The sequence below is a fragment of the Octopus bimaculoides genome, chromosome 4 (assembly GCF_046866305.1).
Source record: "Octopus bimaculoides isolate indiv1 chromosome 4, ASM4686630v1, whole genome shotgun sequence".
Taxonomy (NCBI): domain Eukaryota; kingdom Metazoa; phylum Mollusca; class Cephalopoda; order Octopoda; family Octopodidae; genus Octopus; species Octopus bimaculoides.
Window position 1 is genome coordinate 1,475,000 of NC_142931.1, and position 122,500 is coordinate 1,597,499.

The window sequence follows — 122,500 nt, forward strand, 5'->3', positions numbered from 1 at the left end:
GTCCAAAAGGAGATCCAGCTGTAAAAACTGAAATGGAATGGATGCGAGAGATGTAGGTTTTGATCCATCCAAGAGGACAGTAAATCTAAATAAGAACCAATGAGAACTATCATGGCCCAGAGAGAGAGAAAGAGAGAGAGAGAGAGAGAGATAAAGAGAGAGAGAGGGAGAGAGAGATAGAGAGAGAGAAGGAGAGGGAAAATAACAATGCAGGAGACATTGATGGCACCAGTCTGGAAAAGCTGTTGAATTCCATAGCATCACCTTTCTTCGACTTACTAATTAGCAAAAGGTAAATACCAAAATAGTAACAGCCTTCAACATCTCACTTCTTGTTATAATGTCCCTCTTTTCCTGTGAGGTATTAGCTGGATAGTGAAACCATATTGACATTCAGCCCAATCTTTGATGCCAATTATCTTCATATCTGACCACTACTTCTAGTCTTCTCTGCCATAATTACCTTCCAGTGTTTCTCCCACCTCCCCACCCAATCATTCACATAACATGTTTCAACACAATCGTCTCTCTTCTACCAATGAACTGATGCCTCCAGTGCCTAGCACTCTTTTTCAAGCAATATTGCATTCCACATAAAACAGATCAAGTTTATTTTACTTCTCGGTTCTGTTCCACATTCAATGACCATATCTCACTGTCATGCAGTAGCACAAACCTTACACAGAATTCATACAATGAAGATTAACTATCTTCATCTCTCTTCCTAGCTAAATCACTGTTCTTTTTTAATTGTTCTGAGATTGTTTCCACATAAACCTTTTTCTAGAACCCTTCTGGACTTCCAAAGTCTCACATTCTTGCTCCATTGTATGTTGATTTTATCATACCACATGAAATGCTCAGCTAAGTTTAAGAAATTTCTCTAGCTTTTAATCACTCATCATTCTCTTCTTGTAATACAAACATACTTACTTGTGACGCTAATGTGTATTTTGAGCTAAAATAACTTTATGGCTTATAATTCTTTAAATTTTTCAATTTGACCACTTCCATACTTTGCTATGATCCTCACCTCTCTAAAGGCCTCAAGTCCCTCTCTATCTCTTTCTATATCTTTCTATCTCTTGTGTGTGGTCATTGCTTGTTTGAGATGCACCCACCCATTCCCACACCCACCACCAATATCAGAAACACTGACAGGGCTCTGCCTCACTTCTGTACCAGAAGACTTGCTACATGGCAGTGAAACATGGGTCGTGACAGCCAAGGACATGTGTAGGCTTGGAAGAAATGAAGCCAGTATGTTTCATTGGATGTGTATGACAGAGTGTAAATGTCTTGAGAGAACAGTTGGGCATAAAAAGCATCAGATGTGGTGTGCAAGAGAGACAACTGTGTTGGTATGGTCATGTGATGCGTATGGACGAGGACAGCTGTGTAAAGAAGTACTGATCTCTGTGGAGGGGAACCCATGGTAGAGGTAGGCCCAGAAAGACATGGGACGAAGTGGTGAAGCGTGATCTTCGAACTTTGAGCCTCAGAGGCAATGACTAGTAACCGATACCTTTGGCAATGTGCTGTGCTTGAGAGGACCCATCAAGCCAAGTGCACTCGTGCTGGTGACATGTAATGAACACCTTTTGAGCATTGGGCCTCATGGAGGCAAAGTGGCCTATCTCCTTTCAAGTGTTGGACCTCACGGAGGCAATGACCAAGACCTTTGGCATTACGTCATGCTTGAGAAGAAGACCCATCAAGCCAAGCAAAATCGCAGTCATGGCAGACACAGGTGTCATGCTGGCGGCACGTAAAAGACACCCATTACACTCTCAGAGTGGTTGGCATTAAGAAGGGCATCCAGCCATAGAGATCATGCCAAATCAGACTGGAGTCTGGTGCAGCCTCCCAGTGTACCATCCCAGTCAAACCATCCAACCCATGCCAGCATGGACAATGGACATTAAGCGATGATGATGATGATAATGATATAACCCTAACTCCCCTCAGGAAATTTGAACTCAAAACCTTTACACACAAGACTTTCACAACATTCTCATTCACAAGGACAAAGTCTATATTCAATGACTTACCATGGAACTCAGTCAGTCTTTGTTCTAGAACATAAAACTCTTGATAGCGCCTGCAAAAGAGTTGCAAGATGTAAGAGAGAATGAAACAACAAACACAACCTTTAAATTGGTTCTTCCAGAACACAATTTCAGAAATGCTGCTTAAACATAAAAGACACATCAACAGCCATTTTTAAAAGAAATGAAGAAAATTAGAATTAAAACTAAAATAAGTTGATAAACTTTGTGAAATTTAATTCTATTCTTTTAAAATTCTTTTATTTCACACAAATCTAAGATATTTCAAGGCTAAGTCTTTGCAAAAATAAAGAAAAAAAGATTATTTAAATGAGTGGCTGATAATAATTGATCTTAACCAGAAAACAGAGTTAAGGGAAAATAAAATGGAAATTCATAATTTCAATCCATTTTAGAAAAGTTTTCAAAGAATAAATGAAACTTCCACAACTTCATTCTCTAAGAACTTCCTGCAGCATTTTGAGTTCCATATAAAAGTGATAAAGAATTAAAAAAACAGCCAAACCAAATGCATGACCTGTTACTACCCTCTTTTAAAAAAGTTTTTGTTTTAATAAACATTGTATTAAGATTTTCTTTTAATAAATGATTCTGAATATAATGAAAGCACATACCTAGCAACAGTCCAACTTGCCTTTTGAGATCCATCTGGAAATTAAAATAGCAATTTACTAATTACTTGTGGATTCAAAGTAGTTTTATTAATTATCTTTCACTTGTTTCAGTCATTATACTGTGGCCATGCTGGGGCATCACCTTGAAGAATTATAGTCAAATGAATCAACCCCAAGACTGTTTTTTTTTTTTAACCGTGGCACTTATTCTATCAGTCTCTTAGGCCAAACTGCTAAGTTACAGGGACATAAACACACCAGCAACTGTTATCAAGCAGGGGTGGGGGGACAAACACAGACATAAAGACACACACAGAAATATATATATATACGACGGGCTTCTTTCAGTTTCCATCTACTAAATCCAATCATAAGGCTTTGGTGGGCCTAAGGCTATAGTAGAAGACATTTGCACAAGGTACCATACAGTGGGATTGAACCCAGAATCATGTGTGCATTAAGTTCATATAGCATATTTACATTACATTTTGTACAATACAGAAATTTCCTTTTCTAAATATATTTCAGAGACACAAACCACACAACCACACACATAGATAGATAGATTTTAGAAACATTTAGATATTACATATGATATGTGTGAGAAATAAAAGATTTCCATATGATGTCTAAATATTTGCCTGAGAAGACACTTTTGGTGAAATCTCTCCAATGTTTGGATGTGCCATTGATAGAGACTTCATGTCTTGGATGAGTGTGGTAGGCAGGGCCAGCTCAAGGTACCGGCAACTCTGGCAGTTGCCCAGGGAACCATGAGCTAGGAGGCACCAAGGAGGGCATGACGAAGACAGGGAAATTTCAACAACCATCAGCTTGCACCTGCCAAAGTTCAGCTTGCCTGGGGTACCGGCAAACCTGGTGGCAAGGATGGAATGATGTTAGCGTTAAAAACGCAAACCTTAGCGGACAATTGTAAATCCCTGTTTGCATATACACAACTTTTATTGTAAATGTATTCTTTTATTAAATGATGTTCAAATATATTTTGTCTCAGTTTTTAGAGTAAATGTTTGTAAGATATCCAAATATTACTGGAGATATTCAGAAGACTTCAAGAGAAGTCTTCTGAATATCTCAAAATAACACTTTAATATAAATAATTGGGATTCAGATGAATCAGGTACTTAAGTTGAAACACCAAAAATTAGTGCGGTATTATTTGTACACTTTCAAAATAAGGTGAATAAAATCAAAATAAGCAACAGGATATCCAGAGGTGATGCAGTACGACCGTTTCAAGCAGCTCCATTTAATTGAACAATGCAATCATTACATCAATTTAAATGCAGAGCAATCCTCAACTGCATAAATAAACTGAATTTTTTTAATCGGTTGGAGACATTTGTATAATTTTACTTAAATCCTCTAATAGGGTAGGAAGATAGACAAAGTCCATGCTGTTGTCAGTGACAACAGCATGGACTTTGTCTGTCTGTCTTCTTATCCTCTTAGAGGATAAAGACAAAAAACAGTTTATGTTGTCAGGGTCTGGTCATCCTCCAATGCATGGAATGATAATTCTCCATGTCTTCCCCTATTAGGGGATTTACGTTATTAGAGGACTTAGTCGTCTTACCCTATTAGAGGATGCACTTTGTCTGTCTTCTTATCCTATTAGAGGATTTTTTTAATCAGTCAGACACATTTGTTTGACGGATTAAAAAAATTCTATTTATTTATGCAGCTGAGGATAGCCCTGCATTTAAATTGATGTAATGATTGCATTGTTCAATTAAATGGAACCACTTGAAACGGTCGTACAGCATCACCTGTGGCTTTAATATAAATATTTTAAAACATTTTATTTATTTCCAATTTAATTAAAATTAATTTGCAAAAGTCAACTGACCTTCTGATGAAACATCAACTCTATGAACATCAATGATGAAGACAAAAAACAGTTTCTTTATGTTGTCAGGGTCTGGCCGTCCTCCAATGCGTGGAATGGTAATTCTCCATGTACTCAAGTCATGGAGAGGACATTCCCAATTTGATGACCAATCATAAAAGTTTTCATATGAAATTTCATCTTCAAGAGAACTACAAGACTGAGAAAAATACGTCCGTTAGTGACATTCCATACCTTTTGGTCTTTTTATATTTTGAACACATTTATAAACAATCACACGTTTGATTTGTATCATCACTCTGCTACATCAACTGCTCCGAAAACAGTCTCTACTCCATTGATTTTGTGAACTCTATAATAACCCTAGAGCAATCCAATGTGCCACCTCCTCCTGTCTCCATCCACCACCTCACCACTGACACCTACCTCCCCCACCCCAAAATTATCAACACTGATCAATCTTCTTTCCAACAACCACAAACAACAATCATATTAAATGACTAATTAGAGATGATTAACTTTTTAAAATATCAATGATATTTCTAGAAGCACTAACTTCATATGTAACTCCAGAAACAATGAACATGCGTTAATTAGCATTCAAAACTAATCCAATAAAACAATTAATGAAACAATACACTAAGACAACCCCTTGAATCCATGGTTTTATTTGGGTAATATTTTCGAAACCTGTCTGACTCACATTGATACCCTTCTTACACTCTTTTGAATTGATTTTCCCCTGACAAACAACGGGGATTAGTGAAGAAATAATTCCCAACCAGAACTTGTCATATTTGCCAAGGTTAATACACAGTAAAACCATTTTTTTGTCATTGAAACAATCAGGGTTTTTTGCCTGAATCTCATCTCTCACTTTCCTATCATCATCATCATCATCATTAATAAATATAAAACAAACTGGAAAATAATGAGAAGAGAAATAATTTATGAATGGAGTGGCAGGGGGAGGTGGGCTAACAAGGTATTTATTAATCAAAATATAAAAGATACAAACTTTCAAAAAGTGTTTTGAGATTTTGAATCATGTTTAGAAGATACTAAACTGCTCTGTGTTAACCGAAAATATTAAACTGTTTTGTGGTAGTAGAAGATATTAAACAGTTTTGTGTTTACAAAAGTTGAACAACTCTATGTTAAAAGACATTAAACAATTTTGTGCTAACAGGACATATCAAACTGTCAACAGAAGATATTAAACTGATGTGTTAACAGGAGATATTAAACAAAAGATCAGCATCAACGTTTAATGTCTGTCTTCCATGCATGCATGGGTAAGACTGTTGATGGAGCCAGCCAGGTAATATACTACCCCAGGTTATTGTGTCTGTTTTGGCAGGATTTTTACGGTTGGATGCCCTTCTTAACACCAACCTCTCTGCAGAGTGGACTCAGTGCTTTTTACATGGCACTAGCACAGGTGAGGTGAGGTCTTGGCATTTTTACAGCTGGATGGCCTTCCAAATGCCAATCACTCTGCAGAGTGGACTCAGTGCTTTTTACATGGCCTTCCAAATGCCAACCATGTTAGTGTGGACTGGATGCTTTTTACGTGACCCCCAGCACTGGCAGGGTCACCGAGTAACCCACAAGATAAGGAATTATGAGAGAGGCAGGGGCATTTGAGGAGGGGAATTTGAGTCAGAGGATGAAAGGTTAGAATATGACAGAGAGACAGAAACAGGTGTCTTGCTATAACAGAGGGGGAATTGGAGGAGGTGATCCAGTATCAAATGATGAAAGTCTAGAGTGTAACAGAGAAATAGAGAGGCAGACACAGAGGAGGTACATGGTTACCGAGCGAGAGAGAGAGAGAGGGGGGAAGGAAACAGAGAGGGAAAGAGAGGAAAGGAAACAAAGAGAGGGAGGGAGGAAGAAACAAGAAAGAGGACAGAAATAGATATTAAACTATTTTCCCTTAACAGAAGATATTAAACTGTTTTTGTTTTGTTTTTTCCTTTTTTTTTTTTTGAGATTTTAAACTGTTTTGTGTTTACAGAAGATGTGAAACTTTTACATACGGCAATGGTAACTGTGTCAGCATCATCCGTGTTTTCAACTTCAGGAAGTTTGCCTTCAACTGTAAGAGAAAATATCAGAAACATAGGATCTAATATTTTTATATTCAAAATAACAATGTAATCCTAGATATGCCATAGCCAAGGGAAGGTATGATTATGTCTGCTCAGATAGAGATAAGCTGGGTAAAACACTTGGAGAAAGAGGACCGGAGGTACAGGGGTGCAATGGGTAAATTGTTGCCATTTTATACATTGTTAATTTCACGCATGTGCATTGTTTGTTTTTGATTTTGTCAACTACATAGTATAATAGGGTCAGCTGGGCACCATCTGTGAGAAAAACAGCACCATAACACAATTCACTCTGCCAGAAATTTGGAAACGACATGCTGTACCTCCAATACAAACATTTTAGAATGTCTGGGTGTTAATCTGAGGACAGTGCAGAGGATTTGGAAAGAGTTGGATGAGTCTAATGGGGATTACGAAGGGACGGCAGCTCGGAAAACTCCTTCTGATCATTCTGATATGAAAAGAACTCCTGAATTTATTGGTAAGATCCAAGCCATAATTGACAATGATCCTTCCAAGTCAATCAAGTCCATTTCCAGGGACATGGGAGTGTCTGAATTTCTTATCAGGCAGGTGGTGCATGAACACATTCTGTATTCCTCATACAAGATGAGAAAGGGCTAATTTTTACCCCAAGCCATCAAGGGCAAGAGGAAAGACTGTGCTACGAAGCTTTCGAACAAACTCAAGCATCCTCTCCAACCGAACATGCTTTGGTTTTCCTCCGACAAGAAAAATTTCTGCCAGGATCAGATGGTGAACACACAGAACAACTATAATTTAGATGACAATTTATTCACTGCATTCTGTATTTATAAGCTTTCTTTGAAAGCCATCAAGGATCTCATAAGATATACACAATTAATTAACTCAGGATAGCCTTTAAAACACAACCTCCTAATTAATACTGAGTCAATATACAACCTTTTATGGTTGCACAACTGAACAGCAACTGAACCATCCACTAACTATGTCGCTGACTGGTCAGGTGTGACTGACTTTTATGAACATGAAGATTCTGTTGAAGCTGTAATGTCTAACCATCATCGGCCTCACTTGGGAATCAAACCAGATCAATAACTAATGGTTGACAGTGGATTCTGCCACCACAAACCTCACAGGAATATAAACTGTATAATAATGCTGGGTGGAGGGATAAAGATCGTTTCCTTCAACTGTCATCTACCCAGGTAGATTTCCTTTTCAAACAGAGATAATTACCAAAACATACACTCAAGTGTGTCTAAACCAATTTTCCATCAACTGGCACCAAATTTTTCTGTTGAGATAAAATGGTGTCTACAAAGATACAAAGATCTGGCAGCAAAGAGGTTTCAAACCAACATGATCAGCAATATAACTGACTTACTTGAAGAACTTTTAAATACTTCTTTGATTTTGTTACCAAAGTTAGAGAAACCAAATTCTTTCTTTTTCTGGGGCCTTTTGAAAGAAAAAAAAAAAGGAAAAATTAATAAAATTAAAATCAAAATAAAAATACAATATTCCACTGCTGTTTACAAAATATGACACATTTTTGAACAATTTTCTTTTTTTTAACTTTAATAATGGTTTCTCATAAATATGAAATCTGAGATTTTTTAAAAAAGAAGGAAAATGAAAATTGAGAGTTGTTTCTCAAGAAAACTCACATCTGTGATACATGTGAAGTGGAAAGGCTCTTATTAGGAATTAAAACTGAGTTGTGGACTCAGACCCCTAAAGCTCTTAAATAAAAGACTATGCTAATATATGATACACATTAGTTAAATTAAATTAAATTAAAAACCATTCTGACCCAAATCATTAGTAATACTATGTGCTATTAATATTTATAATTTGGGTAAATAGTTTTTAAATTAATTCAATTATGCATCATAATCATATAATTATAATTTAATGACATTTATCCTAATGAAACAACTGTGGAACACAAAGTATGAATTATATGTGAAATTCATGCTTTTCTGCTTTTAAAAATATTTCATAAAGCCTTGAGATGACATAAGGTCACTGTGGAAGAATTGAAAACTTTCACAAGTGTTCAAACCATTTTACTCAAGTTATTTCCACTGCTCTGGGCTTCTCCCATAGTTCATTACTGGTATCCATATTTCCAGACTGAAACCTTCTAAACCAATTCCCATTGTTGTGGTCTTCTCTCTAGACACTGTGTCAAGGCTTACAGCAGCATTTGTGCTCAAATTTACTTTCCTGTTTGGAAATTAGTCTCAGTTCTTTGAGCCATCACTGCTAGCAGATCAAGAACTTATAATAATAATTATTATTATTATTATTATAGCTTCATTTAAATTAAATCTGAATAATTAAGATATAAATATACTAGTAATCATTCATAATGAGCAGCATTTGTCATGATATAAGAGAAAAACTTAATACTGATTATTTTAACATTATATGAATGTAACATCAAGTTGTTCGTGTGTGTGTGTGCATATATATATATATATATATATATATATATATATATATATATATATGAGGGTGTGTGTGTATGAGAATTATTAATTTCATTTCAACAGCTTGAAACAAAATGGTATAGTTAATGAAATCAATGAACTTGTTAATTAAATTGATTAATTCAAAAAAGCATGAAATGCCAAACAAACATTTAACGAAAATCCCTAAAACCCTTAATTGGTTTGGTACAATACTTTTTTGACCAACTCTGGTCACATAACAAACACAACAGTTGTTATATAAAGACAAACACAAATTAATTAACATTAAATGATTATCGTTATTTCTTATAAACAGTTGCAAAAGAGCTAAAGGTTATGCCTCAAAGGGCCAAATCGATGATCTAAGTTCAATTTCAGAATGAAAGCCACCAAATCACTTACACTGTTAATAAGTTTCAGCAATAAGCATCACACAATCTCTAATGCTCAATATCTTGTGTAAAGCCAGAAATCAATAGTGTGTGTGTGTGTGTGTGTACACATACACACACATACATCCATATATACTCTTTACTATACAAATCATTAGAAAAAAATTCCTCATCCACCTTATTCTCCCGACCCTGCTCCTTCAGACTAGCATTTGTTTTGTAGTTTACAGAATCATTTGGGACACATAACTTTCACAAGCTTGGAGGAGGTCGAAACTGACATTTCAGAGTTCTTCGCTTTGAAATCAAAAGAGTTTTACATTGATGGGATTAAAAAACTTGTAAATAGATGGAAGAAAGTCATAGATAATCAGGGAAAGTACATTGATGATTAAATTTCAATTAAATATAACATTTGATCACTTGTTTTCTTTATTCAAAATTCGGAAAGAACTTATGAGATGACCTGATACATTATTTACATTTGATGGATATTTGTCCTCATCTTCTTGTTTGTTGTTAACACATTTCGGCTGATATACCCTCCAGCCTTCATCAGGTATCTTAGGGAAATTTCAAACCTGGGTTCTCATTCCTAAGGCATTTTTCGATGTTATTATTATTATTATTATTATTATTATTCAGGTCACTGCCTGGACATATGCCCATGGGCATATGGCATAGTAGTTAAGAGCACAGGCTACTAACCCCAAGCTTCCGAGTTCAATTCCAAGCAGTGACCTGAATAATAACAACAACAACAATATCAAAAAAATCTTAGGAATGAGAACCCAGATTCGAAATTTCCCCAAGACACCTGATGAAGGCTGGAGGGTATATCAGCCGAAACTTTGTGTTAACAACAAACAAGATGAGGACAAATATCCGTCAATTGCAAATAATGTAAATAATGTCACTCTCACATTTAGCCTACAATGTCACTCTAAATATACACAATCACATCGTCCAAATTTCAAAACTCCAAGATAATCCATGATTAATTCAAAACAATGTGAAAAAAATAAGGATTACATTTTGACAAAGCAATCAGAATGCTAAAAGGGTTAAAAGTTTACTCAAAGACAAATTTGTACAAGAATTTTAACTGAATTCAAAGACATTCAAAGCCAATCTTATGTAAAAGAAAATTCCAAAATGGATTTCCATTCTGGATGCATGGAATATGATAGCAATGTCATGGAAGCAAAAATCTCAGAGAGGAATGTTCAAAATTGCAGCAAAAAAAGAAGAAAAGAAAAAGCCAATTACAGAGAACTTTTGACAAACGACAATTCTTGAAACAATATCCAGACAAAAGCATTTGGAAATTGGTTGGCTATGAATAATAAAGGTGAAGCAGGAGGGAGATACAATGAGAGAAATACTTCAAGTTGGTTTTGATGGTGACACTAAATTAGAAGAAGAGAATTAACCAAAAACTAAAAGAAATGTCAGCTCTTCTAACCAAAATGCAGAAAGCAAGAACATCTCAAAGCATTCCATCATGCAACACAGATTGCTAGAATTTCAAAAGCAATATGTGTGTGTGAGTGACATTATATAAATGTAAAGAACATCGGATGAGATTTTAAGTAAATAATAATAAAAATAAGAATTTAATCAATAACACTAACATGCTCTTCATATTCCCTCTCTCATCATCTCTCCCCCATACACTCTTGCAACTTCTCCCCACCCACATTCCCTCTTCTCACTCCACCCTCACAACTCATCCCCATCATTTTTATCTCTCCACTTCCACCCCAATCAACCCCATCATCTCTTCTATCATGTGAGTAACCAAGTGGTACCTCTACAGCTACAAACCTCTTCTGTCCTGACTCACCCCCCCCCCCCTCTCTCTCTCTCTCTCATTTTACCCACTCATCTCTTAGCATAAAGCCACCTCCCTCCCTCTCCCCCACCAAAGGGGATTTTAGTCCTGCGGGCTGCATGGCAACCTCATCCAATGCAAATAATAACATGGTTGACATTAAGAAGGCTATCCATCCATAAAACGCATGCCAAACGAAACACATGGTACAATCTTTGAACACTTCAGATCTTGTCAAACTGTCCAGGCCATTCCAATATGGAAATGGACATTGAATGATATTTTCATTTCAATAATAGAAATTGTATAATATTTTTGTAAGGATGATTTAGATAATATATAAAAATTTTAAATAAATAATTTAACATGTTTGAACTGTTTTACAGAATATACAACATATTCGTTCTCACAGTAGAATCCTGATAAATATTGTATATTGAAAATGCTTACTGATCTAGAGACATATGTAGTGAAGTATTAGTTTAACACAATACAGTTTATAAGTTTTCATTTGAACATTAGCTAACAAGGCACTTGTTTATTTAAATGTGAATCTAAATATGTTATTACACCTTCGTTTAACGTCTGCTTTCCATGCTAGCATGGGTTAGGGTTAGGGTTAGGTACTAAACAACAGGAAGTCAGAATCTGCGATAAAGTTCTTTTAAATAAAAGTCTGGAAAACCTCTCAGCACAAATATAAATTATTGAGGTTTTGTTTAGGGTTACTCAAAGGTGAGAGGTCACCACATTCTAAGTTCCTAGATTGCAGATTATTATACTTATAAAAACAATTATTCAATGAAATAAACCTAAGGATGGAGTGTCACCCTATTTTCAAAATTACATAGTAAAATACCCAAGTATTGTACTACAGTATCCCATCCAACCAGGACCTCTACTAAATATTTAAGACAACCCTATTTCTTCAGAACTCCAAAGTTCCCACTACAACATTAGACATGGCAATAGTTGAGCCATAAGACCAACTGCATCAATATCAGTTATTCCCACCACCACCACCATCCCTGCTACAAATTCTAGAAGTTGTTATGGCTTTGGTCACTCCCCCAGGGACCAATATAAACAAACAATGACCGCAATGGCTGTGTAACCATTTCAATCAATCATGACCTACATATTGACTTCTTCATGAAAAGTGCACTTGAACTAACTTTCCTTCAGTGGGAAGCAAATGCATTTTGAAATTTGAAATTAGGAAGTTTTAAAAACACACACACACACACACACACACACACACACACACACACACACACGTGTGTCTGTGTGTGATATAGAACCAGTGGAATCTCATCAAGCATTCAAATGAATAAAATTGAATTTCTTTATAATCACTTTCGATATGACAGCAATAGAGAGATTAAGAGTCTTGTAGAAAAGGGGTAGCAGAAAAAAGAAAATGGTAAAAACAATGGAATAAATAAAAATCAATAGACTCAATGGAAGATCTTCACCAGTGATTTATGAGGAGTTCTTTTATAGAATTTAAATTGGTCTAAACCGATTGGTTCTTGTCTTCAGACATTGTAATGCAGAATCTTTAAGACAGAGTATAGCATAATAGCAACGTAACAAGAGTAAATGTCATATAAAGAGTAACAGAGTAAATCCTATCGGAGCAGAAAACTTGATAGCAACATGGCTTGAGTGACCGACAGGCTTAGAGTGGCAAATATTGTACAACATAAAACATGATGGCCACATGACTATACTGACCGACAGGCTTAGAGTGGCAAATATTGTACAACATAAAACATGATGGCCACATGACTATACTGAAAGTATATCACAAAATATAATAGCAACAGAAAGCATGATAGCAATATGGTTATCGTAAATGTATGATACAAAATATGATAGTAACTTAAGAGATGATAGCAACACAAAGCAAAATAGCAATAGAAAGCAAGATAGGAGCGCAAAGCATGATTGCAACATGGCTATAATAAATGTAGAACAGAGGCCATGAGAGCAACATAAGGAACAATAACAATATAACTACAGTAAATGTTGTGACAGAAAAGAGTTGAATCAAAACTTTCTCAATTTTCATTTTGATGTTTTTGGTTTGGATGTGTTCTTCAGATCAACAAAGATCATTAGATATTTTCGTTCCAGAAATTTGAAGACATTCATCAATATCTTCTTGGATGCAAATAGGGAAATGTTTTTACCCCATTCTTCGTCAAATCAATGATCTCTTTTGTATAATATTGAATTTCAAATAAACTTCCACAACATGTGACCTCATTCTTCGTCTTGTTAAGCTGGCAGAATGGTCAGCATGCCAGGCAAAAGGCTTAGCAGCATTTCTGCTGGCTCTTTACATTCTGAGTTCAAATTCCACCGAGGTCAGCTTTGCCTTTCATTTTTTCGAGGTCAATGAAATAAGTAGCAAAAGGCTTAGCAGCATTTCTGCTGGCTCTTTACATTCTGAGTTCAAATTCCACCGAGGTCAGCTTTGCCTTTCATTTTTTCGAGGTCAATGAAATAAGTAGCATTTGAGCATCACAATTCATGCAAATGACTTACTATTGCTGGCCTTCTGCCAAAATTATAAACAATTATTATTATTATTATTACATAGCATGTGTCTCTTCAGTGTATCAAGTTTTTAACTAATAGACAGGTTTAAATGCTGATTTTCTTGTAGGATACCCTGTCTATAGTTAGCTAAGAAAAAAATGAATTCAAAGCATTTCTAATTGTGAAATGCTTTAAAAGGTGACAGCAACACAACAAGAGCAACCAAAAGAAATGTTTAACGTTGACAAACAAATACTGAACACATACTACAACATCGACAACAACACCATTTAAAGATGAAAATATTACCGGTGATTATTAACAATTGGAGGCTTGGGAACAGCTATGACACTGCATGGAGAGATGACATTTAATTATTACTCAATTCACTTGAATAACTGAAACAGCAGCACAGCTTGCATTAGTTAACATTCAACAAAACATTTCACTGAAAATATGCTCCAAAAGAAACCAACAACCCAAATGAAAATTTATACTAATCATTTTTAAATCAGCCTTTCCTCACTTTCCAACCAAGAGGTTTCAGATTCAGTCCCAGCATGGGATACCCTTATCAAGCGCCTTCCACAGTAGGCTTCGACCAACCAAAGCATTGGCAGTTAGCATGACAAACAGAAACTTTATGAAGCTACCCACCTGCCCATTTGTGTGTGCGACTACAAACCGAATTCTTTTGACCCCCCCCCCCCCTGCTAGACAAAGCATTGCGTAGTTTTGTGCCCCCAAAGAAAGAAAGAAAGAAAGAAAGAAAGAAAGAAAGAAAGCCAGCCAGCCAGCCAGCCAGCCAGCCAGCCAGCCAGCCAGCCAGCCAGCCAGCCAGCCAGCCAGCCAGCCAGCCAGCCAGCCAGCCAGCCAGCCAGCCAGCCAGCCAGCCAGCCAGCCAGCCAGCCAGCCAGCCAGCCAGCCAGCCAGCCAGCCAGCCAGCCAGCCATCAGCCAGCCAGCTGTCTAGGCTCCAATTGTCTGCTGAGGCATGGTTTCTACAGCTGTTTGCCCATCCTAATAACCACCTTACATAATGTGCTGAATGCTTTTTAAATGCTGGTGACATGTAAAAACCAACCAGCATATATATAGATATATATATATATATATATATATATTTATATATATATATATATATATATATATATAGATCATCATCATCATTTAACGTCCGCTTTCCATGCGAGCATGGGTTGGACGATTTGACTGAGGACTGGTGGACCAGGAGACGACACCAGGCTCCAATCTGATTTATCAGAGTTTCTACAGCTGGATGCCCTTCCTAATGCCAACGACTCCGAGAGTGTAGTGTGTGCTTTTACGTGCCACCGGCACGAGGGCCATGTATGTATATATATATATATATATATATATATATATATATATGCAGAGGTATGTGTGTATGGTTAAGGTGGCATCTCACCTTGCAGCTACACATGGCTTCAGGTCCAATATGACAGAGTGTGGCACCTTAGACAAGAGTCTCTTTCTTGGATTTGAAAGAAAGAAACAGCAAAAGCCTGTCATACATGTAACTGTCATAAGTAACTTCTATGCTGTAGTAGAGGCAACATGTTCTTTGTCTATCTCTTTAACTTCTTGGAGATTTTAGGTATTATTATACTAAAGTGTCCATCTGTTCTAATTTAATTAAATTCTATGTCTTTGTGCTGCTGAGGATTGCTCTGCATTTTAAATCGATGTAATGATTACATCGTTCAATTAAATGGACTTGCATGAAACGATCGTACAGAATTACCTCTGGATATCCTTGTTGCTTATTTTGATACTAATCACCTCACTTTGAAATTGTATGGATAATACCGTACTTAATTCTGGTGCCTCAACTTAAGTACCATATTCACCTGAATCTAAATTTTTGCTGAACTCATCTACCAAACCCTAAGTATATATAAATATATTGAATTTGATTAGAGGTTATGTTAACCTCATGAAAGGATGGTTTCAAGGAAATACTGGTTCAATACCTAATATTTTGAGGGAATTAATCTCCTTAAAATAAAAGGTATAAAAACATATAGTTTATAAAAGAAGAAAAAGAAAATGGAGATTGAGAAGTTGATAATTGCTTATTATTAATAGCAAATTAATCATCATCCCTTACAGCTGTTTCAATTAATACTCAGTAAATATTAAATTTATATTCAGTCTGCTAAAATGAGTCCATAAACACATATAAAACATCCAAGGGTATATATTTTTTCCCTCTGAATATATTATGTTCAGGTCATATAAATTTAATATTTATTTAATATTTACTGAATGTTAATCAAACCGACAGTAAGGGATGAGGATTAATTTGCTGTTAATAATAAACAATTATTAACTTCCCAATCTCCATTGTCTTTATATATATATATAAAAATATATATATATATATATATACATACATACACACACACACATGTGTATTTTGGGTTTTAAAACATGGAAAAGAGAATTCTGTGTATAAAAACAGAACATATTTTATCAAATGTAATTGCTTCAGGAGTGAGTCAAATATCTAGAATTTCATGGTTTGGTATATACATATATGTGTTCATACTTTAGTAATTATACCAGTAAATAAATTGTAGAATTCATGGCTGTTTAAAGAGTTGACAAGCATATATTGAGAATGAAATGCCCTAGATACAAATACAAAACTATAGAACAGATGAATTTGCAAAATGTACAAGTATAAGATCCCAACTACATACAGGTAAGTAGAAAGGTACTAGACATGTATATATATATATATAAATGGTGAAGACATGATCACCATAAATCATGAGACCATCAAGTAGGAAATGCTGGACTCTGTTGTTTCAGCAAGACACAACTGTACAGTGTAGAAGTGTGGGGAAAATGACCATCACCCTATGGCCACCTGTCTGCAGGGTCAAAACTGAAGCCTTCCAGTAGCACCTTCAACATATTCCACTCACCTCTTTCCCTATCGCCACTGGACTTATGAAGAAACTGTGATGGAATTTGTTGAACAACCTATACAAGAAATATTGTAGTGCAGAGCCCGTCCCACTCTCTCGTCCTTCAAACTTGTATTGGTCTGGTACAGCAACAGGTGCCACAAGCCCAGTGGTTATCAAGATGCAGGATTTCTATGGAGGGACCTTCTCTTTGATGAGCAACTAAAGAGCTGAAGGGCCGCATCTGTCCTGGGTCTGTTGAGGGAGGGGGGGTCTCTGAGTGACCTTCTTCCATAGCTAATTCTATGGCATGCTAATTAACTCATAGCTGAGATTCTGACAGGTGCTACTGCTCCCAGGTCAGAGGAGACCTGGGAGCAATAGGGGGCTAAGGGGTGGTTCCTCACTCCCCAAAACCCTGGAACTCCAAAACCAGGGCCCCACAACTACTGGATGCAACTTAAAGCCATACACAGGACATCAACAAAGTCACTCAAATACAGGTCACACCTTCTGTGTCTGAGCAAAGAGCAAACTGGATTTATCAGACCAGTATTTCCATTTCGGTTCTGCAATGCTGAAGACTGACATCCGATGCCGTCAGTAATTCCATGCAAAGCAGCAGAAGAGAGGAATTCCCTCACCATGAAACATACGCTGCATTTAATCAGCTCTGGCTTCTACTAACACCTGTGTGCTTACTTCCCTTCAGGTAATTCTCAGGTGTCTTTTAATAAACATGTACAAGAATTTTGTTTAATGACAGAGGGTGTGGGTGTGCATGTAACGTTGTGTGTTCATGCAGGCATGCATTCATGCAACATGTGTGTGTGTGTGTGTGCGTGTATGTGTGTGCATGTATGTATACAGGTGTGAGTGTGTGTTTCTGTGTGTGCAACATAAGGAAAGTGCTGAAATTAATCCTGTAAGAATAATCATCTTTACAAAGAGGAATCTATCTATAAAAGAGAGCTTTCTAATCGATTTAATAAAAAAATGTTTAAAAAGAAAAAAATAGGTGCTTTGTTATTCTGAAACCATAAAAACAACTGAACCAGAATGAAAGAAATTCATCAAACAAGAAAAAAACATCAAACAGAATAAATATTGAATTAATGAAAATGCTTAAAATTATATTTAATGATGGGAGTTATCATGGAGAATTGTACCTTACAGGACTAAAGAACAACAACAACAACAACCAGGTTTTAGGGACTGAACCAACATCTTTTGGGCCCAAATAACATTTTATGAAGCTAAACAACGAAAACTACATCTTTTCGGATGAGAAACTAACAACTACACCTTTGGTGCTTCACCAACAACCACCAGACTCTTTATGAAGCCAAACAACAACAACAAATATACTTTTTCTGGCTAAAGAGCATTTCTTCCTCTTTTTTGGTAATAGGAGGGGGGGAATAAATAACAACAACAACAACAAATTTTCTATGGGAAATTTCAAAACAAGCTTCACAGAGCCATACAAGAGTTTAAGAAATATTTAGTTTTATATCAGAGAATGATAAAAGTGAACCTCAAAGACCACGAAAATAAACCTAGAAAAATAACCTACAATGACAGAATAATTATTGTGGTTAAGTTCGTTTCCTAACCACACAGTCTCAGGTTCAGTCCCAATGTATGGTACATTGATTTTTTTATGATAGCCCCAGGCCCATCAAAAGCTTGAGCATATAATTTGGCTGAGGGAAACTGAAAGAAGCCCTTCATATATCATTAGCATTTAATATCCATGTCCCAAGCTGACACGGGTTGAACAGTTTGAAATGATCTGATGAGCTACAGGACTGCATCAAGCTCCAATGTCTGCTTTGGCATCGTTTCCATGGCTGGATGTAAAGAATGAGCTGGGTGCTTTTTATGTGGCACCAGCACTAGTGAGGTCACCAAGTAATTCAGAAGACAAAGAAAGGAAAAATCTTCATCAAGTGAATAGGAGAGGCGCCCTTGTGCCAGGAAGTTGAAAGGTCAAAGTATGATGAGCTATACAGGAGAAACATGGTTTCCCTGCAAACTCTCAAGAGACAAGAAGGTGAGTAAAAGAATATGGACAGTGGACTAGGGGGAGTGGGAGGGGCATGTAATTTGATGAGAGGGTGGGAAGAAAGTAACCAATAGTTGGCGATGGGTGTAAGGATGAATGCAGTGATCACACACACACACACACACGTATATATCCATATATTGCTGTTTCCCCAACCTGACATCAAGTGGCAGTCGCAAATGAGTGTCACCATCTTACAAGAAGTATCCTTTGTTTCTAATCTTGCATGAAAACACAGCTGGCCATGAAGGAAATATTAAATCTCTCGGAACTGAGTGAGTTTTAAATAGCAGAAAGGATATCAGGCCAAAGAAAATCCACCTCGGGGATTCAATCCATTCAATCCATGCAAGCATGGAAAAGTGGTCGTTGAAATGACGACGATGGTGATGAAATAATTGATTTGAAGCAAGAGTAAATTAGTTCACTGAAGGCATGTTCATACAGACCAATTAAAACGAACTTCCAAGCTAATTAATTCACCCCAGTGAATTACTACCAGACTAATTAATAACAGAGTCCATCAGACAAATTACTTCACCCATTTTCTCCTTCCCAAAACAATTTCCTACAGCCATTGACCTTCACACATTCAAGCAGAATGTCAATGACTGAAATTCCTCAATGGTAAAGCAGGATATAGAATGGTAGATCGGTGGTCGACGAAGATATGGAATGGGAGATCAATGATAAAACAGGATATGCAACGACAGACTGATGGAAGAACAGGATATGGAATAGGAGATTGATGGTAGAAGAGGATATGGAATGGTAATCTATGGTAGAAAAGGAAACACAATAGTTGATCGATGGTAGAACAAGATATGCAATGCTTAATTGATTGTATAGGAAGATATGGAATGGCAAGATGATAGTAAAATGAGATACACAATGGTAGATCAGTCATGGTAGAATAGGATATGGAATGGGAGATTGATGGTAGAGGAAAATATGGAATGGCCAGTCAATAATAGTAGTAAATGTGGAATGGTAGATTGAAGGTAGAACAGTATACAAAACAATGCCAGGCTGATTGTTGTTGCAGAATATGGAATGGTAAAGCAGTGAAAAAGTTAAATGATAGGCACTTCTGGGATTTGCATTCCTGCAAATTTTGAAATAGCAGCTCACAGTTTCACCTTCAATAAAAGACACGACCCTTCCATCAGAACCAGCAAATATTGAGAACCAAATACAAAGTGTTCATTCTGTGAGTTATAGTTCCACTTGAGTAACCAAATTCTTTAACAGAAACAGAAGCTTTTCTATAGACAGGAATACTTTCAATATATCTTACATAAAGACTCCTTAGATCGTTGGTTCAATGGTTCTATAAAAATGACCAATAATGGCTAAGTACCAATATGGAGCCATTATTTGAACTGACATCTCAATGCCAAGAAGAACGATATAGTAAATTGTTGTTGTTTTTTAATCATAAATATAATAAAGAATAGATAATTAAACCATAATTAACTGTGCAGACAAAAGAAAAACGTAAACAATATTAGTTGGCAAACAAATACAAAACTTTTCAGAGAACTCTAGCCTTGCATGCTGGGATTCCCAAACTGGGTTTAGGTCATGGAAAAGGGTTCAGTGAAAATGCTTAATCTATCAACACAACTATGGAAACAAAATGGCATGGTGCTCGAATGCAAGACTAAGGTGTGGTTACCAAGTTGATCTGGAAATATCTTTTTGTAAAAGTGGCAAAAAGTTGACTTTCTGTTCCAATCTACAAAGATAAGGGTTGAAAAAAATACAACATAAGTGAAACATTTCATAAATCTACAAGTTGATTATGGATATGGAGTTAATATTCTTGGAAATGAATTCAAATAAAAGTGAAAGTTTGCATTGTGAAGTATAATTGGATGTTTTGGATCAAAACAAACATGACTATTTAAAGATTGTCTTATCGATAAAGGTTTAAGGGGGCTTTTATGAATAAAAGAATCATATTCTAAGTAGAGGGTATTTGCCCTCGATTACCAAAATACTGGATGGAAAACATTAACTGTAACCTGGAACTGAAAAAGTTTAACATTATAGTTGACTGTTACAAGACTTATAAGGCTGAAAAAAAGGGGGAAAAAAGGGGGGAATATACAACCATCTGAAAAGTGTCCACAGGAAACAGCAAATGTAAAATTTTGCAATGGCCCGGCTCTTTGTCAGTTACGATGAATGTTTCAATTGATTCAATCAGCAGAATTAGCCTGTTCATGAAATTAATGGGCAAGTGGCTGTGTATTCCACAGACACATATACCCTTAACATAGTTCTCAAGGGGACTCAGCATGACACAATGTGACAAGGCTGGCCCTTTGGAATTCAAAATTTTGCAATAGCAGTATTAATAAGATTGAACTAAAATCTTGGATGACCAGTTAAGGGAATAATGGCTCACTGACTGTCTCTCTGCTGTCTCCTTGGAAATTAGATTAAACCCTCTGTGGCTTAGTATAGGGGCATCAACCTGTGGTGAATGACAGTTGTCAGTTCAATTTTATATTTTAAAAAGAAATATCACTTTTGAAATATACTGTAAAATATATATGTCACCAGCACACATTCAGAATTGGTGCTTGACGAGAGTTTTGAGTAAAATTGATTCTAATTGGTCAAACCAATGCCCCCTCAGACTATATTTTATGTTCTCAACCAATGAAAAAGAATTTTATGAATCCGTCTACTAAAACAGGTTATATATATTTCCCTTCTACTTTGTCTATAGACACTGAACCAAATGGAAGTTCTTATTTTTTACTTCCAAATTTACGTTTTTCAGCTGAATGGATTGTAGAGATATTCTAGAGCAACACTGAAAGATGTGTTGCAGCAGAAAAAGTACAAAATTTCTTTTAAGCATTACTCTTCTCAAGAACTGCATTCATTCATTTAGACAATTTCTATCTCTGTTCTCACCCTAAGGACACTTATTTAATAGAACAGCATGTGTATGTGTGTGTGTGTGTATAAGAATTCGCTACATGGAATTTTTTTCTTGAAGCCTTTCACTATATATATATACAGAAGGATATGCTTAGAAACGATTATCTCCCCCTGGGTAGCAACTCTCTTTAGTTCCCTATCTTTCACATTATATACAACTTCCTGCAACACAACCATATATATATATATATATATATATATTACATTTATGTATTTGTTTTGCAAGATTCTTGATGTGAACTTGTGTGTTGAAACAGATATTGTTGTATTTGGGGATGGCCATGTTGCCAGTTTAGCCAATGAAAGCATACACACACTATTTATTCGGTGTTTGCTTGCTTCAGCTTTGTTTCATATTAACGAAAGAACTCTGACCGAAATATGATTAATATGAAACAAAGCTGAAGCAAGCAAACACCGAATAAATAGTGTGTGTATGCTTTCATTGGCTAAACTGGCAACATGGCCATCCCCAAATACAACACTATGTATGTATGTGTGTGTACATATATATATATATGTAGTGAAACTAACACCTCGATCGCCATTGTATACAAAGAAGCCATCTTCTCTTGCTGTTATAAATATATAAACAAGCGCGGGCGTAGTGGAAAACATATTTCCCTGTCATCACGTGACTGATTATTATTTGAAGCGGCGACTGCTTCGAACCGTTCCCGCCAGAACGCAAACTGACCAATCGTGGCCCCTAATAAAGTCACGTGATAGAGTATTTTTCTGATGCCTTGGGGAGCCTACCATCAACTATAAATAGACCAAATTATACCCAGCAAATTTGTCTTGGTTCAGATCTCTTAGAGACCTGTTCCGTGTACCACACAGATCAGCAGCAGCAGTTCCAGCGACTACATCAACAGCATCACCAGCTACGACTACCACCGACATCGCCATCAGCAACACGACTATGACTACTAACCAGCATCATCGCCAACCTAGTCAACACGACTTTCTATGTACACCAATAACCAAACTACTGCGGCACATCTCTCTCTCTTCGATTCCGTTTGTGTGATTCATCTTCACCACGAAATAACAGCCAAGAGTTCAGCCTGCGACGAACATCTGTATAACAAGAACCCGGCCCGGCATGGAAGCCACAACATCACAACTAGTGATCGCTCTGCCACATACACGCCTCAACTTCTTTCATATACAGACTCTTCCTATTGTGTACTCTAAGAACTGGTATAAATGCTCACACGTGTTACTGACTCTTTTTATCTGCTGTAATATCACGCATACACATACATGTATCACTTACACACTCTTTTCTTTATACGACGGCCTGTCTTTTATTATGTTTTAATATGTCGCATTCACACTCACACACAGACATACATTTTAATGCCACAATAAATATTTCTGTTATTCATCTTCTATCGGTTGTCTTCTATCGTCTTCCTTTACTGGCAATTTACGACTTCACTATGTTATCGTAGTATAACATATTTGTATATCATCATTGATATATATTTTTGTGTTCGACCGTGTGACGCATTTAAATAAAAGGAGTCCTGTTTTTCCATTCGTCACCATTTCTCCTTTTGAGTTCGCACGGTCGTTCTTACATATATATATATATATAATAATAACAACAACATTAGGGATAAAAATCCAAATTTACAGGCAAAAACTGAAATTCAATTTATTAAAAATTAAAATTAAATTAAGTTTCACAGTATAAAATATAAATATATAGTTTTAGGGAAAAGAATCAAGGTTCATGAACTTATAAGTGACAGTGGATTTTCATCGATGAGTTCATGAACCCTGGTTCTTTCCCCTAAAACTATATATATATAGTGAAAATACATTTCTTCAAAAGGAGATTCTACCAGTTAATATAAGGATATATATAAGATTCACTTGTTCATAAGAACATTTCATATATATATATATATATATATATATATATGTTATTTTGCTACTTGTTTCAGTCATTTCACTGCAGCACCACCTTAAAGGACTTTTTAGTTGAAGAAATCAACCCCAGGACTTATTCATTGTAAGCCTGGTACTTATTCTATTGAACTCTTTTGCTGAACCACTAAGTTACAGGAATGTAAGTACACCAACATTATTATTGAAAACAATTTCATTCAGTCCTATGCAAATGAAAGTTTTGTTACAGAAACAATTCAGTTAGTCTCAGAGACACTGAATAAACAAGAATCCTGATGTTTTATTCAAAGAGAGAAAATTTAAAACCTAATGGGCCTCACAATATTCATCAACACAAAATCTCCCAACCCCACCTAGTTTTCCTTGGTCTTGAGTTATATTTACATTTTATAGTTTAGTTAGCTAATAACAATATGAAAAAAAAAAAAAACAAATGTCCTTAGTTCAATAAATTTGTTTCACTGTTTCCCTCTCAGCTTCTCTTTAAGAACGGAAACTCAAGAAAAGGGGACACAATTCAAAGCTGTGAACAAAAAAGATTTCACTTTTTCATTTTTTTACCAGAAAATTTGTCATTAACAACATTCCTGCCAAATCAAATTTTAAAGATTTCTCAAATGTAATATTCATTGTCATAAAAAGCTGCTTTTATTAAATAGTTGTTAAAAAACAAAAATAGTACATATTAAATCAGAGAAAGAACAAACATTGATAAAAACAAAAAACCTGGCATTTTTAGGATTATATATATATGTGTGTGTGTGTGTGTGTGTATAATCCATACCAGCTTGGAAAATGAATGTTAAATGATGATGATGATGATGATGACACCAGTTGCAATGAGATCACAAAGTAACTTATATATTGAAAAGTTTTTTTCAAAAAGTATTACTATGCAGTCACAGTATTTAAAAGAAAGATTTTCTTAAAACTTTATTTTAAAAATATTTTTAGAAACAAAATGTCACCAATGTTTGAGGAAGAAATATTCACATTGAGTGTATTAGATGAGGAAGCACTTTTGGTGTTCAAAAAGTTGAATAATAGACACAATATAAACACTTCTTTCCAAAAGATTCCTGACATTCTGATTTTTAAACAATAACTTTTAAGAAAATTTATATACATCTAAATACATCTAAATACACATACACCACATCAACAAATTCCATTAAACCTATAAAGCATGGAAAAGTGAATTTTAATCAATGATGATGATTATACACCCATACACACACATATACACTTGTATATATACATCTGGATAATCTTGATACATGTTAAGGGCTCAGGCATGATTGTATGGAAGGGCAACCTGCTTCACAACCATGTGGCTTTAAGTTCTGTGCCACTGCATGCCATTCTGTGCCACCTGAGATTAGCCCCAGGCCAACCGATACCTTGTGAGTGAATTTGGTAAAAGAAAACTATAGGAAGCCAATCATGTGTGTGTGTGTGTGCATACACATATACATATGCATGCGTGCACACACACACACACACACACACACACACACACACACACACACACACATATATATATAAAGCCAACATGTCATGTCTCACCCCACCGTCTACTGTATCATCATTACACTCCTGCTACCCTCCCCCACCCAGTCCCTTCTGCATCCCACTACCTTCCCCAACCTGTTCATCACTGATCAACCCCTGCCAACACTTCCAGCCCTACCCAATCTTTTCAATTGTTGCCTACCTTCACCCATTTCCCCCTTTTATTCTTGAAAATCCCCCACTCACTTCTACCCACCTCATACCTTCAGGGGCCACCTGGACTCCTTAGCACCACTATCTCTTTGCAGCTCCACCTGATCATTCTCACCCTCTTTTCTAAATCTGAGTAACCCCTCCCAAAGAAGAAACCTGCTCTGCCCCCTTTTTACATACTGTGAGCCCTTTATCTCCTAGCATAAAGCCATCACCATCCTGTCTCAGAGTTCATAGTCTTGCATGCTACAAGGTAGCTTCACTAGTGCTGGTGCCACATAAAATGTACCCAGTCCACACTCTATAAAGTGGTTGGCATTAGGAAGGGCAGCCAGTCACAGAAACCATACCAAAGCAGCAGACACTAGAGAATGATGCAGTCTTTGGAACCATCCAATGCATGCCGGCACAAAACATGGATATTTAATAACACACACATGCGCGTGCATGTGTGTGTTTATGTGCACACGCAAAAGTGCATGGATGTTGACATTCCTTGTTGATATCAGGAGTGATCACTCTGTAGAATAAAAAAAAAAGTTCCCTTCCAACCCATACTAGCATGGAAAAATGGTTATTAAATAAACGAATGAATAAATATTAAGTAGTTTGCTTCTAAACTACATGGTTCTGGGTTCAGTTCCGCTGCACGTCACCATGACCAAATGTCTTCTACTCTAGTCCTGGGCTGTTCAATGCATTCTGAGTGAAGCTAATAGATAGAAGCTGAAAGAAGCCCATTGTATATCTGTGTTTGTGTGACCCCTTGTCTTGACATTGCATCATAGTTGTAAACAAATATCCCAGTCATACAAGCAGTGTTGTTCATTTCCAGTCGTTTGTGGAAAAACAGTACTTGTTACTTTATTTGTGAACAATGTTGATGACAAGAAAGGTACTCAGCCTTAGAAAGTCTGCTTCAGTGAATTGCCTTACTCATGGAAGTGTAGAAAAGTGGAAGTTACAAGGAGGATGATACACCCACACAAACATCTCTTGTGCTGTATTCATATGAAAAATAAGCCGAAAGGTTGTCAAATCCATAATCTCACTGATGCCATTACCAAGATCTGCAGCATGGATGTGTTTTGTGTGGAAAACATTTTATATCAAAGATGCAATTCAAAAGTTACTTACTTAGTTCCGACTTTGACAGCTTGTGATACACATCGGTCTCCACATAACATTTTGTAATACTGCAAATAAAAACACAAATAACCTGCAATAAACATCAGGAATTCCTGAGATAATCTCATTTCTAACCAAATCTACAGCCATCACACACAAGTGATTTGGTAACATTTACCAAAATTCTGTTGTTTTCATAGAGTCAGAAAGCAAATGTGTGTGACATTTTGGTTAGGATTTTACATTTACAAATGCAAGATCTTGGCTTGAATTCTTAGACGGAGTACAGGGCTGTGTTCTTAAGCATCCCATGCTGCTCCAGCTCCCCACCCTGTGATGGACTGGCACCTTGCTCAAGAGGATTGTTGTGATCTGAATCGCTTATATGCCATGGAAACTTGGCAAGTGGTCCAGGACTCAAACCAGAAATGTCCAAGAGTCAATGAGACGAGTCAGGAAAAATATATTGATGTCTTTTTGAATCTCCCCACCCTTTATCCAGTGGAGCATCAAGAATTAGACAAGTGGAGAGAGAAAGAGAACCAACAACTGGGACTGAAGCTCAGGTCTGTGGGACTGACGCTCAGGTCTGTGGGACCCACGCTCAGGTATATGGGACTGACGCTCAGGTATGTGGGACCGACGCTCAGATTTGTGGGACTGAAAACTTAAAAGCATATTGTCAAGAAGATTTGTTAACTACACAATCATGTGATCATTGGTGTAGAAATAAGGTAAATATAGGGGGTTAATGATGAAATTTCAAGCTGAAACAGTTTGGAAAGGGATTAAAGATCAACTACGTTAATGAAGGAATATATTGCAGTTGTTGTTGTTTATGCAAAGCAGATCTATCATTTATCTTATTCCAGTTGAGACCTTGCTGTCATTTTGTTTTTATATGGGAATATATCTAATTATAAATTATCCAATTAAGTCTAATAGTCAAGATGATAGGGTGTGATTCAAAGATGATTCAGCTGCTATTTCTAGTAGGTCAGTGAACCTATAGAGGCTCTCACATACTGCATGAATGCAAAGTCACATGTGTAAAGGCAGTGGGGAGTACAGTGAATAGAATATACCCCAGGATATTACAACACTGAAGCCAAATAAAATGTAAGACAAAGTTGATAATTGTAGAGTTTCAAGTTAAATAGCAAACAAACCAAACTAAATATTTTAGACTTTTTACAAAGGAGAGCCAGGTGAACAGTCTCTAATATGCCATTGATCTCTGGTTAAGGAGATCATTTTTGTTTAAAGCCCACAACAGTAAGTCTAAATCCTTTCAATAATATTTCAAAGTCTCTACATCTTTTCACATATTCACTCTTTCATATTTAAACAATAGTGGTGAGGCAAGACCTTCGAACATTGGGCCTCACCGAGGCGATGACTACTGACCGAGACCTTTGGAAATGTGCTGTGTGTGAGAAGACCCGGCAAGCCAAGTGAGATCGTTGCCAGTGCCCCTGGACTGGCTCTTGCGCGGGTGGCACATAAAAGACACCATTTTGAGCGTGGCCGTTGCCAGTACCGCCTGACTGGCCTTCGTGCGGGCGACACGTAAAAGCACACACTACACTCTCTGAGTGGTTGGCATTAGGAAGGGCATCCAGCTGTAGAAACTCTGCCAAATTAGATTGGAGCCTGGTGTTGCCATCCGGTTTCACCAGTCCTCAGTCAAATCGTCCAACCCATGCTAGCATGGAAGGCGGACGTTAAACGATGATGATGATGACGATGAATAATAATATTTACAGACAAATGAATTTTTAAGGCAAAACAAACATACATTGTGTGTAAAGTAGTTGCTATTGAGAAAGACAATCAGCTGTAGAAACAAACCATGGAGTGAGATGGAGTCCACCCAGTCATTGGATACTGTAAAAGCTGTCCAACCCATGCCAGCATCAGAAGTGGACATAAAATGGTGATGATGTTAGTGGTGGTGGTGGTGATGGTCTGGGAGAAGGATTTGTGCCTGTGGTCTTTTGCAGATCCTCTGAATCTTGCCTGAGAAAGGCTCACCTGTACTACACGCTAACGTTAAACATTTACTGAAAAGCTCAATCATTTTTACAGCCAGGCTTCAAACAAAGAACCAAATTCTAATCCAAGAACTGGTACATTCAGCCATTCTTTCAACACATTTTTCTGAGACAAAGTTCCAGAAAATGTTTAAAAGCAGAAATATACAGACTATCATCCATAACCAAAACTATGCACTCCTTCATCATCATCATCATCATCATTTAACGTCTGTCTTCCATGCTGGCATGGGTTGGATGGTTCGACAGATGTTGGCAAGGCCAGGAGCAGCACTATTGTCTGTATTGGCAAGGTTTCTACAGCTGGATGCCCTTCCTAACACAAACCACTTTACGGAATGGCACTGGGTGCTTTTTACATGCCACCAGCACCAATGTATTTCACTGGTGCTGATAAACCATTGTAAAGCTATTGAAATTTCAAGAAAGTGTTTAATAGCCATAGAATTTACTGGGTTTACCAAGACAATGTAGAATGCAATGTCTGTATGACAAAGTGTCGCCACCTACAGCTTGGTGACAGTTATGTCCCTTTGTGCAGGAAAGTAGTTCTACTCTTTGGTGTGATTGAGGCAAGATGTCAACTCTCCTCGCAATGTGTACTCCTGAATCGAAGCAATTGAGTAATCTTTTATATGAGATACAACAGGAAGGGTCATGGCTATCACTACACTTCACTGGATAAAGCATGTGACAACATAACTATTGTCACAATTTATTTCTGTGACACAGGAATAACTGAAATGAATCAAATGCTGAAACTTACTTCATCACTTTGGTGGAATAAAGGCAGGAATGTACTCTCCAAGAGATTGTAAGCATGTTCGTAAGCTCTACAAATACAAAACAATTGTTAAAGAACATGATGACATGAGAGGAGACTTCAATAAAATTAATTTACTTTATTATTAGAATAGAAAAACTTACTCTAATAATATTCTAGAATAACTTACTCTAATAATGACAAACACATCTTACTAAATTCTTGATTATCTTCAAAAATAATTGAAAGGAAACGTTTCAGGAGAAATATAGCAAGGGATAAAATCTTTGACTTGTAAATTATTTCTTTAGTTGAAGATTTTTATTGTTTAGCTTCTGGTCATTGAGTAGATCTATGATCAAAAAGCATTCCAACAGTGACCATCTCATGGGGTCTTTTTAGGAGTTTGAAGAACACAATGTCTTATGTATCCTTTCTTCATTCAAAATGGTGTGATTTGAGGGACATTTTCTTGTTGCCTCTTTCATTGCCTCCCTTAATGGTTTTCAAATAATGTGACCTGTTTCAAAAAATAAGGTGGGCCCTTAAATGAAGATTTTGAAATAGTGTGGGGCTGACATTCAGTATTTTCCCCAAGACCTTAACTTCATATTTGAAATAAACTGATGGAATGTTAAGTAGGCTCCTACATGGGATTGAACCCAGGAGTTGATAGCTGTTACCAGTAACAGTAATGAAATAAATAGTGAAGCAATGAGGGAGCCTCTAAATGGTTACGCAATCAGAATGGAACTGGAAGTAAGACAAGATTGTCATGTCTGGAATGGCTTTGGTCATAGGCTAAACAACAGCTAAGTACATTGCTATTTGAATTACAAACTGCAGAACTTTTCAGTTTAAAAGTTTCGTGATTGATAAATGTGTAGTGAAACCACCTCTCTCACAGTTATATATACAAACAAATGCGAGCATAGCAGAAAGCATCTCTTTCCCGCCTGCTGTGTCATCACCTGACTGACTTTTATTTACGCGGCAATTGTCTCCACTCCATTTGCCGCCAGGACGCAAACTGACCAACCGTAGCCCCGAATAAGGTCACATGAGAGTGTGTTTTTCTGATGCTTCTCTGGAGCCTATCTGCACCTATGAATAGCCTAAATTATCCGCGGCAATTTGTCGCGGCTCAGATCCTCACAGATCTGGTCGTTGACCACACGTGTAACACAGCCAGCCAGTATAACACCAATCAGCCAGTCCAGCGACGACATCAACAGCCTCGTACAACTACGTACTACCAGCATCGTCCCCAGCGTCAACATGACTTCTACACGTACACAAGCTACCAACAGCTAACCAAACAGCAACCGCAGCTTCTCTTCTCAACTCTGTTTGTATGATTTGTTCACCACGAAATTAACAGCCAGAATTCGACACCTGCGAGAGAACATCTGTATTCAAGAATCCAGCCCGGCATCGAAGCCCCAACTTCACGACGAGTGACTTAGCTCTGCCTAACGCCTTAACCTCTTACATACAGATTATCAATACTACTGTGTACCCTCAACAGAACTGGTATTTCCTTATCCGTGTTACTGACTCTTATCTACACTCTGTAACTCTTACATACACTCTTTTGTTTACATGACGGCCTGTCTTACATTGTGTTTTATTATGTCGCATTCACACTCACACACAGACATACAGTTTTAATGCCCCAATAAATCTTACTGTTATTCATCTTTATCAGTTGCGTTCCTATCTTGTCCTTCCTGGCAAACTTCTTAGTTCCCTATTTTATAGTATTATAACCTATCACCATTCTATTTTTGTGTCGACCGTGCGACGTGTTAAAAAAGGAGCCTGTTTTCCATTCGTCACCATTTCTCCTTTGGTTCACACGGTCGTTCTTGGATTCTGGCAGGCGTGAAGTGGATTCAATCCACTATGCCACAAATTGGAATCAACACTGCGTCAGAACTTTTCCCGCGGTGGAACAACGGTTTTCGAAGCAGTGTCTCCACCACTTGACCCATATTTGAATAGCTAGGCCGAAGCGGTCTCCACCACTTGACCCTTTTCTGACCTCTTCTACTCCATCTAGAATTGAGGTAAACAAGCTAAATCCTTTGCACTCACTGCCCGGCTTCATGGCTATATAAACAGGATACTCCAAGCAAACTTCCTCTTTTTAGTCACCAGCGGTGATGCCTCGACAGCTTGGTCGCTGGTCGGCGGCGACTGGACATCTGAAGCCATGGACACAAGCAGGCATACAAGCTAGCAATTCCTTTTCTCTATAACCCTATCATCTCTCTCTCTCTACAATTACTGCTATGAAAAGGGTACATACAGATACAGACCTAAATTCCTAACCTTGCATGTTTTATATACTATTACACTGGCCTACCCGTCGTGGTATGGCAACCTAGAAGGTAACGGCAAAAATAAATAATTTCTTATAAAAATGTTGATCATCGTTCAATCTTATAACCTGTTACATTGGTAACCCTCCAACGTTAACATATTCCTGACGTTACAAATGAAAGACAAGAATTCAAAATATTCTAAGGAGTTTATTTTTGATGAAATTTCAGGAGCTTTCTATTGCTTCAAATTTGACAATGTCAAGAGAACTAAACCTCACCAGGCACGACCATCACCACCTTACAAATATCCAAATCACATGAAAACATCTTTATATTTTATCATCATCATCATCATCATTTAACGTCCATTTTCCATGATGGAATGGATTGGATGGTTTCACCCGAGTAGGGAAGCTGAAAAGCTGGGCCGAGTTCCAATTGGCTTTGGTTTGGTTTCTACAGCTGGATGCTCTTCCTAACACCAACCACCTTACAGAATGTGTGTGTTGAGTACCTTTTACAGAACCCAGAATGAATGTTCTTTTTTTTACATGGCAATGGCATGGGTGCTTTTTGCTACCAGGTCAATAACTACCAGTTGAATACTGGTCTCAGTTAGTTCAACAACAACAACAACATCCTGCCAAAGTCAGCAACTATTATTATTATTATTATTATTATTATTAAAGTAGCAAACTGGCCAAACCCTAAGCAAGTGAAACAAAATGCTTGGCGTTTCATCCATCTTTACGTTCTGAGTCAAAGTTCCACTGAGGTCAACTTTGCCTTTTATCCTTTCAGAGTCAATGAAATAAGTACCAGTCATGTACCGGGGTCAATGTAAACAACTTCTCCCCCCCCCCTCAATCAACTGGTCTTCTACCAAAATCTGAAGCCATTATTATGAAGGCAGAATCATCAGCATTGCTTAGCAACCGAGCTTGGTTCTGCCTTTCGTTGTTTTGGGGGTCAATCAAATGAGTATCGTTTAAGTACCGGGGTCAATGTAAGTCAACTCAACCTTCCCTCATGTTTCAGGCCTTGTGCCTGTAACAGAAAGAGTTATTATTATTCATTGATTAATTAATTAATTAATTAATTAAGATAGTGGATTGGTGAAAAACAGAATACTGGTCAAAATGCTTTCCAGCTGTTCATGTTCTTAGTTCAAACTCTGCTACATTCCAGTTTGTCTCTCATCCCTCCAAGGTTAATAAGTACTGGGTCAAAGCCCCTCCCCTCGAATTTCTGGCCTGGTCTCTAATTTAAAAGCAATTATCACGATTAAATATTAAAACATTAAAAAATAAACAAAAAGAGAAATAACAAAAATCTTACTTGAAAAGTGGAGGAGATGTTCTCAATTTAATCACATTTTGGTAAGGACCATCAACAACTAGAAAGGAATAGAAAAAAGAAAAGATATACACACACATATATATATACACACACACATATATGGATGATGGTACGCTTGCACTAAATGAGGATGCAAAGAAAGAGGTCTGGAGATGCCACTACGATGGATTGCTTAATAAAGAGAATGAATGGGAGAAAGAGAGCCTGCCGTATGTCGACCCAATAGAGGGACCAGCTATCAGAGTTGATAGTACCAGGGTAGATAAAGCAATTAAGAGTATGAAGACCGGGAAAGCCCCCGGCCCATCAGGAATCACTGCAGAGATGCTCAAAATATCTGGCAGTGTTGGCTATAGCCTAGTCACCCGTATTACGAACCAGGTGATACACGAAGGAGTCATACCCAATGACTGGTGTAGCAGCATCATAGTCAACTGCTACAAAGGTAAAGGTGACGCTTTAGATACAAATAATTACAGAGGCATCAAGCTGTTAGATCAGGTTATGAAAGTTACAGAGAGGGTCATAGCCCAACTAATTAGGGAGCGAATCAATTTAGATGAGATGCAGTTTGGGTTCGTGCCAGGTAAAAGCACTACTGATGCCTTATTTCTAGTGAGACAGTTGCAGGAGAAATACCTAGCTAAGGATAAACCTCTGTACCTGGCTTTCGTTGACATGGAGAAAGCCTTTGACAGGGTCTCCCGATCCCTTATCTGGTGGTCAATGAGGAAACTTGGGATAGAAGAATGGTTAGTGAGAGCTGTGCGAGCCATGTACAGAGATGCTGCCAGTAAGGTGAGGGTTGGAAATGAGTACAGCAATGAATTCCGGGTAGAGGTAGGGGTCCACCAAGGTTCCGTCCTCAGCCCCCTCTTATTTATCATAGTCCTCCAGGCAATCACAGAGTAGTTCAAGACAGGTTGCCCCTGGGAGCTCCTCTATGCTGATGACCTTGCCCTAATTGCGGAGTCACTATCAGAACTAGAGTAGAAGTTTCAGCTGTGGAAGCAAGGTCTAGAATTGAAGGGCCTTAGAGTCAACCTAGCTAAAACCAAAATCCTAATAAGTAGGAAGGTAGATAAAACACAAACCCCTTCAGGTAGATGGCCCTGCTCAGTATGTAGAAAAGGAGTAGGTAGTAACTCTATAAGATGTACCCGGTGCAAGCTATGGACACATAAGAGGTGCAGCAACATCAAAGGCAGGTTAACTAGCAAGTTAGTTTTTGTTTGTGGCAGATGTTCAGGTGCAATAAAGACTGTAAACAAACAGGAAACAACTTCTATCTCATTCCAGGGTGAAAAACTAGAGGTAGTCGATAGCTTCCGCTATCTGGGCGACCAAGTTAGTAGTGGGGGTGGGTGCGCTGAAAGTGTAGCTGCTAGAATAAGAATAGCCTGGGCAAAGTTTAGAGAGCTCTTACCCCTGCTGGCGACAAAGGGACTCTCACTCAGAGTAAAAGGCAGACTGTATGACGCATGCATACGAACAACCATGCTACATGGCAGTGAAACATGGGCTGTAACTGCAGAGGACATACGTAAGCTCGCAAGGAAGGAAGCCAGTATGCTCCGTTGGATGTGTAATGTCAATGTGAATACCCGTCAGAGTGTAAGTATCTTGAGAGAAAAGCTGTACATTAGAAGCATCAGTTATGGTGTGCAAGAGAGACGATTGCGCTGGTATGGACATGTGGTGAGAATGGATGAGGATAGCTGCGTGAAAAGTGTCACACCCTAACAGTTGAGGGAACCCGTGGAAGAGGTAGGCCCAGGAAGACCTGGGCTGAGGTGGTGAGGCAAGACCTTCGTACATTGGGCCTCACCGAGGCGATGGCTACTGACCGAGACCTTTGGAAATGTGCTGTGCGTGAGAAGACCCAGCAAGCCAAGTAAGATCGTTGCCAGTGCCCCTGGACTGGTTCTTGTGCGGGTGGCACATGAGATGCACCATTTTGAGCGTGGCCATTGCCAGTACCGCCTGACTGGCTCCCGTAGGATTTTCGAGCGAGATCGTTGCCAGTGCCCCTGGACTGGCTTGTGCGGGTGGCACATAAAAGACACCATTTCGAGCGTGGCCGTTTTCGTGCAGGTGACACGTAAAAGCACCCACTACACTCTCTGAGTGGTTGGCGTTAGGAAGGGCATCCAGCTGTAGAAACTCTGCCAAATTAGACTGGAGACTGGTGTTGCCATCCGGTTTCACCAGTCCTCAGTCAAATCGTCCAACCCATGCTAGCATGGAAAGCGGACGTTAAACGATGATGATGATGATGATGATATATAGTAAATCCAAAAAAAACAAGAATAAGATATTAAAGAGATAGGTAACCAGATTTAAGAAAACCACAAAGGAAAAACTTAAATTTAGGCAGGTATTAATGGGTCTTTGAATCACTTAGAACCAACCATTTCTAGTTTCTCCCTCGGACTGGGAGAGTTTCTGTCGAATCATCTTCAATATCTAAACAGTTTGAATAAGAAACCTCTTACTTGAAAGTTATACTTACTGCTCTTTAGTTCTGTTACAACATCATCAGCAAATAGGATTTTGTCCACTGCATAAGGGGCACAGTAACTTTGGTAAAGATCCTTTGCAGTGTTGTGCAGCTCCTTCAGTTCTTCGTCCGTGAGATCTGGATTCAGAATATGACCACTGAAATCAGCTGAAACAAATACAAAAGCATAAAGTTAGTCAATGCTTTCAATAACGCTATCGATATTATAAACCTCGAGATTGTTCAATTAAATACATCAACAACATCATTCTCATCATCCACTTTTCCATGCAGGCATGTGTTGGACAGGTCAGCACAGTCCAACACAGTTGTTATTTGGAGTCACTGCTCTTCTAAACATGTCTTACTCATATATTTCTAGTTCCAGCACGGTTTCTAGAGATGGAAGCCTTTTGTAGTGTCTACTGAATGATTTTGGCATAGCACCAGCACTAGAGGGGTTGTTTTGTCTCTAAACAATCCTAACCAACTTATATTATACCCATTCAATCAAAGTAACATGATTGAGAAAGAGAACCAAGGATGAAAGATGGGTGGGGAGTGGTGAGGAGAAGAGGGTGGTAAGGTAGAGAGTAATGGAAGAAGGACAATGATAGGATGAGGAGTAATGAAAGTGAGAGAAACAGGTGGCGAGCTAGAAGATTGATAGGAGGCAGAGTAATGGAAGAGAGGCAGCAATGAAATAGGAGAGAATAGAAGCGGCAGAGATAGGAAGGATAGGGAGTAATGGAGGAGGTTGCCATAGTCTTGTGAGCTGCATGGCAACCAGTGGCATGAAAAAAGGACCCAGTACATACAGTAAAGTGGTTGATGTTAGGAAGGACATCCAGCTGTAGAAATTAGGCCAAACCAAAACACAATGCAGTTCTTGGACCAATCTGAGCCTCTCCAACCCTCCAACCCATGTCAGCATGGAACATGGATATTAAATGAGGATACATAGCATCATCATCATTATTATTTACTGTCCATTTTCTATGCAGGCTCCAATTGTCTGTTTTGGCACAAGTCTATGCAGAATATCCTTCCTAATGCCTACCATTTTACATAAGAGAGAGAGAGAGAGAGAGAGAGAAAGAGAGAGAGAGAGAGAAAGAGAGAGAGAAAGAGAGAGAGAGAGAGAGATGCTTACCACAAGCCAAGCAGAATTGCAAAACACTAACAGCAGCTTCAGACTTCATAAATTGCATAAAAGTATACAAGAGTTCAGTTTGAGACATGATGTCAGCGAGTTCAAGATGTAAACACTGCAAAAGAGGAGAAAGAAATATGTGAAATATTGTAGGTTTACTGTACAGGGTGTCCCAGAAAGAATCTACCGATTATATTTTTTGTAATTAATCATTATATGTAGAAGAGAGAACAATCAAACTTCTTAAATTATAATTTGCAACCATTCCATAGTCATTGTTGCAGTGAAACTTTGGGGAAAATGGTAGATGCTTAAGTTTTGAAAAAATATTGAAACCAAAACAATACTTACTGATGTGTTCTTAACTTGAACATCAGCCAAGTCTGTTAAAAATGGAACCTTTTCTGTTGGAGGTTTTGTAACTATGGGAGGCTGAAATGATAAGTAAAAAAATATATTTCATTGTTTTAACCCTTTCATATATTCTGTTGGAATCCACTGCCTTTATTGCAAGTGATTTTTAAAATAAGGAATTTGGTAAAATAACTATCAGTATTAAGATGGATGGGATTTAGAACATAAAGTAACATGAAATTTTGATGGAAGCTTTTAATTTAGATTACTTTAAAACAGGATGCTTGTATCCTTGAAAGTAGGGGTGGTCCTGGGTAGGTTGCTATCAAAAGGGTTAATAATGATTTATGTCACTTTTATATTTGATAACATTCAATCAGTTAAAGTTAGAAAAACTATTAAAACTTATCAAATCATATCAACATTTCTTTCTTTCTCACAATTTAATAAAAGCCTTCTCCTCATAACTTTAGATTTCAGGAGCGCAATCCCTAATTTTTCTAATAATTCCTGTTCCTGGACTTCAGCACTTGCAGATTTTGCTACATATACTTGATTAAAGATCTGCAGAACTTGTAGCAGATTGTTTGATTGAAAAAGATACCTTTGGAGGGTAATTTAATTTCAATGAGCCAAAAGTGATGAGTTATAGAAGTCTTTTTAAAAAGGTCTTGGCCCTGCCATGGCCTGTTGGCCAAGTACAGGACAGTACTTGGATGGTGCTGTTAAGGTCTGATATATAACCCAGGACAAATCATATACGTCTTCTTTGATTTATCAGCCCTCTGGAAATTCATCAGTATTTAATGTCCATTGCCAGCTCCGGTCAAACTCTCCATTTTCCATACTGGCCTGGACTGGACAGTTTGACCAGAGCTAGCAATGTTGGCAGCTGTACCAGGCTCTATTGTCTGTTATGGCATCGTTTCTACAGCTGAATGCTTTTCCTAATGCCAACCACTTTACAGTGTACAAAGGGTGCCTTTTATGTGGCACCAGCACCAGCAGGGTCGTCAATGTAAAAAACCAGCTGAATTTTTTCCTTTTTTGTTTAAACTGTTTATTTTACAAGACAAACAATTCACTTCATTATTTATTAAATTTGGAGTATAAGAAGAAGAAGCATAGAAAATTAGTAGCCTAATTTTTTTATATTTAAATAAAATTTTAACATTTAGAACTTTTTAATTTTACATAAATTTCTCTTGATTTTTATTTGTTTACATAATGCAAGTTGATGAATTGTTTCTCCAGTTCTATGTCCTGAAGCAACTCAGCAGTGAACAGGGAGTGATTCACATTGAGAGAGAGAGAGAGAGAAGCAAAAGTAAAGAGAAGGGACATAACTCAATGGTTTTAAACAATTTTAAATCTACATCACATACCCAGAGATGGCCACACACTTACAAACGATTAGATTATTTCTGTCCTGTCCTGATGCTATTTTCCCCTCTGCTTCTGTCCTCTCTTTTACCCATCATCTCCTTTTTTCTTCTTCTTCTTCTTCTTCATCTAGTGTTTTAAATCCAAGTTTTGACCCCGTTAACGAGGGTGGCTGGATCTACCACAATGCCATAGCATTTGGGCATCCTCCTTTTTCAAACCAACCCTCCCAATCTCCTCCTCCACCTGTCCCCTCCACATTTTCCTCGGTCTACCTCGCTTTCGCTGTCCATTCACCTCAAACTCGAGCACCCACCTCGGAACATGCTCCTCATCCCTCCTCAACCCATGCCCATACCACTGCACTCCATTCGCCATTGCCAACTGTTCCACCGATTCCTCCAACCCCAGCATCCCCATCAAGTCCTCCTCTTATCAAACAGCTTCACCCCACACATTTCTCTCACCATTGCTCTCTCTCGGTCCTTCTCAAAATTGCCATCTCTCTCTCTCTCTCTCTCAGACACCATGTTTCACTCCCATACAGCATTGCAGTTCTCACACAACTCCTATAGACCTTTCCTTTCCTCTTCAATGAGAACCTTTTCCTAGATAATAATGCTCCACGTTCCCTGAACTTCACCCAGCGAAGTCTCGTTCTTGCTGTCACAGCTGCTTCACATTCACTACTTACATCCACCCTCTCACCATTTCCACCTCGTCACACAACGTTTCCACTGGTTCTGCCAGCCCTCCAGCTCCTTTCTCACATCTTCCACAAACAAACTCTTGCCAGTCTTGGAGTCACCTTCATTTTTGTACATCCACCATGAATCCATTTTTCACATTTGCCATTACCCTCCTCCCACACACACCACACGGATCCACTAACACTTCTCCTTCCACCCCACTCACCATCACCTTTGTCTTTCCGAGGTTTACCTTGAAGCCCTTGCTTTAAAATGCCTCCTTCCATTTCCAAAACGTCTCCCTCATTCCCTCCATTGTCTCACTCATTCCCTCCATTGTCTCACTCATCAGAACAAGGTCTTCTGCATACAGTATCTCCATTATCAATCCCTCTCTTGCACTCTCCGTCACCACATCAACCACTATTGCAAACAACAACAACGGTGACAACACAGATCCCTGATGCACACCAACTTTCACCACAAACTCCTCCGACACCTCTGATCTAACTCTAACTCTGGTCTTTACCCCCCCTCATACAAACTCATCACTGCCCTCACTATTACCCCTATTACACCTCTCTTCCTCAATGCCCACTCAATTATCTCTTCCTTGGAACCCTATCAAATGCCTTCTCCAGGTCAACTCCTTATCTCAGTCTTCCTCTTGCAATTTCCTTACAAGGAACACTGCATCTATTGTCCCCCATTCCTGGCATAAAACCAAATTGTATCTTGTCCACATCCACCCCCTTCCAAATTCTCCTCTCCAACACCTTTTCTACTATTGCATGCTCCAATAACTTCACTCCCCTATACACCCCACAACTCATCACATCCCCCTTCCCCTTGAAGATCGCTACCACCCCACTTAGTGCCCAATCATTTGGCATTCCTCTTCCGTCCAGCACACCCTGGCAGAGCTCCATCATCACAACAATCCCTATCTTCCCACTTGCAGATATTTCCACACTTACTTCTGATGGACCAGCTGCTCTTCCTGTTTTCATTTCCTTCGTTGCCTCCTTCTTCCTTGCTATTGCATCTCTCACCTCCTCGTTCCACCACCACGTACCTCCTTGATCTCTCCTACCTTTCGTCCTTCCTCACATTTCATCAATTGCCTATAGTATCCCTTCTTTAAAAGACTTCCACAAATCCGGTGCATCAATGCTTACCATCTCCCCAACTCATTCCTCAAACCCTGCTCTTGTTTCTTCTTCCTTCAGTTTCTTCTTCCTTCAGTTTCCACACCTTTCTCCTCTCAGCCATTCCCTTTCTCACACACTTTTGAACCTTCCTCTTATCCAAGTCAGCAACCACCAAACCTGTGCTGCAACTCACCCTGGTTTTGTCTTCACATCTATCAGCTACTTACTGTTTTTCCTGCCAACCAACATGAAATCAATCTGTCTCATTCCCTCCTGCACTGAAAGTCACCTTCTTTTTCTCTGTTTTCCTAAACCCCGTGTTCACCACACACAACTCTTTCTCATCACAAAACTCCAACAGCATCCTTCCTTCCACATTTCTCTCCTCAATTCCATTTCCCCCATGCACACCCTCAAAGCCCTGGATCCATTTCCCAACATGTCCATTAAAATCACCCATGCCCAAAACCAATTCATTTATCTCATGTAAGTCCCACTCATTCACCATTTCATCAAAGAACCACTCTTTCTCAGTGGTCCCTCTTCCACTTTGCAGACCCTAACCCACAAATCACCCTCACCACTTCAAATGCTAACACTACTGTCATCACTGTCACTCTTTCTCCTCACCTCCACCACATTCTCACAGATTTCTTCCTTCACCAAAACTCCCACACCTCCAGTCCCCTTACTATTTCCTGACCACCACAACTTGTACCTTCTTCCCTTGACCTCCATAAATCTTGCATACTGGCTCCTGCACACAGCACACATCCACCCTCCACTTCCTCACTCACCTCAGTTCCCCTTCTACCCAGACTACCCACATTCCAACTTCCCAACCTCACCCCAAGCTTCTCCTCAGGCTTTCGGCCATCATAAGGCAGGTCATGCTTGCGCAACCAGGATGAGGGTTTGCACCTTCCTTTTTGAGGTAGGTAGGTGCAGCCCGCCCCAACCTTTGGTTTGGCTGGTGCCCATTCTCCTTTGCTATCATGAGGCTTTTTTTGGAGCTGGATTTTCTACTCTGCAACCATAATGTCTAGAATAGAGAGAATCTACTTACTGGGGTATTGTCCAGGAAAATCAATATCAGATTGTTCACATTGTCCTGAAAAATAAAATCAATGACAATAACATTACAGTGCAATGTTAAGAAATATAAATATTTTACTGGTTATTGCTACTTACCATCAGCACTTTATAATTCTTTCCCATGTAACAAACCATACCCATCACAGTATGCATGTCTACTGTGGGTTTCTCCCCCACAGCAAGACACCTGTTCTTGTCACTTTATCATACTGTAACCGCTCAGCATGGGGCATTAAGCCACCTCCCTCAATATTACCCCACATTTAGTAGAAACATCTTGTCCTGCAAGTTACTTGGTGACCGCACTAGTAGGGATGCCATGTAAAAAGTATCCAATACATTCTGTAAAGTGATTGGAATTAGGAAGGACATCCAGCCAGAGAAATGATGCCAAAGCAGACGTTGAAATTTGACACCTTCCCCTGATTCGCCAGCTCCTGTGAAATTGGAAAATGGGCATCAAATGACGATGGTGAGTGGCAGAAGAGTATCTAAGAGAATCTCAGAGATTGGAAGAGAAAGACAGGGATCAACCACAACTTGTGGCTTACCCTCAGGTTAGAGATCAGATCTAAATGGTTCTAATAGACTGGACTCAGCTAAAGATGATTCATGGTGGTAGAGCAACATGAAAATCTACAGATTAATATCAACAGGAATGATATAAGTAATAAAGAACCCAAGCATCAGCTTCAAAAGCTTACAACCGAGCAATCTCAAGCTGCCTCATGCTATAACACAGCCTCTTCCTCTTTTCTTCCCATCCATCTTTCCTTCACTGCATCAACTACCAATCACTACCACATTCCCTTACAAGCGAACATTATTCCCACTCACACACAGGTGGTGGTGTGTTAGGTCAACCATCCAAGGACCAGGTGATGGTGTTGGGTGTGATGGTGGTGTTGAACTGGGCAGTGTGTTAGGCCAACCACTCAAATGATAAATGCTGCACATGAAAACAAAAAACAAAATTAAATCATTTATGAAGCAGACACAAACACTGGTGTGAAAAAGGTCACCAATCCAATTGCTTTGTCCTCTTTTTAAATCAGTTGAGGAATATTTTCGGAAAAACCAATATGGTAATCATGGTGACAACAAGAAGGGAATGAATTTTTTTACATTGAGTTGAAAATTAAATTTTTCACATGGAATTATTTTTAGAGATGTTGCTACATCAGAAATCTTTCCAATTAGTAGAAACCAGACAAATTGGAATTATTTACATTTGACAGATATTTGTCCTCATCTTGTTTGTTGTTAACATAACGTTTCGGCTGATATACCCTCCAGCCTTCATCAGGTGTCTTGGGGAAATTTCGAACCTGGGTTCTCATTCCTAAGGTATTTTTCAATGTTATTATCATCATTATTATCATTATTATTATTATTATTATTATTATTATTATTATTATTCAAGCCACTGCCTGGAATCGAACTTGGAATCTTGGGGTTAGTAGCCTGTGTTCTTAACCACTATGCCATATGCCCCGGCAGTGACCTGAATAATAATAATATTAAAAAATACCTTAGGAATGAGAACCCAGGTTCGAAATTTCACCCAAGACACCCGATGAAGGCTGGAGGGTATATCAGTCGAAACATTGTGTTAACAACAAACAAGATGAGGACAAATATCTGTCAATTGTAAATAATGTAAATAATTTCTTATCTCTTAAATATAGAACTGTATTGGAATTATTTGTAGAAAAAAAATCTATTTAAAGCAGAGACTTACTGGATCAGCAAGAACGTCCATACCAACTTGAAGTAAAGAACCAGAAATAACTTCCCGCACCAAGGTACACGTGCTTCTGTGGATGGGAAATGGAGTTTGGTTAAACAATTGCAGAAGAAGTGACAGACAGACAGACAACAGGAAATAAGACATTATGAGCATCACACAATCTGCCTTTCTTTCTGAGAGAAAAGCCCTCGATTACCAACAGAGGAAGGAGCTATCTGAACTTCGCCCAAGCTACTCTTATTCTAGCAGCTACATTCTCAGAGAATCCATCCCTGCTACAGACTTGGTCACCTGTAACGGAAGCTATTAACAACATCTAGTTTTCTCCAATGGCATTTGATGGACTATCTTCCATACATTTTTAGTGTTTACTGTATTTGTGCACCTTCCACAAACAAAATCTATCTCCCCTGTTAACCTTCCTCTCATATTGCTGCACCTCTTATGTGTCCGTAGCTTACGCCGGGCACATCTTATGGAGTTTCTACCTACACATTTTCTACATATCAAGCAGGGCCATCTACCTGAAGGGATTTGTGATTTGTCCACTTTCCTACTTACCAAGACTTTGGTTTTTGCTAGATTGACTCTAAGGCCTTTTGATTCCAGACCTTGTTTTCACACCTGAAACTTCTTCTCTAGTTCTGGTAGTGATTCAGCTATTAGAACAAGGACATCAGCATAGAGGAGCTCCCAAGGGCAACCTGCCTTGAATTCATACACCATCCAGTGAGAAATGTCATTTAATGTAACACTCTATAGATGTGAGCTACAAATAGGTTCTTGCATTGAAGACATGGGTCTAGGCAGGTCTTTATAATATGCCTTCTGTCTCCAAGCAATCATCAGGCTCAAGGCACATTATAGGAGTCTCCTTAACCACATGCCTCAATGGCAAGAAATTATAAGGAACTCTTATTTTAATACAGTGTACATTAAATGATACACACACACACATATATATATATATCATCATTATCATCGTTTAACGTCTGCTTTCCATGCTAGCATGGGTTGGACGATTTGACTGGGGACTGTTTAGTGAATATATATATATATATATATATATATATATATATATATATATATATATATATATATATACACACACACACACACATATTTATATATATGCCACTTTGACTGGCTTCCGTGCCGGTGGCACGTAAAATGCACTATCCGATCATGGTCGATACCAGCTCCTCTGGCCTGTGCTAGTGGAGCGCTAAAAGCACCATACGAGCCTGATCGTCGCCAGGGTTGCTGACTGGCCCCCATGCCGGTGACACATAAAATCACCCACTACACTCTCAGAGTGGTTGGCATTAGGAAGGGCATCCAGCTATAGAAACTCTGCCAGATCAGATTGAGTCTGGTGCAGCTATCTGGCTCACCAGTCCTCAGTCAAACTGTCCAACCCATGCCAGCATGGAAAGTGGACGTTAAACGATGATGATGAAGGACATAATAGAAAAGCTGTAAACTTACGGTGAATGTAAAGCGTATGGTTGAATAATAAAAGGAAACAAACTCTCAGTGAGACGGCGCAGATATTCCAATTCCATTTTCCGACTTTGCATAGCAACATGTAGTGATGGTCCAAGATAGTTCAAGGTAGCATGCTGTAAGTCAGTTCCAATGGGAACTGAAAATATTTTTTTAAAAAAGTACAATAAAGAAGATTTCCTATTGATTTCTAATTTAGACAAGAAATTTTGGAGAGTCTGGCTGTCAAATTTATGAACACTAGGATTTCATTGCAAATTCATTTTATTGACCCAGGTGGGGTGAAGAGAAACATATTGTATAAAATTGTATTTGACAAGTTCTAGAGAGAAACGAAAGCGCTAACAATTACGGAGAAATAAAGGGATTTTTTCCCAAAATTCTGACGCCTTTCCTTCTCAATATTCAATTCTGTACATCACACCCAATACTCTGTGTGTGTGTGTGTGTGTGTGCGTGTGCGTGTGTGTGTGTGTGTGTATATTTTTTGCTGGGTCACAGGAGCAATAAGCACTGGGGGTGTGCGGGGGCAACTTCTAAAGCCCCAAGTGTCTGTGTACACCAATACTTGAATGACAGGCTCTGATGCCCTTGAGGCAAATATTCTTGTTGCCTGCAACAAATAGTTTTAAAGTGAAACTGAGTCCATGGATTACTCCAATCCCACACTTTAGACTTGGAATTCTGACCCCAATGGCTCAGGGGACTAAAACAGGTAGGGTGACCAGCAAGCTGTAGGTTTTACATTGGAGTAGCCTTCTCTGGAGGTTAATTGCTTTAAAGGGCTGCAGAGCTCCACCTACCCTGGGTTTGCTGGAAGAGTGTCAAAGAGGGGCTGCCAAACAGCCTGAATGGACTCCACTCCTCGATGGGCTGTCAGGGCAGACTTCCCAAGCCTTTTCCATTCTCAAAGCAGTGAGAGTCCATGTTCAGAGTTTCTTCCATCACCCACCCTAGTTGACCCATAGCTGAGACCCTGACCAGTGTTACTATTCCAGATCAGAGTAGACTTGGTATCAATAGTGGTTAAGGGGTCATTCCACACGCCCAAAACTCTCAAACCAGGGGTTATTCCACATGTCCGAAACTCTCAAACCAGGGGTCGTTCCACATGCCCAAAACTCTCAAACCAGGGGTCGTTCCACATGCCCAAAACTCTCAAACCAGGGCTCCACTGTCAACTGCAATTTAACCATACAGCATTTAACCCGACCATATCCAGCTGAAATATTCTGCTTTTTTTCTAACCAGGCAGATCTGGCTTTTCACACTTACCCTACAAAGTTGTTCTGAAGATCATCAAAATCGCATCATCAAAATCTCAAAGCTACTACAAGATAATCCATGATTAACTAAAAACAATGGAATTAAATAAGCCCCACATTAGACAGAATAATCTGAATGCTAAAGGGTTTAACTCCTACCTGGGATAACAGTAATAATAGCCAGGGTGTTCGGAGCATAAATACTGGACAGGGATTGGCTTTGGAAGTTTTAAGTTAGAAAGATGCCATTTACCTCTTTTCTTTGTCTGTAAATAGGAATCCAGATGTGCAAGACCTGCCTCGCTTAGTTTGCTGGTTATCAGTTCTGGAATATCAATCTGGAACATAGAAATAACGACAGCATACGATTTACATAGAATCAATAAATAAAAATAATATAGAATTTGGAACTGATTAACACAAGGGTTAGCTTTTAATTAGCAACATCTGTCTTGAAATTGGAACAAATTAGGGAAGATGCCATTCTGTTGCTTCTCACTCCTGCCAGGTACTAAACCTGCCCCCCCCCCTTCACTTCTTATACACATTTGCGATCAACCCAACCATTTGTCATCTCTCAGACATTGTTGGAAGGTTTTAATGTAGATCTCTTTAAAACAAAAGTTTGTATCAGAAAAATAGAAGACAATCTCAGGCAGGTTCACATCAGAAGAGTTGAGCCCTAAAAATGGCAGAATACAAATCTAAGATGTTACATTTGTAAACCTTAAAACCCAAATGGTGAGAATGATTATGTCAGTCCTACTGCTACTGATGATGATGATGATGATGTTCACGTTATTGTATTAGATTAACATCATCAGAGGAGTTAATACTTTTACCTCTTATAATAACACAAAAAAATTGTAAGCCATTTTGTAGCTACATGTGCTACAAACAACAGTCAAATATCTCTTTAGTGAGCAGAAACTTGGTACAGAGTGAGTGAGAGCAGGAGAAATCCCTAGGGAAAGAACTCCTTGTTAGTTCTCAATATTCTTAGGGAGCCAGGCCCACCTGAGAAGTGACTCCTGGGTGTCCTTCTGCTATTATACGTCACCTTTAGTAAGGATGGAACTTGGAATCTTTGGGTGACAAACTGGGTTTTCTTCCTTCTATAGCCACACAGATCACCTATGATACTATGTTAATAAAATAAAAAACACAAAAGATAGTGTAGTCCTAGATACATTGTGAATGAATAAAAGAGTAGATTGAGAAAGCTGGAATGATGACAGGTGTTCATGATCAGAAGAGACAGACACAAACCAACAAAACAATCAATCATTGTTTCAATATATTTGACCAAACTTACACAACAACACATCAAACAATATAATTCTCAAACCTCTTCAGTTTCTAAGATTTGGGGATTTTTTCAGTGAAATATTGTTTTATTTTTACCTTATAAAAAAAACTTACCTTTTGTGCTCGTCTTAAGAGAACAGCAGCAAAAAACCGTACACTATTTCGCAGTTCTTGAACAAATTCTTCATCTTCACTTAAATCTCTGTAAAATAAATAAAATATACACACACATATATATATATATATATATATATATATATATATATATATATATATATATGTGTGTGTGTGTGTGTGTGCGTGTGTGTGGAAGCAAGGACTAGAATCGAAGGGCCTTAGAGTCAACCTAGCAAAATCCAAAATCCTAATAAGTAGGAAGGTAGATAAAACACAAACCCCTTCAGGTAGATGGCCCTGCTCAGTATGCAGAAAAGGAGTAGGTAGTAACTCTATAAGATGTACCCGGTGCAAGCTATGGACACATAAGAGGTGCAGCAATATCAAAGGCAGGTCAACTAGCAAGTTAGTTTTTGTATGTGGCAGATGTTCAGGTGCAATAAACACTGTAAACAAACAGGAAACAACTTCTATCTCATTCCAGGGAGAAAAACTAGAGGTAGTCGATAGCTTCCGCTATCTGGGTGACCAAGTTAGTAGTGGGGGTGGGTGCGCTGAAAGTGTAGCTGCTAGAATAAGAATAGCCTGGGCAAAGTCTAGAGAGCTCTTACCTCTGCTGGCGACAAAGGGACTCTCACCCAGAGTAAAAGGCAGACTGTATGACGCATGTGTACGAACAGCCATGCTACATGGCAGTGAAACATGGGCTGTGACTGCTGAGGACATGTGTAAGCCCGCAAGGAATGAAGCCAGTATGCTCCGTTGGATGTGTAATGTCAATGTGCATACCCGTCAGAGTGTAAGTATCTTGAGAGAAAAGCTGAACATAAGAAGCATCAGTTGTGGTGTGCAGGAGAGACGATTGCGCTGGTTTGGACATGTGGTGAGAATGAATGAGGATAGCTGCGTGAAAAAGTGCTACACCCTAACAGTTGAGGGAACCCGTGGAAGAGGTAGGCCCAGGAAGACCTGGGCTGAGGTGGTGAGGCAAGACATTTGAACATCGGGCCTCACCGAGGCGATGACTACTGACCGAGACCTTTGGAAATGTGCTGTGTGTGAGAAGACCCGGCAAGTCAAGTGAGATCGTTGCCAGTGCCCCTGGACTGGCTTTTGTGCGGGTGGCACATAAGATGTACCATCTTGAGCGTGACCGTTGCCAGTACCGCCTGACTGGCCTTTGTAGGGTTTTCGAGCGAGATCGTTGCCAGTGCCCCTGGACTGGCTCTTGTGCGGGTGGCACATAAAAGACACCATTTCGAGCGTGGCCGTTTTCGTGCAAGTGACACGTAAAAGCACCCACTACACTCTCTGAGTGGTTGGCGTTAGGAAGGGCATCCAGCTGTAGAAACTCTGCCAAATTAGATTGGAGCCTGGTGTTGCCATCCGGTTTCACCAGTCCTCAGTCAAATCGTCCAACCCATGCTAACATGGAAGGCGGACGTTAAACGATGATGATGATGATGATGATGATGATATATATATATACATATATATAAATTCAAATTACGACAAACGTAAATAAACAAACGACGTTTGCTTTTAGAAGCGTTGCGATGTCTTTTTAGAAAGTTAAAGAAGTGATTTTAAATTCTCAATCGCAGAATAATGCTAATAATATAGCCTGAACAGGATAAACTACCCCTATTTTGCAGAGAAAAGTGTAGATATTACAGTGGTTGTCTACTCTTTGTGCAGAGTTTGACCACCTCCTGTACCTATACCTCAGAACCATCAGGACATCTGATGTGACTTTTTAAACCAGACAATGGATTGAAAAGACACCCACAGAGGTTGCATGCACGATTTGGACCACCAAGGGCTGCAGTTAAGTTCTGACCTTTGTGTGTGTGTGTGTGAAAGAGAGAGAGAGAGAATAAGTACCAAACTTAAGAAATAAGTGTTGGAGTTGATTCATTTGACCAAGAATTCTTCCAGGTGGTGCCCCAGCATGGCCAGAGTCCAACGATTGAAACAAGTATAAAAAGTAAATACAGAAATAATAGATTGGCAGAAAGAAGGAAGCAGGAGAGAAGTGGTGGATTTAAAAGAAGAAAAGGTATTACAACAGATGGTGGGGGGTGGGGGTGGGGCTTTCCTCTTATGCCCTTCACCACTTAAGATATCTTGAACCCCCTATTGCTTTTCTGGGGGACAAAAGAAGGTCAAAACAGGAGACAGAAAGCAGACAGATAAGTGAAGTAAAGAAAGGCAGCAATGAAAGCTAAAAGTACATGTGAAGCACACAGAATAAAGTACAGAGAGAGAGAGAGAGAAAGGAAAAGTGAACATTAAGAGAATCATAAAGAGGAAACTGTGCAGAAGCAGGTCAAAGAGTTGGTGAATTTAGGGAGGCACATGGAATTTTGAAAGGTTGCAGTGTCCCCACAGCTAACAACTGATGCAAAGAGAGTTAAGAATGTCTTGGCTAAGGCCATATCACAATAGTAAGGACGGGATGTGGCCCACTGACCCTTTTCTCTAGTTCCTTATTATATTTCAACTGATAACTTTCATAGAAATACACCTAAATTCAGAGTAAGAAATATGCACATAAGAGTATGCACATAAATACTGTAGTTCTGTATAGGGAGTACAGGAGTATATGTAAGTACATGCACACAAAGTGGGCTTCTTTCAGTTTCTATTTACCAAATCCAATCACCAGGTTTTGCTCAACCAAGAGCTGTAGTAGAAGAATCTGCCCAAGGTCCACAAAGTGGGACCAAAAGTCTATGAAATAAGGATAACCATTCAGTCTGATATAGAAACTGTCAAAGAATAATGTAAGTATTGTTGAGCATGATGGAGTACCTAGCCATGTCACAAGAGGGTACTTAGCCATGGCATGACGGAGTACCTAGCCATGCTACAATGAAGTACCTAGTCGTATCACAATGGAGTACCTAGCCATGCCACAATGTAGTACCTAGCCATTCCATGATGGAGTACCTAGCTGTGCCATGAATTTCTTGAAATATAATTTTATAGCTTTAAAAACTCCAAAGTAATGTTTGAATATCTTGTAAAAATGTTTATTGATAATTTTCTTATAAACTCCATATGTAAGAGTAGTTTAGTTTATAATAAGAAATTCTAATTTTCAACTTTAAAACTTTAACTTTCCAAGAACTGGTTCTTATTTCTATTAAATCTTCACTGCACCACAAAGTTACGAAGACTGAGGATGACTATCAAAACACAGAAAAACTAATAAATATTAAATGATTACCAAAAACACAACCTTTGTTTTAATTAATTTGGAAATAATATATTTAATAGAAGAGACAGAACAGACAAGTGTTTATACTCTGACATTATATTATTTATATTATTTATATAGGACGTTACAGAAATGTAAAAATATTTAGGAAAAGCAAAATATAGTCCTTGATTTTTGAGAATCTGCACCAGTCCAAACTCTAATCCATTATACATCTGTTATACAGTTTATCCAAGCATCTTCTCGTCCATTGTCGTCGTCGTCGTTATTAAGCTGAGATTTGGAACCAAAATTCACTTGAAATTTTGAAGATCACGTTAAACACAAAGTTTCTATCATAGAATAATGAGTCACCTCAGGCACGGTGGTTTGAAAAGGTTAACCCTTTTGATACCAACCTGGCTGAAACCGCCTCCGGCTCCGTAGTATTGGGTTGTCCGGAAAGTTTGTGCCGATTTTTAAAGGAAAGAAAAAAGGTCAATAAACACTTGCCATTACATTTTTAATCAACCTAATATGAACCATTTTGTTGCATAATGCGTCTCCGTCTTTCCTTTAACTTGGAAATAACCTCTTCCCAGAATTGAGGTGGTTTCATGGCAAATAAGTCGAAAGGTAAGCTACTATAAATCGGCACAAACTTTCCGGACAACCCAATACATGTCTTGTTTTCAAAAGCCCTGAATTAAAATCTTCCACTAAACCTTAGTCGCAATTTATGTTCCTAACATTAGCTTAATGATAACTAAGTTATTTTACTAAATTCTTTGTTATATTTAGAATTAATTGAAAAAAATACAGAGCATCTGAAAGGAAATACGGTAATGAAAGGGTTAAATAGATGAATAAAGTTATAAAACTGTCAACTTACTTGAACCAAGAATAGATGAAATCTTTAAAAACCAATTCAAGTAACTAGAAAATACAAAATTTAAAAACAACTGAATTAACAATATAAAATAAAATATTTTTTTTAATGGGAGTGAGAGAGAAGTAAAGAAAACAATTTGTGAAAAGTTTAGAGATAAAATTATTCCAACAATATTGAAATTAAACGGGTTTCATCACAGGACAACAACAACTTTACGATGTACATATATTCGTAACACATTCGACCCCTTATTGTAAGGGATTCTGAAACAGGTTGGATCAGCAAACAGTTTGCTTGTTGAGGCTTATAAACAAGAGCATCAACTCTTATTAGATTCATTAATCTAAGGGGCTGCCTCTGGTTGATGAGACACAATAATGTTGGAACACCAGCTATCCCAGAGTTCCTTGCACTGATGAATGAAATGTCCTATGAACACAAATTCAGTGTAGAGAAGTTGATCTTCTGTGACGGAAGACAACAGTGATTAGCATAATTAACACCTGAATCTGTCAGAACAGAAGAACAAGTCTATCAGCAGCCGTGGCTCAGAATTTCACTGTTCGTGGTGCATCACCTGAGGATTTCTTATGAAAAGCAGTGTTTAATTTCAATTTCATTCAAAGTTTTCTGTGATTTGTTCAGAGTCTCTTTTGGCCACTTCATATATTAGTGAGTAGAAATATATTCAGGAATAACTGAGAGTCATCATTATATTAACCCTTTAGCATTTAAACTGACCATCGTCATCATCATCATCGTTTAACATCCGTATTCCATTTTTCCATGCTAGCATGGGTTGAAAGGCTTGACTAAGATCTATAGAGCTAGCAGCTGCACCAGGCTCCAATCTGATCTGGCAAGGTTTCTACAGCTGGATGCCCTTCCTAACGCAACATCTGACCAAAATATTCTACTTGCTTTATGTTCAAACTGGACAGCTCCAGCCTCTCACACCTACCCTACAATGTCATTTTAACAGTAAACAATTACATCATTGAAATTTCAAATCTACAAGATAATTCAGGATTTAATTCAAAACAATATGAACAACAAAGCAACCTGAATGCCAAAGGGTTAAGGAAATATCAGACCAATTATATTGTTAATTAACAACCCAGCTGTTAACTAGTTAATTGGCAATAAATATACATCATCCATTCAAATACGTAACAGGCTTCAGTTGTCAACATAATTATGCTTTTAGTCTTTTAATTTATAATAATAACAACAACAATAATAATAATCCTTTCTACTATAGGCACAAGGCCTGAAATTTGGGGGATGGGTCTAGTCGATTACATTAACCCCAGTGTTTCACTGGTACTTAATTTATTGACCCCGAAGGGATGAAAGGCAAAATTGACCTTGGCAGAATTTGAACTCAAAATGTAAGGACAGATGAAAGGCCAATTAGTAGCAGTAGCAGTAGTAATAATAATAATAATAATCATAATAATAATAATAATAGCTTCAAATTTTAATTCAAGGCCAACAAATGAGAGGAAGTACTCATCTGGTACTTTATTTGATTGACCTCAAAAGGATGAAGGGTAAAGTCAAACTCAGCAGAATTTGAACTCAGAAAATAAAGATGAACAAACAAAATGCCAAGAAAAAAAATAATAATAATAATAATGATGATGATGATGATGATGATGATGATAAGCAAGCAAGAAAGCAAGCACAATGAGACAAGACATTACCTCTGGCTGCCCAATCCTTGCCAAATCTGGCATGGCCATGTGGACAGAGGCTTGGCCATGTGGACAGGGGCATGGCCATGTGGACAGGGGCATGGCCATGTGGACAGGGGCATGACCATGTGGACAGCTACATTCACTGAGCAACATGCCAATATTTCAATGTGGAAATAAAGAAGAAGTGGTACAGGAACAGGACAACAACATGGCCATAATAATTTGGAGATATGTCCATCCAAGGTGACAAAGAGATCAGGGCAAACCATCCAGACATTATGATAAAAGACTGGAAAACAAACACATGCACACTGAATCGCTTCTGATGAAAATATTTACCAGAAGAGGATGGAGAAACTGTCAACAGGGAAAGACCTTGAAATATTGGAGAAGTGAAACTAGAAATGGTACCACTCGTAATTGAAGCATTAGGCATGATTAAAAGAAACATGGAAAAAGACATAGAAACCATATCAGGACTCACAACACTACACACTAACCCCACCCAACCCAAAAAAATATAACTCTGCGAGGCACAGCCAACATCTTGCACGAGACTATCAGTTCAAGAGAACAGTTTCTGAGTGAATAAAATAACTTGATCAGATCAATCTTCAGACACAACAACCACCACAACAACCACCACCACCACAACCACCACAACAACCACCACAACCACCACAACAACCACCACAACAAGTATCTAATAATCTAAAACAACACAGCTTAAACAACAAATACAAGATTAAGGCTTAATAATAGAATAATACAACTGATCAACAAGAAACAAGGAAACGAAACCCTTTAACAAAACTGGTGCAGCAGACTAACAGGGGGAGTTTGCATTCCCCCAGGCTACACAGAAATAAGAACACCATGTTGCAACACCATTGAGGTGCACCAGTTGATGCAGTTGAAACTTGCATTAAACTACCAAAGAAAAACTTATAATAATTCTTTCATATTCTGGCACAAGGCCAGCAACTTTAGGTGGGGGGGTGGAGGGATAGGTCAATTGCATTGAATCCATGGTTCAACTGGTACGTATTTCATTGATCTCATAACAAGGAAAGGCAAAGTTGCCCTTGGCAGCATTTGAACTCAGAATGCAGAGATGAACAAATTATTTGCAGTATTTTGTCTGACGAGTCTGCCACCTTGCTACCATAGTAGTAGTAGTAGTTATTGTTTCAAATTTTTACCACAAGGGCAGCTTGGGAGAGGTGGGGATTAGTCAATTACATCGACCCCAGTGTTCAACTGGTATTTATTTCATCGGCCCGAAAAGAGGAAAGGCAAAATCAACCTCACCAGAATTTGAACTCAGAACGTAGCGATGGGTGAAATACCACTAAACATTTCATCCAGTGTGCTAACCTTACAATAATTCTCCTTTTATTGGCCACAAGGGCTAAATTAGGGAGCACTCTACTTAGATGTTACAAAGAGACCATTTGACACAACATCAAGATGAGATTCATTCTCAAAGCAAAACATTCGTTTCAAACAGAAATTAAGGAAACGTTAAATATAAAAATGCGTGAAGCTGACATTTACCTCGCCAACAGCTTTGTCTACACTCTGTGGAATATTAATACCATTCCAAGGCTGGAAAGCTAGAATATTCAGCTCAGGTCTTTTAGGGAGAAAAAAATATATATATATATATAAACAGTAAATCAACGAATAGAAACAGCAAAAAGTTGAGTAAAATGAAATAAATACAGTGATGCTTTGGAGTGCATCCTGCTGCTAGGATTCAATTGAGATGATTGGTTTGACTACACCTCCCCACCCAATAGTCTTGGAAGTTCTGTTAAGGGGGGTTATTAGCACTGCCTACCTTTCTGACTGAATGATTCACAAAAATGATAATGTGTATGACATTTTGGTAGAGTGAAATAGTCAGTCGTACCCTCTACTGCAAGAAACTGGTTCTGCTATAACCCTTTTTTTTTTCTTGTACTTTAGCCCTTTCTACTCCTCCTCATCATCATCATCGTTGTTTAATGCTGGCAAGGGTTGGACGGTTTGACTGAAGACTGGCAAACCAAGAGGCTGCACCAGGCTCCATCCTCATTATTGACTGACTGCATCTTTGTACATAAATCCTACATCTCTCACAAACCATTATTCATCTACACCTAAGCTCCCTTAAGGATCACCAAATTATTGAGAAGAGCAGCATTTGACAGGGGTCAAACACCTCCAAGTCAATGAAAGCCAGCAATAGGAATTTATTCTTAGGCAAGTATTTCTCCTGCAGTTGCCTCACTAGGAAGCTTACATCTGTGGTACCTCTTCCAGGCACAAAGCCAAGTTGCATCTCATCTAGGTCAATCCTAACATGGATCAATCGTGCTATGACACTCTCTCCATGACCTTCACAACTTGAATTCCTTCGATTAAGTAATTAAACAAAAACATTGAAACAAAAATAAATACAAATGGTCAATATGATCAACTAAGTCCCATCAAGTCTATGCTCCAGTATGGCCAGTCTAAATCAATTAAAAAAGTATTTGAAAAAGACAGAAGTTCCCCAAACTAACCAAACATAGAAGGTAATAGAAGGTGAAATGTATGTTACCTGTGACGAGGACATTTTCTTTGTCCACAAACACTACACATTGTTTTCATCAAAGACAGTTCCTCTTCTTCTTTCTGTAAAATTTAAAGTTGAAATTATTTCCAATTTTTATTAAAATTTTCAAATCCACAAAAATAAAAAAAATCTAGAAAAAAAAAAGCAATTTATCAACTGATTTGTTTGAGAAAAAAAAAAGAAAAAAAGAAAAGTAAAGAAAATTTAAAAAAGAAAAGTAAATTCTAGTGTGTCCCAGTGATTAAATTAGTTGTTGTTCATTAGAATGGTGATTATTTAACATTTAGCAATAACACCCAAAGATGGACAACCAGACAACATCTTTTGGTCAAACGAGATATCTTCCTCCTATTAGACTCCTTAACATCATTTCTCAATTGAGCTCTTGTCTCACAGGTCTTAACCAGCTTTTAATCATCGTCTCTCACCTTGATTCAGTGGCATGTAAAAAAGCACCCATTACACTCTTGGAGTGGTTAGTGTTAGGAAGGGCATCTAGCCGTAGAGACCATGCCAAACCAGACTGGAGTCTGGTGCAGCTCCCCAGCTGACCAGCCCTCAGTCAAACCGTCCAACCCATGCCAGCATGGAAAAATGGATGTATGATGATTATGATGATATATGTGTGTGTGTGTGTGTGTGTGTATATATTCTATGACTTGTTTCAGTCATTTGACTGTGGTCATGCTGGAGCACCGCCCTTTATCTGAACAAATCGACCCCAGGACTTATTCTTTGTAAGCCTAGTACTTATTCTAGTGGTCTCTTTTGCTGAACCACTAAGTTACAGGGATGTAAACACATCAGCATTGGTTGTCAAGCAATGTTGGGGGGGAGGACAAACACAGAAACACATATACATGTATGACAGGCTTCTTTCAGTTTCTGTCCATAAAATCCACTTAAAAGGCATTGGTCAGTACAAGGCTATAGTAGAAAACACCTACCCAAAGTGCCACAGTGGGACTGAACATGGAACCATGTAATTGCAAAGCAAGCTTCTTACTACACAGCCATGCATATATATATATATATATATATATATATATATATATATATATGCATATATATATGCATATATATATATATATGCATATATATATGCATATATATATATATATATGCATATATATATGCATATATATATATATATGCATATATATATGGGAAAATACGAAAAAACAACAACAGACGAGGACAGGTGGTGTAAATAACAAAAGGATGTATTAGTATGACGCTTGGGAATACGGAAAGTCTATATATATATATATATATATATATATATATATATATATATATATACTTTATTTAAAAGCAGCAGAAAATATAACAAAAGCTGTTATATATATATATATATATATATATATATATATCATCATCATCATTTAACGTCCGCTTTCCATGCTAGCATGGGTTGGACGATTTGACTGAGGATTGGTGAACCAGGTGGCTACACCAGGCTCCAATCTGATTTAGCAGAGTTTCTGCAGCTGGATGCCCTTCCTAATGCCAACCATTCCGAGAGTGTAGTGTGTGCTTTTACATGCCACCAGCATGAAGGTCAGTCAGGCGGTACTGGCAACGGCCACGCTCAAAATGGTGTATTTTACGTGCCACCTGCACAGGAGCCAGTCCAGCGGCACTGGCAATGATCTCACTCGAATGACTTTTCATGTGCCACCAGCACAAGTGCCAGGAAGGCGACGCTGGTAACGATCACGCTCAAACAGTGGTGCCCTCACGATTTCGCTTTCACTTGCCCCAACAGGTCTTTGTACCCGGTAATTCCCAGGGGTAAAGATGTTCTGTTGAAATGCCTTATTACTCTGATCTAAGAAAACAATTTCATTATAACTTCCACATTATAGTGAACTTTGTCCATAATTTGAATATATTTCTGCATTTCTGAGGTTTTTCTTTTTCATCTATTATTTTACTTTAATGCGATTTTATACCAAAGTTACCAAAATACAGAAACAGCAAAGAAATTAGAAATTATTCATGCAATTTATAAGCATTTATTTATACTTACGAGTATTTTCCGATTGTACATAAACAATAAATTAGGGAGCAGGGAGTCCTTACTGTCAGAAAGTAGAAATAAAATCATTTTTAATAAAGGATAACAAGAAAACAGAAATTATTGAAACCATTACAGAATTTAGACAAAAATTCTACAATCAAAGTCCAAATCAGATTTAAATAATTTATCTTAAAAATTCCGTTTTTGTTTGTTTGTTTTTTTCCTTTTTTATATTATGATCATCCTCATTTAACATCCAACTTCCATGCTGGCATGGGTCAGATGGTTGGACAAAAATCAAACAAGCAAGAGGACTGCATCCAAGCTGCAGTGTCTGCCTTGACATGGTTTCTGCAGCTGGATCCCCTTCCGAGCGCCAACCACTTTACAGAGTGTACAGGGTGAGTTTTATATGGCACCCCGGCACTTCCAAGTAATTTAAAAGGGAAATTCCCTTAACTGAGCGGAAGGTGAAGCAGAGAAGCTAAAGCGGGGACAGGTGCCTAGCTATGGAGAAGATACAGCCCCAGATGGGAAGAGAGATAGCAGTGATGAGGTGGCAGGGTGTGCCCTCAATATACAAGAAGGGGAATATGAAAGAAAGAATAGGAACAGAGGATTAGGAAGGGTAAGTGGGGGGGGGTAGATAAGTTTTTGAGAGTGTGAAATGAATGAAAAACGCTACGTTTAGAAGTGTGATGGTGAAGTGGGTGTCAGAGAGATGCAGTGTAGGGAAGGCTTGACAAGAACAGATGGAAGCAGGGGCAGAGCTATAAAATGATTTTAGGACCTTAGTTTTGTTGAGAATGATGGAACTGCATAATCCCAATGAATCACCAACTATCTTGGTCCTTTCTTGTCCCTTCCATCAAACTCAATTGATGTAGGAGGTCACAGGTCAGTCTTTACTTCTACATCCCATGTCTTCCTTGGTCTCCCTCTTCTACAGATTCCATCTACCTTTAGTAAGCAGCACTTCTTTAGTCAGCTCTCCTCATCCATATGCATCACATGATTTACTAGCAGAGTCTTCTCCCTTATTACACACTACATCTGATACCTCTTACGTCCAATTTCTCTGTCAACAGACTGCACTGATCCAAGAACAAGATCATCAGCATAGACGAGTTCCCAAGGGCAGCCAGTCTTAAACTCTTTTGTTATGACCTGAAGGACTAAGATAAGAGAGGACAGAGCAGCAAACCCTTGCTAACTCCTCCTTGCACACAGCTTGAACATATCCCACAAGACATTCATCAACACCTAGCACTCTCGATAGAGAGAGAGAGAGAGAGAGAGAGAGAGAGAGAGAGAGAGAGAAAGAGAGAGAGTGCAGGTGACTTGTCAAAAGCTTTCTCCTGATCAATGAATGCCAGGAGGGTCTTTACATTTTATATTAATTGTTGGTGTTGTTGTTGTTGAATAGTCTGAGACAGGGCAATAGAAATTACTCCATTATTGGAGCCATCATCCCCTTTATTGTCATAAGAGAAGTGGTGGGTTCAAATTCACTTGTTTTGTTGTCTATGCAGATCCTAAGCTTAATTCTACATGCTTCAATCAGGGGACAAATACAGACCTTGGGAAAATATTAATATTATACAAGTTAAACCACCATCGTATTCCAAAAATTTTATCTTTCATCGATTTCATGCTGAACTAGAACAAATTTTCACCCTTAGCTACCACAAGATTTAGTAGACACAGCTTTATTATTATTATTATCATTATTATAGTGTCCAAGGATCCTGTTGTTGCAGGGCCTTCACTACTGGTGAACAAAAGAGAGGAAGACCTTGATAACCTCAGACCAGTAACTTGTACTAACTACTTCCAATAGGGCCTACTCTGCTGGGAGACACCCAGGGACCAGATGAAAATGCTAAGCCAGATAATGGATTAAGTTTTAGATCTAATTACAGTAACACTTCTTCTGCTCTTCCACAGTTTTTATTGACCAAATTCTTCTATCGACCAAATTCCATTCCCAAAACTGGAATCAAACTAAGGCAATGACAAAAGACATTTGACCAAGACACCACACAGTAGGATTGAACTCAAGCCCAAGGGGTTGCAAAGCAAACTCGTTGGGTTGCTACATTAGAGAAGTCAGGCAACTAATTGGCTCAATTTTACATGGATTGTTGGAAGAAATGTTTTGTAGAGAGATTCACTTGTTATTGCCAACCACTGCATTTGCTAAGTTGTTCACATCAATATGATATCAGAGAGAAGGACTCTGAAGGAGAGGAACAACAGGAAGAGGAAGTTGAAGGACATAAAAAGACTCTCATTGGAATGGTATTTCAGAAGTAAAACCGAAGGGTAAGGATACCAAGTGTCCAAGTGTAATAATTCAGAAAGTTTTGGGATTCTATGAAGGTTGATTACAGCAACACATTAAAAAACAATCAAATGAAAGTTTTTTAAATGGTTTTAGGAAGCAATGAACAGTGTCATGATCTGTTTTACGTGAATCCTGAGAAGGTGGAAATTGGAGGGAATCCTCAAACCAAACACCTGACCTGAATTTTACCTTTTTTTTTTTTTTTTTGTTTTGTTTTGGCTTTATATGGAGTAAGGGTCTGCATTAACAGTCTTTAAGGCTCTCAATATGGTTAATGGTCCTCTTGAAAAACTGCAAGTCAACAGCTCGAGGTGTTGGGAATTCCAAGGAGGGAATTCCAGAGAACTCAGTGGGAAAGACTGAGTAAAGGGGTTAGTGGAAGGGTGGGACGGCGTGGTGTGTATACAATAAGGGTGAAGAGAGGAGAGAATGAAAGAAAAGGAACAGAGGTCCCTGTGGTAGCAGTAGAAAAGCAAAGAGGAGTAGGGGGAGAGTTTGTAACAGATTGGTGTCCAGTAAACTCAGACATGGGTCAAGTGTTGGACCAGTTGATGGTTTGAGTTGACAATTTGAGTAGTAAATGTCAGATGATATAAGTTCAATACCATGTGTACTCGAATTTAAGTACACATGGTACAATGTCCTTCAGAGTGAAGTTCTTTGTGAACACCAGTTACGTCAAGGCTAAATGCCAAGATCTCCTGTCCATAGAAAGACAATGTAATAGATGCATCAGGAAAGATAGAGATTACATGAATCGTTTTTTTAAGTTTGAGAAATAAAACCATTGTCTACAGACTTCTGAAGATGTCCTGTTTTAAGAACTGGTTGAGTTAAATGTGTTCAATATTTTGTTACAGACATGGAGACACATTCACTTCTCTTCACTTTGACTGTGGAAGGGCCTTTGGGTCACCTCATCACCATTATTTATCACTTCACAGCTACTACTGATTCAGTTCTCACTCTCTCCACTGAAAATGAGTAGCCATGTAGCAACCCTGCAACAAGAACCTGTTCTTCCCCCCACCTCCTTCTGTCACCTGCCCCTCCCTTTGGATTTCATATGTTTGCAAGCTGCATGGTGACCTCATTGGTGCCAGTGGTACAAGAAAAGCAACCTGTCCACTCTGTAAATTGGTTGGTATTAGGAAGGGCATCCAGCCACAGAACCCATGCCAAAGCAAACACTGGAGCAGGACGTAGGCCTTAAACCCTTTGGACCCTGTCTAATCATCCGACCCAACGTGGAAGAGGGACTTTAAACAATGATGAGAAGAGATACAGATTCACACATACATGTATAGGATTTTTATATATATTTGATAAACACAACTGTTATTTTAATTTGTTCATATTTTAGCAAATGTTCTTCATTGAGTTATTATTAATGGTCTGTTACTAACGACAGATTAGGTGGACTTACCTTAAGATGAAGTAGGCAACAACAATGCCAAATATAAATGACCACACCAACAGAAATAGATGAATGTAACTGTAGTAGAATAATAATAATAATAATTAATAATATCATTTATAACAATAATGTTATTATTTGGAAACAATTAATCAGTAATCACTTTTTCATTGTTATATATATATATATATATATATATATATATATATATATATGTATGTATGTATGTATGTATTACTCAAAGGAATTCCAAATCTGTCTTTTTCACGTTTTATTTATAATCTTCTAATATTAATATAAGATATAAAATAATATAGTGAAATGACATTAATTGTCTATTCTTCTGGAACTCGTAAACTTTCTTGCATTTATGCAACCTTCAGATTCATTGATGATGACAGCTGTGATTATTGGTTTCACACACACACACACACTCTCCCAACTACATGGATTGACTTCTGTGGTGTGTGTCACTCCTATTTCTCACTAAAAATCTACACACATACATATATCACATGCCATGGGCCTTTAACTCCTCGATGGAGTTATAGGAGTGTCATCCAATCCTAAAGCTTGTCCTTGGGTATTTTTATTCAAAACTCTGCAAAAGTCTGGTGCAAATTCTTTATGGTTCAAAATGTTGCTTACTTTTTACTTAATCTGATAGAAATGGTGAAGGAAATTTACCATATCTAGATATTTGTTTAAGTAAATCTTGTTATATATTGGAAAGGTTATTACACCAATAATAATAAACATGTACTGGTTCAATATTACTTCTTCATTGTTAGCCAAACCAGTGCATGTGTTTATTTATCATTGGTACAATGACCCTCCCAAGACACAAGATTTGTTATTAACATGTTGTCAGAGAATTGTTTTAATAAAGTCTTGTTTGTTCGCTAAGATTCAACAAAATATTTTGCCCTCATAATACCATAGTAACAAACTGCATAAATTTTATCAGCTTTATCTGGCTTCATACATTTGAAAATTTCTTTGAAACTGGATAATGAATTTATTAGAGACTTTTGCATTAATTACCCTTTAACATAGGAGGATTCATTCCAATTAATGACAGTAAATTCTTCTGAAATGTGACATTAACATCCGTTTTCCATACTGGCATGGGCTGGACAGTGGCAGAAGCTGGCCAGCCACAGAGCTGCACTGGGCTCCAATTGTTTGTTTCAGCATCGTTCCTATAGCTTGATGCCCTTTCCAAACACCAATCACACTTTACAGAGTGTACTGGGTGCTTTTCACATGCCACTAGCATGAGTGCATCTTACGTGGCACCAGCACCTGCAAGACAAAGACCTCTCAGCTCTCTTGCACACAACATCTGACACCTCTTACACCCAGTTTTCCTCTTAAAATCATTTACCCTGTCATGCCTGCACACTGACATTACCCAGCCAGCAGAGCCGGCTGCTTTCATTTCTTTCAAGCCTTCCCATGTCCTCCTGCAGTCAGAGCCCATATTTCACTGCCATGTAACATAGCTGTACATACACACACACACACACATTATACAATCTGCCTTTCACTCTGAGGGAGAGGCCCTTAGTCACCAAAAAAGGTAGAAGCTCTCTGGACTTTGCCCAGCCCATTCTTATTCTAGCAATTACACTTTCAGAATTTCCTTCTCCACTGCTAACTTGGTTACCTAGGTAACAGAAGCTATCTACTATTTCTAAGGATGATCCCCACTGAGCATTTGAGGGAGTCTATTGTCTGTGCATTTTTAGTGCTTATTGTACCCCCACATTTGCCACACACAAAGACTATTTTCTCCATTAACCTACCTGTGATACTGCTACACCTCTTATGTGTCCAAAGCTTGCACTGGGTACAACGTATGGAGTTTCTACCAACACCCAACTTATGCATTGAGCAAGGCCATCTCCCTGAAGGGACTTGTGATTTGCTTGTTTTCCTGCTTACTAGGACTTTGGATTTTGTTAAATTAACTCCAAGGCCCTTAGATTCCAGGCCTTACTGCCACACCTGAAATTTCTTCTCTAGGTCAGGTAGTAATTCAGCTTTAAGAACAAGGTCATCAGTAGAGGAGCTTGCATGAAGCAGCCAGTCTTGAATTCCTCTGTTATGGCCTGGAGGACTAAGATAAACAAGATGGGGCTGAGAACTGATCCTTGGTGAATTCCTACCTGTACACTGAATTCATTGCTATACGCGTTGCCAACCTTCACCTTACTGGCAGCATCCCTCTACATGGCTTGTATAGCTCTTATTGACCACTCATCTGTTCCTAGCTTCTGCATTGTCCACCAGATAAGGGTGTTGTTGGCCTCGTCAAAGACTTTCTTCACATCAACAAAAGCCAAGTCCAGAGGCTTATTTTAGGCTAAACACTCCTCCTGCAGTCACCTTACCAAGAATATGGCATCAGTCATGCTTCTCCCAGGCATGAAAACCAAACTGCATCTCATTTCGGCTAACATCATGATCTTCTCTCATACACTGTCTTGGCATCTGAAACACTTCAATCCCCTTGTCATCATGCCACAGAATACCGGCAAGCTTCCACTTTTCTGCTTCCCCTCTGGTTAAGTGTACCTGTCTCTCAGGCTCCCTTCTAGCTACCTGATATAGTTCCCTGCTATCATCACACTTCCAGTACTTTCTGGCCTGTTTCTTTTCTCTAATGGCTCTGTCAACTATACTGTTGCACCAGCATATTACCTTACGTTGAGAGGAGACTTCCACTAGCCACAAATTCGGCCAGTGGCCCTCGACAGGTTGTCCCATAGGAACCTCCAGTTGTCCTCGTCAAGTGCTTCAAGTAACACATCTCTAAATCTCTGAATATTCAGAGGACCCTTGAGCTTCCAGACCTTGCTTTTCCACACTGGTTGTCAACTTGGCAGCATTCTAGCCCCGAGTCTGAAGTTGCTTTTGCTGTAATCTATAATTTCAAGAAGTCAATAACTAACCAGAGAAATATTTCAAACTTAGTTCTCCACATACAGAGCTGTTTGACCCATGTTTAATAATATATGACAAACAGGTCCTCTACAGACCAGTATAAATAACCAAAGGACATTTGTTAAATCACAGTTTTACTGTTATTCATTAACATGACAATAACAGACAGATGTAAAATTTCCAAAACTACATATCTCGTGGAAGCCGTACATTATAGGAAAACGATGTCTGCCCTTGAACATTTTGGTGAAAGCACAGTTGTTGCCCTTGACATTAGGAAAACTTTGCCTTGTGTTTGCCTCCAAACATCTCTACAAACATATTCTGTTGGTTCTGTCCAAAATAAATGGCCAAGATTTAGTCATTGTCACATCATCAACTGATGGAGCTTTTCTTCACTACCCGAAAACCACAACTAAAACCATCGCAAAAAAAAACTCTCACTAAAACAACATATTCGTCGCGAAGTCAAAACTGCTTCGCAAACGTTGGCTTTTCTTTCTGAAATCAGAAAATATTTCAGATCTGAGCATCTAAAAACACAGAATTTAATACAAAGAAAACACTAAAACTGTACACCAGTTATACACGCTGAAAACACAGTCCAGATCACTTAACATAGAAAACCTTACGCAGACTGAGAGGCCGACCTTTAACGAGCAACATTCTACAGAATAGTGAACCACTATCGAGCTTTGTACACCTCTTTGCAATTTATACTGCTACTACAATAGTCATTGCTCCTTTAAACCTACTCACCGACTACTGCCCCTATGTAAACCCACTCCTTGATTGTTACCCATAGCATTTTCCCTTTTGAATATCTTCCAAACACTATTACTTTTTCTTAATTCTGCGCCCAAGAATTACAGCAATTATTTCACCAACCACTGAAGTAAAATAATTCAAACACAACATATTTACCACAAATTTCCTTAATTCTCGTCAAGAAAATCTAATGAACAAATATTACGGCATGTCTTTCTTTGTCAACCCATCTTTCGTACTTTTGTTTTAATTGCACGCACACAATCAATTTACAATAATGACGCCTACCACACACATAACTGACGCAACGTAATTAGATTTTCTAATAAATACTTTTATAGATGGACATATGACAATAAGGTAAAATATAGTAATTGTAAAATCGAGCATTATTAAGCAGAAATACAAAAAATGTGTAATTTCTGGAAACAGAAAACACTTGTAAACAACAAACGTATGGGTGTGTGTGTATTTAGATATATATATATATAGATAGATATATATATACACATATATAAACACTCACAAGGGCGTGTGTGTGTATTTGTAGGATGCGTTGTAGAGTGGAAGATTCTAAGTAGACACATTAATAATTATGTTTTCATTAGACGAAATTTTGGTTGAATAATGAAAATATAACAACAACAAAAATAACAGTCCATATAACAGTTTTGTACTTACGTGTGAAAGATAATTGATGCAATAAACAGCACCAAGACTGCTGACGTGAATTTTGTATGGTTCTGAGCATAGAATTTTATAAGATACCACGGGATAGCCATTTTATTATAATTAAACTCTAATATGTGCGGTGTATGGGCGAGTTTCACTGGAATGTTTTAAGTGGACAAGTTAACCATGTTCAACGATTTACGACATAATTAAGTGCACGAGGGGAGATAAGCAGGTCGTTATATATATAGTGATTATGTCCCCTTATATAATTGATATGGTAATTAGTGTACAATAGCGTCGTTGGTTATGTGAACGGTAGGTGACGGGCAGGTTTCCTGAAGTTGGTATTGCAAACCATAAGATCATTTGCATCGCAGAACTCCAGCAGTTTAATTGAACAATACAATCATTACATCAATTTAAATGCAAAACTATCCTCAGCAGCATAAATAAATTAATAGAGTTAATTTAATACTATAGCCAAAAGGATAAATTTTTGAATAATTTTGAGTATATTCCAAAATTTACAACAATAGAGAGAGGAAATAAATTAGAATAAGTTTAATATTTATTCATATACTTAAATATTTACTTATTAGATGGTATCTAACATGGGCGTTACATGATGATTGAACGATTGAATGAATGAATGAACGAATGACCTTTGGTAGAGTTACCTCCCATCAATCATAACTCTCTTATATCTGGAAAAGGGATTTAGTATCGATGAGTGGTTGGACCCGCAATTTGCGATGTCTTCTTCGCGGATTTTGTTTTGCTGTCATCGCCCACGTTTATTTTATCATGCTCCATTTTGTATCAAATATTTTTCTCACACAATGACATTTAACAGATATCTTGCCACACAAAAACAAATTATCATGAATGTCTTTGATCGTCAAACAAAACGTCTTCAACGTGAAAGGACAGCGTTTGAACCAAACCAAGAAAAATATGAATATGTTAAAGATGTTGTTGGCTTTCGTCTTGCTGACCGAATCTGTGACGTGAAGAGAAAGTTTGATACTGCATTGGATCTGGGCTGCGGTTATGGCCATGTCTCCAAGTGTATTTACAAAGATATGGTAGGAACTTTATATCAATGTGATATGTCTCAAGGTGTTTTGCGCAAAAGTGCCGTGTCTTCTGAAGTACCGACTTATAAAGTTTTGGTCGATGAAGAATTTTTACCTTTCCGTGCAAATAGTTTGGACCTGTGTGTTAGCAGTTTATCTCTTCACTGGGTGAATGATCTCCCGGGAACTTTCCGACAGATAAATGAATGTTTGAAAAAGGACGGTTGTTTTATTGGATGTATATTTGGCTCGGACACCTTGTATGAACTTCGCGTGTCATTACAGTTGGCCGAAACAGAGCGAGAAGGCGGCTTTGCCCCTCATATATCTCCCTACACTGATGTCAGGGAACTGGGGGGTTTACTCACTCAGGCAAATTTCTCCTTATTAACGATAGATTTCGACGAAATCGTCATTAATTACCCTTCCATTTACGAATTGCTGTTTGATTTACAAGGGATGGGAGAAAGTAATTGTGCATGGTCACGCAAGAATTTCTTACATCGGGATTCAATGCTCGCCGCTGCTTCCATTTATAAAGAAATGTATGGCACTGAGAACAGTATACCAGCTACATTTCAAATTCTTAATTTTATAGGCTGGAAACCAGACCCTTCACAACCTAAACCTGCCGCAAGAGGTTCAGCGACAGTTTCTCTGAAAGACTTAAGTAAACTTGATCAATTAACGAAAGAGAAGTAATTTAAACTGTAGACAAATTTATATCCTTCGAGAGAATTTTTTTGTTTTATTTATTTATATTGGAATGCAAAGTTGAGATAAAACATTTTTTCACAGCAGTAAGTTATTATTTTTCTTTGGCTCTGAATTTCATTTATTATTGAAGTATAATGAAATATTAAATATTTCTGTCTTTTTTTCATTTTTTTTTTTTTTTTTGTACTGAAACGAGATCGAAAGTAATAGAGTAAAAAAATGTAAATGGAATTCAAATAAATTTAGTTAAGTAATTTATGAAAATATTAAGATGTTCTTAGTTTGATATAAAATAATGAGTTTGAAACGTCTTTTCCATGACATGCAATGAGCCCCCCAAATCATGACTCTGATGCCATTTTTACGAAGAATGGTCAGCAGCAACTCCACCTCGCAGTGTTCATTTCTCAGACAGGCCAATTTTGCAGAGAAATTTGGTAGTGCAGGGTCCAAGAACACCTGGGGTTTCCACATCAACCAGCACAAACAGCTGGTCAGGTCCCTGTAAGAAATAATCTTCATCTCCATATCTCTGAAGTTGGTGGCAATAGGCCAGTCGGGAGCTTCTGGTGGAGGTGGTGACACACCAGTATGCTGGGTCAGATGCCATAATACAAGGCAAACAACATTATAGAGTGTAAGATTTATTGAAACTAAATTCTGTCTTTGAGTTTCATGTCACATAATCATCAGGCAGGAACTACTCTAAAGATTCTTTTAGATGAGCATTAACCATCAGATGACAGATCACTTTGGAAGCATACTTTTGCCAGCAATAGTTACTCTCAGGGAATACGGCATACAATAAATATGGTTTCACTTTTATTAAACTTCTTGGTACTTACACAAAATGATGAAATGAATAATTTTCAAAAAGTAAAAAACACTGAAAACAAAATTACTCTCCATGTTTTTATATTGTGAAAAATCCCTGCCTTTTTCTCTCTCCCTCTCCATATACATCTTCATTATTTAATACCCACTTTCTGTGCTGGCTTGGGTTGGACAGGGAACAGATAAACTGCATCAAACTCCAGTGTCATCTTTGCCAATGTTTCATGGCTGCTACTGCCCCCCCCCCCCCCCGTGTGCACTCATCTGTGGCCTCTTATGTTTATCCTCTCTTCCACTCTCCCCATACAATAAAAAGCATGACCAATCAACCAACCAACATTTCATCTCATTAGTGAAGGCATGTGGCTTTGTGGTTAGGCTATTCAGCTCACAATCGTAAGGTCGTGAGTTCACTTCCCACTGATGTGTTGTGTCCTTGAGCAAGACACTTTATGTTGCTCCATTCCGCTCAACTGGCAAAAATGAGTTGTACCTGTAATACAAAGGGAGTCAGCCTTGTCACATTCTGTATCACACTGTCACTGGGAACTATGTTAATGGTACTAGTGTCTGTGGAGTACACAGCCACTTGCATGTTAATTTCATGAGCTGGCTGTTCTGTTGATCCAATCAACAGGGATCCTTGTCATCGTCTTAACTGATGCAGAACCAGTTGAAGGTTAACCTCATTATTATCTTGTATCCATCAATGTCGGTTTCTTGTTTTGTCTATCAATTTGATTCGTTGCTCTTTTGTCTGATTTTGTGTTCTTTTCATCAGGAAAGGGGGGGGGGGGGTTGTCTTAATCTGATTTGTTTTTAATATTTTGTTGTGAAGGTGGTGAGCTGGCAGAGTGGTTAGCAAGTCAGGCAAAATGCTTAGCAGTGTTTTGTCCATCTTTACGTTCTGAGTTCAAATTCCACCGAGGTCGACTTTGCCTTGCATCCTTTCGGGGTCAATAAATTAAGTACCAGTTGCGTACTGGGATTTGATCTAATCGGCTGGCCGCCTCCCCCAAAATTTCGGGCTTTGTGCCAAGAGAAGAAAAGAATATTTGATCATGTTAGAGAAAAGTGGGAGAGTCATGTGTTCAATTTTTCTTAGTTCTGTTGTTTATATTTTGTTTTTGTATTTGGTAGTTCGATTTCCACTCATTTATTATTCATATTTTGTCCCTTTCCAAAGTTTTCATTGCTTTTGCAACCTTGTCCATTTATTGGCGTTGCATCCTTTTTTGTCATAAAAGGACACAGCTCCAATAAATGGACAGAGTCAACATCTAATGACAAGGCTGCAAAAGCAGCAAAAATTTTGGTAAAAAAAATATAAATAATAAATGAGTGGAAATCGAACCTGTAAAATTCTTGTTTATCCTGTTCGTAACGAACAGGATAAACAAGAATTTTAATAAACAGGATGTTGATAGACAGAAACTATCATTAGGATAGATAAGTAGAAGCTGCAAATCTCAGTTTCCTTGGCATTTTCTATGAGAAAAGGGAGCCCAGCAGTGCAGTTAAGGGGTTTGCTTCTCAACTCTCTCATTTCAGGTTCAATTCCACCTCCTCCACAGGCATCAACCACCAAAGTCAAGAGCCATGTCCAACTCCTACCAACATTTCAAGAAAAATGAGATTCCAGCTGTGGATGGGAAAGCTCAAGAACAACCTTCGTCCACCTTGACACAGGTACCTCTTCTGCTGAAAAACCTTCCTCCTGACTCAGAAGTACCATAGATTCAGTGAAAGACCCTCAACTGCCTCAGAATGAAAACAGGATGATCAAAAGTTACTTTGGTCAGATGGAGCTACAAGGCCAGCCCAGTTACCTGTGACTGTAGAAAAGAAGACCACACTATGAAACACTGCCTTGTCTGCCCTCTTCGGCTCCTGTGGCACCTTTCAGAGTTCAATAAAAATGCAAAGAACTGTGAAGAAATGGCAAACTGTCATATAAGCAGAAGAAGTTGAAAAGCAAAAAACAAGTGCCACAGGTAATAGCTTCAGCATAGCACCTCCAATATCTGTGAGTAAAAGTTGGTAGATGGAACTATTTCAAAGCCCATCTGAAAAATCGTTTTGGTTTTTTGGCAGTAGGCACAATCCATTGCCGTATTTCTTGCTGGCCATTACAAAAGTAATCCCAGGTTTTTGACGTTTTGCATGATGTCTATAAAGAAAAGGGCTTGTTTTGGTGTTGTTTGTTTCTAGTTCTCTGCAAAGCCACATCTAAGCTATTTGTTGTTTGGCAGACCAGAAGATGATTGCCTCACTTGAAAATAGATGGAGTGGGGAGTGACAGGAAGCAGATCTGACCGTAGAAAACTTTGCTCTCACGTCATCTTGTTTGACCAATGCTAGTAGGGAAATGTCAACATTAAACCAATGATGATGATGTTGGAATCAAAGGAATTGGCTTTACTCTTTTTTTATTAGAAAATAACATTTTCTTGTCTCAGAAATACAGGATTCCAAACAATGTTTTCCAACATCTGGACCAAAGTTTTTACTGCATGAAATAATCACAGTTTACAAAGAAGAATTGCTTTCTCAAATCATTTATTTTGCAGTTATCTAATTATGTTATCAATTACGCTATCAATTACACTTATCTAATTATGCTATCAATTACACTGGCCAACAAATTTTAACTTTTTTTCTGCTGATCTAAGTTTGAGACATGTTTTGGGGTCACTGAGTTTAAAAATGGCATTAGTATTTTTTTCTATCACATTTTTTTTTTTCTATGGGCTGGCCCATATTGGCCCCCACCCATAGCCCCATGTTTGAATTCCCCTGACTCCTTTTGTTATATATGTGGGTGTCATACAATACCAAGTCAAAGAATGAAAGTTAGGGACATTGTGAAAAGATCCTATTTGGCTTACTTAAAGATTACAGTTGGTGATCAGGATAAATCGTGGGCCCGCACAGTGTATGTAAACCCTACGCCAATGGACAAAGGGCACAAGGAAACCACCAACATTTGGCATTCCTGTGATATGGTGAGAGCCAAAGAACCATGGAAACAATTGCTACTTTTGTCTCACAATGACTTCTGGTTATAGCAAGATAACGTGACAGAAAATAAGTTACCCAAATCTGGATTCAGCAATTCATCCATTGCTTCACTCCGATGGAATACCAGAACCCGTTTTCAAGGATCTACTCTTACTGCAAGATGAAAGTGCAGATATATGTGAAGTAGATGTAAATCATGAACATGACAGTAATTCAGACTTTGTAGAAACATCAACCAAAGAACGTGAAAGCTTCAACCAGGCAGAACTTGATGATTTAGTTAGAGACCTAGGACTGTCAAAAGAGTTATGGGAACTGTTAACTTCTAGGCTTAAAGAGAAGAATTTGTAACAGAAAGAAACAAACATGACTTTTTATCAGAACAAGGAAAAAGATCTCTTGGCAACTGGAAAATATTTTGTTTACTGTTGTGACGTGGCAGGACTGTTATACACGAGGTTGTGTTGAACAGTTTGATCCTAGTGAATGCAGACACTTTATAGAGAGTTCAAAGAAGAGTCTAAAATGTGTATTATTCCAGGATGGAAACTTGTTTGGTGCACTTCCTATCGGTCAGTCTGTACATTTAAAAGAGAATTATGATCACATAAAAGTTGTATTAGGTTTACTTAAGTATGATGAACACAAATGGGCCATATGTGTGGATCTCAAAATGGTCAACATTTTACTTGGTTATGGGACAGCCAAGCAAGAGACAAGCATTGGGAACAGAAACTTTGGCCAGTTAGGAAAAGTTTGACTGTTGGAGAGATGAATATCAAACACCAACCACTTGTTGAGCGAGAGAAAATCATCTTTTCACCTCATCATATTAAACTAGGATTAATGAAGTAATTTGTCAAAGCTCGTAATGTGGAGAGTAACTGTTTCAAATTCATATGTACAACATATTCTGGTCTAAGTTATGATAAAATAACGGCTGGTGGTTTTGATGGGCCACAAATCTGAAAGTTAACAAAATGTCAGGATTTCTCAAGCTTGATGGCTGACATAGAAAAAAGAAGATGGGATTCATTTGGGGCTGTTGTGAAAGGGCTGCAAACTACAAGGATTTGGTGGAGACATTAGTTGACAACTTTCATCCTTTAGGCTGCAACAGAAGCATAAAGCTTCAATTCTTCAGTAGCCATCTCGATGAATTTCCTGCTAGTCTTGGAGACATGAGCAATGAACTTGGTGAGCGTTTACATCAAAGAATCAAGATTTTGGAGGAGAGATATCAAGGCCAATGGAACACACACTTGATGGCAGACGACTGTTGGAATATTATTCAAAGAGACTGTGTAGACATGAAACACTCCAGACACTCTTGCAAGCAGAAATCTGTTCCATGAATATGAAGATATGTGTATAATGGTTTGTGTTTTATCCATCATATTAGAAAATTAATAGTAAAAGGTGATGCTATCTTATATTTCAGGTTCTATTGACATTTATAACTTATGGTTTGAAGCTATAAGACTTAGTAAACTATCCTGACCAAATAAATTATTTATACATCATAAAACAGGGGTAAGCTATAGAATGAAAACCTGATGAAAAAATGGATGCCATATTTGAAATCAGCATCTCAAAATTAACCAAAAAATAACCACAAAACCAAAGTCAGCAAAATGTGTGTTGACCAGTGTTGTAGAATTATAGCAAAAGTTAACATGTATCTTCCATGCTGGCATGGGCTGGGCAGTTTGAGAGGTGGGGGTGGCAAACCAGTGATTTTTCGTCGGACGAGGAAGAGTTTAATAACGAAAGTGAAGAAAATGAAAGTGATGAAAATGATAGCGTAAACATGACAACATGGTCAAAAATCGTAACACCGACCACTATTTCTGATTTTACAGAAAACACTGGTCCACAACATAATTTACCTCCTGATGCTCAACCATTGGACTATTTTTTTTTATTTCTACCTGAAAGTTTCTTTGAAAATGTTGCAGAGGAAACTAACAAATATGCGCAACATTTAATTACTGTTTGTGGAAGGAACGATCCACTATGGCAGCCAACAACTACTGCGGAAATGAGAGCATTTTCTGTCTTCTAATGAACAACCTGGTGTTAGTGCTGACGGGAAACCCCTCGTGAATATTTGTTATAACAAATATATGGGTGGGGTTGATAAATCCGACCAATATCGGGCATATTACCCAGTTGGTCGACCTGGGAAGAAATGGTGAAGGTACATTTTGTGGTTTTCAGTGAATTTAACTATTGTAAATTCATATATTGTATATGTAAAAAGCCACAAAGTACCTCCGCCACCAAAAGACTATGACCACTTGAAATTTTGGATTGACATCGCATCTCCGTTACGTGAGGGCTTTTCTTCTAGAAAGCACAGAACTGGGAGAAAAGCAAAATTATAGCTGAGGTGGATGTGAACAGAGAAAATATTGACTTTCATAAAGTGGAAAAAATAAATGGGAGAAAAAAAAAAAGTTTGCAGACTGTGTTTGCTGCAAAAAAGAAAAAAACTGCAAAAGGGGTATCAGATTGAGACTTCATATATGTGTTCCTTTTGCAAAGTGCCCCTGTGTAAAGGGTGCTTTGGGCAGTTTCATGACAGAAATATGTCGTAACTATATTATTTTGTAAGTATGTTATTTGATATATTCCTTTTCATTTTATTATAAATATGTGAAAGTGAGAACTACATATTAATTTTCAGTATGTTACACACCTGTATTCACCTTTGTCTCACCTGTTAATGAGATTTTTTTTATTAGATGCATTCTGTTACGTAAATGAATTCGTTAAATTGTATATAAGAGTACATAGCCAATGGTATATTGACTAGTAAAAGAGTTTTGTACTTTATTTTCAATGAAAACGTTTGAATGAAATATATAGAAAAAGAGTAAAATCTTGTACCGATTACACCTGTATTTTAATTCAAATTAATGTACCTCATCTTGAAAAATGTAAAATTGTTTGTGGTTGACATCTGGGATAATTTTAGTAACAAATCAAACAGGTAAGATGTATTAAGAATATGAATTTTAGTGTTTATTCATAATGTTATTGTTTTTACACCTGTTAATTAAATTTACCTGCCTATAAAAGTCAAATTTAGTCAGAAAGATCAGCTAAAATTACGTAATTATAAATCACTGGCATATAAGCACCCATTTGCAAAATTTCAAATCTGTATGTGGAAAATTAACAAAGTTACAAGCAAATATTGTGGACAGCCCACTTGAACCTGAATAAACCAAAATTAATGTGAACAGATAAGCATTGCATTTGACAAACTAATCTGAACACTAAAGGGTTAATGAATTCAGTTAACTGCCATTTTCTTCGGCTAATTCATCTTCCAGCTGCAAAAAAAAATAAGTAAATAATTAAAACATGGATTATAATATGGAGTCCGTCATTCATTCATCATCAGCAGCAGCAGCAGCACCACCGTCATCACCATCATCATCATCATTACCAACATCACCACCCATCACTTAACTAACTGAACCTTTTAATAGCACAACACATTGTTTATGTAATTAACAAGTTCACTTCACAGCCACGAGGTATTGGGTTCAATCCCATGGTTTGGCAATTTTGGTGAGTATCTTCTTTTATAACCCTGGAGAAACAAATGCCATGCGAGGAGAATTGGTTGACAGAAACTGCATGAAGCTCAATGTATGTGAATGTGGGCACAAAGTGCATATATGCACGTATTCTACGCTGTTACTGCTCATGTGAAGCAGAGCATGGCTGTTGTGTGTGAGTGTGTGCCTTGCCTTGACATCACAAGATGTAAACAGACCTCCCTGTCATACAACCGAATGTGACTCATTTCCAGCTTTGCATGGAGAATATGTCCTTCCAAGAGGAAATATTATCTCATTTGGAAACAGGTAAGCATTGCAGCCAAGAAAGGCACTGAACCATACAAATATAGTTCTATACTTTTTTACCAAAAAATTATTTTTAAAGAAAAAAGTGAAAATCATTAGTACAAGTTTTATAATTAAAATATCATTCATTTATGATGAGTAACAAATAAAGTTAAGCTTATCAGTTATCAATTTATTATCAAAATATTGACAATTCCTAATGAAAATGGGGCAATTTTTTTAAAATTTTAAATAAATACAATTACAGTTTTATTTTTTTAAATAATATTTATCAATGTTTTCCTTTCATTATCATTTTTTTTATTCTTATCATTGTCTTTTTTGAAATGTAAAATTAAAATTTTTTTTTGTTTTCCAAGTTTTTGAAATGTAAAATTTAGAATACAGGAAATGGTGCTAATTACGTGCCACTAGCACGGAAACCAGTCAGCTGCTCTGACAATGATCACACTCGTATGGTGCTCTTGCACTCCACTAGCACGGATGCCAGTCATCGAATTTGATTTCGATTTCACTTGCCTCAACAGGTTTTCGCAAGCAGAGTTTAGTGTCAAACGAAGGAAAGGTACACATAAGTGGGCTGGTTACACCCCTGGCATAGGCCACATGTTATGGTCTCACTTGGCTTGCTGGGTCTTCTCACGCACAGTATATTTCCAAAGGTCTCAGCCACTAGTCATTACCTCAGTGATGTTTGAAGGTCATGCTTCACCATCTCATCCCAGGTCTTCCTGGGTCTACCTCTTCCACAGGTTCCCTCAACTGCTAGGGTGTGGCACTTTTTCACACAGCTATCCTCGTCCATTCTCGCCACATGTCCATACCAGTGCAATCGTCTCTCTTGCACACCACATCTGATGCTTCTTAGGTCCAACTTTTCTCTCAAGGTAATTACATCCTGTCTAGAATGCACACTGACATTACACATCCATCGGAACATACTGGCTTCATTCCTTTTGAGCTTACGCATGTCCTCAGCAGTCATGGCCCAAGTTTTACTGCCATGTAGCATGGCTGTTCATACACATGCGTCATACAGGCTGCCTTTTACTCTGAGCGAGAGGCCCCTTGTCACCAGCAGAGGTAAGAGCTCTCTGAACTTTGCCCAGGCTATTCTTATTCTAGCAGCTACACTTTCAGAGCACCCACCCCGGCTACTGACTTGGTCACCTAGGTAACAGAAGCCATCAACTACTTCTAGTTTTTCTCCCTGGCTTATAGATCTAATATTTTTCTATCCTTCCTTAATAGTTTCCTACTTCAGTATGGACACTGATATATATCGACAAGAAGAGGGTTTAGCTATGGGTTCACCATTATCACCAGTAATAGCCAATATATACATGGAATACTTTGAGAATTTGGCTTTAGGATCAAAACCACTAAAACCAACACTATGGCTACGATATGTTGATGACAACCTTTATACTCTGGCCCCACCAGGAAGATGTCCAAGTACTCTTAGATCATGTGAACTCAATAAAGCCATCCATACAGTTCACAATGGAACTGGTAAAAGACAATCAGCTGGCATTCCTGGACATGTTAATAACAGGCACCAAGTATGGATTCAGGACATACGTATACTGCAAGCCGACCTTCACTGGACGATACCTTAACTTCAATTCCCACCATCCATACAGTGTAAAGAGAGGGATTGCTCAGTGCTTAAAACATTGAGCAATGAATATAAGTAGCGATCGTGATGCACACCACGAAGAAATAATCAAGCTCAGTAACAATCTATTAAGCAACGACTACCCCCAAAAACATACTATCAACTCACATTATGAAGAAAAGAGAAGATGAAACCAGTAAACGATCCACAGTCTGTCTACCCTATGTGAAAGGCCTCTCCAAAAAGATACAAAAGATATGTGGCCCATATGACATCAGGACAGTAGTCAAGAGTAATACAACACTTCACAAATATCTCCTTCGAGTAAAACCAACAATAGAAGAGAATATGACCAAAGACTGCGTGTACTCCATCCCATGCAGCTGTGGTAGGTTATACAAAGGTGAAACATGTCACCCCCTCAAAATTAAGTGATAAAACTTTTAGGTCCAAACCAGAAGTGGAATCAGCTTTCAAAGATTTCTTAGCATCAAAGCCAATTAGTTTTTATTAACGAAGCATAAATAATCTCATTGATTGATGGCAGAGATGCACAGATGTTCACTGCTCATACTTTGACTAATCAAAACATTTTTATTGTTAATTTTTCCAGAATAAAATTATGTTTCTGAAATCGGCCATTAATTTCGGAATAACCTAATAATAATAATTCAATCACAAATATTTAAAAAATCAAAATATTATTTAGAAATTTATTAAATTTATTATTCAATTTTCAATAAGGTAAAATTTTAAATTATTAATTTCTCAATCATCACTCTGTGACAGAGTTAACAATTAGACATGTGGTGTGGGAAGAATTCGAGTACAAATCCTATTTTATGAGAAGAGGGCAGTTCATGTCCGGTAAGACCCAGGAGAATTGTGTGATCAGGTCGAAGCACTTGTTGATTGAACTCAAGTACCCCGAGGAACCTGACATGCTCTGGCTCTTCTCAGGTGTCCAAGATCAAAAAGTGAACAACACCAGTGAAGTCCCTGCTGGATTGCATGCTAATTAACCATCGTTTGGGAATGTCTTGGGGATCATGAGCAACGAGGGCCATGCCATACCTCCTCACATTTACCCACAAGGTTTCAGAGCTATGAAAACAATGGGTGTGAAGCCCTCAACCGAGAGAGTTGCTCGAGGAAGGACTTACGCCCAGCGAAACTCTTCTTCTTTTTCTCACACAACCTGCAAGATTCTGGAGTGAATGGCCAAAAACTTTCTTGATCTCATTACCCCTAACATTTGGCCTCTTAGCTCTCCTCATTTAAGTCCCCATGGACTTCTACATCAGGGACACCGTTGAGAGGGAGACCAACAAGCATGCCCACAATAGCAAGGTCCCTTATTAATGTCTACCATAAGGTACATTATGGCTAACTGGAATAAAGATCACCTGATCAACACTGTATGGGGGCAGTAATCAAGGTTGGTGGCAGTTTACTGAATAACCTTTTTGCTATATGCATAGAAGATAATATGTGAACCAAATACATTTCATCAACGTCACGGGGATGAAAAGCCAAGCTTAGTACAGCAACATTTCCAATAATGAAAATAGCAAACCAGAAACTACAAACTGCGAGCTATGTTACAGTTATCTCCCTTGATTTCAGATTATTTCTCAACAAAGGAAAAAAATACATTGCAAATATTTCCCCAAAGTGTCTTACCGTTTGGACAATATAATTAAAGTTGCTATCCTTTAAAATTTTATATAATCGTTCTTTTAAATCACAAGGTTTACGTTGCATCCATAGTTGCAGGCATTCATCTAAACGTTTTTGAAAAGAACCGCCATTACAGTTTTCAGTATCTCGGGTAGAAATGTCAAGATTAGAAATAAGTAAATCGCAATCACGTTGTGTATATACCGAGTCTCGAACCACCATAATCCATATTGAGCCGTCAAACAAACCTACAATTAAAATAAGTAAACCACCTTCAGCTTATATTATTAAGTGTCACACTGACCATCACATTATAAACGATTCAGAAATAACAATGACATACAAAGCCTCGTCACTGATTTAACATTACCTCCCTAAGAGACACATCCCAACCTCTGACATACTGTCTCCTCTATCTTTTCTATCACTACCATAATGGTCCCTGCTTCTCAGAGCTGGTTTGTCTTGTACCTCCATCCTTATAAACCCCTGTCCTACTTGTAGCGAAGTTTCTCTCTCTCTCTCAGTTATATATATGTGAATGCGGACGTAGCAGATAATAGCTAGCCTTCGGCCACATCTTTGGACCCTGTTGTGTCCACCACTCTGATTGGTTGGTATTGGCGCATTTTTGTATCTTGTTCTATTTTGCGCCAGGGTGCAAACCAACCAATCACAGCCTTCTGATAAGGTCACGTAGAACAGTTTTCTGAACCCCTGATTTAGCCGATTATTTCTTATAAATAGCTAGCTTGTCTGCGCTAAAGTTTGTCATGACTTTAGACCTTCTGAGGTCTAGCCGCTGACCACAGAGCACCAGCCAGTTCCAGCGACGACATGACTCCACTCCACTGGAGAACCAACACCACTGTTCATCTGTTTACTACAAGCTTCTTCGTCGCCAGTGTCTACACCGATGTCTCAACGTACACACCAATCCAGCAACGCTAACATAACTTTCTCCACGCTGTTTGTGTGAAATGCTTCACCAAGGTTAACAGCCAGAATTCAACCTGCGACAAACTCCTGTACCAAGTAACTGGCAACAGCATTGAAGCCTCAACTTTTTACACGACATGTGTCTTTCTTCGGCTCTGCCTTCAACGCCACAACTTCTTGGTACAGCACTTCAACTACTGTGTACCTTAGCTACGAACTGGTATTTCACATCCTTGTGTCTGAACTTTTAATGTCCTTATATAGACTGTTTTCCTATGCTCTGTATCTCTTGCATTCACATACACATATTTGTATACACACACACTTTGTTTACACGACGGCCTGTCTTATAGTGTTTTATGTCACACTCACTCACACACAGACATTCTAGTTGACTTCCAATAAAACCTTATTTTTATACATTTTTTACCGGTTGAGTCTCTCTCTTTTCTTGTTGGCACTTAACTCATTTTTACCTCATTCCATCTTTTGTTTTATATATTTGTGCTGACCGTGCGATGCGCTAAAAGAGCCATTCCTTCGTCACCATCTCCTGGTTGCACGGTCGCTACATTCTCATCAATTCATGTTTCAGCATTCTGGATGCATCTGTAGTGGTTAGATGTGCATCATGGTAAACAGATGCAAAAGGAATGGGTATGCCTTTGAAGTAAACAAATGAGTGAATCAATTCATAATTAACAATAATTTATTCACTGGACTTAATTTGTCATTGGTACACATAATTCTTCACTACATGCAAAATGTTGACAACTGCTACGAGTTGCTAGAAATAGAAATGGTACATCTGTGGAAATGATATGTCAGAAATGAATATATGTTTGTGTGTGTGTACGTAGTTCATCTGAGACAGTAGTCTACATTGGAACTTTGAACATTGCTCTGGTCTCTGCGGTCGCCAAAACCTGTTGTGTCGTAGACCTTCCTCATTTGCTTGCTAGGCCCTTCTCCTTATCCTTGTCTGTCTATTGACCACCATATTTTATAATAATCATGGCAGCTAGAAGGACAGACATACTGCAGAAAATTCTAACTGGGCCCCACCTGCAAGGTCATGCACTGTTTATCTTGATATGAGATCGCTATGTCGCACATATATGGTTGTGATGCATGTGCCTGGTGTACCCTTATCAGACGGGTAGTCATGATGGGTATAATGGGCTTCGTATATTTTACCCGAGTGTCACTTTGATGGCATGCGCTGCTCCCTCACTCAATAACAACAACAACAACAATAATAATAATAATAATAATAATAATAATAATAGGATAATCACTAACTAGAGACAGGGAGTATGGTAGGGTACAGGGAAAGGAAAGAGGATTAGTGTCAGGGGTTATTAAGAAAAAGGGAACTGAGTGATGGGATAGGTCTATGGCTAACCTACATTAGAACAGGGAGTATGGACAAAAGGTGCAAGGGAAAGGGGACAGGAAGGAAGAAATAGAATTAGGTGGAGAGAAATCCTGAGTCCTTAAAAGAGGGTTTGTGGAAGAGAAAGATGAGAAAGGGTGTTGAGGAGGGAGAGGGGAGAGAGAGAGAAAGGTAGGAGGGTATTGTAGAGGTGTAAGGGAAGTATTGAGATAAAGGTATAAGGTAGAAGTAACCGGAGTACAAAATAACGATTCTAGCTGTGTCCAAATGAGTCAATTTATGTACATTTTTCATTCACTAGTCAACAAACAAGGAAGCCCACATTTCCAAAACAAATTTTCTATCTTGAGGGCATCAGCTAAAAGTTTCACTTTTTGAATTTAAGAAGGCATCTGGAATAAGTGAATGTTTTTAGGATCTTTGCTTTCTTGGCCAAGCAAAACCTGCATCATCTGCTTTCATTGAAGTATGACCCAAGGACTTCCATTTAATTGTATATGCCATCTATATTTGGAAGATGCCATTATAGTGCCTCTCTGGAATCCTAAAAGAAGACCTGTGATTATTTAATCTAATCTTAAAGGGACCCTCCGTGGCTCCAGCATATTTTCATATACGTGTCCCTACGTTGTTGGTTATCTGCTTACATTGCATACATACAGACATGCCAGGCATGTCTGTATTGAGATGCCTGGCACCTTGCTGTGCTCAAGAAGACCTGTACTCCACAACAAAAGCATGAAGACCAGTTCCTCTGGTGGTGTAAAGCCCTTGTGGCGGTGCCACATAAAATTGCCAAGTGTGGTTCCACATAAAAGTGCCATCTAAAAGCACCTGTGTAGTGCCACGTAAAAGTGCCCATGTGGTGTCATGTAAAAGCACCCAGTGCCACACTCTGTAAAGTTGTTGGCATATTAGGAATGGCATCCAGTAATAGGAACTGTGCCAAATCAGAGTGGAGCCTGGTGCAGCTCCCCAGCTCTGGTCAAACTGTCCAACCCATGCCAGCATAGACAACAGACATTAAATGATGATGATAAGTGTGTGTGTGTGTGAGCATATATGAATGTGTGTCAAAAGGATGGATGAATCTAGAGTGGGTTCACCAACTCTCTAGCAATAGCACAGGCCCTCAGAAATTCTGGGTTGGAGTGCAGCATGCTGGAAGACCACTTGGAGTGAGGCATCCCTTAGCTTTGAGTAAAACATGTCGCAAGGAGAAAGTCACTCTGATATAAAACCAGATGTGCAAAGAACGGCATTGGACATTTTAGGGATCTTTTGCTTGAACTGGAGATCATGGCACGCCCACATTCCTGAGCTTGAGACCCATATTGGCATTGGATGTCTTGCTCTGGCTTGTCTTTGGATTATATCAGCAGAGTGGAGAGGGTCTTTGTGTACAATCCTTATTGGACCTAACATTTTAGGTTTTGCGATCACCAACAAGGTGACTTTACGATGCATAGTTGAGTAGGAAGGAGCTGTAACAAGCATGGAAACTGTGAATGTGAACTCAGGTGAACTGACCTCAATAACTTCATGCATGGACATTGTTTTCATTTTACTTGGTAATGGTCAGTGATGGTCTTCTTAATCACAAGTGGCCATCCACCATCATCATCATCATTTAAGCACTGTAGTAGATTCAAAACCAAATTGATAACTATGCATCGTAAAGTCACCTTGCTGGTGATCGCAAAACCTAAAATGTTAGGTCCAATAAGGACTGTACACACAGACCCTCTCCACTCTACTGATATAATCCAAAGACAAACCAGAGCACAAACAACTAAACCACTGTCATTTCAGAAGATAGGACATTGCATAATTTGACTTTCTAGAGCTTTTTCATTGAGCACTATACAAAGGTGGTTTTTTGCAGTAACTCCAGAATGCTGAAGCAGCTACTATAAATCTCCATTTTCATGGCAATTTAGAAGACAAATGAATAGAATTATTTTCTGGTTGTGGTGAGCCAGGTTGCTATGTACCAGTTGGATTGTCTTAGATCCTAGTAGTAAGTCTTTCACGGTGTGTATAAACTGCTGCTTTTATTTTTCATCCAAAGACCAACACACAAGACACTATCTGCAGTAAATAAAGCTTCTCTTAATTCTTTGTGAGTGTTGTTAATCATTTTCACTCGCAGTCCTAAAAAGACACTTTCATTGTGCCCCAAACGACACCCTCAAAACAACATTATCCTTGTGGCATCTGACCAGGAGTGGCTGTCTCTTCTGTAACAGAACACATCACCAGGTACTACAAACAGCATTTGATATAATACCAATTATTACCAACCATTAACAATAGCATGTTTGCCTTTCACCTACGGTGCTACTTTGGTATGCGATCTATGTGGCCAATGTGATCTACAAGAGTCAAATTCTACTTTAGTATGTGATCTACATGTTTCATTTATTTATTATGGCTTAAATAAAACATTCTTACATTTTTATACATTTATTTTTAAAGAAAATTAAAATGAAGCAGATTTGAAACGAGTTGACTAATTTTATGGGCAAATCAAATTGAAATCAGTTAGGAAAGACAAAAAATAGAGAATTAAAATTTTTTATACATTTATTATTATAAAGAAATTAGAATGAAGCAAATTTGAAATAAGTTTACTGATTTTATCGTTAACACATTTATCATTAAAATTCATTATTTAATACATTTCTTACAGGTGTTTTCTTTGTTCTTGATAAGTACAACTTTTCTTCTTGTAGATCACATACCAAAGCAGTTTTATGACACGTAAATCATATACCAAAGTAGCACCTCACTTACTTCCATGAAATTTGTTTCACTTTGTCCACCATATTGTATGTAGAAAGTTCGATCAGCAAAGTAATTCTTAATTGCACCGAACACATGGCAGACTTTTGGAAGAGTTAACACTGTCTCATGAGGGTCCTTCTAATATCTGTCTCATGAGGGTCATTCTAATATCTGTCTCATGAGGGTCATTCTAACATCACTCTGATGAGGGATGGAAATGGAAAGGAACCGTTGAAGAAAAATACTGGACAAATGAAATTTATGGGAAAAAATTATTTCAGAATCAGAATCTCAACTGTATGAAAGAGGAATAATAAATAATCCTTTCCATTCTAGGCACAGAGGGTGAATATTTGAGGGAAGGGGGACTGGTTGATTATACTGACCCCAATATTTGACTGGTACTTATTTCATCGACCCTGAAAGAGATGAAAAACAAAATGGACTTCGGCAGAACTTGAACTCAGAAAGGCGTGATAACAGTTCTACCAGATCACCAAAAGAGTTTGAACATGTAGCGAGGCTCAAAGAAGCCAGCACCAGATCTCACCTGCAACCATTGCCATATGTAAGACAAAAACGAGATCTCGCCTGTAACCATTATTTAAGGAAAAGACAACAACATTTTCCCCCTCATTCTTCTCACACTGACTGCCGAGCAAGGCTTCAAAGCCAGGAGCTCACAGCGGACTTTTGTCCTGCTGTGATACCACATGCATTGTCTCCAGAGGTTATTGAACCTCACGTGTATGGGAGAGAAGGCTAACTATGCACTGCTGTGAAGACGGTTACTGAAAACAAACCCCTTGTATGAAGCACCTGTGAATAAATGGTTATTGAATTTACTCTGCCTGAGAACTTCATTCTTCATATTTCCAGCTCCTTGAATCAACAGAATAATTATAATGGAAGATACCCCAAAAGTATCTTAGAAACCTTCCTTCCATTATAAATAAATAAAAATCACATAATTCCTTGCCATTTTCCTTCCGTCAGGTAATGATGAATATTCCCAAAAAATTTGCCTGTTCCCCGCTCCCATTACAAATTGACCGCAACACCACGGAAAAAAGAAAAATGGCACACCTACATAAGTGTCCCCTCCCCAACGGCTTTGTTTCCTCATAATTTCCAAAAAAATGAATATTTTTTAATTAAATTTTCTACAAATACGCTCCAGATGGTGTAGATACCAATTATATCAGAATTTGTTGTGAAACAAGTTTTCTGTGAAACATACCTACACAAGTGTACACAATTTTATTTGAAATTTCAAATGTCTTGTAGATAGATGTGATGTGTGCTAGTGCGACCCCCCCACTTTTTTTTGCACATTAAATTCTTAAATAATTGCAATATATGTAATCTTCGTTTTGACTCGACGAAACCAAAACAAAAAGTCGCTTGTTTCCCTGACAACTCGACTATTCACTTCGGATATCTTCGTGACCTCCGTGATAGCTTGTGGGGGAGGGGCGTAAGAACAAGCACATACACACAGAGAGGCAAGAACATGCATGCACACACAACCCATTAGCTTTCATCAGCTTTTCATGGAAGTCACGAAGATATCTGAAGTGAATTGTCGAGTTGTCAGGGAAACAAGCGACTTTTTGTTTTGGTTTCGTCGAGTCAAAACGAAAGAATGCCCTGAAAGGTATTTTAGAGAAAATTTCGTTAAGATATCTGGCTTTTTTTTTTTAAAGTTATGAGGAAACAAAGTCAACACGCGTGAATTTTCCGAAACCCTTCTCCTCACTCTTGGAAAAAGTTTTTCACAACAAAATTCTGATATAATCGGATCGGGAGGTACAAGATTAAGCATAACTACAGAGTTGTACCCCCCAACTTTGGAAGGTCATAACTTTCAGAAAAATGAATATTTTTTAATGAAATTTTCTATGCATATATTATTTATTATGTAGATTCCGAATATACAAAAATTTCCGGTGAAAGTGTTTTGGAATGGGGGTGGGGGACAATTTTCGGCACTGTCATGGTATTAGCTGTCAGAATTGAAAGTAGAACTGACAAGGAACGTTACTGCTGGTTTGAGTTGATTCTTTGGCTACTGACTGGCCGGAGCTATCTATCTGTCTGTCTGTCTGTCTATCTCACTATCTCTCTATCTATCTATCTATCTATCACTCGTTCATCTCTGTTTATCAAATTAGAAAATGCAAATTTAATATAAAAATACATTTTCTGAAATTGCAAATTATTTAAAATATAAAAATATAATTTTCAACAGAGAGAATTTATCAAAATAGAAAACAAATGAAGTTTGAAGTTTAAAAATAATAGGATCGACCACTCACGACTAGCTAGCACGGACGCGCGACTGCGCGTTCAGGACCACTCTGCTTTAGTAGTACCCTTATACTCTGTGTGTTTTCAAACGCATGGATATAGGTGTCAAATTTGTTCCAATAACTTTCGAGTGATAGATAGAGAGATAGATAGATAGATAGAGAGAGAGAGACAGACAGACAGACAGACAGACAGATAGCTCGCTCCGGCCAGTCATGGTATTAGCTGTCAGTAGCCAAAGAATCAACTCAAACCAGCAGTAACGTTCCTTGTCAGATTTTTCTACTTTCACTTCTGACAGCTAATACCATGACAGTGCCCAATTTTCGGAAATTCCAACAGAGTCCACTTAAATTCTTCTTAACTTCCAGGAAAATGAATATTTTTTCGTGAAATTTTCTACAAATATACCTTGATGTATGTACATTTCGAGCATGTAGGAATTTTGAAGGAAACAACTGCAGGTTATTTTTGAGAAGCGTTCCTCACTCGGTGGTGTTTCGGAGCAAGTCGTCCATAATTGTTTCATTTTTCTCTATTATGTGCATATGTGCATCCGTAGATTTGTAATGAAGTAATACGCTGCTTCTGTTCTCTTCTACTTCTCTACTAGAAACGTTTACTTTGGAATTTACTTCTATTGAGAAAAAAAAATCGTGTGCATGTTATTTTTAACGTAAGTTTTCTTATGATGGCTTCTCTTTTCTGCTTATTACTTCAATAGAAATCTACGGATGCACATACGCACATAATAGAGAAAAATGAAACAATTATGGACGACTTGCTCCGAAACACCACCGAGTGGGGAACTATTATGAGGAAACTTTATGAGGAAACAAAGCCGCCTCGTGCAAATTATCCCCACTCACTGAAAAACTTTTTCACAATAAATTCGGTACTACTAAAGCAGCGCGGACCCGAACGCGCAGTCGCGCGTCCGCGCTAGCTAGTCTTGAGTTGTCGATCCTAACCCTATCCCTAACCCGCGTGTGCAAATGAATACGTGGTTAGGGTTAGGGTTAGGATCGACCACTCACGACTAGCTAGCGCGGACGACCGGGTCCGCGCTGCTTTAGTAGTACCATAAATTCCAATGTTATCAAAATCTGAAGCATATCTATAGAAAAATTTATCTAAAAATATCCATTTCCTGAAAGTTATGAGGAAACAAATTCGACGCACTTGTGCAGGTACGCTAAAATAAAAAAAAACTTTTCACCAGCCACAGAGTGAAGAACTAAAAGTTTAAAGATCGTCTTAAGGAGCTGTTAAAGAGACAAATTATCGGCATATAAAAAGGTGAAAAGTATTTTTCTGAGGGTTTGGGAGAAGTGACAGGACTGCTGGATGGAAAATCCTTACTTTTAAGTGTAAAAGGTTCAAATCTAACCCGGAAGCGAAACTTGGCTGTTAAATCGAGGGGCCTACTTTTTATTATTTCATTTGAAAAATTTTTTTTCGTTTTTCAAATAAAGTATATATAAAATAAATACTAACCTGGCATTTCTGGGCTTTCTTCTTCTGACGATGTGTCCTGAATTCGACACTGGAAAGTTTATGTAGATAAAATGTAAGAAAAAGTTAAATGAGAGAGAGAGAGGGAGAAAAGCAGAGAGAAAGGCAGTAGAGACTAGTGAGGGTAGGGGGAGGAGAAGGCAGGAGGAAGAAAAGAGAAGGGAGATAACTATGGAAGGTAAAATACTGAATAAAAACTGCGAAACAAGGGGAAAAATGTGGTGGATATGGATAAAGACAAAAATAATGAGAGAGGAAATAGTGAGAAAATAGAAAAAGGAAACAAAAACTGTAAAAACATTGTATTTCTTAATAAGAAGTGATTTGTTTATTGGGAATTGAAGAGGTAATCACGTGACTGTGTTGAATCTGTCTGTTTGGCTGTCTGCCTGCTTTGGCTCCTGTTGCTTTTGTGTTGCGACCAAAACACATGGCAATTGATGTGGTTGTTCAGCCAATTTTACTCTGATATATTAGTTTAAACGATGCAGAAAACGAAATAAGAAAGAAACGCACTCGAAAAACCTTTAATCTCCGCTAATTGTTTCTTCAGAGACGTGTGTTTGCAGCAACAGGGAATGCTACTGGCTTACAACACCACAAATTTATATACTTATATTATTATTATATGTCTCTGTATTATATAAAGAAAAAATCCAGGATCTTTATTGCTTTTATGTGAAAGAAGATTTATGAATGCCAGCTCTATATTAGACATTCCCACAAACCGAAGGAAATCTCCTTACAATGATGTCCCAACCACAGAACCAGTCTTTCATTGAAGTTCGTTGCTGTGGTCGTCTCTTGATGAGGGTCAAGTAAGTTAACAGCTTGGTTTTTTCTTTCCTAATTGTTATCGAGTATTTAAGACAGTTTATACAGCAAGGAAAACCTTATTTATTTCAGATCTACCAAACATTATGGCACTCCATTTGGGGGATTGCCCCCCCCCCCCCAAGTCCATTCGTATCTAGAATACCTTAAAGGATTACGAAATCGATGACTTCTACTTTTATTTCATCGACTCAAACACTGGAAAAACAAAAGGATAAGTTGATCTCGGCGATATAATTGCATTCAAAACGTAAAAAGACTGTAACCAAACACCTCTGGCATTTTGTTTGATGCTCAATCGATCGGAAGATCGATTTTAAAGAGCTGAAGTCAGATGTTTTCATCTCAGAAGCTATACTTTTATTCTCATTATTGCTTTGCGATTCTTTACGTTCTGAGTTCAAATGCCACCAAGATCGACTTTTTAATCTTATCGGGGGGTCGTTAAATTACGAGGACTGGAGTCGATGTGATTGATTGACCTCTCCTTCACTGGCCTTGTGTATGGAAGAAGGATCAGTTGCTTATGGCATTTACAGGCCGACCCTATGCCGATGTTATCAATGCCAGTTCTCCCTCAAACCACATTCCATCATCCTAAATAGAGAATACACGATCCCTATTCTAAAAGATGAGCTGCTCATACCTGTAATGTGCACTTCGGGTTAAGCAACAACCACAATAACCTAATTAGCATCTCCTGGAAAGGAAAACATTTCATTTATTTATTGTGAGATTTTGTAATTAACCTGACCTGCTGTACTTTATTATCGATTACTTTAAATGTCAGCGTCGATGCAATTAACTATAGTACCCCCATCATCTCTTCCTAAATTAAATTTCTGGTTTTGTACCTATCTTTGAAATTATTATAAACATTTCTGAAGTTGAAAATAGCTTTAGAGCAATTATGAGATTTCTAAGGAAACAATTATTTCATTCAAATCATTGATAAGACAGCTCTCCTCTTGAATATTGCTTTCATTATATATATTTTAGCTGTACGTACAATGTAGCAGAGAGGGGAGTTCCCTTCACATTTACGATGCTTTATAACAATATTAATTTGTCCTCGCTTTTGTTATGCAACTTGGACCACGCCGACCAATGTCTCGCTTTTGTTTTAGTCATTAGACCAGCCATGCTGAGACACCGTCTTGAAGAATTTCTTGGTCGAATGAATCAACTCCAGTATTTATATTTTTTGAAGTCTAGGACTTATCGTATCGGGTGCCTTTTGCTGAACCGCTAAGTTACGGGGACGTAAACATACCAAAGCCGATTGTCAAGCGATGGTAGTGGATAGACAAAGACACTCAGATATAGGTATATATATATATATATATATATATATATATCCATGTCCTTTACCTCCACCATATATATATATATATATATATATATATATATATATATATATCTGTGAGTCGTCCATAGAGGGAGACCTTTGTGAATGCGAAACCATTGGTCACTCTGATGGTACATATACTTAACTACATATATATGTGTGTGTGTGTGTAGGCGGAAGTAAAGAATACACCACCCGTTTTTATTGGTTTTTTTTAATACTTGGTGAGGCTGGTTGAACATCACAGGCTTGCTAACATTATTGTTGTTGACGATGATGATGATGAAGTGAATGTTCCAACATTCATCTCTCTCTCTCTCTCTCTGAAGCTACATGGTTTTAGAATACTAAATGAAGAATTTATGTAGAATGAAGGTGTATATATAGTAATTCCGTAGCTAACTTTCTTATCTATATAATTCATAGCTCAGCCTCCCTGTTCTTTTTATTTATTCATTTGTTACCCCCAAGGGGTCAAGAGATCGACCCAATGTCCAGTCGTTCAATGTCTAAACGTGGAATCTCCACTGTCTAAATTACTTCTCAGACTCTACATACCTGAAGCTAATCCACACATTTGTACACGTTGTGCGGCCCCACCCTGCATCTCATTCATTGATCATTATTATTATTATTATCTACATTGGCACACGTTTCTTTGCTTTATTTCTTTCTTTCAAATCGATTTCTCTTCTGTTCACCGTGTAAGTTTGTACAGCCGTGCCAGTCATTCCGACTACATGTATCAATAGGCCCCACCACTTCTTAATATGTAAGTAAACCATCGACACAGTTTGTATAAAACATTTTGTTGTATAAAGTGTCTCATAAAGCAAAACCATTGCTCACTTCTCTTGCCAGAAAGGCCAGCTCACTGCTATTAACTAAAGTAAATTAGTCATCAAACCAATGTGTGAGTAATATATGATGACTGTTTAATAGTAATAGCTTTACTGACGTGGTGGTGGTGGTGGTGGCTTGCCCGCCTATGAATTAGTTGTAGATTCCACTGAATAACGAGAAATTTTCTTTTATTCATCATCATAATAATATCGTAATTTTAATCTCACAATTTTCACATCATCTAATCATCTCTTTATTCGGTTTAAAAATATTCCGGCTTGTTTAAACAAGCCGGAATATTTTTCTATATTTTTTAATTCTCTTTTGAATCTAAAACAGAACATGCCAGTGAGTTCTTGACAAACCGATTCCAAGATATAGGTGTGATTCTTCTGTTAGAACCAGGGCTTTATAGATGCAGCAATCGTCTTTTAGGAAAGGCATACCGTTACAACCGCCAACGTTTCCCCTAACTTTATAAATCTGGGTCTTTTTTCATGCCCATGTAAAGCAATCCTTGACTAATTTGTTCACTATTTCTATATCTCTCCCTCGTTATTCCGCTGCCAGTCACAGCCTCTTCCCCTCTCCAGTCAGCCATATTACTAAGTGCTTGGAGGTGGAATAAAAAAACAGACGAGCACTAAAATCGTTTCTTGATGCCTAATGACATTTTAATATACTTCCCTGCAACGGGTGGTGGTGGTGGTGGTGCTACAATAATTGTAGACTGGCTGTTGGTTAAACACCCAACCTAAACGGTGTTGGCAGCATCAATTAGTCTGCAACTGTTGGTATTTTAAGCAGTTTGGGGTTATTTCATTTTGTTTCTCGTAGCTTCTCCTTTTTCTGTGCTGTCGTTCTGTCAATTATCACACAGTAAGCCTCAGGTTTAAATAATCCCTTCAAATAGATAATCCCAATCATCTTTACGCCATGTGTGGAGGATTATTAAATGATGATGTCTTGCATAGGAAACAAAGTTAGACATTTGAGGGGAGGGTCTTGTTGGTTAAATCGACGCTTGTAGTTGATAAAAACTTTATCTTATCGACCCTGGATAGATGAAAGTCAAAGTGGACTTCAACGGAATTTGAAATCAGAACGGAGTCGGAACAAGTACCAACGTTTATACAAGAATGAAATCGGAGAGTTGTGTTCCTATATTTCCCAATGATTGTTATAGAAAGGTGAAACGACATTATCTCTTACTCATTTCAGTCATTGGACAGCGACCATACTGGGCCTTGAAGAGTTTAGTTAAACAAATAGACCACAGGACTTTTTATTATTATTATTTCTATGCCTGGCACTCCTATCGGTCTCTGAGGTCAAACCATAAACAAACCAACACCAGTTATCAAACTGGTGGCGGTGGAGACACACAGACACACACAATAAAAACATATATACGACAGATTTCTTTCGGTTTCTTTCCAAATTCACCTATAAGTTCACACCTGGGGCACGTGCTGTCAGTAATTGCTCAGGGTAGGCAGTTGGTGACATTTATGTAGTAAAACATACAAAAAAATAAGCGAAACAGGCGCGCTACCGAGTTGACGGCAGATTTACTTCTGCCTTTATAGCACGTAAAGAAAATGGTGTTGTTGTAATGTACGCAGCATGTGTACTACAGCAGTACTATGTGTAGCTTAAATACTGAGATCGAAAAGTAGGGGCAAATTATGCCTACCTAATCTTCAAAAAAATATATATATAGTTTGCATCTTATGCATAGTAATCAGAGTAACCTTCATAATTGTATTGTATTAGGGGCATATTTTGCCATAAAAGGAAAATGTTGCTATCGCTCTATTTTATTCACGTTAGGCACTGCCGACCCAGGCAGCACGTCCCCGTTACACCTCTACAAACATCTTCGTGTTACCATTGATGAACCTCTCAGCTGATGTTGGTATTTAGTTCTGATCAAGCAAACTTGTAATCAAAGGCAATCCTGCCGGGACCATCCTGTTGGAGTTGTCATCATGACATATGGTATGTCTTGGGTAGGTTTCAACCTAACAGCCCCACTTTTTTTTTTAGCTTTGACGATTTCTTCTTAAGAATATTTCTTCTTCCCATAGGCACAGCTATAGATGTATGGTTGAGAAGCTTCATTCTGGGTCACGAGTTCAGTCCTACTGTGTGGCAACTGTCTTTACTGCAGCCCCTGGCCAACCAAAACATTGTGAGTGGATTTGGTAGACAGAAATTGAAAGAATGTGTGTGTGTGTGTGTATCTAACAAAATGGGCAATGTTTTGATATTTATTTACCATTACACATGTTCCCATTTGGAATTACAAAGTTGTTCATGTTAGACAGGCATTTAAGGAATTTCCTTTTAGACAGAGAAATTAAATAATAGAAATTTTAGGTTTGTATGAATCTAAACCTAAAATTTCTATTATTTAATTTCTCTGTCTGAAGGATTTTTAGTAGGAAATTCCTTACATGTCGGTCTAACATGGACATCTCTGTAATTCCTATTTGCAAATGAAACACATGTAATGGTAAAAAAAATAGTACCAAAAAATGTTCCCTTTCCTGTTTTGTCATGCAATAACACTGCAAATCATATTTTCAGAATTCTCAATTTTAATATGTATTTCGAAGTAACATACAGCAGCAAATGAAACTACATATTGGATTCTAATAATAGAACGATTAGATGTGCTTCAAGAGGAAACAGTTGGGATTTGCCATAACTACCTACATATTAAATAGTATATATATATAGAGAGAGAGAGAGAGAGAGAGAGAGGAAAAGTGGCTGAGTTCCTTTCGAGTGTTGGGTCTCATGGAGGCATTGACCAAGACCTTTGACATTATGTGGTGCTTGAGAAAAAAACCCATCAAGCCGAGCAAAATTGCAGTCATGATAGATACCAGAGTCATGCAAATGGCACCCAAGCCAGCGGCACATAAAAGCATCCATTACACTCTTGGAGTGGTTGGTGTTAGGAAGGGCATCCAGCCGTAGAAAACCATGTCAAATCAGTCTGGTGCAGCCTTCCAACATACCAGCTCTTTTCTACTCTAGGCACTTTACTTGTTTCAGTCATTTGACTGCGGCCATGCTAGAGCACTGCCTTTATAGTCAAGCAAATCAACCCCAGTACTTATTCTTTATAAGCCTAGTACTTATTCTATCGGTCTGTTTTGCCAAACCACTAAGTTATGGGGATGTAAAAACACCAGCATCGGTTGTCAAGCAATGCTGGAGGGACAAACACAGACATACAAACATATACACACACATATATATATATATATATATATATATATATATATATATATATATATACGACAGGCTTCTTTCAGTTTCCATTTACCAAATCCACTCACAAGGCTTTGGTCGGCCCGAGGCTATAGTAGAAGACACTTGCCCAAGGTGCCACGCAGTGGGACTGAACCCAGAACCATGTGGTTAGTAAGCAAGCTACTTACCATACAGTGAATGTTTCAAAAAAAGATGGGGTGAATGTAGCAAGGATGGCACGTGTGAATGACGGAGCCAGCTTGAACAGAATCCTATGAGCCGGAAAAAAAAAGAAAGGAAAAAGAGAGTCACTTCCTGTAATGTGTTTTCTTTTTGCATGACATTATTGCCCAAGGTTACATTGGTCTTTTCTTTCCATGGATAAACCTAATTTGTTTTCCTTTTTACATTGACATTTCTGTGATACATGATCCCTATTGATCAGCCCACTTTATTTTTTCTTCTCTTCTTCCCAAAAAGAAAAGCTCTACTTTGTATTTTATCCCCTCTGTGTTCAGCCGTGTGTGGCCAATAAAGAAACATATTATCATCATCATCATCATTTAATGTCCATTTTCCATGCTGGCATGGGTTCAATGGTTCAAACTCCAGTCTGTTCTGGCATGGTCTCTACAACTGGATGCTTTTCATATGGCCCTGACTCTAGTGAGACGATTGAGTAATTTACAAAACAACATCTGCTAACCATTCTAAAGATATGATCTTTGAAATCATCTGCTTTTATTATGTCTTTTTTTTTAATTCAAACTTTAACACATTTAATTCATTTCTGTTGAACCTGTTTTTTTTTCCAGAATCTTGCACAGTTAAAGGAATGGATATTCGCCGACCTAAAATGTTAGCTGGTCGAGAACATCCAGCTTACAAAAACAAGCAACATTCAGAGCAAGCTTTTGAAAAACTAAATCAAATGAGAAAGTAAGTGTTCTTTGTGTGTTTATGTGTTTGTTTAGTTAATGCTGGTTTTTACAGTGCTATCACCTCAACATCTGTTTAGTGTATCACCAGCCTTCGTTATGTAGCCATAATAGTTGCCATATTTTCCAGCATACAAGTTATTCAGATAAAACTTTACAGTTCAAAACAAGTAGGCCAACTTAACACACCTTTCCACAGTGGTTCCCAACCCTTTTATTTAAATGAGCTCTCCCACACACCCCTTTTAATATGCTTATCCTTATGTATGTATGTATCATCATCATCATCATCATCGTTTAACGTTCGATTTCCAAGCTGGCATGGGTTGGACGGTTTGACTGAGGACTGGCAAGCCAGGAGGCTGCACCAGGCTCCAATCTGATCTGGCAAAGTTTCTACAGCTGGATGCCCTTCCTAATGCCAACCACTCGTAGAGTGTAGTGGGTGCTTTTTACGTGCTACCAGCATAGGAACGAGTCAGGTGGGCCTGGCAGCGATCACATTTGGATAATGCTTTTTTACGTGCCACCAGCACAGGGGCCAGTCAGTGGGTACTGGCATTGGCCACGTTCAGATGGTGCTTTTCAAGTATTTTTGAAAATAGATTAGAATTTACTGGTTTAGATTTGTGCAGGTCAACTTTGGTAATAACATTTAAAGTTTGTATTTATATCCTTGATAAGTTCATCTCATTAATTCATGACTGGTTTTGAATTATGTAGATAGACTCTGGTAGGACAATTTCGAGTTTATATATATATATATATATATATATATATATATATATATATATCGTTAAATTCATCTTGGTAATCCATGACAATTTTGTGTAAACAGTACCTTATCCTACATTCCATATTTGAGATGTAGAAGGTTGATTTTGGTGGTCAAAAGTATTTAATTTTATCTTCTCCATCTCTGACAAGCAGAAGTATTGTCCATCAATGTGTATCAACAATGGATTCCATTATAATGACAATATTTTCGTGAAACGATTGTAAGATGCATTAATTAACAAATTATGTTTCATGTTTCATATATTTTTAATACAATACTATTTTAGACATATATATATCTTTGTGAGAAATTTTGTTTGATATTGAATTTCATGCTATTATTTCAAAATACAGAAAATATAATCGATCCTATTAATGTCTAAATACTTTATCGTATTAATATTTTTGAAATTCTCTACACGGAGCACTCATTGTAAATTCAGTATATAATATTCTAACAGAATATATTTAATTAATGATATATATCTATATTGATGTATATGTGTGTATATATATCGTTGTTTCGTCATTTAACGTCTGCTTTCCATGCTGGCATGGGTTGGACGGTTTGACTGGGGACTGGTAAGTCAGGGGGAGCTGCACCAGGCTCCAATCCGATCTGGCAGAGTTTCTACAGCTGGATGTCCTTCCTAACGCCAGCCACTCCAAGAGTGTAGTGGGTGCTTTTACATGCCACTGACACGAGGGCCAGTCAGGCAGTTCTAGCAACAACTACATTCAAAAGGTGTTTTTTATGTGCTACCTACATGGGAGCCAGTCCAGCAGCACTGGCAATGACCACGCCCGAATGTTGTTTTTCACGTGCCGGTAACGTGACGCTGGCAACGATCACACTCGAATGGTGCTTTTTACATGCCACCAGCATGGGAGCCAATCCGTTGCCCTGGCAACGGTCACACTTGGACTGCTTTTAACGTTCCGCTGACACAAGTACTGTCATCGGCCATGTCAGCGATTTTGATTTTGACTTTACTTGCCTCAACAGGTCTTCACAAGCAAAGTTTATTGTCCAATGAATGAGGGGTATTCATAAGTCGGCTGGTTACACCCACTGGCATAGGCCATGGGCTATGGTCTCACTTGGTTTGTCGGCTCTTCTCAAGCACAGCATATCTCCGAAAGGTCTCTCTCTCTCTCTATATATATATATATACACACACTCATAAGGATAAGCATAACAAAAGGGGTCGTTGGTGGAGTGAAAAAGGTTGGGAACCACTGGAACAAAGACTTGAGACAATGTCTCCACTTCCTGCTGGCCTCGCTCATCAATTTCTTACATTTGTGAGTTTCCTGGGTTTTTGTCGTTTAAGAAATCTCTCTCTCTCTCTTTTTTTCAGAATGGGGAAGTTGTGTGACGTGACCTTGCTTGCTGGAGATACTGAAATACTGGCTCATCGTGCTGTGCTTGCCTCTTGTAGTCCATACTTTTATGCCATGTTTAATGCTGAAATGGCTGAATCGAAAGCCGAGAAAGTGACCTTGCACCAAATCGATCCCGCTGCCTTAAGTATGTTGATTGACTTTGTGTACACATCTGAAATACATGTAACTGAAGACAATGTACAGGTGAGTACAGGTGAGAAAAGGAATGGTTTAAGATTCCTAGGAAAAGGAACAGTCTAATATTGTTAACAAAATAAGAATGTCTTAGTTTATTAACCTCAAAGCATTTTGAGATTTATATCAACAGGCGTGGCTGTGGGGTTAAGAAGCTCGCTTCCTAATCACATGGTTTTAGTTTCAGTCCCACTGCATGACACCTTGAACAAGTGTCTGCTACAATGGCCCTGGGCCAGCTGAAGTCTTGTCAATGGATTTGGTTGAAAGAAGTCCATTGTGTGTGTGTGCGTTTCTGTCCCTTCGTCTAACGGGCAGTATCATTCGTTTCCAGTTTTCTGTGAAGAAGATGTCCAGCAGCCAGGGGGAAACATTGCCTTGCTTGGAATCGAGGGTTGGCACCAGGAAAGGCATCTGGCCATAGAAGAAAATTTGCCTCATCGAATTCTGTCTGACCCAGGGAAGCATGGAAGAGTGAACATTGAAACATTGATGATGATGATGGCTATATTTCTGTTTCACCTCCAATCATCATCAGTTATATTGCTCCTGGATGTGTATGTAGTACATGGCTAGATTTGAACTAGGAATCTTTATTTCTAAAGTAATGATAGTAAAGTTCTTAGTTGTTATTTTAACCCCAGGACAGCTCTATCCAAGCTGCACAGACATGATCATCTTGCCTTCTTTCTCCAGATGTGTTTATGGATTGCACTACAATATCCAAATATGTCTTTCACACACAAAGAAACAAAGATCTGATTTAATGGAGATTTGGCAGTTATCTTTAGCATATTAAATCAGTTGTAGTGTGCAAGAAAGAAGGCTGTATAGGTGTGAACACGATACAAATGGAGGATGATTTTTGCATAAGGAAGTGACGTGCAATCCATTTTTTTTTTTCTGTTCTTTTTTCCCAAAAACTAGCATCCCATCCATTACAACAACAAAGGTTCCAGTTGATCAATGGAACTGCTTGCTCATGGAATTAACTCACAAGTGATTGAGCACTCCATAGACACATCTGTACCCCGAACATAGTTGCTCTCAAGGAGATTCAGCATGACACAGAATGTGACATGGCCTGCCTTTGTGAATTGCGGGGTTACAACTCAATTTTTGCCAAGTGAGTGGACAGGAGCAACGGGAAATAAAGTGTCTTGTTTAAGGACACAACACTCCTCCAGGAATCGAACTCATGAACTTATGATTGTTAGTCAAATACCTTAACCACAAAGCCACGTGCCTTCACAATCAAAATTAGTGGAACCCATGAAAGAGGGAAACTCCTGCTGCTACAAAAGAAATATCCCTAAACATCTTCCACCCATGCCAGTACAGACAAAGCAGATATGAAACAGTGACATACAATTATATTCACTTCCATATTTCCTTTTAATGTGTTCTCTAGTGCAGAAAATTCACTTTGGAAATCAGAACCTGTTTTTCTGTTCTCTTGGTAACTAACTTCCTTGCTGGTAATGATTCCTAAACGTCAGAAACTGGCATTCTGTCTGTTCTGACGACAAGTGTTCCAGTAGACATAGTACTTGCTCTTCACAGCCATTCTATCAAGACACCTTTCCTTGTTGAAATAAGATGAAATTCAATATTGTATCATTATAAACCTTAATTAGATCTTATGTAACGACAATCTGTCCTAATTATTTCACAGACTTTGTTGCCAGCCTCTAATTTACTCCAATTAACTGAAGTCCAAGAAGCTTGCTGCGAATTTTTGCAAAGTCAACTTCATCCTTCCAATTGTCTTGGCATCAAAGATTTTGCTGATCTCCATGACTGTACAGAACTTCTCAACTATACACAGACCTACATAGAACAACATTTCAGGTTGGCAGCTTTCCTTCTTCAATTGTTATTGAAAATTATGATTTTTAAAAATTTCATCCTCTTTTCATGTTGGTGAAAACACCATAGTTTAATGAGGGATTCTAACTGTACTTCAGTAACACTAAGTTGTGTTTGCCATATGTGTGTGTGTGTGTATGTATATATATATATATGCACACACACATATGGCATCAATATTTAACATCTGTTGTCCATACTGGCATGAGTTGGTTATATATATATATATAACTTGCCTATCATTTATGTATCATACTTAACAAATATACACTGTTGACAGGCCTGATGCTGCAGTTTTCGTCCGAGATAAAATCTCAGCAGATATGTTGTGTTAAAAGTAAGAAATATATCTGAAAGGGACCAAAAATAATCATCCCAGCTGTGGCTCACGAGAACACATGCATTTTGGCCTTGTTGGGCCTTGTCAGTGGCATGTGCTCACAGCTACTGATATTTAAGATAGCCTCCAGGTTGAATGTAAATCATCATCATCATCATCATCATCGTTTAACGTCCGCTTTCCATGCTAGCATGGGTTGGACGATTTGACTGAGGACTGGTGAAACCGGATGGCAACACCAGGCTCCAGTCTAATTTGGCAGAGTTTCTACAGCTGGATGCCCTTCCTAACGCCAACCACTCAGAGAGTGTAGTGGGTGCTTTTACGTGCCACCGGCACGAAGGCCAGTCAGGCGGTACTGGCAACGGCCACGCTCGAAATGGTACATCTTATGTGCCACCCGCACAAGAGCCAGTCCAGGGGCACTGGCAACGATCTCACTTGGCTTGCTGGGTCTTCTCATGCACAGCACATTTCCAAAGGTCTCGGTCAGTAGTCATCGCCTCGGTGAGGCCCAATGTTCAAAGGTCTTGCCTCACCACCTCAGCCCAGGTCTTCCTGGGCCTACCTCTTCCACGGGTTCCCTCAACTGTTAGGGTGTAGCACTTTTTCACGCAGCTATCCTCATTCATTCTCACCACATGTCCAAACCAGCGCAATCGTCTCTCCTGCACACCACAACTGATGCTTCTTATGTTCAGCTTTTCTCTCAAGATACTTACACTCTGACGGGTATGCACATTGACATTACACATCCAGCGGAGCATACTGGCTTTATTCCTTGCGAGCTTACGCATGTCCTCAGCAGTCACAGCCCATGTTTCACTGCCATGTAGCATGGCTGTTCGTACACATGCGTCATACAGTCTGCCTTTTACTCTGAGTGAGAGTCCCTTTGTCGCCAGCAGAGGTAAGAGCTCTCTAGACTTTGCCCAGGCTATTCTTATTCTAGCAGCTACACTTTCAGCGCACCGACCCCCACTACTAACTTGGTCGCCCAGATAGCGGAAGCTATCGACTACCTCTAGTTTTTCACCCTGGAATGAGATAGAAGTTGTTTCCTGTTTGTTTACAGTGTTTATTGCACCTGAACATCTGCCACATACAAAAACTAACTTCGTAGTTAATCTGCCTTTGATATTGCTGCACCTCTTATGTGTCCATAGCTTGCACCGGGTACATCTTATAGAGTTACTACCTACTCCTTTTCTACATACTGAGCAGGGCCATCTACCTGAAGGGGTTTGTGTTTTATTTACCTTCCTACTTATTAGTATTTTGGTTTTTGCTAGGTTGACTCTAAGGCCCTTCGATTCTAGTCCTTGCTTCCACACCTGAAACTTCTCCTCTAGTTTTGATAGTGACTCCGCAATTAGTGCAAGGTCATCAGCATAGAGGAGCTCCCAGGGGCAACCTGTCTTGAATTCCTCTGTGATCACCTGGAGGACTATGATAAATAAGAGGGGGCTGAGGACGGAACCTTGGTGGACCCCTACCTCTACCCGGAATTCATTGCTGTACTCATTTCCAACCCTCACCTTACTGGCAGCATCTCTGTACATGGCTCGCACAGCTCTCACTAACCATTCTTCTATCCCAAGTTTCCTCATTGACCACCAGATAAGTGATCGGGGGACCCTGTCAAAGGCTTTCTCCATGTCAACGAAGGCCAGGTACAGAGGTTTATCCTTGGCTAGGTATTTCTCCTGCAGCTGTCTCACTAGAAATATGGCATCAGTGGTGCTTTTACCTGGCACGAACCCAAACTGCATCTCATCTAAATTGATTCGCTCCCTAATTAGTTGGGCTACGACCCTCTCCGTAACTTTCATAACCTGATCTAACAGCTTGATGCCTCTGTAATTATTAGTGTCTAAAGTGTCACCTTTACCTTTGTAGCAGTTTACTATGGTGCTGCTACACCAGTCATTGGGTATGACTCCTTCGTGTATCACCTGGTTCGTAATACGGGTGACTAGGCTGTAGCCAACACTGCCAGATATTTTGAGCATCTCTGCAGTGATTCCTGATGGGCCGGGGGCTTTGCCTGTCTTCATACTCTTAATTGCTTTATCTACCCTGGTACTGTCAACTCGGATAGCTGGTCCCTCTGTTGGGTCGACATACGGCAGGCTCTCTTTCTCCCATTCATTCTCTTTATTAAGCAATCTATCGTAGTGGCATCTCCAGACCTCTTTCTTTGCAGCCTCATTTAGTGCAAGCGTACCATCATCTATGCGAACACATTTCTCTCCTACAACATCACTATTCTCTCTCCTACACTGTCTTGCAACACGAAATACCTCGAGTCTTTGGTTCTCACGGTGCAGAACATTGGCAAATCTTTTCTTATCTGCTTCCCCTCTGGCTAAATAAACCTGTCGCCTAGCTTCCCTTCTGGCAGATTGGTACAATTCCCTGCTACCACCGTTCTTCCAGTCCTTCCAAGCCTGTTTCTTTTGTCTAATAGCCCCGTCTACCCGGGTAGTTTGCTAGAACAGGGTATTATTACCTTGCTTGGAAACAGGGGAGGTTATCTTCAGGAAGGGCATCATGCTGTAGAAAATTTACCTCAACAAATTTCATCAGACCTATGCAAGCATAGAAAAGTAGATATTAAAACAATGATGATGATGATATATTTGTTTTAACATTCATATTTTTCTCTGTGGTTGGACAGGGAATCACTCAAGGCCTGGCTTTACAGCCAGATGGACTTCCAATTCGATTAGACACTTCATTCATGCCATAAAGTGGATTAAACCAAATCATCTATCTTTCTGTAGTTTTATGTTATAAAGTTTTATTCTATAAATATCGCTTTTGAAACCACTCTTTTCCAATGCATTATTGTAGTAGTGTGCACTATGATTAAGTTCCCTTTTCGTTGATGATGACAAACTGTGATTTGTGCAATATTAACAAAAACAATTCCTCCTCTTACAGCGAAGTTGTTTACTATGATGAATTTCTATCACTAACAGCTTGTCAAGTGTCCAAGCTTATTGCTAGTGATAGACTTACAGTTCCATCAGAGGAACAGGTAAGTAACACTTACTGTCATTGGTCTTCAACTATTTTCCTCCATTTCTTTTATCTTTTAGTGAATAACAAAGTGGAGAATGGTTTTTAGTGAAGAAGAATCTTTTATCTTTTTCTTCTTTCATCATTGGATTGCAGCCATGCTGGAGCACTGCCTGAAAATGTCTAGTCAAACAAATCATCCCCAGTCATCAGCATCATTATTTAATATCCATTTTCCATGCTGGCATGGGTTGGATAGTTTGACCAGAACTGGCAAGATGGAGAGCTGTACCAGGTTCCTGTCTGATTGGACTTGCCTTCAATGGCTGATTGCCATTCTTAATGCCAACCACTTCACAAGAGTGGACTGGGTGCTTTTTATGTGGCACCACTTCCTTTTTTTTTTTCTAAAGCCTGGTACTTATTCCATTGGTCTCTTTTGCCGGACTGCTAAGTTATGGGAACATAAACACACCAACACTGGTTGTCAGAGTGTGTTGGTGGTGGTGGGGAAGGGGGAGACACACACACACACTTGCATTATCCATCTACCAAAATAACTAAGAAGACATTAATTCAGCCCAGGGCTATAGTAGAAGACACACAGTAGGACTGAACCCTAAACCATGTGATTGGGAAGCAAGCTTCTTATTATTCACAGCCATGTGAATATGAAATAATTAAGTGAAATATTTGTGATGATTTTGAACTCCAAAGTTAATTGTTTAAATTTCTTTGATAAAAAGAGAAAGAATTCTGGCAATATTTTTGTTGTTTGTCCACAGGTGTTTGAGGCTGTCCTGTCTTGGATCGAACATGATACAGAAAATCGACAACTTAGCATTGCTGAACTGATGGAACACGTTCGTTTACCATTGATGTCTCAAGAGTTTCTCGTGCAGCGAGTTGAATGCGAACCTATGATTAAATCCAACACACAATGTAAAGATCTTTTAATTGAAGCCATGAAGTACCACCTCCTCAAAGCAGAACAGAAAGCACTTTTTAAGACACCAAGGACTTTACCAAGAACTCCAATTGGATTGCCAAAGGTACCACTTGAATTCTTACCTTTTTTCTTGCATAATAATAAATCTGAATGTTTGGTGGCAGTGGTGACATCATCATCATCATTGTTGCCGCTGTTGAAGATCCACTAATCCATTCTTGCATAAGTCAGGCAGAATTTGTTGCAGCAGATTTTCTGCAGCCAAACACTCTCCTTGTCACCATCCTTCACCGGTTTCCAAGCAAGACAATACTTTCACCATGGCTTTTTGCACGAAAGACTAGAAACATAGAACTCCTTCTTGTGTGATGACATCATTTACATTTGTCACATGATATCACGACAAGGGCTCACACACACACACACAACAAGCTTCCTTCAGTTTCTGTCTACCAGTTCCACTCACAAGGCTTTGGTTGATCCAGGGCTGTTGCAGGAGACACTCCCCCAAGGGACTTGAAAGCACAGACTGGAATCTAAGCAGAAACCAGTTCTTCCATAGATTGTAGTGAGATGTTGTGGCTTGAATGCTGGATATCTGATTCCAGTGTGATGAGCAACAGCTATAACAAGTTTTAAAACTCTCAACCATTCTAATAGTTAATAATTGTCGTTGATGGTGAAGTAATGTTAGCGTGGATTGACTGGCGCTGTAGATGTAGGCAAGGGAAAAATCTAGAGGATTTCTTTGTGAAGTTCAGTGAGTCTTCGTCTTAGCAATATATTCTTACCATCAGTTTTGGTGTCTTAATTACATTGTCTAATCACAACAAAAATACTATGTTCGTTACTCTCAAATGAATGTGACCTGGTAGTATTTCTTATGCTTTTACTAATTGTTTTTGGTAGCGATATAGTTACTAGTAGACTTAGGTACATTCCTAGATGAATTCTGTAACCATTTAAGACTTCTTCCAAGAAGCTATTTTATCGTATTCTGGTCTTTATTTAAAATCATTTCAACTACTTCTTCCTCCAAATTAAACCTATGTGAAAAAAAAAAAGAGAAAACAGATGACTATGAAATAACTTTTCGATGATTGTTCCTGTAACCGTTTCACTGCCATATTTCTGTTGAAATGCACTGCCTTCATCTCACTTAATTTGGAAAATATTGAAGAATTTAGTGAATTAACTTTTATCATTATTAAGCTGGTGTTAACACTGTGACAAATCTTAGAATATCTCTTTAAGTTATGACCAGTCTTTTTTCTCTCAGACTTCAAAACATCAAACGCTACAAATTATCAAAATCTGACCAATATTTTTGGATTGTTTAAATTTTACTTTTTTGTTTTTCTCTTTTTCTCATAAAATTCCTTTGTGAAACTCAAGTGATTGCTTGTTTGTTTGTTTGTTTGTCATCTCTGATTCCACTGCATCTTACTTAATTGGTTTGTTTCAGGTGTTACTGGTTCTTGGAGGACAGGCACCAAAAGCAATAAAAAGTGTAGAATGTTATGATTTTAAAGAAGAACGTTGGTATCAGTTGGCCGAGATGCCTATCCGTCGGTGTCGTTGTGGTAAAAAAAAAACTTTTTATTATTTTGTTTTAATGTATTTTATCCTTTTATTTCCTCCTCCCTCACAAGTATTGCTTTGCTTTTCTATTCACGTAATTATCCGACAACCTTTACATTTTAGTGGTGGCTTTCCACTCTGTACAGCAGCTCAACACTAAATACAACATGATTGAGTTAAGGATTGTCTGTGTGTCAAATTACTTTTACACCTGATTAATTTAATACAGGTGTTGGGGTATCCAGTGTCTTTGGCAACTTAACTTAGCTACTTTGGACATGTCATCTAAGAACAATTACAGGAATAAACATGTAGGATTGTTGAGAGCAGAGAAACATTTGTGAAAAATAAGAGAGGGAGGGAAGTGGTTGGAGGATATTTCCACAATCCTTCTGAAATGGTACTCATATATATATATATATATATATATATATATATATGCTCTTTTATTCTTTTACTTGTTTCAGTCATTTGGCTGCAGCCATGCTGGAGCACTGCCTTTAGTTGAACAAATTTCCTGACTCCCCCCTAGTTGTCAGAAAACAGCTTCAGGAGTTGTGAAGAACGAATTTGTTCGTAGTCTGTTTCTGAGAGCTAATCTATTGGACCTCTGTCTAATCATTAAAAGATTGATTTAATTATGAACATAGAAAAAATTATACATTAATTCCTATTTTTGTAAGCAGTTGTATCCGTAAAAATTTTATTTGCAGAGAGCAGAAATTGAAAGAAGATATATGAAATGGACGTGTGTGTGTGCGTGTGTATGTGAGAGAGAAAGAGAGATAGAGTGAGTGAGTGAAGATGTGTGTCATGATGATTGACATCTTTTAAGGTACACACACATACATAGAAAATGTGAATTCATTGTATAAAATTTTTACGATAGTTGATTATGTTAAATTTTTGAAATGCAAATATGTGAATGAAAATTAAGTTCAGACCTCTACATGGTAGCTAGACCTGGTAGAAATAGCAGCCAAATCTCCCTCAAAACACCCTACTGTCTTAATCCGACAATTCTGCCTGTTATGTAGTTTGAATGAGAAACTGTAACTAAAGATTCAGATTATTAACCCCACAAAGAGGTGAAAGAAGAGAGACAGCATAGCGAAAGTCTTGGCCAACTGTCATCCTGTACTCCCCTTGTTGATAGCGAAGTGGTATATGCTGGCTGTGTGAGCAACTGGTTGTTTTAATGGCGGAACAAACAAAGGAATTCCATTAGAAAAAGTTTTAATCAATTTTCTCGGTAACTATGGGGGCTAGGAAAAAATTACAAATCACATTCCAATCTATGCACCCGTCTCCACATGTGTGCCATTTTTCACGCGAATCCACCCAGCCGTTTGGCTGTGAACCTCAAGACAAGAAAGGATACAACGATCGCCCATGTCCAATTTATATAATAGAAGATAAATATATATATATATATATATATATATATATATATACATGGAGGCTATGGCTTCAGTTCCCGCAACGAGGAGGGAACCAGACTGCTGGAGTTCTGTGATGCAACCGATCTTATGGTCTGCAATACCAACTTCAGGAAACCTGCCAGTCACCTAGTCACCTACCGCTCCGGCAGACACTCTAGCCAAATCGACTACATCCTCGCCAGAAATAGGGAAAGAGGGCGGCTTATAAATGCCAAAACCTACCCTGGCGAAGAATGTACCCCACAACATAGATTAGTAGTTAGCGACTTTGGGATCAAGGCAAAATGGGTGCCCAGAATTAGACAGGCTTGGAGGAGAAGGGTGTGGAAGCTTAAAGACCCTGCAAACGGACAGAGACTTAGAGACAAGTTACTTGAAGCATTTAACGAAATAGAAGGGGATATAGCATCATACAACGTGGAAGACAATTGGAGATTTCTGCGGGACAACCTGTTGAAAGCCACCGACCAGATTTGTGGGTGGTGTAAGGTCCCCTCCCGACCCAGAGTAACGTGGTGGTGGAACAAGGAGGTAGACAGGGCTATTAGACAAAAGAAACAGGCTTGGAAGGACTGGAAGAACGGTGGTAGCAGGGAATTGTACCAATGTGCCAGAAGGGAGGCTAGGCGACAGGTTTATTTAGCCAGAGGGGAAGCAGATAAGGAAAGATTTGCCAATGTTCTGCGCCGTGAGGACCAAAGACTCGAGGTATTTCGTGTTGCAAGACAGTGTAGGAGAGAGAATAGTGATGTTGTAGGAGAGAAATGTGTTCGCATGGATGATGGTACGCTTGCATTAAATGAGGATGCAAAGAAAGAGGTCTGGAGATGCCACTACAATAGATTGCTTAATAAAGAGAATGAATGGGAGAAAGAGAGCCTGCCGTATGTCGACCCAATAGAGGGACCAGCTATCCGAGTTGATAGTACCAGGGTAGATAAAGCAATTAAGAGTATGAAGACCGGGAAAGCCCCCGGCCCATCAGGAATCACTGCAGAGATGCTCAAAATATCTGGCAGTGTTGGCTATAGCCTAGTCACCCGTATTACGAACCAGGTGATACACGAAGGAGTCATACCCAATGACTGGTGTAGCAGCACCATAGTCAACTGCTACAAAGGTAAAGGTGACGCTTTAGATACAAATAATTACAGAGGCATCAAGCTGTTAGATCAGGTTATGAAAGTTACGGAGAGGGTCATAGCCCAACTAATTAGGGAGCGAATCAATTTAGATGAGATGCAGTTTGGGTTCGTGCCAGGTAAAAGCACTACTGATGCCTTATTTCTAGTGAGACAGTTGCAGGAGAAATACCTAGCTAAGGATAAACCTCTGTACCTGGCTTTCGTTGACATGGAGAAAGCCTTTGACAGGGTCCCCCGATCCCTTATCTGGTGGTCAATGAGGAAACTTGGGATAGAAGAATGGTTAGTGAGAGCTGTGCGAGCCATGTACAGAGATGCTGCCAGTAAGGTGAGGGTTGGAAATGAGTACAGCAATGAATTCCGGGTAGAGGTAGGGGTCCACCAAGGTTCCGTCCTCAGCCCCCTCTTATTTATCATAGTCCTCCAGGCAATCACAGAGGAGTTCAAGACAGGTTGCCCCTGGGAGCTCCTCTATGCTGATGACCTTGCCCTAATTGCGGAGTCACTATCAGAACTAGAGGAGAAGTTTCAGGTGTGGAAGCAAGGTCTAGAATTGAAGGGCCTTAGAGTCAACCTAGCTAAAACCAAAATCCTAATAAGTAGGAAGGTAGATAAAACACAAACCCCTTCAAGCAGATGGCCCTGCTCAGTATGTAGAAAAGGAGTAGGTAGTAACTCTATAAGATGTACCCAGTGCAAGCTATGGACACATAAGAGGTGCAGCAACATCAAAGGCAGGTTAACTAGCAAGTTAGTTTTTGTTTGTGGCAGATGTTCAGGTGCAATAAACACTGTAAACAAACAGGAAACAACTTCTATCTCATTCCAGGGTGAAAAACTAGAGGTAGTCGATAGCTTCCGCTATCTGGGCGACCAAGTTAGTAGTGGGGGTGGGTGCGCTGAAAGTGTAGCTGCTAGAATAAGAATAGCCTGGGCAAAGTTTAGAGAGCTCTTACCCCTGCTGGCGACAAAGGGACTCTCACTCAGAGTAAAAGGATTTTCGAGCGAGATCGTTGCCAGTGCCCCTGGACTGGCTTGTGCGGGTGGCACATAAAAGACACCATTTCGAGCGTGGCCGTTTTCGTGCGGGTGACACGTAAAAGCACCCACTACACTCTCTGAGTGGTTGGCATTAGGAAGGGCATCCAGCTGTAGAAACTCTGCCAAATTAGACTGGAGCCTGGTGTTGCCATCCGGTTTCACCAGTCCTCAGTCAAATCGTCCAACCCATGCTAGCATGGAAAGCGGACGTTAAACGATGATGATGATGATGATATATATGATGTGCTTCTGTAAGAGTTACATGGCATTGTATTATTTCCAAATGATTAATTTCATGTAAAGATCCACAATAGATATTTTTATTAACAAACCTGAAAAATAAAATGAAGCTTTTAGATTTTTGCCTTAGAGTTGGTATTTTTTCGCCCTTTTGTTTCCACATTTCTGTTGAGGCACACTGCCATTATTTCAGTTATTTTTTAATATAACAAAGAATTTAGTAAAGTAGCTTTTTCATTAATTATCTGGTGTTAGGAACATAAATTAACATGGAATTCTAATGAAAGGTTGTAATTGAAATCACTTTAAAACAGAAAGTTTGTACCACAGAGCCAGCATTAACCTCAGGCTGGATGATATCAAAAAGGACCCTATCAACATTCTGAGACAGTCTGCTATCACTTTCTTGGTTTGGGAATTACTTTTGCAGTTATATATTTGACAGATTCTTTTCTTTCTTTCTCTCCAAAACATCGAAAATAATGGAAGTAAGTTGCTCAAGTGAACGAGGTTTCCCTCATTCAACAAGGAGACACACTTTATAGTTGAGAAAGACAGACAAATGTGAAAGAATATTTACACCAACTGTTTATTTGCAAATATCAAAAATTTCTTAAAAGTGAATCTACACCAAATTTGAACTCAGATGGCTCCATTACAATTCTGTAGATTGAACCCTTTAGCATTGAAACTATATCTGGCCTGAATACTCTACCTGATTAATGTTTAAACTGGCCAGATCTAACTTCACACACTTAACCCACATTGTTATTTTAAAAACAAGAAAGCATTATATTTGATGGAGTAATGTGAATGCTAAAGGGTTCAGTCACCTGAGAAAATTACTTTTTAATTTAAGTAAAAATAAATTTGCATCTTTCAGGTGTGGCTGTTGTTAATGGTTTGGTTTATGTTGTGGGTGGCTTCAGTGGTTCACTGAGAGTACGGACAGTCGATGCCTACGACCCTGTCAAAGACGTCTGGATCACATGTCAGAGTATGAAAGCCCGTCGAAGTACATTAGGAGTTGCCTTACTAAATGATCTCATCTACGCAGTTGGTGGCTTCGATGGTTCGTCAGGTAAGAAAATACTTTAAAAAAATATAATAATCTCTAATCCACTGTTATCCTTTATTTTGCCATCTTTCCCTTTGAAATTATTTCACTTTTTGCTTTAAAAAGTCTTTTTTGTTTTCAATTGTTTTTTTTTTCTTTTTTTTTTTTTTTTGCTCATCCCAGGACTTGATGGTGCTGAATGTTATGATGTAAAGACAGGCCTGTGGAAATCAGTTGCACCAATGAGTATCCGAAGAAGCAGCGTTGGAGTAGGAGTCGTGGGAGGTGATTATTATTATTATCTTCATCATCATCATCGTCGTCGTCTTGGTCCAAGCTTCTGAAACTGTAGAGGGTTGCTAAGACACAGGGACTGCAAAATTCGGCAAAGGACTTTCTGTATTTAGTTGCATTTTTTTAAAATTCAAATCTTGCTACCAAGAAATGGGGCATCTGTTTCATTATCATCATCATCATCATCATGACTGCCTTTCCGTAATTAAATTGTTTCTCCCTATTACATTATGACGTCCCTAACTTAATTTTTATTTTTCGTGCAGATGGCATCCCTTGGCAATTTCCTTCCCGTCATGATAGCCGTACACTGCCAACCAAAAATACCTTGCATTATCTAGTTGTCTCCCTTTTTATTCTCCATTCAAATATCTTCTGGATTAACTTTGGTTTTTGCTATCATCTTAGATTGCCAAACTAAGTACCAGTAATATACCAATTATCAACAATCCTCTCCTCTAACATTTGTGGCCTTGTACCAATTATTTTTACCATTAATTACCCCTGCATCACACTATTAACACTATTCTTTCACTTTTTGTCTCCCCGATCCACTCTCAAGGTTTGCCCCATGGCTATAGTTGGAGACACCTGCCCCTGGTACTGACTGAACCCAAGATCATATGGGTTTGTGACCACACACAACCACGCTTACACCTATATCAACCACACAGTCACACATCAAATTGTAAAATCCTTATTGATGGAGGAATATGAAATATCTCATTAAATGCTCCAGCATGACAAAGACCTCATACAGATTAAATGATTTAGACCAGTTAAATCCCTTTACATCTTTATAAATGTCCCCTGCTCTTTAAATATATTCTGTTCTTGGTGTTTTTCCATTCATCCATCATTTAACATCCGTTTTCCATGCTGGAATGGGTTGGAGGGTTTGACTAGGAATTGTCGTCAAGCCAGAGGGTTGCACCAGGCTCCAGGCATTGGTTTTGGTATGGTTTCTATGGCTGGATGCCCTTCTTAACACCAACCACTTTACAGAGTGTACTGAGTGCTTTTTACATTGCACCAGCACCAACAGGGTCAGCGAGTACCTTACAACACAAAAATCCCTTCAACTGGGAGTAGGGAGTAGTATTAAAGGAGTGTGGCTTTGTGCTAGTTGAAAGATTTCCATTGCCGATGTATATTCACTCATCCCCATCACAATGTAGAAAGATTAGCTGAGAATTTCCCTTGTGTGTGTGTTAAAGAAATCAGTCATTCTGTGTTAGTTTTTGCTTTAAAATCTCCTTTTCTCCCTCGCTAACTGTTTCTCTGTTTTTGTTTTGCCAGTTCTTCATCATCATCATCATCGTTTAACGTCCGCTTTCCATGCTAGCATGGGTTGGACGATTTGACTGAGGACTGGTGCAACCGGATGGCTACACCAGGCTCCAATCTAATTTGGCAGAGTTTCTACAGCTGGATGCCCTTCCTAACGCCAACCACTCAGAGAGTGTAGTGGGTGCTTTTACGTGTCACCCGCACGAAAACGGCCACGCTCGAAATGGTGTCTTTTATGTGCCACCCGCACAAGAGCCAGTCCAGGGGCACTGGCAACGATCTCACTTGGCTTGCCGGGTCTTCTCACGCATAGCACATTTCCAAAGGTCTCGGTCAGTAGTCATCGCCTCGGTGAGGTCCAATGTTCGAAGGTCTTGCCTCACCACCTCAGCCCAGGTCTTCCTGGGCCTACCTCTTCCACGGGTTCCCTCAACTGTTAGGGAGTGGCACTTTTTCATGCAGCTATCCTCATTCATTCTCACCACATGTCCAAACCAGCGCAATCGTCTCTCTTGCACATCTGTTGAAGAAACATTCTCAAACCATGTTCTTAATAATCCGATACTGTTGTTTTCCTTTTGTGTCTCTCTCGGTTTTACTTCTGTTTCTTAATGTTTTGGTTCTTTTGTGGCAGGTTTCCTTTACGCAGTCGGAGGGTATGATGGTTGTTCCAGACAATGTTTAAGTACAGTGGAATATTTTGACCCGGAAGCAAACTGTTGGCACCCTGCTGCAGAAATGTCTTGCAGAAGAAGCGGAGCTGGTAAGCAGAATGTCTTTGGACAACAAATGGATTCTTTTTAACAGTGAAACTTGAAGCAGAAAAACCTGCAAATAATAGAATGTAGAAGAATATTCGGTTCAACTTGGAGGGAGAAAAAGTCAAAGGGTTCTTTTCAAATCCAATAATCTATATTCTGTTATTTATAACTTTATTCTCTTCCACTGTTAAAAACAATTTACTTCATGTCACTTAAAGTTTCTAGATTTTTTATAACATAAACAGTTTTGTGCAACATTTAATTGACTGATTTGTAACTAAACCAGATTGTCAATTTTCCTTCTTCCAACTAAATTAATTTCTATTTCATTGTAAATTTCATCAATAAATTGTTAGAGTTTGATGCAGTTTTAAATTTTGTTTCCAGTCCTGACAAAATATTCCCATGACTTAATAAAATGATTTGTTCCAGAATAATTTTGTGTTTTTAAATGTGATTTTCTTCATTTCTTTTTCTTTTTTTTTTTTAGGTGTAGGAGTTGTAGATGGTTTATTATATGCAGTTGGGGGTCACGATGGACCCCTTGTACGCAAAAGTGTAGAAGTTTACAACCCACAAACCAATACGTGGAGTTTAGTGGCAGACATGCATTTTTGTCGTAGAAATGCTGGTATGTTAAACACAAAATTGTTATTTTAACTGTAAATATTTTTTTGTTTCCCATATCCTGACACATCATCAACCACCATTTTCTTCCCTTTTCCTGTTCGTGTAACCATGTATCTCCTCTTCAACAAGACACTCATTCCTATCCCTCCATCATCTTCTTTCCCCACCACACCTGGCATAAACACTTGTTCCTCTGTCCCTCCATCATCCTCGTGCCCCTCAGTCGCCCCCTGAAATAAGGGCTCTTTTGAATTACTTGGCAACTTCATTATTGGTGATGTCAAGAAAACAAGCACCCAGCACACGCTGCCAAGTGGTTGGCATTAGGAAAGGCAACCATCATGGAAACCATGCCTAAGCAGAGATTGGGACTCAATGCAATCCTCTGACCTGCCAGGTCTTGGCAAACCATTCAACCCATTCCAGTAGGGAGGTCACACACTAGATGATGATGATGGTTTTCGAGTTCACTCTTACTGCTTGGCAACTCAAGCAAGTGTTTTCTGCTGCGGCCTTGGGCTGACCAATGCTTCATGAGAGGATTTGGTAGATGGAAACTGAAAGAAGCTCATGTAGTGTATCATCATCATCATTTAGCATCCGTTGTCCATGCTGGCATGGATTGGACAGTTTGACCAAAGTTGGAAGGCTGCCCCAGACTCCAGTCTGATTTGGCATGGTCTCTACAGGTGGATGCCCTTCCTAACGCCAACCACTCCAAGAGTGCAATGGGTGTTATTTGCATGACACAAGTATCTGCCATTGATCTCGATTTTACTTGGCTTGATGGGTCTTTTATTCAAGCACAACATAATGCCAAGGGTCTTGGTCATTGCCTCCATGCGGCCCCATATATATATATATGTATGTATGTGTGTATTTATGTATATATACTTACAGAGAGAGAGAGTGTGTCACAATCATACAAGCAGCCATGGGGGAAATCTTGCTTCACTTGGAAACAGGTGAGGGTTGACAACAGAAATGGCAAGGGCACCCAGCCATAGAAAACTTGCCTCAACCACTTCCATCCAACTCAACCAATGCAAGCATGGAGAAGTGGACATTAAACAAGGATTTGTGTTTGAATTGTTGGGGAGAATTTGGTAACATTTTGGCAGCAAAGTAACGTGTTTTGTCTTGGATTCTAACTGGTGGAAACTGAAACACTTGTGGGACTTCTCTCCTCACTGAACTTGCTAAACCTCAATGTGACTATTCTAAGATTGTCACATCAAGAAATACTATGTTGACCATTCTGAACTGTCTGCACCAATTCGCACCTTCCTTCTTGGCCACTTTGGAAACCCAATCTAAATCTAGTCCCTCTTTCAATCATCTGATCTCTGCCTAATTAAGTGAATAATTACTTACCTTTCTGCACTCTTCGTACTTCTCATATCTGTGTGACAATTTTGCTCCTGTATTCTCAAATATCTAAGCCTATTCTTTCCCAAAGAGCCATTCAAGTATTTGACAAATATTCACTGCCTAATCCCTACGACCACTGACTCATGTCCCTATGGTGACTCAAAGACTGAGAGTCTTGTGTGTGGCACCCATAAAAATGCTTCAATGCCTGGGAATCATTGTTTGTAAAGATTGATTTATAATTATCTCTAGATGTCTCCTTCTATGGTCTTGCTGTTTATGGTGACCCGAGCACTACTATAGCCTGCCTGGTGAACATGACTTTGGTCTTTCAGATTATTATGTAATTTCAGTCTTAATATCTATGGTGCCATTCCTCAAGAAATACTTTCAAGACATGATTTTCAACTCTGTTATCAGATTGTCCAGTCAAACTGAAGAAAGATCAGTACATGAAATCCAGGAACCAATCTTTTGCTGCCATTTCTATTTAGTGTTGCAGAAAGAGAGATCAGTGTTCACTTGAGATTGCACTAGCATCTAACCAATACTGACCATGTAAACAATGGTATCACCAAGAATGAGGGAGGGAACTAAAGCAGAACTGATCCGTTAACTAAAAAAACTAGATCAGGAATTTAGTGCACTGCTTCATGCAGGGTTTATTTAGATATATATAAAATAGATACCAGTAATATACTGCAATGAAATTAATCAGTTAATATTTTCTCTCTTTATATATGTGTTTGTTTGTTTGTTTTTCAGGAGTTGTGACAAATGAAGGTCTTTTGTATGTGATTGGAGGAGATGATGGCTCTTCAAATCTGGGCTCTATTGAGTGCTACGATGCCAAACTCAATAAATGGACCTTATTGCCTTCATGTATGGTAACAGGACGAAGTTATGCAGGGGTTGTTGTGATTGATAAGCCTATCACATAACAGACCGTCATCGCTTAACGAAAACATGTCTTTTACAGAAAAAAAAAACTATAAACTTTGAAATATCCTGGTGACAAATGAATGAAGAATATTCAGAAATGATGCAGTGAGTGAGAAATTCTGTCCATTGCTGACCACTATTTACAACTGTTGAGTGACAAATACACACACACACACCTGCAAATTACTTGAGTAAAGAACTCTGAAAATCTGCCAGATAATCTCATTTATACATATGTGTGTATGTATAGGTCTGTAGACACAGACGTGTGTGTGTGTGTATATATATATATACATACACACATATACACAGTCAGGAAAGCATCACAAAAGTAATGTTTGTCTTTGTTTTTATCTTTGTCTGTCAACGGTGACAACCCCTAAAAGGGTCTGGTTTCCTGTCAATTCCTCCTGGGTCCGTCTTGAGGGATAAAAAATGTAAAAAAGATCAAGAAGAAAAAAGAAATGAAATGTGAATTTATTTTTATAAAAAAATGTTTGTGCAATTATAATCTATGATAATTTATTTATGATCATCATCATCGTTATCATCATCATCATCCTCAGTATAAAAACTAATGACTTAAATTCTATGCATTTTCTGTTTTAATAAAAAGAAATAAATTTCAGAAATTTCTCAAATAAAGTCCAGTTTGGTATATCATCACCATCATCATCATCACTATTATCCTTTAATAATCTTCTTTCATTAAGAATTGCCAGAGTGGAAACTAAAATAATCTTTTTTTTTGTTCCATTGGAATGGTTTCAGATTCGTGTTCCTAAACGACCTTCGTTGTCTCTTTTGTATGACGTTATTGTTGTTAATTTAGTTTTTTTTTTCTCCTTTTCTGGGTTTTTGGTCTCTTTTGCTATGCCACTGTTTGTTATTTTCTTTGGTCTGGAGGGAAAACTATATTTGAACTATTAACGAACACAAAAGACTATGTAAAACGAAACACGGAATCCTTGTTAAACTCTGGGATTTCAGGAATCGTTAATGAGAGCGTTGACACTTTGTGTTTCCAACGTTGGTGTCTGGTTATCCCTGAGTCGTTGAATACGATGTTTCTCTTTTGCACATTTGACATTTGTGTATAAATAATTGGGCTGTGTAATTAGTAATTACTTAAATACTCTGATGTAAACATCCTTAAAGAGCTACTTAGACTTCAGCTGTATTATTTTGATATTAAGGTTGCAAGCTGGCAGAACCATCAGCTCTTTTGGGCCAAATGCTTTGCAACCTTTCTTCCAACTTTACATTCTGCATTCAGACTCCGCCAAAGTTGACTTTACCTTTCATCCTTTCAGAATCGATAAAATAAGGAACAGTTGATCCCTGGAATCGATGGAATCGACTTCACCCCTCTTCCTAAATTTGCTGGCCTTGTGCCAACATTTGAAATCATTTTAATTATTCATAACTACCCCCTCCCCTTAACACCACCACCACCACACACACACCCTCCAGATTTTCAATCTATTATGGACCCCGTCTGTAAAACTAGACAAAAACCTACCAACTGCTGCAAGGTTTTACAGTAGAGACTCGTCTAATATTAGAAGGTTTGGGTGCCTGTTATTCATCTCCCCCCCCCCCCCCGTCCAATCATAGACATCTGCTGCAATCTGACTCACCATCCTCAGTCTCCATTGATTGTCTTTTTTTCAAATCTCCAACAATGATATTCCTTTTCAACTCATCAGTTATGTTCTGACCAACAACTCATTTGAATTTCTTTTCTTTTCTTCATAACAACAAAATGGTTCAGTTGTTTCTTTGACTTTTATCATTGCAACTCCATAAATCCTTTTGGTTCCAGCCTTAGACTGTTCCTGTCCTTCTACAATACAAACTCCCTGTTTTAAAATGGAACTAAATCATAACCTTCTTCCATCAAAACTTCATTTTAATTTATGTTTCACACACCAGCTTAATAATGGCAAAATTGTTTCACTAAATTCTTCATTATTATCAAAATGAATTGAAACAAAGACGGTGCACTTCAACAGAATTATTCTGACAAAAGAGCTTCAGTTCCCTGGTTTTGATGAATTAAATTTAAAACCTATTTTTATTAATTTAAAAAAAAATTATCTTAACTTGGGGAAATAATGTGTAGTGAGATTAAGTGATATAATTATTATTACAAGTGCAGCTACACACATACACACACACACACACACACGTTACATATCTGAGGTGTGTAGATCCAGTAATTCACACACACCTGTTACCATAGATTAACATTTTGGACTTTTCCATCAAATGGTGAATCTAGTCTTTAAAACATGCTAAATTCATTAGAATAAAATTATTTCAGAATTGTTAAGAAAACTATCTTTTTTTTTTACCTCTGCCACCTCTATGTGGTTGCAGACCCTGCTAGAAATAGTTACGAAATCCACTCAAGTCAGACATTGGACAATGTGGGCATAGATATACAAAAAGACTGGATGGTCATGGGTGGAAACTCCTGTTTTAATCAGGAATGACCAAGGGTTAAACAACAACAACAAATAGTAAAAAGTTCATTGAATAATAAAAAAACAAAATAGTTTAGAAATATTTCTCCAACAACCTTCAGTTCTCTTTTACATTCCTTTTTCTTTATTTTTCAGTTAAAAAATTAAATTTTAATTAAACCCAATTAATTGTTCTTTGTGCATGTTGGTCCTGTAATGTATTTATTGGTGCAAAATGTAGAGGATCTCCTGAAAGGAGGAGGAGAGAGGTTTCTTCAATGACAAGGAAAACCTCTCATTTTTTTTATAAATATTTCAATGAAACAAAACCTTAATGAAAACCTAAATGATTCTGTCTAATTGAAAGCTTTGTTTTCAGTCGATTCTGCATTTCTTTTTAAAACTTTTTTTTCCTTCTTGCAGTTATTGGTTGTGAGAAAACCATTCTGTAAAATGATTCTGTGTAACAATAAATTGGCTGTGAAGAATTGTTCTTAAAATATATTCTTCTGTTTGTTATTCAATGCTTCAGTAATGCTTTTAACTCTCATCTCTCCCCACCCCCACCTCTCTCCCCACCCCCACCTCTCTCTGCAAATTTACACTTTAGATGCAGGCATGGCTGTGTGCTTAAGAACCTTGCTTACCACCCTCATGGTTTCGGGTTCAGTCCTACAGCTGTGACTAATTTTGTCAGTGAATATGGTTGAGAAACTGAAAGAAGCCTAGTGTCCGTCCGTCCGTCCGTCCGTCCGTCCGTCCGTCCGTCCGTCCGTCCTATGAAAGCGATATTGTTATTTCTCTTGTTAATAAATTATTGGTTTGTTTCTTGTCTTCAATGATTTTGAATTATGAGATTCCTTATTTGATAAACAGATAAAGGTTAGTGGCTGGAAGAGCATCCAACTTTAAAACGTTGCTGCAAAAATATATTCATCTTACCCATGTTATTCTGGTAAAATGAACATAAAGCAAAACTGAACAAGCAAACTCTTGATAAGTAAAAGTATTTTGTGGTTCCGCTTCAGACTTGTGTCATTCTATTCTCCGTTGAAGCAGAACAGGCTGGCAAGAGGACTGTTCCACACTGCACTCGCTCTCTTTTATTCTTACCAGCTTCCTTGCATTCTTTGTTTATTTCTAATACCAACAGCCTCCTCCTCATCATCATCATCATCATCATCACTTTATGCCTGCTTTCTATGCTCACTTGGGTTGGACAGATTGACACACTCTCAATACGAGAAACTGACCTCCTAGATAAATCACAAGACTTCATCTCATGCCATTTTGCTTGCTTTATCCTGCTGTTAGCGCTTCTTATCATCAACATCTTTCCAGAGTGGGTTGGGTGCATGTTATTGTGGCACCTGCACTTTTGTGGATTGGCTTTCTAGCCTATAAAATTACAGAATCTCCATGAATTTATGACGTTCATTCCACTCATGATAATGTGATGGGAGTGAGGGCAATGCCAAAGATGAACCCAGAAGGGAGCAAAAATATTCTGAGAGAGTGATGGTAGAAAGTATCAAATACAAGCTGACCTTCTGCAATTCGTTATACATGTTTGTGGTTAGTGTAATGAGATGAGGAGGTCGACTCTTCTTGGTGTCTCGATGGAGGATCCCTTTTTCTTTTCTCACGAATACTTGACTCCAGTGGTCTAGTTATCACTAATAGTAAATCAGTGAGTAAAAATATTTGAACATGGGTGCAAGAGCCTGCTGCCAGTTGTCAAATGTTGCCACAAACTATTTCAAGTGAACAATATTCCCCACTCAGTCTTATCAAGTCCACATCCTTACAACAGCCACAATGAAAGATGTGTCTGGAGAGATTGTTGAAATGCTAGTATGATGTGTACAAGAGGTAAGATGGAAGGGAGCCTCTTCCTGATGTCTCACAGACAAGAAATAAAGGTATAACTTGTTCTGGGTAGGCAGTAGTGAAGTTGTAGGTGGAGTAAAAATATCATTTGAGAAATAGATAGATAAAGCGATTGAGGTAGTCAATGTAATGGAACAATAAAGCTTAGACTAGTCTTAGTTAATGTAACTATAGCATCTCTGCATATGTTCCACAATCTGGAATGACAAATGAACAAAAGACTGACTCTGTTATCTTGATGACAAATGGTAATGACCTTATCATCATAGCTGGACAGCACTCTCACAGAGTCTGTAGCATGTATGGAGGTTTGGGCTCAAGATAAAAAGAGACAAGGCTGCAGGAGTTCTGTGAGGATAATGACTTGGTATTCTGCAACACAAACTTTAGAAAAGCAGCCAGCCCCCTGATTCCTTATCAGCCGGGGGGGGGGGGGGGGGGCACAAGCCAGACTTCATTCTCTGTAGGAAATGAGATGAACAAACAGCTGTTCATGATTGGTGGAGAATGTCCAAGCCAACAACAGTTAACTGCTAAGGAATTCAGATTTGAAGGTAGGTGGACTCAAAAGCAGAAGTCAATTTGGAAAAGGAGGACATAGAAGCTTAAAGATCTGGCAAGCAGTTGGAAATTTAGAAAAGTATTTAAAAAGAAAGAGAAAGATGAGGTAGAAACTTACAGCATAGAGGACAATTGGAAGTTCCAATAGGACAACCTGCTGTGGATTAGAGACCAAATCTGGTTGGTAGAAGCTTCCAGACAGATTGAAGACAACATGGTGGTGGAACAATTTGGTAGAGAGAACCATAAAAGCAAAGAGATAGGATTGCAAGAATGTGGGGCAATAGAGAATTCTACTAGGAAACTACAATAGAAGTTGTGTGACAGGTTTACTTGGTGGGGGGGGGGGGGCAAAAGAAAAAAGCAAGAGTTGTCATTGACCTGCTGTATGAGAACCGGTGGTGTGGTTCCAATCTGCAAGGCTTCATCAGAGAAAATCAAGATGTGAGTGAAAAATGTGTGCAGGTGGATAATGGGAGGTTTGCACCAAATGAGTCTGAAAAGAAAGATTTATGGGAGGTTATTAAACATGGAGAATGTTTAAGGAGAAGGAGGGTCTTTCCAATATGGACCCAAAAGAGGGATCGACTGTCCTAGTTAATAACAGTATGAGAGATAAGAAATTAAGGATATGAAGATTGTGAAGGTCCCTAGACTATCAGGAATCACCATTGAAATGCTTAAAATATCTGGCAGAGTAGGATATGGTCTAATTACTCATAGTTAATCAGGTTGCACAGAGAGGTGTCATACACAATGATTGGTATGGCAGCATTATTGTCAACAGTTACAAGGGTAAAGGAGATGCCTCAGAGAAGTAATGACACAATTGTTGAGTCAGATCATGAAACTTAGAGAAACAGTTAAGGAGAGAGCTGGCCAAGATAAGACGCAGTTTGGTTCTGTACAGCTAGAAGTAGCACTGATGCTGTTAGTCAACTGATGGAGAAGTATTTAGCTAAGAGTAAATCACTGCACTTAGCAGTCAGCAACCTGGAGAAAACTCTGACAGAGACCCCACCAGCCTCTATGATCTGGTTGTCCCTGGGGGAACTAGGAGTAGACAAGTGGTTTGTGAGAGTCATACAAGCCATGTACAGTGCAGTGGGTTGCTGTCAATAAGGTGAGAGTTAGCGATGAGTACATTGACGAATTTAGTGAGCAGTTAGGGATCCCCCAGATCTCAGGGCTCAGTTTCCTTCTATTTATCATAATCTTCCAAACCATAACAGAAGAGTTTCACAGTGGATGTCTTTGACAACTGATTTATGTTGATGATCTCATTCTTACAGCTGGATGTGTTGTAAGACTGGAAAAGAAATTCCAGATGTGGAAGGAAAATTGAAAATCTTAGAGTTTTAACTTTAGTCAGTAAGAAAGCAATCAGGACCCTACTACCATCAGGGAAACAAACCTTGCTCAATATGTAGAAAAGGTGTAGGTAGAAGTTCCATATGGTGTACTTGATGCAAACTATGGACACAAAAGAGTGGTAGTGAAAAGAGAAAGTAGACTTTGTATGTGACAGAAATAATAAATATTCAGAACTGATGTGAAGTAGATGCTCGCCATTAACCAGAAGGAAGCTTAGAGGTAGTAAATAGTTTCTATTTCTTAGGGGACCAAATTAGCTGTGGTGCAGGAAGTTCTCAAAAGTATAGCAGACAGGATAAGAACAGGCTGGAGAAAGTTCAGGATGCTTCTGCCTCCATTGATAACAAAAGGTTTTTTCTCTCAGAGCAAAAGGCAGGTTTGCTTAAGGATGGTAAACGAAACACTCATGTTTCCAGGGGTGAATTATTTAAACCCCCAAAAATTCTTCTGAACACATGGCTATGATGCTCCCCCACTATTCTGCTCATGATCAGAGATGCACATATCGTTAGCCACCAAAGGACATGCTTAACTGGTTAAGGTCAAACAACTGAAAAGCAAATCTGTGGTATTGAGCAGAATATTTGCTGTAGTCCATCTTTTATACCAAGGCAAAACAATGTACATGATAACACTTCCAATCAATTAAGATCAGAAGCCATGAGAGCCACTGCCTGGTACTGCATCAGGGTATTTATTATTATTATTATTATTATTATTATTATTTTACTTCTCAGAGCTCTTGACTTTAATTGCTCTAATTAATTCTATAAAAGCAGACATCAACCTTTTGTCAAAGATCTCACAGGGTCTCTTCCCACAGTACTTAACACCCAAGTAGCAATCTCAAAATCCTTTCTGAACCCAATTAAGCAGTT

The 122,500-nt window shown here is 38.5% G+C and overlaps 4 protein-coding genes across 11 annotated transcripts; 2 read left to right on the forward strand and 2 right to left on the reverse strand.

Moving 5' to 3' along the window:
• Positions 1–1,767: 1,767 nt before the first annotated feature.
• Positions 1,768–66,207, reverse strand: LOC106869038 (sorting nexin-14). 4 transcript variants are annotated; one of them, XM_089350140.1, is made up of 24 exons: positions 65,998–66,207; positions 61,609–61,677; positions 57,845–57,896; positions 55,798–55,871; positions 54,765–54,843; positions 51,508–51,551; positions 47,411–47,498; positions 46,242–46,326; positions 44,706–44,862; positions 43,209–43,284; positions 41,439–41,483; positions 37,147–37,227; positions 36,796–36,910; positions 35,655–35,810; positions 33,122–33,179; positions 29,460–29,526; positions 26,649–26,707; positions 20,584–20,643; positions 14,212–14,253; positions 8,037–8,110; positions 6,596–6,654; positions 4,554–4,752; positions 2,684–2,717; positions 1,768–2,101 (listed from the first exon to the last, which is right to left on the reverse strand). In XM_089350140.1, exons 1-24 carry the CDS (start codon positions 66,096–66,098, stop codon positions 1,783–1,785), a joined length of 2,193 nt encoding a protein of 730 aa, XP_089206266.1. In that variant the 5' UTR covers positions 66,099–66,207; the 3' UTR covers positions 1,768–1,782. The 4 variants fall into 4 exon arrangements, with proteins under 4 accessions (XP_089206266.1, XP_089206268.1, XP_089206267.1 ...); XM_089350142.1 differs by lacking the exon at positions 20,584–20,643; XM_089350141.1 differs by lacking the exon at positions 14,212–14,253.
• A 444-nt stretch (positions 66,208–66,651) lies between these two features.
• On the forward strand, positions 66,652–67,867 carry LOC106869034 (arginine-hydroxylase NDUFAF5, mitochondrial). Its single transcript, XM_014914537.3, has one exon. It carries the CDS (start codon positions 66,744–66,746, stop codon positions 67,767–67,769), a length of 1,026 nt encoding a protein of 341 aa, XP_014770023.1. The 5' UTR covers positions 66,652–66,743; the 3' UTR covers positions 67,770–67,867.
• Positions 67,868–74,644: 6,777 nt separating this feature from the next.
• LOC149135861 (uncharacterized) lies at positions 74,645–87,885 on the reverse strand. Of its 2 annotated transcripts, none has more exons than XM_089350146.1 (3): positions 87,748–87,885; positions 78,822–79,066; positions 74,645–74,980 (listed from the first exon to the last, which is right to left on the reverse strand). In XM_089350146.1, the coding sequence occupies exons 1-3, from the start codon at positions 87,752–87,754 to the stop codon at positions 74,945–74,947; spliced, it is 288 nt and encodes a 95-aa protein (XP_089206272.1). In that variant the 5' UTR covers positions 87,755–87,885; the 3' UTR covers positions 74,645–74,944. The 2 variants fall into 2 exon arrangements, with proteins under 2 accessions (XP_089206272.1, XP_089206273.1); XM_089350147.1 differs by lacking the exon at positions 87,748–87,885 and adding an exon at positions 79,189–79,326 and having other exon boundaries at positions 74,882–74,980.
• Positions 87,886–87,907: 22 nt separating this feature from the next.
• LOC106869033 (kelch-like protein 2) lies at positions 87,908–118,297 on the forward strand. Of its 4 annotated transcripts, XM_052966849.2 has the most exons (13): positions 87,921–88,583; positions 92,881–92,984; positions 94,873–94,996; positions 97,134–97,362; positions 99,029–99,204; positions 102,509–102,605; positions 103,372–103,638; positions 105,001–105,118; positions 109,868–110,065; positions 110,225–110,326; positions 112,260–112,388; positions 112,877–113,017; positions 115,153–118,297. In XM_052966849.2, the coding sequence occupies exons 3-13, from the start codon at positions 94,893–94,895 to the stop codon at positions 115,326–115,328; spliced, it is 1,737 nt and encodes a 578-aa protein (XP_052822809.1). In that variant the 5' UTR covers positions 87,921–88,583; positions 92,881–92,984; positions 94,873–94,892; the 3' UTR covers positions 115,329–118,297. The 4 variants fall into 4 exon arrangements, with proteins under 4 accessions (XP_014770021.1, XP_052822809.1, XP_089206271.1 ...); XM_014914535.3 differs by lacking the exon at positions 92,881–92,984 and having other exon boundaries at positions 87,908–88,583; XM_089350145.1 differs by lacking the exons at positions 87,921–88,583; positions 92,881–92,984 and adding an exon at positions 90,667–90,719.
• Positions 118,298–122,500: the final 4,203 nt, after the last annotated feature.

Excerpts from the sequence above, each read along its gene's own strand:
- LOC106869038 (XM_089350140.1), bottom strand. The coding sequence starts at position 66,098 with ATGGCTATCCCGTGGTATCTTATAAAATTCTATGCTCAGAACCATACA. Across the intron at positions 8,111-14,211 it reads CCAATTGTTAATAATCACCG|GCCCCAGAAAAAGAAAGAAT; the intron begins GTAATATTTTCA and ends TTCTTTCAAAAG. Across the intron at positions 2,102-2,683 it reads GCAAGTTGGACTGTTGCTAG|GCGCTATCAAGAGTTTTATG; the intron begins GTATGTGCTTTC and ends ACTCTTTTGCAG.
- LOC106869034 (XM_014914537.3), top strand. The coding sequence starts at position 66,744 with ATGTCTTCTTCGCGGATTTTGTTTTGCTGTCATCGCCCACGTTTATTT.
- LOC149135861 (XM_089350146.1), bottom strand. Across the intron at positions 74,981-78,821 it reads TTAATTATATTGTCCAAACG|CTGGAAGATGAATTAGCCGA; the intron begins GTAAGACACTTT and ends TTTTTTTTGCAG.
- LOC106869033 (XM_089350144.1), top strand. Across the intron at positions 99,205-102,508 it reads TACATAGAACAACATTTCAG|CGAAGTTGTTTACTATGATG; the intron begins GTTGGCAGCTTT and ends CTCCTCTTACAG. Across the intron at positions 102,606-103,371 it reads CAGTTCCATCAGAGGAACAG|GTGTTTGAGGCTGTCCTGTC; the intron begins GTAAGTAACACT and ends GTTTGTCCACAG.